Here is a 127,347-nt window from a genome sequence, read left to right as displayed (position 1 = left end):
GGTTATGCAGGTCTCCACAGTCCCTTCTGACTTGAAAATCTGGGGAGGTGCGAATGTCACCTGCTGGGGGGAAGGAGTCTCTCTCAGGAGCAGCTTTCCCATCCAGGCTGCTGGAATCTCCTCTCCAGCACTCACCCTGAATGAGGAACCCAGGTCTGCTCTGAGCAGGGTGAGGGGAGGATTCCCTGAGAAAGGGCAGGAGAGGGGGATGAGACGGATCTGGATCAGGTCTCCAGACTGAACTCAATGGTCTGCAGAGGCCCCACACGTCAAGGAAAAAGACTGGAGAGCCTCCAAAAGGGAGAGGAAGGACAGGGGATGCAGAGTGGGATGGGGCTCCTGGACAACCCATCAGATCCAAGGATGGGCCAGCAGGAGAATCAGGAGGCCAAAGCATCTCTCCCTGCCCTCTGTCTCCTCTACAGTTGGTACAGCAGACAAGGCTGGATGGGGCTGGCTAAAGGTGCAAAGGAGCCAGAAGGAGGGTTTTGTTTCTGGAACCAAGGAGATTGCCAGGATGCGTTCCTTCTCCTCTGGCTGGAAAACGGGCTGTGGACCTGGGTAACTCTTACTGAAAACAATGTGAGTTTTGCCATGGACTTCAATGGGGCCAAGACCCCAGGCCCTACCCTCTTCTACCTTCTCCAGATCATCATCATCTGCTCTGCCCCCATGCAAACCTTCACCGAAGGGAGATGGGCCACTTGGCCCACACCGCGGGTACAGCAGGCAGCTTCGAGTGGTGTAGCATAATGCCAGACACCACATCTCTACATCATGTGTCTACTGCAAGATCCAGAGCTTGGCAGGCAAACATGCACCCGTCCATGGCCCTCGGGGTGGTGGATAACACCTCCAGGCAGAAGGTCTGTTTTAGAGATGGTGCAATTCCCTCAAAGGCAATAAGGTTGCACCCTCAAGAATCTGATGGGTGCTGAGCGTTTGCTAGGACGATGCATGGACCAGGCTGAGGGTCTGGGGCAGGCTCTCAAAGCCTGATGGCTGGACTCCAATCCTCCATCTAAGGGCAACTATGTTTGTTGTATGCCCAGCACAGCCAGCGGTCTCTGGGTTTCCTCAGAAGCAAGGGTGGGCAATTGTCAAGGTTCCTTCCCCGCTCTGAACTCTAGGGTACAGATGTGGGGACCTGCATGAAAGACCCACTAAGCTTATTCTTACCAGCTTAGGTTAAACGCTGCCACCACCAAGGTGTTACACAAAGAACAGGGGAAGTGCCCACTTGGAAACGTCTCCCCCCCAAACACTACACCCCCTTTCCTGAGGAAGGCTTGATAAAAATCCTCACCAATTTGAATAGGTGAACGCAGACCCAAACCCTTGGATCTTAAGAACAATGAAAAAAAACAATCAGGTTCTTAAAAGAAGAATTTTAATTGAAGAAAAAAGTAAAAGAATCACCTCTGTAAAATCAGGATGGTAAATACTTTACAGGGTAATTAGATTCAAAATACAGAGAATCCCTCTAGGCAAAACCTTAAGGTACAAAAAGACACAAAAACAGGAATATACATTCCATTCAGCACAACTTATTTTATCAGCCATTTAAACAAAACAGAATCTAACGCATATCTAACTAGATTGCTTACTAACTCTTTACAAGAGTTCTGGCCTGCATTCCTGCTCTGGTCCCAGCAAAAGCATCACACAGACAGACACCCTTTGTTTCTCCCCCACCCCCAGCTTTGAAAGTATCTTGTCTCCTCATTGGTCATTTTGGTCAGGTGCCAGCAAGGTTATCTTAGCTTCTTAACCCTTCACAGGTGAAAGGGTTTTTCCTCTGGCCAGGAGGGATTTAAAGGTGTTTACCCTTCCCTTTATATTTATGACAGCAATCTTCCCCTGAACTAACCCACCTCAACCCTTATGGCTCTGATCCAACAAGGCACTTAAGCACCTGCTTAACTTTAAGGACAGTGGAAGCTCATTGCTTTAAAATTAAGCACGTTTTATCTGCATTGTGGTAGCACCTAGGAGACCCAGCAATGGACCCGGATTTGTGCACAAACCCACACAGAGAACTTGTTTGTATGCTTAAACTCTTGGCAGGGTGGAGGAATGGTGTCTGTGGGAATGTTTAATTTTCCTTTCCAAACAAGACCCATTGGCAGGTGCCTGGGACGTTGCATGATGTAGATCAGAATGATAAACACAAATACGTGTGACGACGTGGCTCATCAATGTGGGATTATTTTCGTGAACCCAGCCACCAATAGTATCATTTTATCCAGCACCGAGGAAACAAAACTCGGCGTGTGGATGTTTCCATTGAGAAGAACAGGTGATGTATCCAAACCAGAAACAAAACTGGGCATGAGCCTAGCTGGAGGGGTTATACCTGCTCAGGGCATGCCAGATATCACCAGGAGCTTTTAGGGGAAAGCAGTTCTTTTCAGTTTAAGAATGGCTTATTGGAGATTAGTTTAAACTGGTTCCTTATTGACTTAAACTAAGCTGATCGGAGTCTGGGTAAACCAAAAGGGAAAGCCTCTTCTTGCAGGGATTAGCCCTAGTTTAAATTGATGCAGTACGTTAAAAGGCTGCAATTTTCTCCTGAAGCCAAGTTCTAACTCTTAGGGTAGAGGGATTCCCAAGGCACTAAAAGCCTGTTCAGTTTTAAGGCTTCCACCAGGTCCAGATTACCTCTACTTAGAGGACTCAGTGCCCTCAAGGAATCCTATCACGCTTCGAACATTTCCTCTTCTAGTCTCAGATTCCAAGGCCAAAAGGGACCATTAGATCTTCCAATGTGACATCCTGCAGAGCACATGTCAGAGACAGTCATAGAATGTTAGGGTTGGAAGAGACCTCAGAAGGTCATCTAGTCCAATCCCCTGCTCAAAGTAGGACCAACACCAACTAAATCATCCCAGCCAGGGCTTTGTCAAGCCGGGCCTTAAAAAACCTCTAAGGATGGAGATTCCACCACCTCCCTAGGGAACCCATTCCAGTGCTTCACAACCCTGTTAGTGAAATAGTGTTTCCTAATATCCAACCTAGACCTCCCCTACTGCAACTTGAGACCATTGCTTCTTGTTGTATCATCTGCCACCACTGAGAACAGCTGAGCTCCATCCTCTTTGGAACTCCCCTTCAGGTAGTTGAAGGCTGCTATCAAATCCCCCCTCACTCTTCTCTTCTGTAGACTAAATAACCCCAGTTCCCTCAGCCTCTCCTCATAAGTCATGTGCCCCAGCCCCCTAATCATTTTTGTTGCCCTACGCTGGACTCTCTCCAATTTTTCCCACATTCCTTCTGTAGTGGGGGGGACCAAAACTGGACACAATACTCCAGGTCTGGCCTCACGAATGCCAAATAGAGGGGAATAATCACTTCCCCCGATCTGCTGGCAATGCTCCTACTTATACAGCCCAATATGCCGTATGGCTTCTCGGCAACAAGGGCACACTGCTGACTCATATCCAGATTCTAGTCCACTGTAATCCCCAGGTCCTTTTCTGAAGAACTGCTGCTTAGCCAGTCAGTCCCCAGCCTGTAGCGGTGCATGGGATTCTTCCTTCCTAAGTGCAGGACTCTGCACTTGTCCTTGTTGAACCTCATCAGATTTCTTTTGGCCCAGTCCTCTAATTTGTCTAGGTCACTCTGGACCCTATCCCTACCCTCCAGCATATCTACCTCTTTCCCCCCAGCTTAGTGTCATCTTCAAACTTGCTGAAGGTGCAATTCATACCATCATCCAGATCATTAATAAAGATGTTGAACAAAACTGGCCCCAGGACCAACCTCTGGGGCACTCCACTTGATACCGGCTGCCAACTAGACAGAGTCATTGATCACTACCCGTTGAGCCCGACAATCTAGCTAGCTTTCTATTCACCTTATAATCCATACTTCTTTAACTTGCTGGCAAGAATACTGTGGGAGACTTAGCAAAGTTTTTGATAAAGTCAAGATATATCACATCCACCGCTTTCCCCATATCTACACAGCCAGTTATCTCATCATAGAAGGCAATCAGGTTGATCAGGCATAACTTGCCCTTGGTGAATCCATGTTGACTGTTCCTGATCACCTTCCTCTCCTCCAAGTGCTTCAAAATGGATTTCTTGAGGACGTGCTCCATGATTTTGCCAGGAACTGAAGTGAGTCTGTAGTTCCCCTGGTTCTCTTTCTTCCCTTTTTAAAATATGGGCACTATATTAGCCTTTTTCCAATCATCTGGGACCTCCCCCAATTGCCACAAATTTTCAAAGATAATGGCCAATGGATCTGCAATCACGTCAGCCAACTCCCTCAGCACCCAGTTACTCCTGTAATGACCCCAATAACTCAGGTTTGACTCTAGCGCAATTTCACCATCATCATCACTGTTGCAGTTGTCTCCAGGTTGCTCTTTAAGCTGCAGAATTGCTCCATCACCTGGGAATTCGGGCTGTCCAGTCCTGCTGGGAATTCTTGGCACCAGACATGTTGCTTTCTGCCATCCAGAGAGTCTGGCCATTTTGATTCTTTAGGTCACTTCTAGGATGGGGCTTTTGCTCTTCATAATCGTCTGTCTGATACGGCCAACTCACCTGCACCACTTTTTGAGGCACGGCTCCTGAGTGGCAGGGGACAGCTGGGCAGCAAGTTGAATGACTTCATCCGCCTTTGTAGCCCTTCGCTCTTTGTTCCGAAGCCAGTGCATGTTTCAGAGGGTCTCCAGAAGTTGGTGAGGTCTCCAGGGCCCAGCTTCTTAAAAGGTATTTAGGCACTTACCGTATTCATTTCAGGAAGAAGTTAGCAGCCTAAAACCCTTCAAAGATCTGGGCTTAAATGGCTCAGCTCCATTAAAGGCAAAGCAAAGCGCAAAGGAAAGAGCAGTGCGTTCTGTGGATAGAAAGGCAGGTTGTGACTCATCTCCTGCTGGGCCTGCCAAGACCCCATTGCTAGAGTCGGGTTGATGGCCAAAGGTTTGAAGGTGACTTGGGGTGACCTATTCGAGACACTTTCAAGGGACTGGGATTAATTTCAGATCCCCCTCCCCCGAGCTGAACACCCACAAATCAAGTTTCTTTAAAAGGGCACCCAGAAGAGTCACTTGGGGAAATCTCAGCCAGAAGGTAGGTGATAGGAGACTCCTGTGGCAGGCAGAGACCCCAGGAACGGGGGTAGGGGGAAAAGAACACCCGTCAGGAACTGGGTTGTGGGGCAAACTAGGGAAGGTGGAGGAGAAATTAAAGGCAGCCAGGGTGGGACAGCAGTGCAGGCTTCTAAGTTGAGTTTGCAGGGCAGAGAAAGTGAAAGGAAAAACTTTCCCTCCCACCCTTCCCTGCTCTGCAGGGGGAGGGATCAAAAGGAGGAACCAGGGCAGAGCCTGGCAGGATGTGAAGCTGAGGAGGTGGCATGAGTGAAGGACACCAGGGGAGAAGCTCCAGCAGGGCACAGGCCACATGAAAGGGTGCAGGCAGCAAGACATGGCAGGGAGCAGGAACGTGGCCTGGGTTTCTGAGCAGCGGAAAGCAGAAGCACGAGGGGCTGTGGCACAGGCGCCAGGGGATGGGGAAGAGCCCGCACTCCTCCAAAGGGACCACATAGTAGGAAATACATAGGGGAAATGGCATCCAAGAGGAAACTGGCATCCCCGTAGGTGAGTCTCCTATGGCCTGAAATTGTGCTGCACAGTGTGCAATCAGGCCACTAGCAGAAGCCGGAAGCCCAGCCAGGGGTGGCCTATTCCTGTCTGGCAGCCCCTGAGTTTATCTCCTTCATTTGCTGTTAGCTAGGCAGAAAAAGTTCCCCCATTCATCAGTGAGTGGGGTTGCAACAGTTCTCAGAAGGGATCTACACACCCAGCTCTTTTTCTCATTGCCAGGGTTACACTGCCATCACCTGGCGATTTTGGGAAAGAGCAGCTCCCATGCAGGAAGCCCATCAGTTTCACTCTATGATCAATTTCCTTATATCTATACCTTACCTATGGGGTGGAAAAAGGATTACACCTCCATTGACAGAGTAAATGTCTCTGTAGGGAAAGGTCTGAGCAATGGCAGTTTCATGAAGTGGATCCACTTTTAGCTCAGAGGTGGCTAGTGCCCACTGAGTTGTTTACAGCTGTCTCCTCTCTTCAAATTCATGCATATCTTCCTAACTGTGTTTCTAGCAAGGTGTCCAGACAGGCAGGGAATCCTATTTCCCCACTGGTTTGCACAGGGCCAGGAAGGACAGCTCCATTTCTATCATTCAGATAGCTTCACGGGATTCCCAATAGACCTTTTACTCCCCAGCTTCTATTCCCAGGTTGCAATCAGCAGTCGAATAGTCAACAAGAGTGTCTTTGCATTTAGCAAAGACTTGATTCTAAGGGGGGTGATCTGGAGCCCGCGGCAGGGGAATACGAAGAGTAACCGTGATCAAGGCACAGACGACAACTTCCCCTGAAAAAAAATAAGGAACAAGACTCAGAGTTCAAGTTACTGAGAGAGCGAGAGTGCAGATGACCCCATGGATTGGCACTGCATACTGCCCTAGCGGATGACTCTGACCAAAGGCAATGTTTTCAGAAGTGGCAAGTGACTCCGGACCCTATCTCCTTTTCCAAGGTGATTTAGGTACCTCATACTCTAAATCCCATTGACTTTCGAACAGCATTCTTTTGTCACTTGCCATCGCTGGGCCTGCTTTCCCTCTCTCGGCTTTGCCTATTCCGACTGAGCTCTTTGGGGAGGGACTGTCGCAGTGTGTATCTGTAGTGCATCATGCAACGGGGCCCCTCCAGGCACTACTGTCATACAGCCAGTCTGCGCTTGCCTTGGCATTCAGAACATGGAACTGGAAGCTTCCAAAGAGAAGATGCTACTGGCCAAGGGCTCCTTGGGACAGAAGCTGTCTGGAAAAGCATGTACAGCTAGATATTCACTATCTAGAACTCTAACGTTAAAACAGGTATTAAAAAGGGGGAGGGAGGAAGACTACTAAAACCATCCCCTGTACATTGGTACATGAGTGATGAGTTAGACTGTAGACTCTGGGGAAAGGACCATCTTTTTGTTGTGTTTGTACAGCACCTAGCGCCCTGAGTCCTGGTCCATGACTGGGGTTGTAAGATCTCAATAAATGATCATAATGTGGATGGGATGGGATGAAGTGGGTTCTAGCCCACGAAAGCTTATGCCCAAATAAATCTGTTAGTCTTTAAGGTGCCACCGGACTCCTTGTTTTTGGGATGGGTTGGTGAATTCTCATTTTTCAATCCCTCATTGAAGGGGGCGGTGGAAATATAGGGAATCTAGGCCTGTAGCCATCACTAACATGTTTTGGTCCACTGTGCTGTTAGACAAGTCAGTCTTAACATACAGATGGGTGCAATGGACAGTGAGATTTCAAGCTAGCTTTCAAGTTAGCCCTGTCTAAGCCCAGGCAAGAAAGATTAAGGCAAAAAAGCTTGTTTTTCAGGATGTCAGGAGCATGGGGATACAAAGGGTTGGAAGGAAAGTTTGGACATAATCTTAGCCAGAAAGCTTGAATGAAACAGATGTTAAGAGGATGGAAATAAATCTGTGACAAGCTCACGGAACCAAGCAGCAGCAGTCAGACACTGAGTCAGAGTCACTTGTTTGCTTTTTATATGCAAACCCCAAAGTGATTGAATGAAAGGAGCAGATGGGAAAAGTTGGGTTTCAGTTGAGTGTAGGACACAGGAGTGGAAGGGCCACCCCAGGTCATCAATTCTGGTTCCCTGCAATCACAGGCAGCCCTGTCATATACTCCATAAATTGATCAAGCTCAATTTTAAAAATAAGTCAAGTTGTTCCCCCTCTTCCCAATCTCCGCTAGGAGGAGGCCATCCCGGAATCTCACTGCTCTGACGGTTACAAAGCTCCTGATTTCCAGCCTAACTTTGTTCATGGCCAGTTTATCCCTATTTGCTTTTGTGCCATTAGCTTCAACAGCTCTTCTCCCTCACTGGTGTTTACAACCCCGATGTATTCAGAGAGAGCAATCAGATCCCCCTCCCCCACCTTTGTTTTATCAGGCGAAATAGCCAAGCTCTTCAGTCTCCTCTTGTAAGCCACACCTCTAATCATGCTAGCAGCACTGCTCTGCACCTGGTCCAGTTTGAATTCATTGGTCTTGAACCTGCATGACCAGTATTTCAGAGGTCTTATCCCTGCCTCCTAAAGTGGTATTAATACTTCCCTCTTTCTACTGGAAATACCTCTCCTGATTCATCCTACAATCACATTTTCCTTTTTCACAGCCACATCATACAGTTGGCTCAGTCATTCCACGATCAGCTATACACCTAGGCCTTTCTCCTTCGGCCATTTCCAACGGAGAAGCCCTGAGCTTACAGCAATTTTCTTAGTGTCTAAGTGCATGATCCTGAACTTTGTACTATTAAATTTCATCCCATTTCTATTGCTCCAGTCCTCAAGGTCATCCACTTCTTCCTGTACAATATTGCAGTCTTCTGTTGTATTGACAATGCCTCCCAACTGTGTCTCATCAGTATACCCCAACTTTTTGTTCCAAGGTCATTTGAAAGTCATTCCAAATACTTAGGTATTAACATGATTGTATGGCCACACAGTTAGGTCTGGTTTAAGTCCAGTCACAGATCTAAGGGCAGAAGGGACCACTGTTGTCATCTAGTCTAACCTCCTGTATAAGAGCCTAGAGAACTGCCCCAAAATAACTCTGGTTTGAGCTACAGCAGAGAAAAAACATCCAATCTTGATTTTAAAATGACCAGTCATGGAGAATCCAGCACAGCCCTTGGTAAATTGTTAATGGTTAATTATACTCACTGTTAAATTCAATGGGCAGATGATGCTAAGTTGGTGCAATATACCAGTTAGGAAAGGCAAAGACAGTTGAGCAGTACATCATCAGCCAATAGCCCACCTCTCCAATGGAGATTGAGAAACGAGGGCAACAGTACCTCTGAATGATGCTCAGGGTGCAAGCCGAGAACTTAGATGGAGTTTGCAATATTGCCTGGTAGCAGAGATCACTGCAGGATACGCAGAGGCACCATACCTGATTCCAGAATAACTTCTGCATGCAGAGCGATTAAGACCAGAATGTACCACCCATATCATATAGTTTGACCTCCTGTATATCACAGGCTAAATAAATATCATCCAGCCCATTTATTACAGCCTTCAGAAAACTACACTATTATGCGCCACAGGCAGAGAACAGGATAGAAGCCCTAACTTACAAACACCTTGAGAACCCAATGCCCACAAAGAGCATGAACGGTGCAAGCAAAGTGGAGTGAAATTGAATTCTCTAGTTCCTTCCACTGAGCCTCTCAAAGCACTTCCCCGCTTCAATGGCTGTTTACATATAGTGACTGCAGCTGGTCTGAAAAGCTTTTGCTTCTCTGCTAAAAACCCAATCAAGCAAGTTTCAGAAAGGCTTTACTTCAGTAAAACCCAAAGCTACGAAGGAGCATGGGAAAGGACAGTGTACTGAGCCTCCCAACGGACTTATGGCATTAGAGGGACCTACATGAGGTCAAAAGATGACATCCAACAGAACATGCATAGCGGGTGCTTCATCTTTTACTTTACAAGAGCCTGAAGAGTTGCAGGATCTCTATACCATCGTTTTTTGCAACAGAAAATATTGGTCTGAAGACTGTCTAACCAGAGAACTAGCAAGGGTCTGACAAGGGAAACACCATTAACTGAAATAGGAAGAGCTAAATATGCACAATAAATTGCCTGGTAGGATTGTTATACTCTTCTGGTCACTGGAGGGGTCGCACGATGACGGCAGTGAAACTAGGAAACTGAGTGGTACCATCAACTTGAGTTCACCTCCCTCTCTCGGGACGTCCAACTCCCACACAAAAAACATGCAGACCTGACAGTGTTTTCTTTAAACTTTTATTCCAAAAATCCACCCCCAAGAAACAAAATATTTCCCTTCAGAGGCTGGTATCTTCCCCTCCCTCCCCCACAAATGTCTCTCCTGTTCATGTGGTAATAGGTTATGAGCAAAGATTCTCTCTAAAACCAGTATTGGAGAATGCTTAGAAGAGAAAATAAAAACAAAAAAATTCCAACTAGCTCCCCCTCCCTTTGCCCCCAAATAATAACCCCCAACCCAAACAGCATAAGACTTTTCTTTTACCCTTAATGCTTACATTTAATTTTAAAGCACGAATGTTGGAGATGGACTCTAAATTGCCAACAAAAAATATATATTTACAATATTTCTCTGGGGGGGAAAAACAAAACACGAAAACACAACCAAAACCCTTTAAACCAATAGTGACTTTCTTCAGGGAGTTTTATTTAGGGAGCAGGGTTGTTTTTTTTTTAAAATCACTAAGTGATTTCATATATATATATTTTTCTTTCTTCTTTCCTTTGTGGATTTTCATCCCTTGCCCTCCAAGGTGGTGGCCAGCGACAGGAACGAGTATCACACCTTTATTTTAATTTTTTAAGTCTCTGAAGCCACAGACTTAGTGGAAGGCTGTGTCTCAGAAGGCTGTGGGACAGCGAAGTTAAAAGACTGACCACTTCCTCCACCCAATCAGCTCGACTCCTCCTCCTGCCTACCATAGACACCCTGGCTCATTGGTCCGCCGTTGCTCAGCGCTGAATGCATATGTGACAGTAGCTAAGATGCTTTTGTTTTTCAAACTGAAAATGAAAAGCCAGCCCAAAAATCCTTGGGCCCAGAGCGTCCCCCAGGTCAGATGCACGTACATCTCCTGTGTATAGCTTCCCCTGCCTTTCTTTAAAAAAAAACAAAAAAATAAGTAGTTTGATTCTTCTGTTTTCCACAGGAGTAACCAAAAACAAAATGGCAGAAAGCTTCCACTCCTAGGTCAGTGATAACAAAGTGGGCTCCCCCACCCAAAACTCTTAATCCATTGTAGCAAAACTCCCATGTACCGAGGCACTGCGGAATTCATCACACTTGCACGTTCCAGTCAGCAAGCAAGCAGGCTCACGATATGGAGGCGGAGAGGAGTGGGGGGGGGGGGGGGGGGGGGGGGGGAAGGGGAAGCACAGGACCTGAGCCCTCCACTGGGGATTCAGTGGATCTAAACAAAAAAGACACCCCCCACCCACAGCCAACACTGCAGCAGCAGAAGTCATTGGTGCCAGAGAATTCGGAGCCGGCAGGCTGTGGGGAGAGCTGGAGGGGTGACAGCTGCTTCTGCCTCCCTTATTGCTTTTGAAGCAGTGAGGGTGCATCTGGTCGATTCTCCTTTGAGGTTTCACAACCGCTTGTCCCTCCCCCTTTTCCCTGCTGCTTAGAGTTCCTTTTTCCCCTGTAAGGCTGGAGAGGGGCTGGGGGAACACGTGGCAGGCTGGTTTTGTGCTATCAGTATGCTTAGAAGGAGGGGATTTGGGGGGCAGGAAGAGAGCAGAGTGCAAACTGTGCATTAAACATCGACAAGCTCAGTCAGTCAGGGGAGCGTCCAGTCACTTTTGGGGAGGAGGGGAAATAAATGACCCAAAATAAGATTCCAACCTTTCTTTTTAAAGTGCAAAAAGCTCTCTGCTGCCCAAGAGAGAGGGTTCTTTGGACCGACCATTCATTGCAAAGGAAAAGTGGCAGCTAAAGGGGTAGGGGGATGGGGACTTTCATGCCCCCCCTCCACATCTCCCAGGTCGAGAGCCGACAGCTACACGCTGGGTGACAAGATGGAGAAGGATCCTCTCCTCTGGTCGCAGCATCCCAGAGTGCTCAGTGATACTAGCCTGTCCCAGGGGGTGGGAGAGCATGCAGCCCACCTGTGCAGGATCTAGAAACCCCTCTGGAAACCTTTTGAGTCCTCCCTGAGCTCTGATGGACCTGGCCTCTGCAGACACCCACCCCCAGCCCTTCCAGAAGGGCTAGACACTCATCCTCATGGGGGTGTGGATAGATGGTGCTCTGAGCAGGCTAGCGCTGCTCTGGAGTGGAAGCTTGGCTAGCCATGGGAGACACCTAGCCTTGAGAACCCATTGCCATGGGGCTCTTGCCCTCTACATACAAGCTGCAGGATGCAAACCCCAGTCACTTTAGTGAGGCAAGGCCAAGAGGAGGAAAAGCTCAGGGGGCAGAGCTGTGGCATGTGTGCCAAGTATGATAAGCCACAGGTCCAATAGCCACACGTGACGGTGCTACTGGAGAGACCAGGCACGCTCGTTTCATACCATCCAGCTCCAATCACTTTTCCAGGGGGAGGACACTCCCCTTGCCCATGCTGAGTAGGAAGTGAAATCTGTTTTGGGGTGCCAAGGCAGGGAGAAAAGAGGGGCACGTTTCCCTGCGCGGATACCTCTGCACAACCTCAGACTAACAGCAGCCAGGCTCCAGAACAAGCTCCCCTGGCCACAGCCCATTCCTCCTCAGCTATGGGTCAGCCTGGCAGGACCCCCTTCCCCTGCCGAAGTCCCAGGAAGAGGAGGAGGAGGAGACCCAGTGGAGTGGGGCTGGCCACTGCCCTGCCTGTGGAGGTGGGTGATGGAGGAGTGCATGATGTTGGCCTCACAGCAGGACAGGGCTGGGGAGGAGGAGCGCCTCTCCGAGAGGGATGGGGTGGGATCTTTCCTTCTCCTCAGTCTGCCTGGGGTTGGTCTCTAGCTGATTTTCTGGATCAGCTTCTCGTCGGACAGGCAGTAGAGGCTGCTGATGGACAGGTCTGAGATGAAATGCTCGCAGGCCTTGCGGGTAATCTGCTTGCAGCCTCGCAGGTCGATCAGGGTGAGGTTGGAGATGCGCCGCAGGTACAGCAGTGACTGGTCTGTCAGCTTATTGCAACCTGAGCAGAAGAGGAGGAAGGGGTTACAGCAGAGCACGCAGTACCCCACCATGCCACGCATAGCCCTGCACACCCCACAAGAAGCTGGGACAAGTTTGGCAGGAGGCTGGGGCAGCCAGCTGGGAACATGGGGTAGTTTAGAGGAATGGAAAAATACATTGAGGTTTATACTCAATATGAAAACATCCCAGCCAGAGCAATATCCCCCAAATATCCCAGTCAGCACAGCAAGCCCCCCTCCCCCCCCCGGCTAACATCTGCCCCTGCCCCATAGCCCCATGAATATCCAAACCAGCACCCCCTGGGAATTTAATCTGATGACAAACTCCATCTAAGCATCCCCTAAATTTTAATCTTTTCCACCTTCCACCTCTACCATTCACCCTGCAACTTTCAAGAGGAAGATGGTGAGTTCTGGTAGCTAAGGGAACCCTTGGGTCTGGAATGTAGAGCTGGCTGGAAATTGTCAGACAATGTGTGTCAGAAAAGGCTGATTTCACAAAATCAAAATGTTCCATGGGGATGTGTTCACTTCATCCACTCTTACAGGGGAAACCTGCCTGATTCCCAGCCATCTCGCCTGCTTCCCCCCGACCTGCTGGGTCAGCTGCCACAGAACTGGGAGCCTGGCACAGCCCTTGTAGCCCCAGCTCAAGCTGGGGGTCCTGGCTATATGCCAGGGAGCCTGGAAGCAGGGCTGACTGGCATCTGGGCAGCTCGGAGAGTCTCAGTTATGAAACAGTTTTGATCTCGCTCTCACGTGGAATGAAGGTTTTCATCCGTCTGAGCGTTTCCCCACTCGCCATAAGGGCTATCGACTGAATGTGTTTAAAAGGAAAGTGTGTTGATTTCAGAGGACAACCCTGCAGCAGATGCCGAGGAACATCTGGGGAACTGGAGATACAAGCCCACCTCCTTCATTCGGCCTTGGGAGCAGATTCCTAGCTGCCAGGTATTGTCCAAGACCCACAGCTCACTCATCCCTCTGGAGAAGGGCTGTGCTAAAGGCCACAACTGAGCCAACATGGAAACTAACCCCCATCCCGCCACTGTCCCCCAGCAGCATGGAACCCATCCGAAGCGAGGGTAAATGAAGGCAGAGCAGTGGCCCTGTCTGGCACCACACAAGGTGCCAGTGGAGGGGTGCAGAGGTTGCAGGCACCTGCCATGTTGATCTCTGTGAGCGAGTTGCGTGTGGAAGACCCCACGGCCGTTAGGAGGTTGGCCGACTGGTCCGTAAGGTGGCTGCAGTGACTAAGGTCGAGTCGTGAGAGCAGGGGCATATGGCGGATGATGAGCCGGAGCGTGGCATCGGTGATGTCCAGACCAGCTAGCCGGAAGTCTGTCATGTTACGGAGTTTGCTGCGATTGTCTTGACCTGCCGAGGTGCGTGGGAAACAATCATGTCATGGCCACCCCTAGATGCATTGCCATCTGCTACATGCCAGCACCTCCCACTTCATCACCTGCACCAAGACGTGAACTTCTAATAAATAAGTGCAGCCCAATCACCCTGCAACACTACCTGGAGACCACAGCCCTCATCTCGCTCCCAGAAATACAGATCCCTGAGGAAATACCCCCATCCCATGGCAACCACAGCTCCCACCCCATTCCCTGAACACTGCCCCCTGGAGATTCTTCTTGGTAACTACAACCCCTGCCCACCTGAACACAAGGCCTTCCTTGCGCAACCACATCACCCACCCTTGTATGACACAGGAACCAACATACTGGGTTTGTCTGTGGGAGGTGTGAGCAAGTCCCGGATCTGAGGGTCCTTGATTCCTACTGCCCACCGAAGATCGAGGGTCCTGAGAAGGGGGCAGCTGGAGGTACTGAGCGCACAGACTGCAGACCAGGAACAGCCTGCTAAGATGAGGTCTTTCAGGCCTGCCGGGAAGAGGGGGAATCAGTGAGTCAAGAGAGCCCTCAACTCCAAGATACCCCTGTAGCTTCCTTTCTGATCGGAGACCAACAGGACACTTTGTCCACACCCGCGCCAACACATTCCAATGACTTCACCTCTTGCCCATCCCTGGGAGAGAGAAGGCCAGGATGAGATGTATACAGACCCCGAATTCCTACCTCATCCTGGCAGGATAGGGGTGGGGAGGTCTCCTCTTCAATGCCGGGGACTGGGGGACACAGGGAACTTACTGCTAGAGCCGGCTTCCCTGTGTGACTCAGGAAGATCCACAAGGACTCCTGGGAGTGGGTGGTACCATGAGATACCCTGAAGATACATGAACATGGCAACAATCCTAGATTACCTCTGACATCCACAAGGGGCACAGGGCTATGGCACCCACAGGCTGGCTGGCTATTCAGAGTGGTGGTGGGGCTACCAGACAAGGGGCAGTTCAGCATGTGGGTTGTAATGCCAAGGGCAAAGCAAAAAAGAAAAGCCCCCTCACCCCACCCCAAGCACAAGGCCCACTGACCTGGCAGCCTGTTGACAAGCCAGGTGAGCTGTTTTTTGGAGATATTGGTCCAGCTAAGGTCGAGGCTGACCGGCTGCCTCTTGATGATGCCACTCAGGGCCTGGGGAGTGATGGACTTGCACCTGCTCAAGTCAATCTTCGTCCACAATCTCTTGTCGCAGCACCTGATGCAGACAGACATGCCGGTTGGACAGGAAGAGCCCATAGCCCTACCCGATACAGACTGCTGGATGCCAAGGGAATGAAGGAACTCCAGTGGTAACATGCTCCAAAGGACCCAGGGGCTTGCTGTGCTAATCAGACTTCTGCAGGCTCTTCAGCTCCAGTCTGTCTCTGGACACACTCCAGCTTGTGCTGGAGGAGCCATTTCAGATGCCAGTCATGCAGCTCACGCTCAGAACAGGGGTTAGGCTGCCCCGGGAACCAGCAGCAGGGCAGTTGGTTATCTCAGCACTGCTGGTTACAATAAGAACCAGGGAATGCCTGGAAGAGAGACCATGCTGGGCTAGCAGCTAACAGGATCTTGCAGGTCTGTAGGATCTAGTGTGCTTGTGCCTTCATGGGCACTGAAGTCGCTGAGGGGTTAGGGAAATACGGGTCCCTGCTTCCCACCTCACTAGCTAGGAGGCTGCATGTTCTGCCTGAGTGGCCAGCTCTCCTCACACAAGCTACAGGTAACTCCACTGTCTTGATGAGAACCATCACGTAGCCTAAGGTGAGAGAAAAAGGCCCCCGGGTGGAACAGGTATCCATGATGTGCCAATCACGACTGGGGACTGGAGGGGGTAAGAGATACACAGGACTCCATGGGAGATCACTGCAACAGTGCAGAGCCCAGAGACAGTCCCCAGCGCCTCCCATAGAGAGTTACTTTGTACAGCCTGGAGACAGTTCTGCAAAGCCACCAGGAGAGGGCTGGTGGACACAGGACACTGTCAACCACAGGAAAGGTAAGGAGAGTGCAGGACTGGTCACTGTAGGCACTAGCAAGGATGTGGGGGACTGGAACTCAGGAAATGCTCTCTGATGGAGAGGACAACCCACTGGCCACGGCCCAATAGAGCCATTCAGAGAAGTGTATTTCTTGAAGGGAAAACAGGTATGGCACAAATAGCAGCATGGCAAACTTCCAGCACCAACATACCTCACCCAAGAGCCAGAGGGACACGGCACCTCTGCCAGGGGTCCAATATGCACCAGCTGTGATGGGGCTGCAACTGACCCTGAAACAACCCTCCCAGCTCTAGTCATCTCCTATTTGGTACTAATCAGCTGGCGGGGTTCCACTGCCTTTGATGAGGGCGGGGGTGGCACCATGCCCCACTTACCATTTGTACCAAGTCTTGCACACCCGCATACACTCGCAGAGCTCTCTGCGGCTGAGGTAGCGGAAGACGGACATCCACACCTCGCGCTGCATCCAGCTCTCCTCGCCGTCCTGCGCTCGGCCGCCTCTGCCATTCAGCCGGGCCGCCCCGCCCTCCTCCACGCTTTCCTCTTCCTCCTCCTCGTCTGCTGCCTCCTCCTCGTCTGCTGCCTCCTCCTCCCCAGCCCGCTGGGGCGTCCTGGCCGGGCAGTGGCGCACTACCACGCGGGGAGAGTGCCGCAGATTAGTGGAGGAGGCGGTGATGGCCTGCAGCTTGGGCACGATGGAAGTGCCGTGCAGGTCTTTGGCGGGCCTCTGCAGTGTGACCGTGAGGTAGGAGCCATGCAGCTTGGCCTTCTCCACCTCTGACAGCTCCTTCTTGCCACTAGGGTTGTTCTCCTTCTCCCGCACCATAGTGCGCTCCGTGACCTGGAGCCGCAGCAGCTGCCGCCGCTTGAAGCGCTCATCCCTGCTCGCGCTGTGGTGGTCACTGGGGCCAGCCCCCGGGGATGAGCGCGTCACCACACCCCGCGGTGATGCCGGGTCATGGATCAGCTGCAGCATGGAGGTGGGCGAGTGCGGTGGGGGTGTCAGGGGCTCCTCGCAGCTCCGCAGGGGTCGCAGGACTTTGGCCTGCACTGTGTCCTCGTCGCTCTCCTCTATCTTCCGCTTCTGCAAAGTGGCCAGAGAGGGGAGTTAACACCTCACCTATCAACAGTACAGGCCCAGACAGCACCCCCTGATGGCACAGCAGGCAAAACCCCAGGGGAACACACCATCACTGTGCTGATACAGGGCCCCACTCACCTGGGCAAGACCACCTTTCTCTGGGCACTTTGAATAGTGGGGTCCGTGCCAGCAGTGCCCAGTATGTGGAGGAGGGACTAAGGAGAGCTTGCCCAACACTGTCCATATGGCAGGTCTGCTCTCCCAATACTGAGCTGTAGTAACCAGGGTAGGTAGTGCAGGGTGTTATAACATAAAGGGCAGAGGGGCTCAAGCCAACCGTCCAGGCTGCGGTCATCTTCTTTCCAGTAACCTCGCATCCAGGCCATGGCAAGTTCACCAGGCCTCACACACAACTGGTTTCCAGGGTGGGGCCAGTGGCCCCTCCACCATTTGCAAACCCACCTGGCACAGGGGACTCAGTCAAACTGTTGGGAGTCACACTGACAGGAGGGGCAGAGATTTGGAGGCTGTCTGGGAACAGCACCAGCTTTTAGGAGTTACGTGATCAGAACTCAGCTCCTAAATCCACACCTGGCCACCTGAACAAGCATCCTGACTTTCAGGATGGTTAAGTACCCACTGAGGTCCTTTTCCTAAGGGAGTGGTGGTGGAAGGATGAAGCCACAAGGCTTTGCTATGTTCTTGAGGCCAATGGGAAACTGCGCCCTTCCCACTGCTGAGCCCTGCACCCAGGCTGGCCACATTCATCTCCTCCCGAGTTGCAGGCCCACTCCCTGCAGGAGGGTCCCCCACCTTGCTTGCCTCTGCTGGGACACTGCTCTCTGGGGCAACAGGCACAGTTCTACGTATGAGCTGGTAACCGTAGTTCTGCTGCCTAGGCAGCGCTGCCAGCCTCCACTTGGCCAGCCGGCGCCGCACATAGTCTGCTCGCTGCTTGGTGGCAGGGTCTGGGTGCCAGTGCCCTTTGAGGAGTCGTTTCTTCTGCAGGATGCTGGAGTTTGCTTGTTGACAGGCTCTCTGTGAACGTCGTGGGGGGTGGACATGGAAGAGCTATGAACCAGCTCCACTGGAAGTTAGCAACGTGCAGCTTCACCAGTGCCCACAAGCCACCTGGCCCAACCGAGGTGCCACAGCTCCACCAGTGCCCACCTGCCTGATGTGGCATTCACTGCCCTCAAGAGCATCAGTTCCTGTTGACCCAATGTGGCCATGCATATACGTGAACACATGCCTGGCTCCATGGCATGACGACCTCAACAGAGCCTCCTCAATTCTCCCTGCAACTCAGTGTCCAGAGTGAGTAGCATCCCACAACCAGCTGGGCTCCCCCTTTCCCCACATACCTCCCCACCTGACAAGAACCGAGTGAGGTGTACGTTTAGAGATCAACCCAAGTGCTCCCATTCTCCCCACACTGGTGCTGTCCAGGCGAGTGGGTCTCCTCTTACCTGGCCCTTCTCCAACTCATCACCCTGGTAGCACTTTGGACACTCCCAGCAATTGGGCAATTCATCATTCAGCAGCCCTTCCCCATCCATCTGTAGATGGGAGATATCAAGTGGTTAAGCACCACCCTTCAGCCACTCTCCTCCCTCCCCACACACGAGTGTGGACCCAGAACCCATGTCCCTGAGCCCACCTCACCTGCAGGCAGCCAGGGTGAACTATCTCGTTGCAGATGCAGCATTCCATGAGCTTTTTCTCAAAGTCCTGCGAATCCTCATTCTGATCCACCTCCCCGCAAAGCGCGCACGTAACTGAGTGAGGCAGCCTGGGCTACAAAGGAAGCCAAGAGTGAAACCAGGGAGACAGACACACCAAAGGAAGTGCCCTCAAGCTTGGGGGATGGCTAGTTCCAGGAGCTCCCTTGTGTTGACCCAAATTCTGCTCTGTCAAATTCAGATTTGGAGTGGAAGGCTCAAGCAAAATTCCCTGCCATCCTTGCCCCCAAGTGGCCAGCCACGGCTCCCCCCCAACGTAACTTGCCACAGAACTCACCGCTAGGCATTGCCGGAGGACACAGGACTGCTTCATGCGACCAGGCCCCCCAAACTTCTTCATGTCCCTGCAGTAGTGGCACATGCCGCACTCGCCCTGCATGCAGGCCTTGCATTTACGGCACCGCACCCGCCTCCGTCGTGCTCCTGACACTATCGGAGACACTGTGGGCCTTACAGGTGCCGGGCGTGGGGCTGGCTTCATGGTGTGAGGCTTGGTGATGGGGATGGTGGGCAGGCGCACCTTCGGCCGGGCCTGGAGCTTTAGCTGGCAATAGACGCACAAAGGAGAGGTCAAAGATTGGGAGGTTCATGGCTCACAGCTTTCTGTCATGTTCAAGCAGCAGGAGCATCTCAGCAAGCCCGTGTCTCGCACCTTTCATTTGGATCTCAAAGGACTGCACAGACTCAGCCCAGTCAGCATTTCCCCCATTTTACAGAGCTGAGAACGAATGTATCCAAGGGAAGGCAGGATTAGATCCCTAGCCACTAGATGCTACACCCCAGAGTCGGGTGCATACCACGAGCCAAGGAAGGGAAATGACTGTTTGCAGCGCTTATCTTCTTTCCCAACCCATGCCCCAATCTCTTCTTCCAGTCGAGTAAGAGCTGCAAATGGGCCCCTACATCTCACTGTGACCTTAGACAGTGGCTCGCTCCCTTCCAGCCTTCCCCTGGTGAGACTTGTTTCCTCTGACCCAGGGCCAGTGGCTGGGAAAGTACACCAAATCTGAAACTGTTTATAACCAGCCCAGCTGCTAAGCACCTTCGCAACAGTCTTCTCACACAATTGCAGAAAATTCTCCAACTGCCAGGGCTTTATACCACTGGGAAGCTGGGATCCAAACTCAGCCTGTCAGGGCTGGTCAGCAGTCTTTTGATTTAGCAAGACTTTTTGGTCCACGCCTGAATACTGACACGCTGCCTCTTGGAACAGTACAATTCCCAAATTCTCCTCCAAGAGACATCGTATTCTGACATTTCTAAGAGCAACACCCATGGCGAGAGCAGCCAGAACAAAAGGGACAGACTATCAACCCTCATAGAACTATGGGGCATAAACTAATCCTCAGTTTTGGGGTAAGCTGCAGACCCTCCTGGCCAAAGGGCCTCGGTGGGGGGCTTATTGTATCTCCCTTTCTCCAAGTCAAGTGGTAGGAAGGCAGAAAAACTACTTGGCCAACTGCCAACACAGTAATTTCTGTTAGAGGGAGCCCATTATCCAGCATGCTCACTCCCTTTTGGGGAACAAATTCTGACTTATGGATGTACGGGCAATTTTTTTTTTTTTTTTTTTTTTTTTTTTAAGTATTTAGGTACCTAACTCCCATGTACCTTTTAAAATCTAGGCCTTACTGCTTATACCTATATATTCGCCGAATAGGTTAGGCAAACATTTCAGCCTATGGGACCTTTCACTAAGTTTCTCCTGTGACTATTCACCACTAGTGGCAAGCGATTGGACAAATAAATCACATGGCATCACTTTGGCTCCACGACTGGATGGCAAACTACGGACTGAACTGGCGGAGAGTGGTGACTCCCGTTTGCATGTGAATGACTGATATTCAGACCAACACACTTAGATTCATGGATAGGATGTGAGGGCAGAGTCTGAGGCAGTCACTCTGGTTCGCTAGCCAGTTGCCACCTCTGGGAAGCATTCCTTTGCAGGAAGGCAGGAGCATAGCAGGGACTGATCCCCATGAGAGTGGGGAAGCTGCCTGCTTCGCCCTGCTGTGGGCTTGTTAAGAGAGCGGACATTAGATAAAGGCCGTATCTGTGGGAGGACCACACTCTGCTCCAAGACAGCCACTTATGAAAAGTTCACTGGCTTAGAGGTGCTTGTCGGTGGGTGCCAACTTGTGCACAGAAGTGCACTTGGGCTTGTGTTGATCTTTCACTTCTGCACTTTGCGTTTCACCTGAAGTGGGGAACGTAACAGCACCAATTTCTTGAATCCTGCATCTCGCTGCCTTCTCCCATCCACATTCCTGCATTTAAGCAGCTCTGGGAGGGGCTGCTGGGAACATGACTCCCCTCCCCTATGGAGGGTCACTAGGCAGTTAGGTTCCAGGGCTCTGCTCTCCACTTCCACCACTGGAATCTCCCCTCAGAAGAAGCAATAGGGAGGTGAGAAGCCAGATGAAACCAAAACCGCCAGCAGTTGGCTGGACCATGGTACAGCCCCGTCTCTTACCTTGTCTCTCTTGGGCCACTGGATGATAGGGACTCCTGTAAGTGCCAGTTTTGGGTCGCTGTTCGCGTGCTCTTCCAGCAGCAGCTATTGAAGAGTCAGGAAGAGAAAAGGAAGGAGACAAACAGCAGCACAGATACATAAGCAAGGGAACAAGAAACTGCTGCCAGCCTGGATCTGTCCAGATGCCAGGGAGAGAGCATTCCTTTCACATACTGCTGCAGTGGCTGGGGAAGAGATATCCTCCACTCCACCCCCAGCAGAGACACCTGTTCATCATCAGCAGAGCTGAGCTGAGCTACACAAGTGATAGTTATCTAGCCGTTTCAGCCCAGCAGTCCCTGGCAGACCATGCTGAGAGGAGTGTGCACTTGTGTGGGGACTAGTTCTTTTGTAGAAGAGCAGAAGCCCAGCCCCTTTTCCAGAGGAGCTGAGTTGGGGCATGATGCTTCCCTGTAATTTGAACGCTCTAAGCAGCAGACAGAGTGCAAGACAGCCAGCCCCTGCTCTGGTGTAGGAGGCAGTCATTCTCACAAGGAAACCACACAGCCCTGTGCTGGGTGCCAGGTAGCTAGAAGCGTCTTCCCATTCTGCCTTCCAGTTTGGATTTCACAGTAATGAACAGTTCGAAAAGGCGGCAGGGCTTCGAGGCTTCTGAGAACGTTCCCAGGGCTGGCCCTCCTGCCTTTAACTCAAGGACATCCTACAGCCAGGTGTTAGCGACAAGCACCTGCATCCCTTGGAAGGCTCTTGGGCTACCAGTGCCAAGCCTGGCCTCTGCTCTCTACCCCACCCACCCACCCACCCAGATTGCCGTTGCAGATGTGCTTTATTTACTTGGCTGTTGCTATGGCTACGTTTTCAGGAGCCTCCTGCTGGCACTCCCATGTGTCAGGCAAGCGCAGTGCTTCCTGCTGCCAGGAGGAAACAGGGCATGGGCTGGGCTCACATCCACCCCAGGGGATGCACGTCCCCCAAAGGGAGCCTCTGCTGGGGAAGGCTGCTTTCCAGTTACTCCCCGCCCTTCTACGAAGGCTGCGGGCGCGGGCGGAAGTGGCTGCCTCCACTCCCAGAGCAGCATAGCGTGCTGTCCACAACCAGACTTTCCTCCCTCAGCCAGCCTTCACATGAGCACACACTGAAAGGAAAGGTCAGGGTCTAGGGGCACTTAGGCATTGAGGTATGTGTGTCTATCAGAGCAGGGAGGGGGAAATGCACACTCCCCCTGCCCCAGGTACTCCAGGGGGTGGGCTGGCTGGCTGTTCAGGCACGAACACCCTGCTCTGAGTGGGAGGGGGCACACCGTGATCCAACATCTAACCAAACAAGGCAGTATGGGGCAGGGAACCCTAAATGTGTCCCCTCTGTGCTCATCTCAGGAGGGAGAACACCAACTTCTAGCCTTGGAACACCCCGCCTCGAGGATCGCTAGCACAAGCGGAAAATACTCCCAGAGAGGGAACGGGCGACGTGATTTCCACCCCAGAACGCCCTCCCCCCAAAAAGGTGCAGGAACCCCACGTAAACAAGCCAACCCCAGTCAGAGAAGAGGGGAAAGCCCGAGCCCCAGCAGGGAGCTGTTTCGAGAGGGCAGATCTCATAGAAGAACGCCAATAGCATTGTTCTGCGGAAACGTGGATGGCAACTAAGTGCCCCCCCCCCCCCCGGAGGTTCCCATCCAATCCCCCCAAGGAAGCTCTCCTCGCTGCCTGACCTTGCGTGCTACGTCCCTCTGGAGCTGCCGAGGCTGTGCGGAATGAAGTTTCCGAGCCCCTTTGTTCCGTTCCGTGCACTGCGAGCTGCGGGGCTCTCCCTGGCTCCACTCCTTCCGATTTACAGTGTGTAAATCAGCAAACCCCCCCGCTCTTCGGGAGACATGTTCCCAAGAGCCGCCCTCCCCAACCCAGGCAGCTGCCCCAGCAGAAGCTCGCTCCTTTCCAGACCCCGTCCGCAGCTTCCTGTGCCCGCAGACAATGCTGCTGCGTCACCCACATGCGGCTCCCAGCAATGCTTTGCAGGCGGAAAGATGGCAGAAGAGAAAGAGCCAGCGAGCGAGACAGCGCGCAGAGGACAGCTTCGTTCTGCTGCAGAGTCAGAGGAGGCTGGGACAAGCGGCTGGCGGCTCGCTGATTGGCAGACAGGGCTGCCCGAAGAGCCCCCCTCCCCTGTCCCCTCCCCTCACCACTGCAATCGGAGAACCCAGGGCCAGACCCCGAGGGCTTCGGCAGTGTGGCTGACTTTAGAGAGCAACAGAAAAGCGTTAACCCCTTGTGTGCGCTGCGGCTGGCCTGCATTTGTCCTTGTCTTACACGCCCTGGCTAGCCACCTTCCCATTTTCTTAATCAGGCTGTTTACGGGCTTCCTCTGAACGGACACCCAGGCCCTACACAGCATCTCATTGAGGGGCATGGGGGGACGATTATATTCCTATGAGAAAGGAGGTGGTCAGAGTCCATTGCAGACTACTGAACACAAACTGAGTCTGCAGGCATTGAACCTGGGGATCTAAAACCATGAACCTCCACTATTTCAGCTAAGAGACCTCATCCGCTAACTTTTAGAGGCAGTTGCAGCCTCGAACCAATTTATATGTCCCCCTCTAGTGGCTACCTCAAAAAGCCATACTGGGTTTACCTGAGTTACACAAGGGGCTTGCCTACACATATATTTTATAGTGCTCTAAGTTGCTGGCTCAGGGGTGTGAAAAATCCCCCCCTCCCCACCCGAGTGCAGCAAGTCTGAGTGTTTTAAAGCACAAGTGTAGACAGGCTCTGAGCTCATCCCCTCCTGGAGGTGGATTACCAGGAGCACTGGGAGAGCTCTCTCCCAGCGCTCGTGTGCGATCACACTCGCACTTCGAAGTGCTGCCGTGGGAGCACTCCCACGACAGCGCTTCAAAGTTTCCAGTGTAGCCATGCCCAAGATATCCCAGTGCACCCATCCCGTTCCCATCACTGGTGAATCTCAACATAATACATTGTGGGACAGCTTCAGTTAAAAATGGAGGATGTTATTAAAGTATGAAATATACAAGGAAAATGGTACTAATTAAGGTCTATTAAATTGTGTTATGCTGCCCCCAGTTTAATATATTACATACCACAGAACCTTCACTCTTGTAGAAGCTAGCAGGGAAAGCTTAAAGTCTGGCAGGTGAGCAGGGGACAGTTGGATTTTTTTTGCACCCAAGGGGCATGAGGAGCAGTTTGAGAAGGATGTGGCAGGGACGCACAGATTAGCTGGATGTTTCTGCTAAAATAATCCAGTAGCTAACAAGGCTGTGGTTTGAACTGCCATCCATATGGGGCATCAGCATTAACACCATGGTGAACTGACCCTCTCAGGTCTACTGTTGCAGGCTGTCCACAGACTCAGGAAGACATCTCTGCACCGATAAAGGTTAGAAGCTTTGTATAATAAAAAGCTGAGATGCTAGATCACAATTCTCCAGAAGGCTGCAAATCATGGAGTACATTGGGTGTTTCACCAACCAATCACATGCACCTCCTGTGAAACATGCCCTGCATTCCTGTCCCTCAATGGGAAAGGTTTCTTCATACAGTCTCATTAGATAATGATTCTGACATATTCAATACATATGCCTTCTTACTCATCTTGTGCTGTAGGAAGCTACCACCTCTCATCACACCCTGATATATCAAGGTTGAGAGTTTGGGTGATTGTCTACTGCACTTTACAGGTGAATAGGGAAGGTTTAACCCTCCCTTTCACAGCAGGAGAGATGAGGAGTGGCTGCTTTTTCAAACCAAACACCTCTTTCAAGCTACACCCTTTGCAGATTTCATTGTAGGTTTCACTCTGCTCTGTCCCATGGGAACAACTTTCCATGTAGCCAGTGACCTCCCCTCTGCTGCAGAGGGTGCCTATTTTATGCTTCTGGGCAGTCTCCAGGACTGAGCAATGGCCAGCTCCCTCCAGCCATGGATCCTCTATGTCCTAAATTTTTCTCCAACCATGGCTATCCTTGCTCCAGTATGAAAAAGGGAGGATGTGATGACCAGAAGTCTAGTTTAGCAATTTTGAAAGATGTGGGCTTCAGCAACTGAAGTCCTCGCCACTTCTTGAACAGAGACAGGAGAGAGCAGCTCTAGACACTCAGAACCTAGAGGGAGAATAGTGAGGCAGGAACCTAAATGATCCTGATTTATTGCAGGGGGGAGAAGACTGGGGTACAGGAGAACTATCCTGCTTTGAATGAATGGTGACCACCCTTGCATGGCTGAGAGATGGCTGACAGATGGAGTGGACTACAGGCCCCGCAGGCAAGGGGAGGCAGTAGCAGCCCATCATGCAATGAAGGAGGATTTAATTAGTGACAGCAGAGGTAACAGAAAATAGATTGGTGAAGAGACAGAGCAGTTCTGGGCAGCAGTCAGACTCTGCAATGAATGATTAGCTCAGCTACACACTAGCGGCAGCCAGACCAGAGAGGAGATCCTGGATATGGGAACTTCAGATTGTTCACCTTCAGGGTAGGGAGTCTCTCTGTGTTTGTACTGCACCGAGCTTAATGGGGTCCCAATCCCAGTTGGGCCTCCGGGCACTACCAAAATAAACATTTACTACTGCAATTACTAAGAGGTCCAGACTTGGGCTTATGAACCATCTAAGTCCAATGAGCAGGTAGTAGATATAACAATTTCTCTGATGGCCCGCTGAAAAGCTACGCTACTAAGAAACCAGGTCCCCACTAAGACTTTGGGGAGCATTATGTGTGGGAAGACTGAGGGACAAGGGTGATTGGAAAAAATGGGTGTGTGTGAAGTAGGTTTTAAGATCATAAATCAGGTGGAGGGAGGGGAAGGAACCTCATTTATTATTGAGACCAGATGAGGCATAAACTAATGGCTGCCCTGTTAAAATCTCTCAATTGCCAGCTTAGGTTATGTACCTCAAGAGGAACCAGATATTAGCTATGCACCAGTAAGATGCCCAAGGCTTTGCATGATGGTCAGGAGGTAAGAGTGCTGCTGGATAAAGGGAGTTCTGTGAAGTTTGTTCTTTGCAAGGGATCTGGACCAAGCTACCATGCTCAGGTTGTATGTATGAGGACTGAGGGATCTATGTAGCTCCTGAAGTACACATCACTGTTTTATGATGCAAGTTAAAGTAGGAACACTCCCTTCCAATAGGGTATGAGGACAAGGTTTTCCAGTTCTCATAGGCCTTCTTAGTGAAACCATTACAGCTTGCGTAGTGATTCAATCACAGGACAAGAAAGGAAAGACCTGGAATCACACCAAGAGGTTTGCCGAGGAGCCAGGAAAAGCTAAAAAACAAAGCCTTGGAGAAAAGGGTAGGGCACGATGAGGCGAGGTTAAGAGAAAGATGAAGCTGGATGTGGTACAACCCTCTCAGTATTGATGTTCTACAGTCAGATCTCACTCTTCAGCCTCTATACTCCCAAGTGGTGTAGAAGTCAGGGGTATACCAGTGAAGGTATAAAACTATGTCCCAGTATGGGACCACAGATAAGTATGTATCAGAGTGCCCCTTAAAGGAAAAAGCCAGTAATCCCTAAAGCTTGTAGAGAAACGGTCCTAATGGTTTGACACATAATTCCATAGGCAGGACCCCCTGCACCAACAAAAAGAAACCTAGGACAGGATAGCACTGAGATTTTATTAGCCTGATTTGTATCAACAAGTAGAGGAATGGATTCAAACCTGGCCTGAAATTCCAGAAAGTTGCCTTCACTAAGAAAAAAAAGGTGATTACACATCTTGTGACATTTCCACTTGTAGGAGGTGCCACTTTCCTCACAAAATGATGGATGCTGCAAGACCCCTAGAATGCAATTATTTGGATAACCAGTATCTAGTGGCTGTTAATGACTATGTACCCAGAAGCCTTTCCCAAAGAAGATATTAAAAAGCCGGCAGGTGGTGAGTGCATTCGTTCAATTGTTATCCAGGACACACCGCAAACACCAGAAATGTCATGTCCAGGGTTATGCAGCCACTTTACAGACAATTGGAAATAAAAAGAATTCAAATGTTAAAAGTGTGAATTGGGAGTGCTTTGTTCCAGGTGAGCCCTGAGTGGGCCTGACTGTTATAAAAAGCCAGTCAGTCGCGAACCAGCGGAGGGCTAACAGTGGGAGTTTGCCTGGGGAGAGCCCACTGAGGCTTTCATCTTGCAGGCTTCTCTGAGTAGTTACTACAGCACCTGAGGAAGCTCTTAGAAGGAAGGTAATATGGATGGTGAGCATTCAGCTGTTATCTGCACAGGATGTGCCAGGTTTGTCTTTCTTCCACAGGACAGAAGTGACTGTCTGTATAAAGTACAAGCTGGTCTCCATATTGGAAGAGAAGGTTCAAGGTCTGGAGAAACAAGTATCAACCCTGCGTTGCACAAGGGAAACTGAAGATTTCCTGTACAGATGTCAGGATATGCTTCTATGGGCACAACATTCTGAAGATTCAGAGCAGGCTGCGCAGCAGGGACAGAAGGACGGTGAAGAAATTTGGCAGCATGTGACCTCCAGAAGAAGAAAGGGGAGCGTCCATATACCAGCAACACAGATACAGGTAAACAACCGTTTTCATGTTCTCTCCACAGGTACTAATGCGGGGAGTGGACTAGATGATACCTCTGAGGGAAGGGAACAGAAGGAGACTCCGCCGATTGGAAGGCATGAGATGCACTGTCCTAGGGATGGAGGTTCCACGACTGCCGCTCCCAAGAGGCGGCGGCGGGTGGTGGTAGTAATCGGGGACTCCCTCCTCGGGGGGATTGAATCATCTATCTGCCGCCCTGACCGGGAAAACCGAGAAGTCTGCTGCTTGCCAGGATCTAGGATTCACGATGTGAAGGAGAGACTGCTGAAACTCATCAAGCCCTCGCATCGCTACCCCTTCCTGCTTCTCCACGTGGACACCAATGATACTGCCAAGAATGACCTTGAGCGGATCACTGCAGACCACGTGGCCCTGGGAAGAAGGATAAAGGAGTTTGCGGCACAAGTGGTGTTCTCGTCCATCCTCCCCGTGGAAGGAAAAGGCCTGGGTAGAGACCGTCGAATTGTGGAAGTCAACAAATGGCTACGCAGGTGGTGTCGGAGAGAAGGCTTTGGATTCTTTGACCATGGGATGATGTTCCAAGGAGGAGGAGTGCTAGGCAGAGACGGGCTCCACCTAACGAAGAAAGGGAAGAGCATCTTCGCAAGCAGGCTGGCTAACCTAGTGAGGAGGGCTTTAAACTAGGTTCACTGGGGGAAGGAGACCAAAGCCCTGAGGTAAGTGGGGAAGTAGGATACAGGGAGGAAGCACGAGAGCGCAAGAGGAGAGTGCTCCTGCTCAAACTGAGAAGCAGGATGATCAGCAAGTTATCTTAAGTGCCTATACACAAATGCAAGAAGCCTGGGAAAACAAGCAAGGGAGAACTGGAAGTCCTGGCACAGTCAAGGAATTATGATGTGGTTGGAATAACAGAGACTTGGTGGGATAACTCACATGATTGCAGTACTGTCATGGATGGATATAAATTGTTCAGGAAGGACAGGCAGGGCAGAAAAGGTGGGGGTGTTGCACTGTATGTAAGAGTGCAGTATGACTGCTCAGAGCTCCAGTATGAAACTGCAGAAAAACCTGAGAGTCTCTGGATTAAAGTTTAGAAGTGTGAGCAACAAGGGTGATGACTGACTGGCTAAGCAGCAGTTCTTCAGAAAAGGACCTGGGGATTACAGTGGACTAGAATCTGGATATGAGTCAGCAGTGTGCCCTTGTTGTCAAGAAGCCATACGGCATATTGGCCTGTATAAGTAGGAGCATTGCCAACAGATCGAGGGAAGTGATTATTCCCCTCTATTTGGCATTGGTGAGGCCACACCTGGAGTAGTGTGTCCAGTTTTGGTCCCCCAACTACAGAAGGGATGTGGGAAAAATTGGAGAGTCCAGCAGAGGGCAACAAAAATTATTAGGGGACTGGAACACATGACTTATGAGGAGAGGCTGAGGGAACTGGGATTGTTTAGTCTGCGGAAGAGAAGAATGAGGGGGGATTTGATAGCTGCTTTCAACTACCTGTGTCATAAATATAAAGGGAAGGGTAAACCTTTAAAATCCCTCCTGGCCAGAGGAAAAACCCTTTCACCTGTAAAAGGTTAAGAAGCTAGGATAACCTCGCTGGCAGCTGACCAAAATGACCAGTGAGGACACAAGGTACTTTCAAAGCTGGAGGGGGGGAGAAACAAAGGTTCTCTCTGTCTGTGTGATGTTTTTGCCAGGGACAGAACAGGAATGGAGTCTTAGAACTTAGTAAGTAATCTAGCTAGATATGCGTTAGATTCGGTTTTGTTTAAACGGCTGATAAGCTGTGCTGAATGGAATATATATTCCTGTTTGTGTGTCTTTTTGTAACTTAAGGTTTTGCATAGAGGGATTTCTCTGTGTTTTGAATCTGATTACCCTGTAAGGTATTTACCATCCTGATTTTACAGAGGTGATTCTTTTACTTTTTCTTCAATTAAAATTCTTCTTTTAAGAACCTGATTGTCTTTTCATTGTTCTTAAGATCCAAGGATTTGGGTCTGTGTTCATCTATGCAAATTGGTAAGGATTTTTATCAAGCCTTCCCCAGGAAAGGGGGTGTAGGGTTTGGGGAGGATTTTGGGGGGAAAGACGTTTCCAAGTGGGCTCTTTCCCTGTTATATATTTGTTAGATGCTAGGTGGTGGCAGCAATAAAGTCCAAGGGCAAAAGGTAAAATAGTTTGTACCTTGGGGAAGTTTTAACCTAAGCTGGTAAAAATAAGCTTAGGGGGTTTTTCCATGCAGGTCCCCACATCTGTGCCCTAGAGTTCAGAGTGGGGAAGGAACCCTGACAACCTGAAAGGGGGTTCCAAATAGGATGATCTAGACTGTTCTCAGTGGTACCAGATGACAGAACAAGGAGTAATTGTCTCAAGTTGCAGTGGGGGAGGTTTAGGTTGGATATTAGGAAAAAAACTTTCACGAGGGTGGTGACGCACTGGAATGGGTTCCCTAGGGAGGTGGTGGAATCTCCATCCTTAGAGGTTTTTAAGGCCCGGCTTGACAAAACCTTGGCTGGGATGATTTTAGTTGGTGCTGGTCCTGTTTTGAGCAGCGGGTTGGACTAGATGACCTCCTGAGGTCCCTTCCAACCCTGATATTCTATGATTCTATGAAATGCGTTCATTGGTTGACGGCCCTAGAGAAAGGTTTAAAAGATGCAGTGGGAATCTGTAAATGCTACATGGGCAGTTTGGGATAGGTTACTGCTCATGTGCAAATACCTCAGGTATCTATAGCTTTTACTTTGTTCTATTCTGTCTGACAGACATGAGGACTGCAACACATTCTTAAAGAAACCTGGGAACTGTAGCTAATCCTGGAAAGTAAAGCAAGTCAAGACCTTCAGGTGAGAGACGGACTCTTCCAAATGAGCCAGCTGGCACAAGAACATTTTAAGGAAGCCCCCACTTCCAGCGTAATGAGGAAGCAAAACCTACTAATACCAGGACAAAAGGTTTTATTTATTAGTGTTGCAACCAGGGCTGGCCTTACCATGAAGCGAACTCTGGTGGCTGCCTCAGGTGCCAGACTGGGCGGGGGTAGGGGGCGGGGGGCGGCGCCACTAGGACCCAGAGCGTAGAAAATTGTGTCTGCTGCTGGTGCATATGTATTCTTTCTGCTCTAGATGCACAGAGATGGTGGAGTGCTGTGCTGGAGGAAGGAGGGCACAAGAGACATAACAGGCAGGCAGGCGAAAAGGTGAGAGGGAACAGAAAGTAGCAGGAGCTGCAGGGAGAGAGAGGAGGAGGAGGAGCCTCTTATGTACCTCTCTAGCACCCCAAGGAGCCTGGACTGATTAACACCACCTTCTCAGGGACCCTTCCGGTTTCACGCTGCTTCCCTGAACCCACTTAAGGAGAACAGGCAGTCAACTGAAGTAGTAGGAGCCAGTTAGGCCCTTAAGACACTGATATCTTTCCTCACTCAGACCCTGCTACCAGCCTGCTTTATTTGTCCCCTTCAATTGAGTGTTGAGAGCCACTATAGCTGGCACAGAACAGCAGTCATGAGTGAAAGAAGAAAACGCCCATCTGGGGCAGCATTCAGAAAAAAAGAAAGCAAAAGAAGCTTTTCTATCTAAGCAGAAAGGAGCTCTCCTGAGATACATAGACACAAATGTTCACGGTGAGCCTTCCGGCCCCAGTGAGGATGTGAGTGGTGAGGAGATGCCTGATCTTCCAGTTAGTCAGAGTGCAGTGACCTGGCAGCTACTGCAGCATCCATACCTCCATCTCAAATGGATGTAACCATTCACATTCCTGAAGAAAAGCATAGATCAGAGAAGAGTGTGGTGGAGGCGCAAGAAACAGCTGCTGCTGAGTTTAGCTCCTTAAGCCTAGATGATCCAGGACCGTGGACCCACTTGAGCAGTAGCCTGAGGGACTTCCTTGTACTGCATGGGCCACAGCAAGTGAAAAACTTCATGTTCCCCAAAGACAAAGAAAATAGAAGTTTTCATCCAACATATTACTGGCGTGAAATCCCCAATGGTGACAAAGTGGAGGGGCCATGGCTTATGTACTCAAAACCCCAGAATGCTGCATACTGTTATTGTTGCAAACTCTTCCAGTCTAATGTTCCAGCCACATTGGGTTCTGCAGGAACAAAGGACTGGAAAAATCTGGCTAGAAATCTGGCATGCCATGAGAAGGCAGCAAATCACTAGAGAGCATTCCATAGGTGGAAAGAGCTTGAGATGAGAGTAAGGTTAAAGGCCACCACAGATAATCAGCATCAAGAGAAGATTGCATCAGCATCTCTTTACTGGCAAAATGCTCTGAAAAGGCTCATTGCCATTATGAGAATGCTTGCTATCAAAAACCTAACACTGCGTGGCACTTCATAGAATCATAGAATATCAGGGTTGGAAGGGACCCCAGAAGGTCATCTAGTCCAACCCCCTGCTCGAAGCAGGACCAATTCCCAGTTAAATCATCCCAGCCAGGGCTTTGTCAAGCCTGACCTTAAAAACCTCTAAGGAAGGAGATTCTACCACCTCCCTAGGTAACGCATTCCAGTGTTTCACCACCCTCTTAGTGAAAAAGTTTTTCCTAATATCCAATCTAAACCTCCCCCATTGCAACTTGAGACCATTACTCCTCGTTCTGTCATCTGCTACCATTGAGAACAGTCTAGAGCCATCCTCTTTGGAACCCCCTTTCAGGTAGTTGAAAGCAGCTATCAAATCCCCCCTCATTCTTCTCTTCTGCAGACTAAACAATCCCAGCTCCCTCAGCCTCTCCTCATAAGTCATGTGCTCTAGACCCCTAATCATTTTTGTTGCCCTTCGCTGGACTCTCTCCAATTTATCCACATCCTTCTTGTAGTGTGGGGCCCAAAACTGGACACAGTACTCCAGATGAGGCCTCACCAGTGTCGAATAGAGGGGAACGATCACGTCCCTCGATCTGCTCGCTATGCCCCTACTTATACATCCCAAAATGCCATTGGCCTTCTTGGCAACAAGGGCACACTGCTGACTCATATCCAGCTTCTCGTCCACTGTCACCCCAGGTCCTTTTCCGCAGAACTGCTGCCTAGCCATTCGGTCCCTAGTCTGTAGCGGTGCATTGGATTCTTCCATCCTAAGTGCAGGACCCTGCACTTATCCTTATTGAACCTCATCAGATTTCTTTTGGCCCAATCCTCCAATTTGTCTAGGTCCTTCTGTATCCTATCCCTGCCCTCCAGCGTATCTACCACTCCTCCCAGTTTAGTATCATCCGCAAATTTGCTGAGAGTGCAATCCACACCATCCTCCAGATCATTTATGAAGATATTGAACAAAACCGGCCCCAGGACCGACCCCTGGGGCACTCCACTTGACACCGGCTGCCAACTAGACATGGAGCCATTGATCACTACCCGTTGAGCCCGACAATCTAGCCAGCTTTCTACCCACCTTATAGTGCATTCATCCAGCCCATACTTCTTTAACTTGCTGACAAGAATACTGTGGGAGACCGTGTCAAAAGCTTTGCTAAAGTCAAGAAACAATACATCCACTGCTTTCCCTTCATCCACAGAACCAGTAATCTCATCATAAAAGGCGATTAGATTAGTCAGGCATGACCTTCCCTTGGTGAATCCATGCTGACTGTTCCTGATCACTTTCCTCTCATGTAAGTGCTTCAGGATTGATTCTTTGAGGACCTGCTCCATGATTTATCCAGGGACTGAGGTGAGGCTGACTGGCCTGTAGTTCCCAGGATCCTCCTCCTTCCCTTTTTTAAAGATTGGCACTACATTAGCCCTTTTCCAGTCATCCAGGACTTCCCCCGTTCGCCACGAGTTTTCAAAGATAATGGCCAAGGGCTCTGCAATCACAGCCGCCAATTCCTTCAGCACTCTCGGATGCAACTCGTCCGGCCCCATGGACTTGTGCACGTCCAGCTTTTCTAAATAGTCCCTAACCACCTCTATCTCCACAGAGGGCTGGCCATCTCTTCCCCATTTTGTGATGCCCAGCGCAACAGTCTGGGAGCTGACCTTGTTAGTGAAAACAGAGGCAAAAAAAGCATTGAGTACATTAGCTTTTTCCACATCCTCTGTCACTAGGTTGCCTCCCTCATTCAGTAAGGGGCCCACACTTTCCTTGGCTTTCTTCTTGTTGCCAACATACCTGAAGAAACCCTTCTTGTTACTCTTGACATCTCTTGCTAGCTGCAGCTCCAGGTGCAATTTGGCCCTCCTGATATCTTTCCTACATGCCCGAGCAATATTTTTATACTCTTCCCTGGTCATATGTCCAACCTTCCACTTCTTGTAAGCTTCTTTTTTATGTTTAAGATCCGCTAGGATTTCACCATTAAGCCAAGCTGGTCGCCTGCCATATTTACTATTCTTTCGACTCATCGGGATGGTTTGTCCCTGTAACCTCAACAGGGATTCCTTGAAATACAGCCAGCTCTCCTGGACTCCCTTCCCCTTCATGTTAGTCCCCCAGGGGATCCTGGCCATCTGTTCCCTGAGGGAGTCGAAGTCTGCTTTCCTGAAGTCCAGGGTCCTATCCTGCTGCTTACCTTTCTTCCCTGCGTCAGGATCCTGAACTCAACCAACTCATGGTCACTGCCTCCCAGATTCCCATCCACTTTTGCTTCCCCTACTAATTCTACCCGGTTTGTGAGCAGCAGGTCAAGAAAAGCGCCCCCCTAGTTGGCTCCCCTAGCACTTGCACCAGGAAATTGTCCCCTACGCTTTCCAAAAACTTCCTGGATTGTCTATGCACCGCTGTATTGCTCTCCCAGCAGATATCAGGAAAATTAAAGTCACCCATGAGAATCAGGGCATGCGATCTAGTAGCTTCCGTGAGTTGCCGGAAGAAAGCCTCATCCACCTCATCCCCCTGGTCCGGTGGTCTATAGCAGACTCCCACCACTACATCACTCTTGTTGCACACACTTCTAAACTTAATCCAGAGACACTCAGGTTTTTCCACAGTTTCAGATCAGCTGTATGTGCCAAACAATGGAAACTTCCTTAAAATTGTGGAGCTGATGGCTGAGTTTGATGCTGTACTCCAGGAGCATCTAAGAAGAGTCACCACCCAAGAAATGTACACACACCACTACCTTGGAAAAACAATTCAAAATGAGACCATACAGTTACTGGCAACAAAAATCAAACAGAAGATTGTGGCAGATCTGAAGTTGGCAAAATATTACTGTTATTCTGGACTGCATACCTGACATCAGCCATACGGAACAAATTACTTTAATGGTGCGTTTTGTAACGGAACCCAGTGAAAATGTCCCTGCAATGGTGACTGTCAGAGAGCATTCTCTAGAATTTATAGACATTGATACTACAGGAGCTGGTATGACAAATGTGCTTCTTAAAAAGCTGGAAGATACGGGAATTGCGATAGCTGACATGAGAAGTTAGGGCTACGATAATGGTGCCAACATGAGAGGAAAGAACAGAGGAGTGCAGACGCAGATCTGAGAGTTAAACCCTTGAGCATTTTTTGTCCCATGCAGTTCTCATTCATTGAACTTGGTGGTCAGTGGGGCTTCTACTGAGGCTGCTGAATTTTTTAAATGTAATTCAAAGCATATATGTATTTTCCTCTGCATCAACTCATCAATGGCAAATTTTGAAGCAACATCTGGGAACATCCTCTCTGATACTGAAACCCCTGAGTGCCACACGATGGGAAATGTTAGGATATAGATATTCAGGCCTGTCTGTAAAGGCCTATACTTTAAGAATTTAGGTGTATTCTTATCACTTAGCTAGTTATAGAGGTACAAAAGAGAATCAAAATCACTGACTGTATAAGGCCTTTTCTCACTGTGACAGTCTGAGGCCCTGTTCTTAGGCTAAGGCCTTTGGCTAAGCAGCAGAGGCAGCCATGAGCTGGGAAGCAAGCGGTCACATCCTTACATTCCCATTTAGTCACACTGAAATAAAGCGATCTGGAGCTGTTAGAAAGGTGATCTGATCTATCAACTCCAGAGAAAGGGAAGTGCCTAGAAAATGTAAAAGGAAACTTCGTTTGATAGCATCCTGTCTCACAAGAACTCACTAATCAATAGCTGGGATGTGAAATCCTCACTTCTGTATTGTTTTGTCATTATAGTTCCCACTTTGCTATTGTTTATTTGCATGGTCTCTGTCTGGTTCTGTGATTGTTTCTATCTGCTGTATAATTAATTTTGCTGGGTGTAAACTAATTAAGGTGATGGGATACAATTGGTTAAATAATCATGTTACAGTATGTTAGGACTGGTTAGTTAAATTTCAGTAAAATGATTGGTTAAGATATAGCTAAGCAGAACTCAAGTTTTACTATACAGTCTGCAGTCAATCAGGAAGTGTGTGTGTGTGTAGGGGGGGAATGGGAACAGGGAATGGGGTTGGGGAAATTGGAATCATGTTTTGCTAAGGGGGGGAATGGGAACAGGGACACAGGTAAGGCTCTGTGGTGTCAGAGCTAGGAAGGTGGACACTAAGGAAGGAAACTAGAATCATGCTTGCTGGAAGTTCACCCCAAAGAACATCGAATTGTTTGCACCTTTGGACTTCGGGTATTGTTGCTCTCTGTTCATGTGAGAAGGATCAGGGAAGTAAGTGGGTGAAGGAATAAGCCTCTAACAGGAAAGTCGAGTGGAGGCGATAAAGCCTATCAAACACCAAATTGGGAAGGTAGATGATGCCATAGTTGCCATTATGGAGGCTAATGCTATGACAGGAACTGTTTGTGGGAGAACAGTGGCAGAAGGAAATGGAATCACCAGAAACATACATAACTTCAAATTTCTGCGTGGCTTAGTGTTGTGGCACGACATACTGTTTGAAATAAATGTCGTAAGCAAGAGACTCCAAGGTGTTGACCTTGATATATCTGGAGCAATGGAACAATTGGACAAAGCAAAGTCATACCTACAGTCTTACCGGTCAGATGAGGGATTTCAAAACATTCTGAAGAGTGCACAGAAGTTGGCAGAGGAACTTCACACTGAAGCTATTTTCCCCACCCATTCAAGAATACAAGAGTCACCGATGAAGACTATATTTTGTTTATGAGGTATGGGATAATCCTATAAGAGACCCCAAACAACAATTCAAAGTTGAATTCTTTAACCAGGTGCTAGATTGTGCAATACAGTCAGTTGAAGAACGTTTTAAGTAGCTCAAGGAACACAGCAGTATATTTGGGATGTTGTATGATATTTCAAAACTCCTCACTATACCTGAAGATGACCTACACCAGCAATGCAGGGCACTAGAGACTGTGCTGACACATGATGGCATGTGCGATATTGATGCGAGTGATTTAGGTGATGAACTGAAAGCCCTTTCAAGATCCATTTCAGCAGGATCAACTCCAAAGGATATTCTGAAATATATGTGCACAAATAAGATGATCACTCTCTTTCCAAATGCTTTTGTTGCTCTGCGCATACTTCTAACATTTCCTGTAACAACTGCCAGTGGAGAACGCAGCTTCTCCAAGCTGAAGTTAATAAAAACACATCTACGCTCCACAATGACACAGGAGAGGCTGGTCGGCCTTGCAACGATCTCAGTAGAGCATGAGCTGGCCCAGACTATGGACCTTCAGGAAGCAGTTCAATCTTTACAACCAAGAAGGCACGGAAAGCACCACTTTGATTATTTAAACAGATAAAAATGCCAGTGTTTACTATGCAGACAAGAAAAGTTAACTTTCAAACGCCTGAAAGCAAATGTAAGCATTACTTAAAATTTTTGAACAAGGCATTTTAAGTTGTTAGTTCTCCTTTATTGGGGTAGGTAGCAGAGCAGTACCATGAGAGGAGTAGAACAGGAAGAAGGCAGAATTGAGACCTTTCAAAGTTTTGGCCCAAGCGAGGGGACATGGGGGCATCATTTGAGCTCCCCGCCTCAGGTGCCAAAATGTTGTGGGCTAGCCCTAGTTGCAACAGAGTAAGTTACTTGCAGGGTGGGAAGAACAATATGCAAGTTTGAAGAAAGCAAGGCTGTTAAGTTATCAGGCAGCTATCCCAGACAAATGCCAAGTGTGGTGAGAATAGATCTTAACTTTTTGTGAGCAGAGCAATGAGCCAGAATGGAGAAGATGTAAGATCTAGATAGGCTAGGGTTACACCAGGAAGAACCTCATTTGAGCCACATCTCACAGAACTGCAAGGGAAGACTAAGCACTACTAGCAGAAAGACCAGTCAGAACAACATATCACCACTGTGAGACTCCACTCAGATACAGCAATAGTATCACTGTATTTCTGAAAAGATGGCTGCAGTTCTGCAGGAAGAAATACAAACCATGCTGAATATGGGAGTTACTGAACCAACCAATAGCGAACAGGTAAGACTCACAATACTGGTACCAGAGAAATGGGAAGGTATTCAGGAATATTTGCAAATTAAACACAGTTATCCAAGTCTCATTCATCCTTTATGCCATGTATTGAATTATGGAGGCATCGACAGCAGCTCCCAAGTTAAGGTTTTGTTCAATTTTGCTACATAAGGTAAAACCCCTTTGTTTTCCATAAAGAATGGAGCGTATCTCGTCCAAGTTCTCAGCACATAACCTGAGAGTGAAGATTTAATGTTGAGGATTCTACCAAACTGATCGAGATTTAATTATAATTTGTTAAAAATGGTCCCTTTAACTTTATTCAAGTCTCAAGCTTTTGGTAAAAATTTACTCGTTTAAGATTAAAAGATGATTTACCTTGTAGATTTTAAGTGCATCTAAGGGAAAGCTGACTTTAAAGTTTATTAGTTTGTTATTTTGATTTAACAATATTCATCCGAGCTGTTTTTTCCTCCATGATGTTTGTTGATTAATATTTTTGATGACAAGTAGTTGCTCCAGAATCAAAGCTTTCATTTGAAGAAGTTTCTAACCCTCATGGCTGTGGAGAAAAAGTCTTGAAATTATGGATTGAGTTTATATGCACACTTCAAAGAGGTTCTTTCACAAGAGTTAGGATCTCTGTGGAACTTCACAATTGGCTCAGGAGTTCTATTGAATGTTCTGGCCAGTCGATACTCCTTTTCACCTGCAGTCCTTTCTGCTGATCTGCAAGGCATGATCGACCAGGTTGTTTTGTGGATTTAAAAACCTAGAAAAGTGGCCAAGAAGTTCCTATACTCCTTCTGGAGCGTCCATTAACTGACATTTAGAATGTGCCTGGTATGCCACGTAATTCACAAGATACAACATCAATTGGTGCAATCTGCGAGAGGATCTAAAGGCAGCACTCCTGATATTCAGATGGTAAGGATACGCAGCAAATCCCTTATTCAGGTCAAGAGTGCAGACACACTGCTTTCACAATTCTTATATCATACAACACTATACTGTGTATCGGTTAAGGTTGCGACAACATAAATGACAAAGCCACAAAAGCAAAATAAAGTTAAACCATCCAACAGTACACTCTTCTATGCAGACACCTCTCCACTAGCTAACTACCATAAACCACAGCCTTGGCTCACCTCCCCAAACTGGAAGGACCATGTTTTTTCTAAATTTAGTGCAGAAAGAATGGGTGGGAATCATACTTGTGCTGATGGTGGGAGTATGGGCAAAGCTTGGCTAGAAGGCTAACAGTGCTACCTGTGGAGAGGTAAGGCTAAGTTTGTGTCTCTATCTGCTTCAGAAGGGACAGAGAGCATAACATAGGAGTGGACAATGAGGAAGGGTGGGACAGAAACCCAGCCTTCTAACCTTGGTTTTAGGATTCAAAGCTGATATTTTCAGAAAAGGGTGGGCTGGAATTCCCTTCTTCTTTCAGTAATGCAAGGGTTAGAGACCTGGCTCATGGTGACCATCTTCATAGGCCTACCTATTGCAAAGCATGGTGGGATACAGAATGAAAAGGAGAAACATGCATATAATAACCCACCTAGCGAAACCTGCAAGAGATCATATACCCTGGGCAAACAACCAAACAAAAATACAACCAAGTCCATCTGTAATGGGCAATGAGGAACGGAGGAGATTGTTCTGATGACCACTAAGGAGGATTAAGGCTAGTATGGAGAATACATTGTGCCATGAACAATCTTGCAGTGTCACCTGAAAATGAACCAAATGGGCCCTAAGATGATTTTCAGAACTCGTGTCCATGACGGCACCAGAAAAAACTGCCTTGGTAGAGATAGTTAGTCACACTGGCATCTCTACACCCCTAAAGGAATCAAAATTAGGTTGGGTTCGGTTTTCCCCTTTGGGCCCAGATCCCCTCTAAACATCATTTGGTAGATTGAATACCTGCATTTTATCTCTGAAATATGAGTAAAAACCATCAGTCCCCATTGGAAAAGGGGGGCACCAAGTTAGAGGTAGCACATTTAGAACTAAATGAACCTTTGGGGGATATAGCACACTTTTGGAGCACCTCTCCCAGAAAGTCACCAAGACAGAGTGGACTCAGTAATGGAAGATGTAGTTTTATAACCATTGATAACTATGTGCCAGCTTAGATCACGTAGCCAGACCTCATGGTTTCAGGCACAAGCTCATCAGCTGCAGGAGGAACTCCTCCCTGAGCCTCTCTTGCACTGCCCCCAGCAAGCCAGGAGCATCCTGGCACTCCTTGCTTTTGTTTACGGACAATGACAGGCAGGGATATGGGACTCCGTGGAGCAGAGGTTCTCAGCTTCTACATACCTTAACGTCAGCAATGAGGGCGTCCTCATCCTCTATGCCCGTGGGGACACATTTCTTGTGCAGAGGCAGCGACTCCAGCTTGTCCACCAGGCAGCGTAGACCTTCCAGTTCAAACTGGGTCAGATGCACCTTCCTGTACTTGAAAGGACTGCTGCCATGGGGATCCCAGGCCTGACCATTGTGGGAGCCCCGGCTGGAGTCAGAGGAGTCCATAGACAGAGTTCTCTTGAGGCCTGGCAGGCTCCTGCAGCCTCTGCTTAGATCATCATAGTCTAGGTTGGCACCGTTAGCTACAGGGCTTGTGAGAATTGATCGTCTGGTGACTGGGCGCCTGGGGTCCCTCCCTGCTGCATCGTCCTCTTCATCCATGTTCCCCGGCTCCAAGCAGCTCAACTCCATATCTGCCACGAGGGTGAGGGGAAAGATTAGAGAGAGAGAGAATGAGAGGAGCAGAACAGCAGGCCTGCCAAGCGGACCGTTTACAGGAGATTGAGGGTTTTCAGGCTAATCATCTGAAGGAGACAGGAAGGCATCTCCCTCAACCACCAGAAAGAATGGCGTGTAAAGCCAGGAAAACAAGCGGCTGGACAGAGCAAGACACTGAATGGATACGCCAGTGGTCTAGAGTGACCATTGTGTGGGAGTGGCAGAAGAGTAGCCTGATTTCCAATGAGTGCCAAATGTAAAGCACCCCTCCCCACCAAGGCTGAGAGAGGAGAAGGGCTGTGGATGCTGCTGCTCCTATAGCTGTCCCATTAATACCACCTCTGTTCATTATTTCACCACACTCCACTGCTGGGGGAAGCTGATCAAATGGATATGGAGCCACACTGTAGAAGAACAGGAGTTTGAGAGCAGCAGGCTGCCCTGAACTGACCATCTTAAGCTACTAAAGAAAATGTTCTGAAATCTGCAGGGGAAAGAGGAGTCACAGGGCTTTGCCTTTGCTGGAGCCCTTTGGGTAGAAGTTCTAGCCCTGGAAATGCTACAGGTGTGATGAGAGGGCATCCTGCAAATGATTTTCGGATCCCTTTTGAGAGCAAGGTCTCATACATCACCCTTTATTGGATTCCTGCTCCTGCTATGTTGCAAGAGGCCCCTACAACCCTCAATATAAAAACCCACAGACACAGCAACTTAATCTAGCACACGAGGTTCTAGGCCACAGGAAACATTTTCCCCATCATCAGCTGGAGCTGGCCCATGAACATAGCAGCAGGGACTGCATCGCCCCTTCCCCATTCACTAGAGGCTGCACGTCACTAACTGGGCACGTACATGGGGACAACTTGGGCTAGATTATCTGCAGCCCTTTCGAGCAGAGATGGCTGGCCTAGCACTTCATGGGGGTAAAGGAAAGCTCCAGGACAAACTGCAGCTTTTGACTCATTGATCCTGTTTGCCCTCTCCCTGCGGATTCCCTTAAACATGACGAACACGAAAGATAGGAAGTGTGAAATTTAAGGAAGTGAACCTCCTGAATGCCCCCCTGCCCTGCTGTATTAGCAGTGAGGGAATTGGAAGACAAGGAGTATGACAAGGAGGAGATGGGGGCCAAGCAGTTACTCTTACCCATGCTGAGTGATTCCTTCTGGAAGTCCTTGGTCAGGTGGGAGTGACTGGTGATGCAGTAAACATAGCGTTCCAGCACATACCAACACATCTCATAGTAGAAGGGGTAGCGAAACTTATTTGGGACCTGTCATGGGGTGAAAGAGGCAAGACAGAGCCAAGGGAAGAGATCAGCTACACTCAAAAGGAAAGCACAGTGACAACACTCCAAGCATAGCTATCTTAGTCCCAGAGTGAGCCTCTTGTGAGGGTTGGGAATTGCAGGTACATGGAACAGCATATACAGGGAGTGCTTCCAGCATCCTGACATTTTATCTCACTGCAGGAAACTGCCCACAGGCAGCGCAGGCATACCTCACTCCCAGGCCATTAACATTTTATTCTTGTTTAGGGTCACAGATCTGTGCTACATTTAACATCGAACAAACCCTCCCCCATTGTTGCAGGGATAGTAGCAAGACAAGCACGCTACACAACACCTTAGCTGCGAGTACCACACTTTGACCTCAAGCTAAAATCTAACGTAAGTTACATGTTCTGAAGGATGCTTAAGAGAAGGGAAGGCTATTGCCAATAAGAGTCTGCGTAGTGCTTTTGCAGCTTCATGTTAGCAGCTGTGTGTTACACCTGGCAAGTCCTGAACTCAATTCACAGCAGTTAACTGGTGGGGATGCATCACCCTGCAGATCCAAGCACTCTCACTCAAGGTCACAAGAGGCCTTTGGCCTCAATAACCCTCTCTGCTGGTCAAAACTTAGCATAAGACTCCAAAGCAGCAGAGGAAGGAAAATGAAAATGCAGAAGCACCACATTTGGGCGACTCCAGTGACAAGTAATCTTCCTTTTCCTATGAAGAGGGGCTTGGAGAGCCCCACTCAGATTCACTGTACCCAATTCCCTTCTCCCCCTGGTTCTCCCCAACCTGGAGCTGGATTAGAACCAGTGCCCTAGAAATTAATACCCCATATCCCATCCTTCCCCAGCCCCAAACCAGCCAGTCTTCCCATTTTCTTAGACACAGTAAGCTGGAGACAGATCCTTTTGGAAGCTCGGTAGCCTGTATTTGTTCCCTTGTGCTGAGGGAGGGTCTCTGATTCAGAGGTCGCCTTCAGGCCCTCCTATGTTCCTTACCCTTGTGCGGTCTTCAATGTTGTAGATCCGTAGCTGCATGGGGATGTTGAAGCTGTGCAGGAAATTGCCCCCGAAAACCAAAGTGTCAGTGGGAGTATACACAGCATGGATCCAACCTGTCAGAGTAAGACAGTAAGCGATGATCCCAAGTTGCAGTGGGGGAGGTCTAGCTTGGATATTAGGAAAAACTATTTCACTAGGAGGGTGGTGAAGCACTGGAATGGATTACCAAGGGGGGCGGTGAGGTTTTTAAGGCCCATCTTGACAAAGCCCTGGCTGGGATGATTTAGCTGGGGTTGTTCCTGCTTTGAGCAGGGGGTTGGACTAGATGACCTCCCAAGGTCTCTTCCAATCCTAATCTTCTATGATTCTATGGACTGGAGAGTTCATAGACTAGCTCTGTCTAACAAATGCGTAGTTGAAGCATCCTCACAGACCACATTAATTTAAAATACCCCTCCAACTCTGAATCCAGCTGGCTGATCCCAGCCCCTGGAAGGATGTGGACAGTGTGCGCCTTGCGGTGCTAATCGCAATCTTAGCTGCTCCAGCTACTCCCACTCATGTATGTCTAAAAATTCTCATTTGTCACTCACTCCCTTACCTCCAACAGCACCTTCTTTCCCTTTTCTACTTCTTCCTTGCATGTTAGTCAGATTAAACTCTTTGGGGTAGAGCCTGTCTGTATCTGTGTGGAACCTAGCACACTTGTGGTCTCAAAGAAATAGAAGGCAGTCTACCTCACCCATCTAGAAACTGAAGTGTTTCTGATCACACTAGATTCTCCAGTAGGATGTGATCTTGGTCATGGGTTCCCTCAGCTTGGATAGCTCAATAGCTGCCTTTAACCAATTCGTTCCAGTGAAAGTTTGCAATTCTCTGTTTTGTATGCAGGCCAGCTATAACAGACCCTAAGTCAAACAGGTCAGTGCCTTGAGAAAAAGGAGAGATGGAGTACGCACTGTTTACTAAACCAGAAGGTCTAGAATACACAGATATGCTCGGCAGCGATGCCTTCTAAACAGTGGTCTAATTCCTGATCCTCCCATTCTTTCCAAAGGTGCATGTAATTCTCTCTCTTTCATACCATTAGTACTCTTCACTCTCACAGCTCTCTCTCCTTGCTGAAGCCTTCCCACAACCAGCAGGGAGGAATTTACTTCCTTCAAAAGCTACAGCAGCCATGGTTCAGGGAAGTATCTACCTCCAACCCCACTGATACCATCTCCTTCTTTCCCCCTACCTTCCTATCATCCAATCTCTTAGAAAAGCCACCTCTGCAACATTTGTCCCTAACACCCCATATTCCTACCACTCTTTCATTCAGCTCTTTTATTCAGGTATCTTTCCGATCTGTTCTCTCCTTTAAAAACCTCTCACTTGCTACTTATTTGTAATCTTTGCTTTCACTGAAGAGATGTTAGCTTTCCTCATCTCTCCAACCACCTCTTACAAACCATGCCTGTGGCAAATTTCAGCAACAAATTTCACTGCAACAAGAGCCCTCTGAGGCAACTTAGATGCTAGGCATTATGAGCACAGTTGAAAAATCCTGACATGGTATTCTCCATTCCTCGCCCAAGGAGGAAGCTGTATATGGTAATTTATATGCTTTTATTAGTGAAGGCAGGCTAGTGTGTGCCTAGCATTTGGGACAGAGTAGTGGCCTGCAGATCCTGTAGCAGTTCCATAGCCTTGGACCAGCTCTTGAGAAAGCTCTCTTGCTCAAACAAGCTTTGATTTGCAGTAGACCATTCCATTTGCCAGCACAGCCCAGTTGACTTAATTTTCAAGGCATACCCGACTCAAATCATCAAGAGTCTTAAAGAGAAGTGTTCAGGTCTATATATTTCCACAAGGATCAACTCATCTTTCTGCTTTGTCTACCTTTTCTCTCTGAGTTCTCATCTTCACCTTCTCTAACACTTACTTGGACCATACTCAGCAGTATGTTTAAGAACTCTTGACACCTTTCTATTTACCCTCTGCATGCCTTGGCAAAGTCAGCCTGAAGCTTTGTTTCAGCTCCCTTTAGCTGAATGTCCCAACGTCTCAAAGGACAGAAGGGTTTCTCTTGGACAGATGGACCAACCTCAAAACCCACTTCTCATTTACCTTCTCATCTGTTTAGAGCTCCCAAATGCTTCCACAGCTCCTAGCCCTTGAACCATCCTTGGCTATGAACTCCCTTTTGCCACATTTGTTCTACAAGTCACTATACAGTTAGCCCTCAAAGTCTCAAGATCCTCTGACCTTCAGTCCTGCAACTCCCATCTTGATGTTTCCAGCTCTCCAGATTCCAGCATCTGCCGGATGCTGCTGCCACCTTCTCACACACAAAGCAGTGCAGTCACATTACTCATTTCCTAAATACATGCACTCTCCTCCCCCCACCTTTTGTTACAGGACACAGGTCAAAACTGTCCTTATTTTAGGAATGTCCACAGAGTTATTATAACCAACCACACACCCTCTCCCCTACTACTCTACCTTGCTTCCTCTATCAGGACTAGCTTCCATTTTGCACCTCCAATAGTTCCCACCAAGCACCTTCTCTTCAACTTCTGCCATCTGAAAGAGCCTCTCTTTGTCCAGCTCATTTCAAATATTCAGCTGAACACATCTTTCTCCTCTGCCTCTTAATTACTGACCCCTGCTTTGTTGTTTAGATTTAGTATCTATTTAACTTGGTGATCCATTATGGGAGTTTGTATGAAAGATGCTAGAGAGAACAGAAGTGTATCATATTTTCCTCTCTCACAGAGGCTTGCTATCCAGGAAATTCAAGGAGAAATCATCGTGCTCTGAACTGCGCAAATTTTATGGGCGTGTCCCCCAGAGATTCTTTCCCCCACTGCCTCAGACTTCCTGTCTCCTAGCACAGATCATATTCCTTTCAAAGACAAGGACAAATGCACACTTCCAGGGTTCTCCCCCCCAGCCCCTTATACCTGAGGGGATGACGAACGTGTAGCCCTGCTTGAGCTCAATTCGTTGACAGTCTGACACTTTGTCACCAAGAAAGATGTCCCCCTGTTTCCCTGACAGCAGCCAATTCTCGTAGAGCTCCAGGTTCTGGGGCGTTGGCGGGATCAGCCAGAAGATCTGCAAGGTTCATTGGGTAGAGATCCTTCAATGGTTGTCGACAAAACCCTCTTCACTCCTTTTCTATTATTTCTTTCAAGCATCATACATCCAGCTCTTTCCACCCACAATAGGATCCATAAAGGATGGCTCTAACAGAACCATCAATAGGTATTCTGTTAGAGATACCAGCAACTAACAAGAGAGACTTAATGTCAGAATAACATGCTGAGTACTGCAAGCATCCAGGGTATGTGGAAATTTATCACCTTACAGGCAAACCAAAGAGACAAGAAATACAAAACCCACTGGAAATTCTAGATCCTTAGACACACACACAGATATATAGCAATGTTTTCTGACGTGCAGTTCTACTATTGAAAATGTCTAAGATTATTCTCTTATTAGCCTCTGTGTACCCTACAGTATGGAAATACAGTAACTCCTCACTTAATATTGTAGTTATATTCCTGAAAAATGCTACTTTATGCGAAACTATGTTAAGCTAATCCAATTTCCCCATAAGAATTAATGTAAATGGGGGGGAGTTGTTAGGTTCCAGGGAAGTTTTTCCAAAATGGCTCCGATTTTTGTGCACCTCTAACACAGAGCAAGCTGCCTATTACAACTGAACACCTTGGGATGACTTTCAAAGGCAAAGATGAGAGTTGTGTACCTCTCAGTGGCAGATGGATGCCTTAGCTGCCTTGGGTGTTAGAAGATCTTCCCCTTCCTGTACATGTCAAACTCCATAAAGTGTTGTGCATAATTAAAATAGTGTTTACAAAAAGCTATCACAAATCTTTGGCATCCATGACACCGAGGCCTAGCCTACACTAGAAAGGATTAAAAATTTCCAGAAGAGACAGCTTATACCAGCAAAAAAAAGGTGAGCAAACTACAGCCCACGGGCTGGAGCGGTTTTAAGCTGGCCCGCAAGCCGCACCACATGGCTTAGCCCTGCTCCGGTGCTCCGGCTGGGGTGCAGTGTCGGGGGCCGCACCATGAGGCTCCTAGAAGCCACAGAATCGTCCCACTCTGGCTCCTACTCACTCCAATGGCCCCCTCCAGTGCTCCAATGGGAGCTGCAGGGGTGGTGCCTGCAGATGGAGCAGCATGCCTTCGCATGGGAGCTGGAGAAGGGACATGCCACTGCTTCCGGGAGCCGCTTGAGGTAAGCGCTGCTCTGAGCCTGCACCCCTGAGACTCTCCCCACGCCACAACCCCCTGCCCCAGCCCTGATCCCCCTCTCATACTCCAAACCCCTCAATCCCAGTCCAGAGCACCCTCCTGCACCCCAAACCTCTCATCCGCAGCCCCACCCCAGAGCCCACACCACCAGCTGGAACCTGTACCCCTTCCTGCACCCCTGCCCCAGCCCTGATCCCCCTCCCGCCATCCGAACCCCTCAATCCCAGCCCAGAGCACCCTCCTACACCCCAAACTCATCCCCAGCCCCACCCCAGAGCCCTCACCCCCTCCTGCACCCCAACCCCAATTTTGTGAACATTCATGGCCCGCCATACAATTTCTATTCCCTGATGTGGCCCTCAGGCCAAGAAGTTTGCCCACCCTTGGCCTATGCCAAATTCCCTGAATGTAGTAAGCTATACTGGCAAAAGAACATCATTCTTGCGGGAGTGTTGTAAGCAAGACACAAGGAACAATTCTTCCACTCTACTCTGCACTGGTAAGGCCTCAACTGGAACAGAGTGTCCAGTTCTGGGTGCCACATTTCAGGAAAGATGGATAAGTTGGAGTAATTCCCAAGGAGAGCAACAAAAACTATTAAAGATCTAGTAAACATGAGGAAAGATTGAAAAACCTGGGTTTATTTAGTCTGGTGAAGAGAAGATGGAGGAGGGACCATCATAACAGTTTTCAAGTATATAAAACTTTGTTACAAGGAGGAGGGTGAAAAATTTTTCTCATTAACCTCAGAGAATGGGCTTAAATTGCAGCAAGGGAGGTTTAGGTTTCATATTAGGAAATACTTCCTGTCAGGATAGTTAATCACTGGACAAAATTGCCTAGGAATCTTCTGGAAGCTCCGTCACTGGAGGTTTTTAAGAACAGGTTTGACAAACAGCTGTCTAGTTACTATTTAGTCCTGCCTTGAGTGCAGAATCTTGGACTAGATGACCTACCAAGGCCCCTTCCAGTCCTTACACTTTTATTATTTCATGTTTTAAGTCCTAGTGTAGACAGGGCAACATGGTATTTAACGTATCAGGCAGGGTGCTGGGCCAGATGGATCCTGGGTCTGCCCCAGTGTGACAATTCCTACATGAACCCACAAGGATTCAGCACAGGAAGCTAACACATGTTAAGGGTTAAGGCCAGGCCTGAATCAAGCCAAAGACAAAGTACAGTTTCAGGCCAAAAAAAAAAAAAAAAAAAACAAAACACCACACAAAAACAAAAAACCCCCCACGCATTTAAAAACACTTTCTTTGCAAGATGAGTAGGCAAGGAGATCTATCATGCTAGGAAGACGTAGCAAATCTGTGGCTGCTTACAACACACTATGCAAGAGACTCCAGGAGCTAGCGGGATCCAGCTCTCTTTCAGGTGTATCTGATTTCATCAGATGATATCTTAAGTCTGGGGTTCCAGACCTACAATTCCTCTAGAGACTGGTGTTCATGTGGTCAGAGCTCTGTGCATTTTACCAAAGACTAGATCCTCTGTGATGGAGTATAGACCAGGGATGAGACACAATGATGTTTGTACAGGGAAGAATCCTCTGAACAATCCAGGTTGTTTTATATGCAGGAGTCCATGTGATGCCTATATGGTCTTTCAGATATCAATAGCCCAGGAAGGCTTTTCAACATTGAGTTTATGCATATAAAATTTTATGCACTGAAGTTTGTTTATGCTTTACAGTATACCTTGAAGATTATGCTTGGGTAGTTTCATTATTATTGTGTTGCCTTGTACCTTTAAGTGTTACAAAAAGGTAACATTCTTGTTAATAAAGACAGTACAATAGAACCTCAGAGTTACGAACACCATAGTTACGAACTGACCAGTCAACCATAGATCTCATTTGGAACCGAAAGTATGCAACCAGGCAGCAGCAGAGACAAGAAAAAGCAAATATAGCATTGGGTTAAATGTAAACTACTAAAAAAATAAAGGGAAAGTAAAACATTTTTTTGACAAGGTAAGGAAACTGTTTCTGTGCTTGTTTTATTTAAATTAAGATGGTTAAAAGCAACATTCTTCTTTTGCATCGTAAACTTTCAAAGCTGTATTAAGTCAATGTTCAGTTGTAAACTTTTGAAAGAACGACCATAACATTTTGTACAGAGTTGCAAACATTTCAGAGTTACGAATAACCTTCATTCCCAAGGTGTTCGTAACTTCTGAGGTTCTACTGTAACACAGAATCAACAAATATGAACTACACAGAAGTCTAAACCAGTGAAAAGTCACATTAGGCTTTCAAAGACATCCCACAACCTTAACTGTAAATCATGAGAAAAGTGTTATTATACAAAGTTGAGAGACTTAATGCTAACCAATCAGAGATGAGCCAGAGAAATTTGCATCCAAATCCATCCAAGGCTTGATGAAGTTTGACAGAGTTGGGTTTAGTTATAAGAAATGAACTAAAGCTGAGAAGCTCAGAGTTGGATACTAGTTCAAGGGTTTCATATTCAAACCCATCACCACCCATCCTGAGCTCTGATCCTTATACTTTTAACCCATGTGTTACTTTAAGGTACCTGTTTGCAATTTAAGATCTTTAGTCAGCTGCAGGTTTGAAAGCACTCCAGCTAGTCTTTAGGAACCCCAGATAGTCTCTTCTGCTGGTCCCCGAACGCCGATCGTTATGTCACACCCAGCCTGGAACAGCATCCCAGTTTAGAGATCAGATCTCCCCTGAAGCACATGGCTTTGTAAGTTTAGCTCTACCCTGGTTGCTTTCTAAAGACCAACATAAAACATCTTTAGCAGTCCCCACAGGGGCTGCTCTCATACCTTTCCCCCTCGGTGGATGTGGTACCAAACAGAGGTGCCGCCAAAGTCCACGTGGAAATCTGTGTAGCAGCCCTTAACACTCATCAGACAGTACCTAGCCGGAGACAGGAAGAAGAGATGACCAGGATGGAAGTGAGTAGCACATACCTCTGTTTTAAAGCGGCCACTTGTGAAACCTCAACAGCTGTAGCATACTCAAGGGGCAAGATAGGGGTGGGTGGACACAGGGACAAATAGTAGCGTTAGGCTCCAGGGAAATGCAGACAGAGCAGCAGTTGAGGCTAAATCAGGGGTCGGCAAACTTTTTGGCCGAAGGGTCACACCGGGGTTGTGAAACTGTATGGGGGGCTGGGTAGGGAAGGCTGGGCCCCCCAAACAGCCTGCCCGCTCCCAGCCCCCTCCGACTTCCCCCCTCAGAACCCCCAATCCATCCACCACCACCCCCAGCTCCTTGTCCCCTGACTACCCCCTCCTGGGACCCCCGCCCCTAACTGCCCCCTGGGACCCCATCCCCTGTCCAACCCACCCTGCTCCCCGTCCCTTGACCACCCCACCTCATCCAACCACTCCCTGTCCCCCGACTGCCGCCTGGAACCCCCTGCCCCTTATCCAACCCCCCCTTACCATGCCGCTCAGAGCGGCAGGAACTCGCAGCCACACCACCATGCTCCCCAGCAGGAGCGTGGGGCAGAATGCTGGCAGCACAGCGAGCTGAGGCTGCGGTGGGGGGACACAGCAGGGGAGGGGCCGGGGGCTAGCCTCCACGACTGGGAGCTCAAGGGCCAGGCAGGAGGGGCCCATGGGCCGTAGTTTGCCCACCTCTGGGCTAAATACTATAGTGATTCCTACCATTGCCAGCAATCAAGAAATGAAATACACAGGAGGAGCTTTAGCCCAGGCAGGAGAAGGAAGAGCTTCCCTCCTCATCTTCCTAAAAGCTCTGGGATTCTAAAAGATCACTGAAGTCTGTCATTGCCTAGTCTTGCTTGCTATGGCAGGACAGTAAATACTTGGCAACTTGTCCAATTCAACATGCTGTATTAGAATGACAAGCCATGCAAGTTTTACCAAATGCAACAAAAAGAGGAACTTGTGCAACTGCCTAGAGGCTGGAGGAGTTAACAGCTCTGCTATTTTAATGGTATATGCAAACAGTACCTGGGGGCAGGTATAGAGGGACACAGACTCCCGCATCTCTCCTCAATTCCAGGCTGCCTACCACATTCAGTTTTCCTTGAATGATTGCCTCACCCCCTAGATTCACCAGAAGGAGAAGGAGCTAGGTACATGTGCTTCTGAGGTCACTTACTTTTGCACCTTGGGATACTGCATCTCCAGAATGGCATTTGTAGACTCTGTTTGACTCTCCTTTAGGTGTCTTGGCCACATGTTGTCGACCCAGTCGATCAAATCCACCTGCAACCAGAGAGGAATTAGGTCCAAGCCTCGGTAAGACGGTCCCTGGCTCTCTTCACATGCTTGAGTATTTCTAGGAGGTCCTGTGGCCAATCTGACATCTGCAATGGCCAGGTAACAAACACAGTATTTCTACTTCAGTAGCCCTATCTATGGCTGTAGTGAGACTGCCTCCCAGGTATGATCACAGTCACAAGGATGAACAGGTGTCACAGTTCCTAGCCACTTTGCTGCACTGCTACTTTAGGCCTGGGACTGGAATCCAGGATTTCATGCATTTCACAACTCTGCAGAATCCAGTGTGTAGATCACCCTTGCCACAGAACTGTGCTCTGAAATCTAACTTATTTAAACAAACTGCTGTAATTCTTATGGTTGCATAGGAAACCTTCCAAATGTGAATGAAGGATACATAATACAGCAGTGTCCGAGTCTGCAGAGAACCTGACAATAGCTGAGGTATGAACCACTCCGCATTTATCTCAATGGGACCTTGTTCTTAGGTTTAAGAGTTAATTTAGTTGTCAAAATTCACTACTCCATCATATTAACAACATCCTGCTTGTGTGCTTCTCTCACATTCCCAACTGTTTTTTACACCTTCTCAAGACACCCTCCGCCCCCCAATGCCTTTACCCAAGCTGCAGAAATCTCCAACTCCCCTGCCCCCCACTGCAACCTCTACATAGCAATGTGCATTTGTAACACAAGATTCTGAAGCACATGGAAGGTTTAAGAACAGCATAAATTATCTGAACACAGGGGATGCTGCCCTGTCTGAGTTATTTTCATATGTCATGCAACAAAAGTATTACTTTGCAGCTTTGCTGGTATTCCCACCTTCCATTTGCCTGCTTGTGCTTTCACTAACAATGGGATTGAGGCTTCCCCCAAGATGCAGGAAGGGGTTCTACCAAGCTTCATAGCAGTTCAGTGCACACAACTGAACGCGGAAGCAGCCACAGTCTTGTCAGGCAGTGGAACCAGCTTAACAGGATGGAGGTTGGGCGTCAGTGACCCAGTCCATGGACTAAAACTTGGACTAGCCCAAATGTACCCTTTATTCAGACTTGGATGTGTTCTATCGTGTATCTGTACTTGAACCCCTTCCAGCAGAGCAGGTTACTCCGCTGTCTAGTTAACTGTCCTCATTCATCAGAATGCATCCGATGAAGTGAGCTATAGCTCACAAAAGGTTTTGTTCAAATAAATTTGTTAGTCTCTAAGGGGCCACAAGTACTCCTTTTCTTTTTGTCCTCATTAGGAACGGCTTACATTTCTCTCACCTGCAGGCCATCATCCTCACTGCGGCTTTGTCCCCGACCTGCCTCATTAGCTACAAATAATTCTGCCTCCACAATGACTGTCTTGAGGATTTAAATAGGATTACTGTGGCCTCCTCTGACAGACCAGCCTACTCATTCCTTTCTGCACTTCTCACCAGTTTAGCAAGGTCTGCAATGGCGCAGGCACTCAAAACTTACATATTGCTCCAGCTGCTCTTTGGGGTTGGAGAAGCAGCAGCAACCCTGTCTGACCCCATAAGTATTATAGGGAGGCCTCTGGCTGCTCTCTTCTTCAGTACGGAGAGGCCAGGCTCAGTGCTCTACCTTTACCAAGATGAAAGGAAAAGGGGGGAAGACAACAACTTTACTGACCGTAGCAGGTCTCTGCACCAGGTTCTCCAGCCTTGTGTGACTGAACTCCAAGCTGATGACATTATACAATTTCTCCCGCTCCTCCTCTGGGGTCTCATAGTAGCGTGCCCACTGTGCCATGGACATCTCAATGTCCCTTTGCGTGTTCACATCCATGACATCCACCATCCGCCGGCTCCCTGCCAGAGCAAAACAGACATCACTGCTGTGCACAAGGGCCCACTAAGGACAGACAAGCCAGGGCACAAGAGGACAATCCCTTTCTGAGGGATGAACTTGTTAGCCCCACCCATCTATGTGTAAGGCCAATCCCTCTCCTGCAGGAGTGTACCTAGGCCCTTGTCCTCATCCACGCCAGGACAACCAGAAGCGGTTTAGAGTTTTCTGAACAAAGCCCATGGCTCAGCTACTCCTGGTCATAGACTAGATTCCTTCTCAGGCAGTAACAATCCTTGATTATTTGGACTGGAGGGGCTGTTAGAGCCCAGCTAGCAATGTGCTCAGGGAGCCATAAAGTTGTAGCTCATGAATTCAACAGCCTGAACTACTCCCCCCACCCCTTCTGAAAGTCACCACGGACAGTTACTACCATGCCACAAGGCAGCAGGAGAGACACTTACCTACATACAGTCGCACGTCATTCACACTGAAGTCAGGATCTGGCATCCTGCAAGACAGACACTTAACTAAAACAAACTAGGGTCTCTGCCACAGGCCTCTCCCCCTCCTGTAGCCCTTGGGTTCATATAGGCATCTCAAAGGCTCCATCCCTCCACAATTGCCTTCCTCTCCCCGAAAGAATGCTACATGCTTCCCACTCCCTCTTTGAGGGCAGCCAAGAGAGACATGATAGCAGCACACAAACCAATGTGTGCAAACAGATTCTTCTGCAAACAATAAATCCACTCAGGTGCCTCAACAGGCAAATGCTGGGCACAACTGTCACAAGGGGAGTAGTGGTAGCTTAGGAATAGGAGAAATTGTCACCAGCAAGTGCATGCATTGTATAGCGGCTCTAGGAAAAGGTCAGCCTATACTTGAGAATCACTGGGTATGTCTACACTATGGACACTATAGCCGCACAGCTCCACCTATGCCACCGTCACGTAGATAGTTCCTATAGCAACCCAAGGGGTTTTCCAGGCAATGTACGTAATCTGTCTCCCAGAGAGGCAGCAGCTGGATTGACAGAAGAATTTTGCCATTAACCTAGGGGTTAGGTTTGCTTAACTACAGTGCTTAGAGGTGTGATTTTTTCACACCCCTGAGCAACGTAACTAGGTCAAACTGCAGCAGCCGGAGTCCTGGGCCCTTTAAAGCATCGCCAGAGCCCTGCCGCCACTACCCCAGGGGCTCCGGCAGAGGGACTCGGGCGGCGCTTTAAGGGCCCAGAGCAGAGCCCCTGGGGTAGCGGCGGCAGGGCTCCAGCGGTGATTTAAAGGGCCAGGAGCTCCAGCCGCTGCGGGGAGCCCCGGGCCTTTTAAAGCACCCGCCTGGGGAAGCCAGTCCAGTATGGCGTACCGGCTTACTTTCACCTCTGGGTAATTCCCTCCACCCAAGTCAGGAAAGAGCCATGCCCAAGGAACCCACCAGAGCTCGGAGCAGGGCATTTGAGCCCCACTAAGGGAGAGCCAAACCCAAGACCTATAGTGTGCTTGTTATCATATTCTGAATGGTCCTAAGCTATTGACTGGCCTCTCCCTTTAGCAAGTCAGGCAGGCAAGAGCATCTTCACTCCACTGATTAAGCCATTCTTGTAACTCTCACCCAACTCATACTCTCTCAAACAGGGCTCATAAGCCAAGCTACTGTCTTCATTCTGTGCTGATACAGCGCCTCACACAACATAGTCTGGCCCACGACTGGGGATCCTAGGCGCTGCAGTGATACAAATAAAACCACCACCCCAGATGGGCACCCAGTTAGAATGGGCACGTATGTCAAAAGCACGGTAAAAACAAGTTGGACACCGCACTGGGGCAGCTACCAGAATCTGCTTTCCCACAGTTGGACATGTGGGGGACAGTGGGACTAGATTCTGAACTGGGCACTTTTAGGAGAGCATCCACAGACACAACTTAGGATAGAAAGACCACCCTCAGATGGAAAGGCCCTGTCAGACTGCTACGTTATTTCTCTAGTACAAATCAGTGGCCAGCTAGGCTAGAGTCACCCATCCTTCCCTATCCTCAACACTTACTTTATTCCAAGCCCATCGGAGTTCTTGAAAATCAGAGGGTCTCTCAGGCCACCCCGCTGGATGTACTCAACATTGAAGTCTGTCATGAGGTGAGAGAGAAGAGGGGATGTATTAAGGGGAGGTTGCCAGCCACAGAGATACTGGGGATATTAACCACGGAAGGGGCAGGTAGCATGAGGAGTGGAAAGAAGAACTGGGTTTAGCCACCCTCTCCTACAGAATTTAATCTCCAGGCACTATCCTAATCAGCTGTAGGCAGCCTGCCATAAGCACAGGCCAGACAGGCACAAGCAGGGCAGGGCATGTGGGGTCCTATAGCTGAGTCAGACAAACAGGAAAATAGAGTTTATCGTTTTCCAAACAAACTCAGTCAAGCAAAAGAAGCCTTAAAGAAACCAGTTAGACTTCTTCCCCCTGAGGGCTCTGCATCTAGAGCCTAGCTCACATGAGCTGAGTGAGCATCAGGGATCCTAGTTTTCCATGATTAACAACCCACCAAAACTCTGATAAAAAACACAGAAGTCCACGTTTTTCCATGATTAAAGTGAAATGCTGAACTTAGTTTCCTTAGCCACAATATATTTAGGTATCAATTGAACACAAGCTTTTATTGATATTTAAAATTTTTAAGCTGACAGCCCAAGTCCCGCCCATTCTCCTGATTATCTGAATTTGATTATCCGATCTGACCCCGGTCCCAGTTAGACCAGATAATTGGAGTTCCACTATATATGTTTTTATTTTTTCACAAAATGTAAAAACTAAAGATTCTCTGTAAAAATGCAAATCCAATGTTTTCCCACGGCAAACCGATTTCTAGGATCCCCGGTGATCATACGTAAGGCTAAGATTTTGTCACGGTGATTTTTAGTACAACTCACGGACAGGTCAGGGGCAATAAACAAAAACTTGTGGAAGCCATGACCTGTCTGTGACTTTTGCTGCTGCAGCTCCATGGTTTCCCCTGCCACTGGGTGGCTGGGAGCTGTGGGGTTCTCCTCCCACCTCCCCGCAAGGCTGTCCCCAGTCACTGGAACTCTGAAGAGGCTGTCACCCGTCACTGGAACCCTGCAGGGGGACCCTGAAGAGGCTGTTGCCGGATCCCTGCCAGGGCCCCACTGGCTGCCAGCTCCCGGGGCTGAAGCAGAAAATGTCACAGAGGCCTCTGGAAGTCATGGTTTGTGACTTCGTGACCTCTGTGACAATAACGCAGCCTTAATTATTGGTGTCACATGCAAGCTTATATTTGCCCCTCTAACTCTCCCTTTACCCCACCCCACCTGGGTATGCAAAATTAGGGACCTGGCTCTACTCTTACTCAGTATGTTTCAGGTGGAGGTTTGCTAGGGAGCAGCTTCAAAAAGCCATTCTTAGGACTGGACTCCCATCTGCTGGCTCATTAGCCAGAGAGCTGTGTGGGGTAGAGCTGAGACTTCACTTAGCATGTTCCACTCCATGCCACTTAACAGTAGCTACAGGAGGGCTTTTTTGCGGAGGTAGGGCCAAAAAGCCATATTTACTCTGATGCATGTGCTAGGAAAGCAGAGCAGCTCAGAGAGGAGAAAGAATCAAAACAGCAAGGGGAAAAGGGGTGAAGGGAGCAACTGGAAAATAAAAACAGAGGCAAATCTCTGGATTTAAATACCAGTAGTTGGGTCACCACTGATCCAACTGGCAGCTAAAGAACTCAGCAGTGAGTTTTGCCCTCTAAGGCCCTGAGCACGCTTGGGGGGGGGGGGGGGGGAAGAGCTCCTCTCCTCCCAGAGATTATATATATGCCCTACTAGAGAAGAGGTTCTCCTCCCTCGCACAGGAGTGAGGACTGTGGAGGACACACAATGACAGTTTGTTCACAGGGGCACTTTTCCCCAGTGTCTCTCTCTAGGAACTTTGCAGTAGTATGAGTGTGGGCAGCAGAGGGGGCACAGACCTTTGCCTTCCATAAAGAGGACGAAGTTGGCATTGAATTTGTTTGTGGACAGTTTCTCCTCCAGGTCAAATGTCCTCTTTCCTTCAATTTCATCATCCGAGATGCCATCATCTTCATAGCGCCGCCTCATTGTGCCACGCTGTGGAGAGAACGAAGAGGAGGATGAGAACAGCTGTAGACAGTGCCAAGCACCCAGCTGACTTCCGTTTCCAACTGTCACAATAACCCCAAATTAGACACCTTGCTTGAAGATACTTTCCAGAATCACACACACACAAAAAAAAAATCTAGCCTGTGTTTTCAGAGGGCCTCACATCACTTGACTGGTATTACATTGGAAATGAGCCCCACCCTCCCAGAAAGGAGGAACAGCTATGTTAGCATGTCAACACGTCATCCCGGTATTATTCTGGGATATCTACCACTGGCTAACTGGTGCACACATTTATTACCCAGTTCCTTTTGCTCAGGGAAAATAATCAGCTATTGTGGTCAGTTCCCTGGATGCAGGCCATGCAACAGCAAGAACAGCTAAGCAACCTCTGCCCCCACTACCAGAAAGCATGCAACTGTAACTCCATATTTGTTCCCCCCGCTGCCTATAAACTCCCACACTTTAGGCAAGATGGGGGACAGATGGGATTAGAATCTTCACTGACCCCAAGTGTTGACCACACCTCAACTCACAAGGAAGGGATGGGACAGTGGTTCATGTGCAGTGAGGCTAGTGCCCCCAATTTTCACCAAGAACATTAGCTGGGCTTTACAACTCATCAATATTTTGTCTTGAGATGGGAAACAGAATTTTGTCTTTTGTACATTTAGATTCCAGCACTCCTACTACGTTATTGATTAAAACGTGCCTGCATTCTGTATGCCTAGTGTAATCTTCGGCCTTGTTGGCACAAAAAAGTAGTAACAGACAGGGAATAGGGGATACCAGTATAAAGATGCTTCTGAGACCACAGTGCTCTGCAAGCAGGTTTATAGCACTTGGAGCAAAGGAAGTGGGATAGGTGGCAGGTGTTGAGGCTCATCCACGGGCCCTCTCTACAGGTTCAGATCTGACTCTCCACCCCAGCCAAGTGAGCTGGGAAATGAGGGAGTAAAAGCAGTAACTTGCATGGGAAGAGCAAATCCCAGGAGACACAAATCCCCCAGCAGGAGGCACTACCACCTCTGGACATAGAGATGATAATCAGAATAACTAGCTTAGATCCTGGACTCAATTTGCCATTTGATTTGACCTCTTTCCCCATCCTTCACACTCTCTCTGCTGCCAGCTTCACTCTCCCCAGATCCCATGATGCATTATAAAGCCAGATCATAAACACAAAACCAGAACATTTAAAGAAGCTACAACTAACTTGCCAACCATCACCCTGATCACTGTAGGTTGTATCTTTCATCCTTGTCGCCCTTCAGTCTTGTCTATTTAGACAATGCTCTTTGGTACAAGGAGAATCTTAAGGCCATATCCACAGGAGAAAGTTGCACTGGTTTAGCTTAAGGTGCACTTCTTAAACCAATTTAGCTAAAATGATGCAAAAGGATGTGGTTTAAGAGTGGATTACAGTAAAAGCTTTGTTATCCAGCATGGAATGGGTGGTGCAGTAACTCAAAAATTCCGGTTAACTAAAAGGAAGGGAGTTTGAGTGTGGGAGGAGACTCAGGGCTGGGGCGCAGGACGGGGTGTGGGACACGGGAGGGGTTTCAGGGTGCCAGATCCGAGCGGCACTCCCCTCAGGCAGCTCCCTGAAAGCAGTGACGGTATCTCTGCTGCTCCTAAGGGGAGGCGCAGCCAGGCAGCTCTGCACACTGCCTCACCCGCAAGCGTCGCCCCCACAACTCCCATTGGTCGCGGTTCCCTGCCAATGGGAGCTGTGGAGCCAGTGCTCAGGGCAGGGCAGGAGCAGCACAGAGTGTCCCTGTGGCCGTTCCTCTGCCTAGGAGCAGCAGGGACATGTCACTTCCATACAGCCATGCAGAATGCCTGCTGGCCCCACACCAACCAGATTTTTAATGGCCCGGTCGGCGGTGCTGACCAGAGCTGCCAGGGTCCCTTTTCGACCGGTCATTCTGGTCAAAAACTGGACACCTGGCAACCCTATTGAAGATCAGAAATGCCGATTTAGAGAGCTTTCTGCTTGGTAAACTGCCAGATAACACTTACTGTACTTTGACTACCTCAACTTGCAAGTAATTTACAAGTTTGATCTAACAGCATCTTCATAAATCACTGATTAATTTATAAAGTATTTTCTACCATCCGGCCAGAGAAATTTACCCACTGATAACACCTCATTAACTGAGCTTCGCTTTCATGAAAGCCAACACATTAGTTTGAACAATAAGGTTGTAGCCACCTTATCAGCAAGACATGCAACATGCAAATTATGAATGATGGTTTTAAAAATTACCTAGCTAAATATTCTACAACAATTTTTTTTTGTTCTCAGACTTGTTTGCATAGTTTGTAGATGGTTAAGCGTTCAACTCCAGTGAAAGGTAACGTCAGTCTTAGAAGCCACATTTCAAGAACAGATTGCAAACATGAATAGTATTCTTAATTCAACAAAATTGTTTTTTTTTTTTTTAAATAAAATACAGTAAGATAAAGCCAGTTTACATTTAAGGCCATCTTAGGACAAATTAAGACTTTAGGAAGTCTATTTTTATTATACAGTTAGCGGTGTACAAACATGGCCAAATTAGGGTCTCAATACTAACAGTTATAAATGAAGATTTCATATTGAATAATCTTAATGTGGCAGTTTCAGAGCCATATTTTGCACACTAGCCACTGGGAATAGCACTTATTAGCCCCAGTAAGAATACTCTCAGTAGTTCTGCTATTGTTTTTAATAATAATACACCTAGATGTATTTGTAGGACAAGATCAATAGGATAAGTTCCCAACCTCATTGTTGGATTCTTGATCACCTGAAATCTTTAAAAGGCCGGGTATCTTTCTAAGAGATATGCTATACGTCAAACAGAAGCTATGAACTTAATGCAGATGTTACTGGGTGAGCATCTAAGGCCTATGTTATACAGATCAGACTAGATGATCATAATTGCCCCTTCCAGCCTTAAAGGTTTTTTTTTTTGGTCATCCACACATACCTAACAGTTAAACACAGCAATTAAGAGTCCTATTCTATGCAACTTCGGTCCAGGATTTTGAGCTGTAGTGGTACAACATCTGTGGTCTTAAGTTCAAGGCTTGGTAACCAGTAGCATTTCAGGAGGCAAGAAACATTAGTGCCCGTATGCTGATTCAAGAAAAGTTTGCTTCAAGCCTAAACCTTTTGACCACACTAGCAGCTAATGTACTTTAGGAAGTTGTGCACCAGTGCAGCTGTACCACAGCTGAAAAAACAGGTATAAAGCTCCTTAGTGAAGATAAGGCCAGAGCTACACTACTGCACAGCAAAGTGCTGTGCTTTTTGCCTAAGTCTTAAAATGTTTAGAAATGCAACTCCCCTGTAAGTGAGAAGCCCTGTGATCCCACCTCCCAGCTGCAGTAAGCCTCCCATCAGGAGGGAATGCTAGGATTTGACAGTAGTCAGAAGAAGCAATAGTGACTGGCTTACCACATTGTGTTCATTGCAAGATGCACACTTGCAGCGTGCCACCTCCTGCAAGATGGGAGTGAAAGAGACCAGCTCCTTTTAACCCCTTGGGATCTGGCTCTTGTCCCCTGGGAGGGTCAAAAAGAGGAAAGCCCCAGATCAAGAAGTGAAGCATTATCCTAGTCTGTAACTGTATCACTGGAAACAAGTTCTGAGACTATACACCCTCCCCACCTCCAATGCACATATGATACATCTCTACAATGGAAGTCTGGATCCTGCCACTGAATCAGGACTGGCACAGCATCTCATTTTCCCTGCCCCCCAAGGATTTCTTTTACAGTTCTGCCCCTACCCCCGGCCTTTGCACAAGCTAAGGGAGGGAATGATTTGCCAGGATTCTTACAAAATTGGGACTTTCCTGAAAAACCAGAATGTTAGTCACTCTACATAGCAGGGGTGAAGCAGGCCAAGGGAAGTATCTATAGTCTGGCAGCCCCACAGAACCAAAACTCAGTCCAGACACTGGAAGTTTCATTTCTGCTCACTTTCTGGGAAAGCTGCATAGCTGTAGATTTTAAGGATACTAACTGGGGCACACCCAGCCCAAAACAAAGTGAAAAAATTGAGACAGCTTTATTTGTCGGGCAACCACACTGGAGATCTGGAGTGCTATTTTAAAATAATTCCTAGGTTGAAGAGAAAGTGTGAGGGTGTTAAGGAAGCCTTTCACAGTTATGTTTAAAGGTTCTTTGTGCCAACAGGCAAGTCAGTTAGGCTTGATGCTTTCCCCTTCTTTATGATATTAAAGAAAACCCAAAGGTTCTCTTCTGGTTGTTACATTAGAAATTGAGGTCCTATTTATAGTAGGGAATTCTAGAAATAGCTCCCTGTGGCAGTCACAACAGTTCAGCTGCACCAGTGGAAACGGAGCAAACAATGCTTCAGCGGCTTCTAGGATTTTACCACTGTGTTGGAATGAACCTGCGTGTGAGAAGGTTTAACTAAGGGTATTTTTGTGTTTGTGGTTTCTCCCTTAATAGACTACAGGGAAGCGGACTACACATAAAGTACTGTCAAATGTCCTATCAGAAAACAGCCTTCCCCCCAGCATTACTTTTTACTTACATGTAACACATAAGGTTACTATAACAATAGTGGACAGTATCTCTTTAAATACAGAGACTGAAGAGACTACCAGTCCCAGCGTGCAATGCTCTATCTGAATAGAAGATGAGCATATCGAAGCATAACAGCATGCTAGGCTCGATAGTCTATGGGCGACACCCACATATAGAACAGGAGGGTGGAGGCAAACTGCAGTGTCAGACTGTGGGCTGCACTGGGCTTGCACTCTGCCCAACTCCAGATACTTCACTAGTCCCAGATTACTGAAATGCTCACTTCAAATGCTTTGGAAAGAGATCTCACTTTTGCAATGCAGTTTCTGGTACAAACTGACAAACATTAAAAAGGCACAGGGGCATCTGTGTTGGGAGAAACAGGATTCTTGCAAACGAGTCCCAACAGAAGGAAAATCTGGTTGCCATGCCAGAAACAAGAAGGGCGTTTCAGGGCTTCCAAGATGAAGCTATACAAAAGGTAGGTAATAAAATGGACTTGACCTGAGGCATATCAAGTCAGATCATGAGTATTTTGCCTCAAGAGGCCGAGACTGAAATTCAACTTTGGTTGCAAGTGACATGACTGGCTACATAAGTTTAGTTTCTGAAGCAGTCTGCAGCAACAAGCACAGCTATTCAAGATAACTAGCAACCTCTGCTCAAGGACGGCAAAGGATTGGAATAGCAGGGAGCGCTGCAGTACAACAGGAGAGCTGCATGTGAGTAAATAAATGGAAGTTACTTGTAACGAAGTTCTTTAAGATTTGTGGCCCCATCTGTACTCTATACGTGGGTATGCAAGCGCATCACGTAGCTGAGACCGAAAAAAACTAGCAAATAGCGTCTGTTGGTTCACACCTGTGCCCTGGATCTCCTCGTGCTCAGCACTGAGAGCACAATGGAAGGTGCAGACTGACCACCTCTCCAGGTCCTTCTCTACGGTGAATCCAGTCATGATCTGAAGCAGAGGGGAAGGAGGATAGGTAGCAGAATACACACTCCTCAAAGAACTTCCAGTTACAGGCACATAACCTCCATTTCTTCTTTGAGTGCTGGTCCCTCTAGTTATTCCATGTGTGGGTGGCTGGCAAGCAGTACTCAAATAGGAGGAGGGGAGTACAAGGATGCCAGCCATATAGATGTTTGTAACACTGCCATTCCAAAGGCTGCATCAGGAGAAGAGGCTTGAACCAAAGTGCAATGCTTAGTGAAAACATGGATGAAATTCAAGGTTGCTGCTGTACAAATGTCCAGCATAGACACTTCCTGAAGAGTTGCTACTGAGGTCGCCTGTGCTCTAGTGGGATTCTGCAGACTACGTCTAAGATTTCCGAAGTGGTCCACACCTCCATTCAAAATTTTTTTTTAGGGGTCCACAAATGAAAAGAGGTTGAAAACTACTGCTCTAGTGGAAAGGTCCCTCACCTGGTCCAAGGGAGGGAGATGACCCAACTGATAGCAAAGGAACATACGGTCAGAAACCAACTTAGTCTCTGAGCAGATATCACTTTTCCCACTGCTCGCTCTCCCATAGCAACAAAAAAGCCAGATGATTTTCTAAACAGTTTTTCTCTCTGCAGGTAGAATGCGAATGCTCACCTGACGCTGAGAGAATGAAATCTCTTCTCCTTACTTGAGGCATGAGGCTTCAGGGAAGATACAAGCGAGTTGACTGGTTTATGTGGAACTCGGAAGTTACCTTCAAGATGAATTTCAGTTGGAGGCAAATGGATTCCTTCTCTTTATGAAATGCAGTGTATGTCGGGTCAGCCACGAGGGGATCCAGCTCACCCACCCTCCTGGCTGATGTAAATGTTGACCAAGAAGGGGACCTTCAGAGACAGGTGGGACACGGAGCACATGGGCAATGGTTTGAAAGTACGAGATCGAGGTTCCACTATAGCAGTGGCTTCACTACTTGTGGGAAGGCAGTTACACTCTTCAGGAATCTGGTTATTACTGGATGAGTAAAAGTAGAATAACCATTTACTGGAGGAGGGAATACACTAATTGTTGCTAGGTGAAGCTGCAGTGACCTAATAAAAAGACGCAACATCTTGAGAGCGAGGAGGTAGTCTAAAATAGCAGGAATACCTGCTGCCCTTGATAACTGGTTCTGTTGCAACGGTAAAGAAACACCTCAATTTGACTAGATAACATTTTCTGGCAGAGAGTAAAGGTAGGTGAAGTAATATCTTCTATTGGACCTACTTCTGTTGGTGAAAGAGGAAGGTTTTTGAACTACATAGAGCTCTTCTTCAGATCTGGGAAACCTAAGTACCTTTCTCAGACCTGAAGAATAGCTCCGTGTAGCTCAAAAGCTTTCAGAAAGCTTCAAAAGCAACAGAAGTTGGTCCAACAGAAGATATTACCTCAACCACCTTGTCTCCCTAACACCCTAGGACCAACACAGCTACAACACTGCAAACAAAATTTTCTGGTAGTTTTTCCTGCTGTAACTAAAAAGAGTTTGAATGGCCATCGAACACAAACACTCTTGATATTAGGATGGGAGTCAGACCTAGCTGTGAGCAAAGAGAGTTTGGGTTGGGATGTCTGATTCCACAGCTCTTGAGTTAGCAAGTCTGATAAGGACAGAATGCGGATGGGTTGACAGGTTGACATTTGTAGAAGGTCTGGAAATCAGCATGGTCTGTGCCAATAGGGTGCACTGAGAATAACTCATTCTTCATGGTGACGAATCATCCACAGAACCTGGGGTTGTAGTGGGATGGAAGGAAAAGCATACTTCAAGTGGCTAGTCCAGTACAGTAGAAGAGCATTGCCCCTGGAGTCCTGATCCCATGCTGCTCTGAAATAATACAAAGTGAACTTCTTGTTCATGAACAGGTCCAAGATGGCGTACTACAATGAGTGAATATATTGTTCAATAATGAATTCTACAACTCCCACTCATGATCCATGGCAAAATGCCTGATGAGGTTGTCTGCCAACAAGTTCTGAGTGCCTGGGAGGTATGTCAAAGAAATTGAGGTGGCTCTGGATACACCAGTGCCATAAGTTGCTGATCTCTATGTACAGTGGGAGGGATTTTCCCCCTTTGTTTACACAGAAGATGACTGTCACGTAGCCGGATATTATCCGGATATGACAGGATCATGTGAATGGGAGGAATGCATTGTAGGCCTGTCTGACTGCTCTTAGTTTCAGGAGATTGATGTGCATCATGGCCTCCAAACGTATCCAAGTACTTTGTGCTGTGTGACTACCCCTGCAGGTTCCCCAGTCTGTGAAGGATGCATCCGTGATTATTGTCATATCAGGTGTGGGAACTAGGACAGGGACTCCAATGCCCAAGTGTTCTGGGTTGTCCACCTGGTGAGCGAAGTCTTGACACTGGACAAGGATTGTCACGATGAACGGGTTTCAGAGTAACAGCCGTGTTAGTCTGTATTCGCAAAAAGAAAAGGAGTACTTGTGGCACCTTAGAGACTAACCAATTTATTTGAGCATAAGCTTTCATGAAGCATCCGATGAAGTGAGCTGTAGCTCACGAAAGCTTATGCTCAAATAAACTGGTTAGTCTCTAAGGTGCCACAACTACTCCTTTTCTTGTCATGATGAAGTTCATGTTGTGTCTGGCATATACACCGACAGGAGACAAGGCTGCAGACAAAAAGAGATGTAGCCTGGTGAATGGCTTTATGTAGGTTCAGGTGGCCATGTGGCATAGCCAAGGAAGACAGACCCAGACTGTTATCCAGGGTTGTGAGTGACTTTAGTTTATCAGGTTTCAGAGTAGCAGCCGAGATAGTCTGTATCCGCAAAAAGAACAGGAGTACTTGTGGCACCTTAGAGACTAAAAAATTTATTTGAGCATAAGCTTTCGTGGGCTACAGCCCACTTCATCGGATGCATAGAATGGAACATCTAGTAAGAAGATTGTGTATGTATATATACACACACACACATATATACACACATACACACACAGAAAGAACATGAAAAGGTGGAAGCAGCCATACCAACTGTAAGAGGTTAATTAATTAAAATGAGCTATTATCAGCAGGAGAAACACTTTTGTAGTGATAATCAAGATGGCCCATTTAGACAGTTGATAAGAAGGTGAGAGGATACTTAACATGGGGAAACAGATTCAATATGTGTAATGACCCAGCCACTCCCAGTCTCTATTCAAACCCAGGTTAATGGTATCTTGTTTGCATATTAATTCAAGCTCAGCAGTTTCTCGGTGGAGTCCGTTTTTGAAGCTTTTCTGTTGCAAAATTGCCACCTTTAAGTCTGTTACTGAGTGGCCATAGAGGTTGAAGTGTTCTCCTACTGGTTTCTGAATGTTACGATTCCTGATGTCAGATTTGTGTCCATTTATTCTTTTGCGTAGAGACTGTCCGGTTTGGCCAATGTACATGGCAGAGGGGCATTGCTGGCACATGATGGCATATATCACATTGGTAGATGTGAAGGTGAACGAGCCCCTGATGGCGTGGCTACTGTGATTAGGTCCTATGATGGTGTCACTTGAATAAATACGTGGACAGAGTTGGCATCGGGCTTTTTGCAAGGATAGATTCCTGGGTTAGTGTTTCTGCATATTGGCTGACCCAACGTGATTTAGATATAGTGAACTAAAGTCTAGTCCAGACTAGGATTTAAAAGGTGTGATGTTAGATCGAGTTACCTACTTTGATCTAAAACTATAGTCAAACAAATATAATAAAATTTTACAGGTTGTCAACACACTCAAGTTATACACTTTATACTGGTGTAGTTCAACTGATATAACCCCTAGTGCAGATGCAGCTGTACAACTACAAAGGTGCTTATGTTGGTACAGCTTATTCCCATGAAGAAAGTGGAATAAGTTATATTGACAGAAAGGTACCTTATACTAATGTAACTGCATCCACACCAGGGTGCTGGACCTGTATAACTGTTTTGATAAAAAAGTCACACTCAACTAAAGTAGTCATGCTGCTACAAGAACGGTATTTAGACCATGCTACAGACTATGCTAAAGATATTAAAAAGCCTAAACTCAACCAGTTTTGTATATTCTAGAATACAATTGCTTTGTGTTGACTAGAGTTTTAGGTGTTAATTACACTGAGTTAAGTAACTCCACCACACCTTTAAATCTTAATCTAGACAAGGTCTAAATGTTTATACCTTATCAAACAGGGTCAACTACAAAGGGCTCAGACTCCATTTACCAGGATAACGAAGCAGAACAAAGTATTTTTCTTCAAGTAGGCAATTTCCCCCACTCCTGTTTTCACACCAATAGAGACTCTTCAGGAGCTCTTCCCCACTGGCACAGCCACTTCCCAGGTAGATTACAGAAAAGCCATCCTGTTTTTACTTAAACAACTAGATCCCTTACTAGTTACAAAATGGTCTGAAGCAATTCACAGAACATTTGAGGGAAATAATTGTTTTTCTTTGACAGACTGGAATTGTACATAGTCCAATTCTACTATTTTGTTAACATAAATAATCTTACAAACCCTGAAATTTACTTTGCCTGTAAATTCTTTGAGGCAGGAAAAGTGTTTGTTACGGGTTTGTACAACATCTAGCACAACGGGGTCCTCACCCATGACTGAAACTCCTAATCACTACCACAATACAAACAGCTATTCACTGTCAAGTTACAAGAAGCCTCTCATGCACACAGTAGGACAACACCACAGCACTTTCACTTCATTGTCATCTCCTGAGTAAGGAAGAGGAAGACACTTAGGTGCATTTGTGGAGGGGGAGCAAGGAAAGAATCCGACTGCTAAGACAATTTTGGTCATTAATTGCAGCGATAATCAGAATTACCTCAAATACAACCTGAATCTTAGTTATTTTTAGGCATCTATCATAGTAATATCTACTGGATGCACTGAATTATTTACAGCAGACTTCTCTCCTAGAGTTTGCAGTATTCCTCCGTGCAACTAAACAGTTTGTTATTGTCTTCTCTTCTCCCTCTGGGATTTTTTTCAGCTGATGACAATCTGGGATATTTATTGATCCCCCTCCCCTGGATCAGGTCTGCAGAATGGAATTGTTGTTTAGTCAGCTTCCAACTTGCTCCTGGTAAGCCTGGAAGACTCTGTGCAGTGACCTTTATGCAAAAACTATTTTCACCCTGATACTATTCTGATCCTCACCTGCCTAACCAGATAATTACTATACACTTACATAACTGGACAACAGTTAATAATTGCAAGGCAATTTTAAAAGTGGGAGGGGCAAGAAAAGGCAGGTACACAAGATACTGACGGACTAACACCATAGTTAAACCTCTGCTCTAGCATGCACTTAGTATTAGTTGTACAGACCCTTTTTCAAGAGGAAGGAGGCTACCCAGATGTTGTTTATTTGCAGGACCAGCCTGCACTGTACACCCTGCACCCCAAACCAAGACATGGCAGGCAGTGAATAAGGAGACATCAGGCTGTGACCTGATCTGTTTTTGAATATACCCCAGCAGATTTCTCCATTTTAAACTGAAGTTTGTGGCCCAGCTGCCTTTGTTGTGGGCATCTGTGTATTGCTTGCCAGTCCCAGGGTGGATAAAAATCAATGATTTTTTAAAAACCAAAAAAAAAAAAAAAAAAAAGGATTTAAATTGGATTTTTTTTTTGATAAAATGCTTTTTGAGGAAAAAAGCAAAAGATAAAGATACATTATAGCTCAAAGATATCTCATCATGGAATAGGGATTATAAATTCTAATTCTATAGTATGAGACAATATATTCATTTAATGTTTAAAAAAGTTTTGTAAATGTGTTCCAGTAGTTCATGGATTAGGGACCCAATCTTCTGAGGTTCCAGGGATTTGTGTATAGATTATTTAGGCTAATCTGTCTATCTACCCAATGGGACTCAGTGGTCAGTCCAGAAGATACCATCAGAGATGCTTAGTTTTGCAGTTCGCAAACTATGGATTTGTATCTCCAGAGATAACATGCTTGTTAACAGAAATGTTTTAAAATAAATAAATATATAGAGAGAGGTGAGAAACAGACCTCAACCCTATTGTCCCTCTGCAAATCTGTGCACATAGAGTCAATCCCTTACCTCTCTCTGAAAGTGCAAAGTTTCAAAAAGTTCAATGAATAGAAGATTGTTGGGGGCGGAATAGATCTGGACAAGGAGAAGAAGTCTGGAGATAAATGTGAGAAGGGAGGGATAGACAGTAGAAACAAAAGTGAAACTGTTTGCGCAGCATATTTCAGAAGTCTTGAGGTCTTTTGAGTGTAGCCTTCATTGATTTGAGATCTACCATACCATCTCTCACCAGAAGGGAAAACGTATAATGGCAGCAGGCGGTAACAGAGACCCAGTTTGGGAATATTTTAATGAAGTTCCTCAACCTGTGCAAAATGCATGCGTGCAAAATACAAACAGTGCAACAAAGAAATGCAAGGCCTGGTTGCCTGAATGAAACATCTTGAGAAGTGTTCCTTCTCAGGAGGAAGCTGCATTGAAGATGATGAAAGGAACATGTCAGAACATGCAGGATCTTTAGGTTGGTAAACTTTTTTATTTCATACTTCTTTCTTAAGGACTGTCTTCCTTCCTTCTGGACTATTCTTGAATTCTCATGTTTGAGCAAAAAATATAGTTGTTACTCTATGGTACTACCATCTTAGATGCAGTTGTGATAACAAATAAATAGCTGAAATAGGCAGATCTTCCTTTTATAATTTCACCTTTAAAGTAGCACTGAGTGTCAGTGAATGCAATGAGTAATACTAAATGAGCAATATGGTGGTAATAGTTAAATAACTGCATTGACTTATTTTTTTTAGGAGACTCCATCCTCAACATACGGGATTCTGAAGACTATCCACCTTCAAGATCACCATCGTTTTCTATAGTTTCAGAGTTACCTGCCAATGATAGTATTTCAATCACATCATGTATGTCACATAGCCACAGTTTATAACCTGGAGCAAAAAGAAAAAAAAATCTGTCATCCAGAAAAAAAAAAAAAAAGATGAGTTTGTGATAAAAACCAGCAGATTACAAAAAGAGGTAATTGATGAAAAAATTGCCCGGTTTGTTTATGGAACAAACTCTCCTTTCTGTATGATTGAGAACCCACACTTCATTAACATGGTACAGTCATTAAGACCAGGATACAGTCCACCCAACAGAGCAGATGTCACAGGCAAATTGCTGGATAAAGTGTACAAAAGAGAAATTGAGCAGTGTGCAAAAAGTCTAGAGGGTGAAATTGTTAACCTGAGTCTTGATGGGTGGAGCAATGTCCACAATGATCCTGTTGTATGTGCTTGTGTGACAAGAGAAGAAGGGAATCTCTTCCTTACAGAAACAATTGATACATCAGGAAATGCACACAGCAGAATACTTACAAGAAGTAGCAGTAAAAGCTATAATAAAGTAAAAATTTCATAATGTCTAGTATGCAGCTTGGTCAGACACAATGCTGCAAATGTATCCAAAATGAGAAGAAATTTAGAAGAGTGTGAAGAGAGTCCTAAGCTAATAACATACGGTTGCAGTGCTCATTTGATGCACCTCCAGGTTAAAGACTTCAGTGTTCCAGAAATAAAGGCTAATGTTGAAATTGAAAATACTTCCGTAACAACCACTTTGCAGCAGCTGCTCTGAAAAAAGTCTGAGGAACCCACAAGACATAAGTAGTGAAATGTTCTGAACACTATATCAAGAACTGGCCTAATCTGATGACAGTTTGTGAACAAAATCGTGAAAAAATAGATGGCACTGTCACAACCAAAGTTCTCACCACTGGGCTTAAGAGAAATGTTGAACACATGCTGAGTACCTTGAAGCCTATTTCTGTAGCCTTGAACAAAATGCAGGGAAATAGCAATTTTATTACTGACACTCTTGAAATTTGGAAGGAACTGAGTAAGATCATAAAAAGAGAAATATGCAATGACAGAGTTGAATTACAAGCATTAAAAAATGAATGGGACAAGCACTATCTCCAGCTCATTTTCTTGCAGATATTCTCAATACTCAGTACCAGAGTCGAACCTTAACTGCTGAAGAAGAGGAGTTGGCTATGACATGGATATCCAGCAATCATCCCTCCATAATGCCAACTATAATACACTTCAGAGCGAAGGGTGAACCATTCAAGAAATAGATGTTTGCTGATGTTTTAAAGAAAGTCACACCAGTGAACTGGTGGAAGTCACGTAAGCACTTGGATTCAGACACTGTTGACTTGATAATCTCATTTTTAACAGCAGTAGCTTCTTCTGCCGGTGTAGAAAGAGTATTTTCTTCTTTTGGACTAATTCATTCCAAATTGAGAAACTGTTTGGGACCTGAAAAAGCAGGAAAGCTTGTTTTTCTTTTCCAGATTATGAACAAACAGGAAAATAAAGGTGAAGACGACTGAGTTAGCTGCAGAAGCTAATATTTTAAGTTTCTCATGTTGATTTAATTTTTTAAAAAAATATTTAACTATTTTAGTTAACAATTTAAAAAAACAAACGTGATTTTAAAAAAAACTTGGTTTAAATTCAAAAATTCATATGCTTATTTTTATTAAAATATTATATGTTTGCTGTTGAAGAAAAAAATTCAGAATACATAATGTTGTTTTAGTTAAATAAAACAAATTAAATGTCTGTCTGGTGATGTTCTCCTCCTAAAACAGCATGGCAAGAAAATCCTCCTAATATTAATGATTAACCTTTTGAATTGGAGATAGTTCACCTCCCAGTGACTTCATAAATATCTGCTTCAATTACCTTTCATAAATGAAATAACCAATCATTCTTTTTCTGATATAGCTGTAAAACTAATCTGAAAAGTTTTCAAAATAAATCACTTTAAAAATGTAGTGTGTACGTTCTAAAAATGAAACCTACATCTCTGAGTTGTGAAGAATATGTATTAAGGTTAGAACAACCAACAAGAATGCACTTTTATGTAGAAATCCATGATTAAATTGAGTCTTCCTGACTAGTGATTTAAATCAAATCCACCCTGGCCAGCCCACTTCTTTGCTTGAGCACAACAGAGCACAGCAGAGATTGGAAGCTCCAAATCTTGAATCAGATAAAACTGTCCTACGCATTCGGTGCTCTGATGTTTGGAATATTTGACTCCATTGGCAGTCAGAATCCTCACAATTTACTAGGGAGGCCAATTTTTTAATGGGACAAAGATGCATGTTTATGGTTCAATGGTGGACAGGCACACTAGAAGCCATTGCATAAGAAGGGCAAAGCTAGGGAATTCAGGAACCCCTCATGACATACCCCCTCAATCCAATCTTCTAATCACCTTTCCACACTGAGCAACCCAGCTAAATCCACCCAACCAATAAAATTATGTCCTATTGTCACTCTCCCTCCATATCTATTGAACTCTCTCCAGCCCCCTGCCTTACATAGATGACTCACTTCTTCACACCACACACCTCTCCAGCAATGGCAAGATTCCTGCTCTCATCACCCACCAAGTTGTCAGTTATTCCACTTCCCATCCCACAATATTACTCACAACAGGCAGCTTAGGATCCCATGTGCATATTTTTGCATAAGGTGCCCCCAAATCTAAGACACTCTACACGTATAGATTGTAGAAACCACACACCAAAGAGCTCTCAATGACTAGGGAGCAAGAGAACTTCACTGGTTAGGCATGTTGCCTATGGCTGCCACATTACCTTGACATTTAACAGATCTCAGCACCAAGTGAGGATAGCTGTAAAAGTATTTCAGTAATGTTAGCACAATAGTATCTGAGTGTTCTTCATACTAATGAGCGCTCATGTAATGACGGGTTGGACTGAAGCCCAACAAAGCAGCTCTCACTGCAGAAGAGCCCAAGCTTGAACCAGTTAGAGGAAGATAAATAATGGCAATTACACATTATTTTCCATTCATCCCAACACTCAGAAGCCAGTGGTCACCTCTTAGATACCTTCTACATGTCCCTTCCCCATTTATTCCTAGAGGTAACATACTCTAAGGAAATGGAAAGCATGGATCGTACTTCTACACAGATAACACAACTCTGCAGCTCTCCCTACTCACGCTGATCCTTCCACCTCCCATCTAATCTCCTTAAGGATGGCATGGCTGAGGCTTATACCTGTCTGCACAATGGAATTCTTCAGACTCTACTTCCTTTGATACCCACATCACCCCTCTGCAGGCTACTTCTGCCTTCCAAGAGTCAGACCCATCTCTAATATGCAAGAGAATTGAAAATCCAGATTTTGAAACAAATTATGAATTGTGTTTTTAAATACAAGGTCACATTTAAAAACAGATCAAGCTTGCGCAACCCATCTCATGTTTTAGGAATGAAGCCAGTGAACACGACAATGCTTTAGTCGCTTCCTGCCTTATTTGTTGCAATTTCCTCCATGACCTTCCTAAATCTCTGCTTTTGAAACTTCAGGGGGCCCAGAATGCTGCCCCCAAGTTCTCTCCATCATAGGAAGCAGCAGCACAACATGCATCTCTCTCACCCACTTCTCTCCCCCACTTCCCTAGCTTATCTTTTGCTTTCAGTTGAGAACTGCTCTCCTGGTTTGAAACTCTACACAAACTTGTTCCATGAACTTCCCTACTCTCTCCCTTCCCCATACACCCACACAGTCTGCATCTCTCTAATCTTCGTATCTCCTTTCCACAAAAGGAATTTTTCATTCATTTGTGCATACTTTTCTGAACTCTCTCCTTCAAAACTAAACTACATATATATATATATACACACACACGCACCACCACACCTCTACATCACACCTCTACCTTCACATGATATTTACAGGTGAACGTGCATGAAAACTAATAGCTGTTTCTTTGCTCATAAACGTCCTCATTAGCCATGCACACCCCTATTCACCTCTTTTCATTTTCACTTCTCTAACTAAATTTGGATCTTTCTAATGTACTTTGGCATCCATACATCCCCTAAATATTTGTAGATTTAAACTCAAGCCCTCTGATGAGGCAAAGTAGTATTATCTATAAAAATAGGAAACTGAGGCAGAGATTGAGCAAGTTGCTCAAGATTGAAATGCCACAGAATTTTTGTGCAAAAATTAAACCCAGATCTCCCAAGTCTTAGTTAACCTTAACGACAAGACCATTTTTACTCCATCTCTAACCCTTCCCTCAGCTCCTCCACAATTTACCTCCACCCACTATTCCTTGATCACAATCACCTGCATGCTAGAGCCTAATCAACACTACATCGTGTTGCCAGCTTTGGTGGAGGACAGTATAGTGGTCCAAACACTCTTTATTCTTTCCAGCATTAGTGCTTTCATAGTTTCAGCTCTGCTTTTCCTGAACTCCATTTCTGTTCATCTTCTCCTTCCTTAGCTGTAGGAATAGTTGCACCCAATTCTGCAAGGCATGTGCTACTACGTCTCTTGCTGCAAAAGGGTGTGTGACGGACCTTACACAGCTGAACTGTGCGTTGTAAGGTTAATAATATCCTGATTCCCCGTGGCAATTTGGCTCAACCAAAACCGCTGGAACCTTGAGGGAATTTATTAATACAGCAGTGTTGTGTTACCTACTGTCCAACTTGAAGGTTTCAAACCTTAGCATAATAAATCATGCAACCCTCCATACAAGTGACCCTAGATACACTCTGCCAACTACTGCATAGATCTGAATGCTGACCTTAATCTGGAGTGCAGCCTGACACTGGGAGAGACAGGTGGCTAATTTTAGTAGCACAACCCATCCTCCAAAGAAGGGTTTCTGGAGAGAAAGCCATATTAAACTAACCCTGACACTGGCGGGTTTCACATGAAGAACCCTTGAACTAATCCAGCAGATTTTTTCCCCAAGGTCTAATACTACTACTTATTGCTTTATGCTTTCAAAGCCCTATACAAGCTAACTAGCATTTCATATATTAGGTGTTTATCCAGAATAGGATAGCCTCAAGTACCAGGCTCATGATTTAGCAGGAATCTAGTCAGAACCTGGAGACCTTCCAGGGTTTAAAGTTTCAGGAGGGATTCCTATCACAAGCAGGGCTGGCACAGGTTCAGAGTAAGTGGGGAGGAGAGTGTGTGGTTTGTATGTTTTCTGGGGGATTTATAGTTGATAGTGCCAAGGAGTAGCTAGACAATTCAGTGAGAGGGGCATACAGTCAGGCTCTTCAACACCCACAGGCTGAAGAAGACTTCAGCAGCTGTTTACACAATGTGTACTGATGGGCAACACTGTTTAACTCTAGGACCCATGATGAGTTTGGCCAGGTCAAAGACAGGTTCTTGGCAGCTGCCCCGGACACAGGAATGCTGTTCCCAACAAGGAACGTGGCAGTGCCATCCTCTGCACAAGCTGCTGGTTACATTGTACTTTACACCCTCTTCCATAATGTCGCCCAGTTCCTGATTGGCTTATCACTTCAGAAACAATATTCTGCCTATGGAAATAAGGTCACTCACTCACTCACTAAAACCTGCTCCCTTTACTGTGAAGTTTTTTTTGCTTTTGCTTTTGCTTACATTTGACAGCTTAAGTTTAAGTGAACCATGAAAGACTGCCCTGGAGAGGATGTCCTCTAGTAGCAGGACAGGTAACACAACCTTATTCCATAATACCCCACCAGTATGCCTCAGCCTACCACAGTAGTTTAATATTAATTGGCAGTGCTACCAAACAAGGGCTGAGAAACCAGACTGCCAAACAATGAGTGACAGCATACTGGAGTTGAGACAGAAATTCAGAGCTAGACAAGGACTCGCTGAGGCTTTGTCTACAATGGAAGCTGAACGACAATACAGACCAACACGGCTGCTACTCTGAAACAAAAGTTTTGGCATTCAGTGGTGTGAAAAAAAAAAAAAAAAAACACACACCCCCCCCCCAAGCGACAAAAGTTTTGCCGACTAAAAGCGCCAATGTGAACAGTGCTTTGTTGGCAGGCGTGCTCACCTACTGACAAAGCTACCACCGCTGTAGTGGTACAGTCGTGCCACTACAAGGTGCGTAGTGTAGACAAAGCCTAAGGCTATGAATCATAGAATATCAGGCTTGGAAGGGACCTCAGAAGGTCCTCTAGTCCAACCCCCTGCTCAAAGCAGATCCCCAGATCCCTAAATGGCCCCCTCAAGGATTGAACTCATAACCCTGGGTTTAGCAGGCCAATACTCAAACCACTGAGCTATCCCTCCCCTACGTCTATACTACAGAAAAACAACACCCCCTGACTGACAAAAGTTTTGCCGACAACAGTGCTAGTGTAGATAAAGCCTCAGTCTCTGTGGTGTAAGTTTTGGACACAGTATCCTTCTGACTGCTCAGTGTATGTTAAAGGCGTCGCTTTGATTCAATCTTCTTCATTCTTCTGTAGTAGATGGAACACAATCCATTTCACGTCATCACACCCCAACCAGAAAGAGTCCAAGTAAGCTATAGCATCCGTACTCTTCCCCTCTCCCCGAGTATCCCCAGTATACACACTACCCACTAGACCCAACCAATAGCATGTTGGCTCTTATTCTATACTGGTGACAAAGCACCTTAGGAGTGGACAGACAGACCTCTCCAAATAAACCAGAAGGGAAGTAAAAATATGTAAGCTTAAATTACTCTGCCTGTCCTCTCTCATGACACCTTGATAATTTTAAGTTGCAATGCTCTCAAATCTCACAAGCTAGACAAGGCTGGACCAGGACAGTATTTGCTGAAAGATGTCAACAGCATGGGAAAATTTGGGTTGCCGTTCCCTCCAAATCAATGCCATCTATTAGACAAGACATCCCAAGGCCCTTACCACTTCTGCTTCAAGGGCCCATCCATGGTGCTTTTTAACTGAAGTAGGGGAACTAACCTCAGTGTCCTTTTCAAATTCAAATTGCATGAATGTGGCCAGTTGGAGCCCTTCAGATTCCCCCCACGTGGAATGAGAATCTCACTCGCATTGCCTTATGCATAGTGTTACCGTGTAGCTGTCATGTTCCATCCCAGAAGTAGCTGCATTTTATCTTTAGGTGAAGCATTCAATATACATCCCTTTGTTACTTCACAAGGTATTAAGCAGATTAGTGAGCATTTATAAAGCACTTGGAAACACTCAGGTGAAACATGCTAAAGAAGTTATGGTAGTTAAATACTCAAGCTACACACTTCTCAGCCCTCTCCTCTCCACTTACAGCTGCTAAAACCTTCCAGTGCTAGGTCCTGTACCTGACTCCCAGAAGCACATCCATCAGAAGCTAGCTGCAGGGAGGTAGGATTGCATGAGAATAGAGGAAGGTGGGGCATATTGTGATTTATTCTAGTCAACAGTTAAATTCAGCAGCTTCCTGATCTGATGCCTAGGACCTTGTACCTTGCCTCCTCTTCTCCCAAACTCTCAGGAGACTGGCTGTTGAGTAAAAACAGTACAATTTCTCCAGTCTGTACCCAGTCTTTAGGATCAGCAGCAGTAAAAACCACAGGCACTTATCACAGTGTGCATGTCTACACAGCAATTAAACACCTATGGCTGGCCCATGTCAGCTGACTCAGGCTCATGGAACTTGGGCTATGGGGCTGTAAAACTGCAGTGTAGATGCTTAGGCTTGAGCCCGAGCCCTGGGATCCCCCTCCCCTCTCACAGGGCCCCAGAGCCAGGGCTCAAGCCCAAGCCTAGACATCTACACTGAAATTTTACAGCCTCAAGAGCCCAAGTCAGCTGATCTGGGCCAGCTGCAGGTGTTTAATTGCAGTGTAGACATACCCCTTTTGGCTGTCTCTTTACCACCAAAAAAGGGCGTAAGCTACCCTGCTGCAAAATCCTAGGGGGATAAGACACAGATAGTTTTTATTGTGATACATCTGGGTGAAGTGTTAGTACTGACCTTGCTTAACTATGTCACAGTAAAACCTGCCTGCATCTCGTCTCCATTAGTATTTTATAGTGGGATAGCTAACACACGTTCGTTTTTTAACAGCACGGTAACTACCTATTTTGGCAGTGAAGAGACAGCCTGAATTCTGCATCCTTCCCGGTGCACAACTTGTGCAGATGTGTAACAAAGAAAGACACCTCTCCGTAAAACTTCTATTCAGTTTAAAGAACCTGTGTCTGACAGAACTGAGTGAAGGAGGATCAACACCCGTTATTTACTACCATACTGTAACCTGTAGCACATTTCACAACTCCATACTTCAATCCAGTTTGTTTTAGTTAAGCTCCTGGTGTCTCCACCAAGATTCAGAGTCCCTGCACAGAGAGCTCACACTGTTTACTGCAAGTACTGTTTCTACAGCAACAGAGACAAGCAGAGCATAAAGGCACCAACACTGCCCTTATTCAGTTCTCTTTTAGGGAACACCTGCACAAAATTTGAACAGGTATAGTCCTCTCTAAGAGAGGCCTTCAGAGCTGAAGGTGAGAGAAATCCAATCAAGTGGACTAAGAATCTTTTTCTGCTGCCTATACACATTACTCCCTCTCTCCTTGATGATTAAGTCACATGCTAGGTTTCATCCAAGTTTCTCAGAACCATCTGAAGTATTGACAAAAGTGCTATGAGCAATGTGTGCTGGTAGCCTGTGGGCTGCTATGGAGCCTCTCCCTTTTCCACCACTGTTTTCAAAGGTCTCCTTGTTCACAATTGCAGGGGTAGAGCTAAAAGGTAGATCTGGAGTAGACACCAACCTAAAGGAATTTCTATGAGCCTACCTTTACCCTTTCCGTATGCCCTGGATTAAGCCACACCAGAGTAAACCCTCATTTGATTACAGTATGTGAACTGCCTTAATGTAGACATGGCTTAAGTGCTTCCCCCATTGGCTTCCACAAGAGGTGTCAGCCTGAGCAGAGAGTTTAGGTTTCCCACCACAGCAAGGTAGGAGACTGGGAACCTCCATCAACAGAGCAGATACAAACTTGGAAGCATCAAAGCATGCTTATGAGTGAACACATGCCACCCTGCAACTACACCTCTACCATGAATCAGACAGAGCATGTCTAGGGTGAAGGGAGCTCTCAGTTCCTAAGGACAATCTAGATCTTGGTATCTCTGCTGAGATGGAACCCAATTGTGGTGGTAGTTTTAGGTTTCATTTATAGACACACTCATTGTGCGAGTGCCTCATATAGAGGTGTTTAGGACAAATCCATTAGTATTCCCATTTTCCAGATGGTAAGATTGAGGTACAAAGAAATTCAGTAACTTGCCTATAGTCAAACAAGAGGTCTCTGGCAGAAGTTATCAACGCAACTAGATCTCCGGTGTCGCAGACCAGTACCTTAACCAGCCATCTTTCCTCTCAATATAACTATTGCTTCACAAGGAACTGGACTAAGACTGACTCATGTCTCAGACCATTGAACAGTTGTGGGAGGTAACCACTTTCAGACACTACCAAGTTGGGCCATATTGGAACTGAAAGACATGAGAAAAAAGTTCCATATCCCATTTCCAAATACTTGTGCCATTCTCTGAATGCTCCCCCCAAAGCCCGACAACAGTCCACATTTGTTCATTATGTGCATCACCTTTTGACTCCAGCTGATTCTCTTGATCCATTCAAACTCATTCTCCCTCAAACCTATTTAGCATTAGGGTACCTGTCTCCTATTCCCATCTTCCTTCTCTAAAGTATTGAGAATGGGCAAATAGAGGCTGGAGAGACTCCAGCCAGCAGGGGCAGAAGCAGCCAAAGCAGCGACCTTTGGACTTTCAGAGAACTGTCTACAGTTTTCACTGGACTTCTCTGTCCTGTGCTGATTGGCTGTTTGCTCCAACCTTTGCACTCCTGCTCCCTCACAGTCTCTTCCCCTCAGCTTCACCTCCACAGTGTCCTCTTAACCTCTTCTCTCCTGCCCTGTCCCTCTCTGCCCTTTTTGTTTTCTTTAGCCCCAGAGTTAATTTTTTGGGATATCTTTAACCGAGCCTCATATCAACAGAAATGATCCCCCTTCTAGTTAAACCCACCCCCAAAATAATCATGGAAAAAACCTGCCATTTGCTGACGTTACATTGCACGCTCTGCTTGCGCGTTATACCCCTTCTCCCATCATCATTTAGATTGTAAGCTCTTCAGTGCAGGGGTCATCTGCTACTTTCTATGCACAATACCTAGCACAATGGGTCCCTACACTGAGTTGCTCATAGGCACTACCATAATAAACATGTTAAATACATTAGCTAGACCAAAGATCTGACCTACTATGGAATTTCTTATACTGCTAGAAGGGAGAACTGGCTAATAGTGCTGTATTAATATACCAGAGACCACAAATAAGAGCAGAGCTCAGTATTGCGCATATACAACACTGATTATGGCAGGTCTCTCAGATCCTTAACTTCCTTCTCTTTCACAGTGATGAGTATCTCTGGGCATTTTCATATGATCATAGGATTTAACTACAAATCCAAACAAAACAATGACTGCATAATTCTGAAAGCCAATGAACTGAAAGGTCAACAATGGCCACTGAATTAACTTTCAGAGTTCATACTAGCCATTTAGAGCCCTCCACTAAGCTCATCCTTGTCCTCTCCTTCCCTGGAATCAGCAAATCTGGTCTGTGCATCAGGACTGTTAACAGCTTTCCCCAATGGCAGGGAGCAATTGCCCCAAATGTTTGCACAGACAATGACCTAATTCAAACTGAGGTAAGAGCTTTTGTTTTTCCTCTAAACACAGTGCCACTGCCCCATCACATGAAGTATCTGTCCCAAAGGACCACCTGCTGAACTGCAGACCCAGAGCTGGGACTAACAAATAAGGATTAGTGAACAATAAAAAGCCAGTGGGGAGGAACAGGTATCCTAAGGAGTTAGTACCACCTCCAGCAGGGATAACCCCATAAAACCTGTTCATGCTCATTAAGAGGAAACACTGATGCTACTTGCAAACTTTGTTTAGTATCTGACAGGCAACTGAAAGTGCTCATCTGCATCTCTTCAGCTCAGTCAGCACTGCAGCTTACAAATCATGTTAAAGGGACAGTCAGTTTTTAAAAACAGCTCTGTTAAATAGTAAAGAGCAAATCAGCCTTTTAAATGTTTGTTTAAAGCATTATCTTCTGCATGTCTCAGCTGAGAGAAAATGAACACAACTGAGTCACATTTTAGTCTTTTTTTTTCTCTTCAGATTCTGTCATGGGCTAGCACAAGGCTGCAATGTTTAGGATGCAAATGCTGCAGGGAAATGCTTTTTTAACATACTGTAACTGTTCCACTGACATTTCAGGGCATTCCAAGTAATCATTTCTACTGAAATTAGGTTCCATTAAAAATATGTCCAAAAACTAAGTTTGGGGCTAAATATGAGCAGAGTCTTTACAAGACAAGATAGTTTGCTGCCCACACAGTGTTAGTGAAGTGAGCCTGAAACCCATTTTTTGAGGCCAAGGGGAGGAGTGAGTTGGTTGAAGTGATTAGTCTCACAAGTCCTGTCTAGACTAGGAAAGTAAGGTGTGTTTAGCAGCTATGATCACATTACAGCTGAAGAGCATTCAGCCACACAAGGTTTCACCTAGTGTGCTGGAGAACCACTTCAGTTGGTCCTCTTAGGTGATTTAACAAAGTATAGCCTGTCAAGGTAGGTGCTCACAGAGCATCTGTTCCCAAACTGGGAAGCAGTCCTAGAATACGAATATGGGGTGAATGTAACCCATCCAGATTCACATGCAAGTATATTTGGCACCTCTCACCCCCCACAAGCATCCACAGCTGCATGCATTTGGCAATCCAAGCCACCTCCCACCCCCACCCTGCCACCCCACACAGCCATAGTTGCAAGCACTTGAATAACTGGGATCAGGACTAGATTCATAGATATTTAGGTCAGAAGGGACCATTATGATCATCTAGTCTGACCTCCTGCACAGCGCAGGCCACAGAATTTCACCCACCACTCCTGCAAAAAACCTCTCACCTATGTCTGAGCTATTGAAGTCCTCAAATTGTGGTTTAAAGACTTCAAGGAGCAGAGAATGTGCTACTACACATGACACTGATCTCTTTTGTAAAGCACTTTGAGATCTAAAGTCAATTGTTAGCTATTACTACTTGGCACAGGCCAATACAAAAGGAGTACTTGTGGCACCTTAGAGACTAACCAGTTTATTTGAGCATGAGCTTTCGTGAGCTACCGCTCACTTCATCGGATGCATAGCATATCGTGGAAACGATATGCTATGCATCCGATGAAGTGAGCGGTAGCTCACGAAAGCTCATGCTCAAATAAACTGGTTAGTCTCTAAGGTGCCACAAGTACTCCTTTTCTTTTTACGAATACAGACTAACACGGCTGTTACTCTGAAACAGGCCAATACAAGAGATCCTAAGGCCAACAGAAGCCAGAGAAATCATTCTGATGATCACCCCAACATCCCCCCTTGCTAGGAAGCCAAGGGCTACTTGCTTCCTACCACTGGGGCTCATATTTTGATGCTAGCCTAGGTATGATCAATTTAGAAGCTGCAGATGGCTTAGAGTGGAAGACCCTGCCCACTCTTAATTCCCTATATCTATGATTGCTGTAGAACAGTGGTTCTCAACCAGGGGTCTGGGACCCACTGGGGGACAACAAGCAGGTTTCAGGAGCTTCCGCCAAGCAGGACCAGTGTAAGATTTTCTGGGCCCAGGGCAGAAAGCCTAAGTCCCAATGCATGGGACTGAAGCCTGGGGCCCTGATCCCTGCCACCTGAAGCGGAAGCCTGAGCAGCTTAGCTTTACGGTGCCCCCTGTGGCATGGGGCCCTGGGCAGTTGCCCTGCTTGCTACATCCTAACGCCAGCTCTGGCTTTTATATGCAGAAAAACAGTTATTGTGGCACAGGTGGGCAGTGGAGTTTTTGTTTGAGGGGCCTCAGAAAGAAAAAGGTTGAGAACCCCTGCTGTAGAGGATGGGGATGTGCCCACTCTTCCATTTCTGTTGCTCCCCCCCCATACCCCCCCCCCCCCCGCTGCAGTGCTTTGGGGTGCACTGATTTTGCCCTTTCCCCTGCTCTTAACTCCCAGCATAGCATGCTGAGTTACAATGGTCTAGCCAGTTTCACTGCTACTAAAAAACAGGAAGTATAAAACATACTATACTTGTATGTTTTACTCTGCTGCAAAGGGCATTTTCCTAGAGAAAAGTCCGTCTCTCATCCCTGCCTTGAGTGCTTCCCCAAAACACAGACTATGATCCTTCCTACAGCATAATGGAGGTCAGTGTCAGAAACTGTGGTTGAGCACCTTCCCTTATCCTATGACTCCACACACTGTAAAGCATATCTGAACTAGTGCCTGGGGGGATACTGATTTCAGAGTAGCAGCCGTGTTAGTCTGTATTCGCAAAAAGAAAAGGAGTAGTTGTGGCACCTTAGAGACTAACCAATTTATCTGAGCATAAGCTTTCATACTGCGGACATCAAACATGTCTAAGCAGGTTCACACTTCGTATGGAAGAGCTCTCACTTTGTGCTGGGGGGGACAGAGCATACATACATTCTCTCATACAGAGCATCTGCAGATTTCACATGTGGATCTAGTCAGAGGTCAGGCCAAGCCAGTACTTAAATGGGAGACCTCCAAGAACACCTAGGGTCAGTGGGAGGAGAGTTGGTGGAAAGCAGTATCGGCGATTCTATAGGAGGCATTTTCTCCTATGACAGAACAGCCATCATGGGAGATGCAGCCTTTCAGATTATAAGTATTGCAGTAGGGTCCAGAAGCCCCAATCAGCAATCAAAGCACCCATCGTGTTTGACTATTTACAAACACAAAGAGACAGTCTGAGACAAAGACCTTTGCCTTGATGACTTGACAACATAAAAGACCCAGTGGCGGCAGAATTTCCAGTTAAGGTAATGACACTTTATTGCTCTACATTCTAGTCAAACTGCTTTGACTAGATACAATGTTATTGCTCTTTATTTCCTAATTTAAACTTCATTACTGAACAGTTGTGGAACAATTTCAGTGGTGAGTGAAACAATCCCTAATTTCTCTCCCAAGGGTCTTGCAAGTCTTAATTCGTGTGTATATGGATAATGCTTTAAGTTCCACTGAGTAACGAGAGGGTGAGATTTCTTATTCCTGTGATTCAAATATTCACCACCACCACCCACCCCCATGGTGTCCCTAGATTGCTGAAGGGATTAAAAATATGGAGTCTTTCACACATTGGTTCTAATCCACCCCTCTAGTGCCAACTGCATATAGCTCCCACCAATGACTATTTGGCAACTGACAGTATACGAAAGGCAATGCTTGTGTTTCCAGTGGAACATTTTTACGCTATTAAAACTACCCACAATTACCATCCCATGCTCTTACTGACATCAGAGAAGACAAGGTTTGAGTAGGCCTTGAAGACTGAATTCCCCTTTCACTGCTATAAATCATCAGCCAGAACAGAAATTCTTTTTTATACCAATACTATTTAAAAGTCCGGTTGAATCCACCCAAACAGATTTGGGAAGCTGGGATTATTTTGCTCTTGTGCACTGAAACCAATGATGCTCCACTGACAGGAAAAGAATCTCCAGAACTAACAATACCTTGGCTCCATAACACAAGAGTAAGGGGCAGTAACTTTTCAAACTACAGAGCCATTTCTCTCCAGGATAGACTGTAAAACTCACTATCAGAAGGGACCACAGAGACAAATACAACACTGGGTGGGCACAACATGATAACTAAACACCTTTGTGGCTCTGTGAACTCAGATAGTGATGCAAGGGTGATAAAGTATCATGTTTCAGCCAGTAAGATGGTCATAGAGGAATCTTCCTCTTTTACAGCACTCTACAAGTGGCCAAGTGCTATATGGAAAGGGTTTTAATTTCCGTCTGAAGCATCAGATACTGGTTGCTGCTGAAGACATGATCCTCGACTAGTTGGACCAGTATTCTGATGCAGTACGACAAATCAGACTCTTCAAAATGGCCAGATGACTAACCGGAAAGCCTTAACTCCTGTATTCACTACAATGTCCATCTGTACATGTCTGCATGAAAACAGAATTAAGTGGTGTCTTTGAGTGTGAAAAGTATTGGATTGACAGCCCCAGGAAAATGAATCTCTCAGTTCATTCTTCATAGGTAGAGCCTAAACATCCAATTGGTGTCATGCTGCTCACTCATTCAGGCCTGGTCTACACCTAAAAACTAGAGGGACTTAACTACACCGCTCAGGGTTGTGAAAAATTGTGCGTCCTGTGCGCTGTAGTTATGTTGACCTACCCCCACCACTCAGGGCTGTGAAAAATTGTTTGCCCTGTGATGTAGTTAGGTCAACCTACTCATACTATAGACACAGCTAGATTAAAGAAGCGTTCTTCCATCGACCTAGGTACCGATTCCCGGAGACGTGGATTAACTACAGCAACGGAAAAACCCCTTTCATCAATGTAGGAAGCATTTACACTATGGTGCTCCAGCACTGTAACTGTGTCCCTGTAGCAGACATGCTCTTGGACTCCTCAGAATCAAAGCTTGCATTTAGAAGAGTTTCTAGCCTTCTTTGCAGCCATGATAACTATACAGAAAAAACCAGAATGTAAACTGATGAAGTGCAGTCTTCTTGACTCTGCTACAGCCCAACGCATTACCTAGTACATGGGCTCTCAAACTTTTTTTTTGCTCGGACCCCCTTTGAAAATATATCAGGCTGTGATGACTGGCTCAAAAAAGTGACTCCCCCTCCCCTCCATACCACGCTACCTTTACTGCTGGGCAGCGCTGCCCTGAGAGCTGGGTGCATGGCCAGCAGCTGCTGCTCTCCGGCCACCCAGCTCTGAAGGGCTCGGACTGTCAGCTCCACACATGGCTCACAGCCAAAGCCCTGGCATGCAGGGGGCTGACACCTCATGAGCCCCTGAAGGGTCGCAACCCCCAGTTTGAGAACCCCTGGGCTAGGAGAATTACTTTTCCAGCCCATTCATCTCAACGAGATGTTAAATAGTTAATGCTGGTACTTCAGAGTTAACCCCAACAGATCTTCAACCACTGATCACTTTTAGCAGAGGAGATTAGGAAGGGGGTGGCAGTGAAGTCCAAATAAAGTGGTTGCATGGTAAATTCGAAGTCACTACAGAGAAGAAAGCAGCAGACATTTACAAAACGTTAATAAATTAAACGTCATGACCCCCATGTGACAGATCTCCCTATGAGACAAAGGGTTTGCCAGTGCAGATATACGAGTAGAGCTATACAAGCCACCCCCTCCAGTGGAGAAAGCTCATGCTGGCAAAATAACTCTGTTTACATCAGTTAACGCTATCAGAATAAGCCATTTTGGTAGTATAGCTGCATCTACACTAGGGTTTTTACTCACCTAGCTATGTTGGTTGTGGGTGTGATTTTTCTGGCAAAACTTTCACTGAGGTTTCTGCTACACTTACTTACCCAAGGCCACAGGAAGACCTATAAAACCAGATAGAGAACCAAGCTATGACTCTGTCCTCTGCTCTAATCCACAACCATGCTCCTTCTCCTGTGGTCTGAACTTATTTCAACACTGCTGTTTATTCAGCTCATATTGGTGCTAAACCATCAACACTACTACAACTATAGGTAAAAGAACCCAAAGTTCTTGGTAATTTTAAGTTTGATGACTACAGCCATTTTTAACAGGCATGGCTGGCAAACAATAACTTAACTATACAACCTGTAGGAGTTACTTCAGAGTTTCCCACAGAAGCCATAAGGGGCTGGAAGTATGAAGAATTTGTCTTTCACTAAGATGTTTTCTGCACCAGATGTTTAGCCTGAAGATTATATCCACAAAATTTAAGATGCAACCAACACTATCCCCTGCCATACACAGTTCTCAAACTAGAGCTTTATCATTAAGTCAAGATGAAACATGGCCCTACTAACTTCTCCTTCCTCAAATTCTTTAGTGGGAACAAATTCTTTAGTGGGAGTAAAACCAATTACCCTACAGATTACAATTACTACCACACCCTTACAAGGTGAGCACTAGTTACAACTCTCCGGCATGCTCTCTGCAGGCTCTTAAGGCACAGAAGTAGCGACTGACTAGATGACAAGGAAAGTGACCTCTCTGGGAAACCTAATCCTAGAGATCAGTGCACCACTTCACTAGACTTCATGCCACCTGATTTTATTTTGAAGAGTTAAAGGATAAAGATTTAATTGCAGCAGTCAAAAGCCTGAGGGTTAGGGTAAAGAGACCAAGCTGACCATGCAGCTTAGCACAACTTCTCCAAGAAGTGGGAATGAAAGAACACCAGCTTTTCTTCTTTTCTCTTAATGAGAACTCTGTCCCAGACACAGACACCATTAATAAAACCTCAGACTCTCTAAGGGAAGGTCTAAACTTAAAATGCTGCAGCAGTGCAGACGCATTGCTGCAGCTATGCTGCTGTGGCATTACAGAGAAGATGCTACCTACACCAATGGAAGGGATTCTCCTGTCAGTGTAGGTACTCCACCTGTACAGGAGGTGGGAGCTATGCTGATGGGAGAATTCTCCCATCAATTTAGCATTCTCTATACTGGGAGTTAGGTCAATTTATCTGTCGCTCAGGGGTGAAGGGTTTTCACACCTCTGAGCTATGTAGTTATAGTGACCTACTTTCCTAGTGTAGATCTGGCCTCTGGAGTGCGAATACTAAAATAAGACAGACACACTCAACCAGTTCAAACTAACTTCAGCGTAAAGCCGATTTCCTTCTGGCTGGTCTACACTGAAAAAGTACATCGGCATAGCTATGTCTTCAGGGCTGTAGCTATGCCAACCTAAGCCCGGTGTAGACAGTGCTAAATTGACAGAAGAATTCTTCTGTCGACTCAAGGAGGTGGATAACTAAGTGACAGGAGAAGCACCTCCTGCTGTTGTACAGTGTCTACAATGAAGCTCTATAGTGGTGCTACTGTAGTGTTTTAAATGTTGACAGTCTCAGGTTAAAAAGTATACTCAAGTCAGATCTGGGCCAATGTAATGCCAACAGAAAGCCACCCCAGTTTAAGCTACACAGCATCCCAACTCCTCCTCTCCCCATCTGCCCCAAATACTAAGAGATGCCTGTTTTGTCACAAGTAACAACTATACCAGTTTCTTATGTCTGAAAGCATATTCTTTGACCTGTGACTTTTCCATTTTTGAAGCTTAAATAGTCATAGAATCAGAGAATATTAGGGTTGGAACCTCAGGAGGTCATCTAGTCCAACCCGCTGCTCAAAGTGGGACCAACACCATCCCAGCCAGGCTTTGTCAAGCCAGGTCTTAAAAACCTCTAAGGATGGAGGTTCCACCACCTCCCTAGGGAACCCATTCCAGTGCTTCACCATGCTCCTAGTGAAATAGTGTTTCCTAATATCCAACCTAGACCTCTCCCACTGCAACCTGAGACCATTGCTCCTTGTTCTGTCATCTGCTACCACTGAGAACAGCCGAGCTCCATCCTCTTTGAAACCCCCCCTTCAGGTAGTTGAAGGCTGCTATCAAATCCCCCCTCACTCTTCTCTTCTGCAGACTAAATAACCCCAGTTCCCTCAGCCTCTCCGCGTAAGTCATGTGCCCCAGCCCCCTAATCATTTTCGTTGCCCTCCACTGGACTCTCTCCAATTTGTCCACATCCCTTCTGTAGTGAAGGGACCAAAACTGGACACAATACTCCAGGTGTGGCCTCACCAGTGCCGAATAGAGGGGAATGATCACTTGCCTCGATCTGCTGGCAATGCTCCTACTTATACAGCCCGTTGGCCTTCTTGGTAACATGGGCACACTGCTGACTCATATCCAGCTTCTCGTCCACTGTTATCCCCAGGTCCTTTTCTGAAGAACTGCTGCTTAGCCAGTCAGTCCCCAGCCTGTAGCGGTGCATGGGATTCTTCCTTCCTAAGTGCAGGACTCTGCACTTGTCCTTGTTGAACTTCATCAGATCTCCTGTGGCCCAATCCTCCAATTTGTCTAGGTCACTCTGGACCCTATCCCTACCCTCCAGCATATCTACCTCTCCCGCAGCTTAGTGTCATCTGTGAACTTGCTGAGGGTACAATTCATCCCATTATCCAGATCATTAATAAAGATGCTGAACAAAACCAGCCCCAGGACTGACCCCTGGGGAATTGATACTGGCTGCCAACTAGACAGAGCCATTGATCACTACCCGTTGAGCCCGACAATCTAGCCAGGTTTCTAACCACCTTATAGTCCATTCATCCAATCCATATTTTTTTAACTTGCTGGCAAGAATACTGTGGGAGACCGTATCAAAAGCTTTGCTAAAGTCAAGATATATCCACCACTTTCCCCATATCCACAGAGCCAGTTATCTCATCATAGAAGGCAATGAGGTTGGTCAGGCATGACTTGCCCTTGGTGAATCCATGTTGACTGTTCCTGATCACATTCCTCTTCTCCCAGTGCTTCAAAATGGATTCCTTGAGGACCTGCTCCATGATTTTGCTGGGGACTGAAGTGAGGCTGACTGGGCTGTAGTTCCCCGGGTTCCCCTTCTTCCCTTTTTAAAATATGAGCACTATATTTGCCTTTTTCCAATCGTCCGGGCCATGTATTGGGCTGGTAACAACCACGGTTATAACGTTCCCCCACAATAAGACACACTTGTATGATGTGAATTGGAGGCATCAAATGATCTGATTGACTGCCCACCTAAGTGGTTATATGTTTCAGTGGATAAGCTGGAGATGCTAGTCTCATTGCTACATGGGGTGGTAACGAGCCTGCTCCCACTATAAAGCCAGGGAGTTTTTTGGGGGCTGAAAGGCAAATAAAGAGACTAACAGTGAGAGTTTGATGGGTAAAAAGTGAATACTGACCAATCTTTGGCTGTAACGGATCCTCTCTTCCTCAGGCTCCATCTCTGACTCTTCTGAAGAGAGTGAGAAGGACACTCCGGGGCTACTGTCTTCCTCCTCTTCCTCCTTAGTAACCAAAATGAAATAGTGAAAGATTGTACACAGATATTAGAAACTCTCCTTTAAGCCTTCATTTCTTCATTCGTGACTGTAACATTGCGCAACACAATGTACAGAGGCCACAGAACAGCAATGGGCTAGCTCCTGAAAAGAGTTACAAAGGGATCTCACTGAACTGGGTGACTGGGCAACAAAATGGGAAGTGAAATTCAATGCGGATAAGTGCAAAGTAATGAACGTTGGAAAACAATCCCAACTATACATGCAAAATGATGGGGTATAAATTAGCTGTTACTACTTTAGAAAGATCTTGGAGTCATCATGGATAGTTCTCTGAAAACACCCACTCAATATGCAGCAGCAATAAAAAAAGTTAACATATTAGGAACTATTACGAAAGGGATATATACTAAAACAGATGATATCATAATGCCACTATATAAATCCATGGTATGCCCACACCTTAAATACTGCACGCAGTTCTGGTCACTGCATCTCAAAAAACTGTATTAGAACTGGAAAAAAGGAAAAAGAAGGGCAACAACAACTATTAGGTGTATGGAACAGCTTCCATAAAAGCAGACATTAAAAAGACTAGCACAGCTCATCTTAGAAAAGAGACAACAAAGTGAGGATATATTCATGGTCTATAAAATCATGATGTGGAGAAAGCTAATATTTACTCCTTCATAAAACAAAAACTAGGGGTCACCTGATGAAATAGGCAGCAGGTTCAAAACAAAAGGAAGTATTTCTTCTCACAACACATGGTCAACCTGTGGAACTCATTGCAAGGGGATGTTGTGAAGGAAAGTAGTATAACTGGGCTCAGAAAAGAATTAGAAAAGTTCATGGAGGCTAGGTCCATCGATGGCTATTAGTCAAGATGGCCAGCGACACAACCCCATACTCCGAGTATCCATAAACCTCCAACTTCCAGAAGCTGGAACTGGATGACAGAGGATGGATCACTTGAAATTTGCTCTGCTCTGTTCATTCCTTCTGAAGCAGCTGGCACTGGCCACTGTCATTTAGAAGGATAAATGGACCACTGGTCTGACCCAGCGTGGCCATTCTTATGTTCTCCTTTCTCCATTAACTCCTTGGGGTTCTAGCTTGGCTCCAGGTGACTAGTAATCTGGAGTCATTACCATTTTCTGGTCTACGTGAAGTGAGTTCGGATTCTCAGTTCTGGGAGATACCTCCACATTAGAGTCATCAGTAAGCCATTCCACTTTGGGATCAGAACCATGCTGGCTTCAAATGTATACTTAAACATACAGTGGCGGCAGGGCTGTAGCACAGTTTTCTTAGAGAATCAGATGTGTCTCTCCGAGAAGCATGTCTCCTAAATCATGCTGTAGACTCCTCCTCTTGATAGTTTGTAATGTGGTTCTCTGCAGCTCCCCCACTACCCTTCAGCAACAACAAATCCACATGGATGTTTGTCAGGGAAAATGCGCAGAAACTCTTCTAACAGTAGTTCAACATACTTGCAGGTAGCATGACTAGAGTGACCAGATGTCCTGATTTTATAGGGAGAGTTCCAATTTTGGAGGCTTTTTCTTATATAGGCACCTATTACCCCCTACCCACTGTCCCGATTTTTTACACTTGCTATCTGGTCACCCTAAGTGTGACCAGTGGGGACAGATTCGACAGCTCAGAATTTGCCCCACTGTAGCGCTATTATCACATGGAGGTGCTCTGATATAATATTGTTTGATCTTTTTTATGTGGACAAGATAATGCTGTATTATAACTAAGTTAAAGAGCCCAATCTTTATGGCCTTGTCTTTCCTAGGCTGTTTGGGGAAATCTCCCATGGTTGGTAGCAATAGGAGTGATAGCATAAAAAGAGCTCAAGCAGCAACTGGTGTTTTCACCATGAAGTCTTATCTACCCATTATGAGCAAGATCAGACAACACGATGGTTAAAGTGCCAGTGCCCTGTTTATATTAACACTTCCACCACTGCTACCACCAGTGACTTAAAGTTTATTATAGACCAGGAGTTCTCAAACTTCCTTGCACCACGACCCCCTTCTGACAACAAAAATTACTACATGACACCAGAAGAGAGGACCAAAGCCTAAGCCCGCCCAAGCCCCACCACCCAGGATGGGCCAGAGCCCGAGCTCCACCAGCCCGGGCAGGGGGGCCAAAGCTGAAGCCCAGGGGGCCTGTAACCTGAGCCCTGCTACCCAGGGCAGAAGCCCTCGGACCTTCACTTCAGCCCTGGGCAACGGGGCTCAAACTCTGGCTTCGGCCCAACAAGTCTAAGGCAGCACTGGCGACCCCATTAAAATGGGGTTGCAACCCACTTTGGGGTCCCAACCCACAGTTTGAGAACCGCTGTTATGGACAGTTTACATGGCTTGGGCATGGTCTAACAACAGTCAAACAGTTTTTTCTTATATGCACAGACAAGCTATGGTATAATAACGAGGGCACTAGTACATCATAACAGTGCCACAACACATGGTAAATTACATAGTGTAGTTGTGGTATAACAGGCCCCCAACCCTAGCAGTCTCGTCAGAGAAGGCCAATTCAGATATTGGCCTACAGAATTAACTCTCCACCCCTCATCCTTAGAAGCGATCTTAGGCCTGGGCAGAGAGGCAGCTGGTTGGGACAGTGAAAGGACTGCCGTGGTTTGGCTGTGCTGGGAACACATTCAGGATGTCAATCTCTGCGGAACTGTCAATCCAGCATCCTTCAGTAACACAGAACTCACTTTAAATTGCACATCTTATTAAAACAGAAGTTTCACATATATCAGATGACTTGTCAATAACAAGAAGTCTTAACCTACTCTCCCTCTTCAGGAGTCAGGGAAAAACACCTTACAAAGTTTTGTATTTAAGAGTAGTAAAAGACAAGATGGAAAGAAATCCCATCAACTCTTTCTCCCTGCCTCAGGGACAAAACCAACCTCTTCCCCACCCCCACCCAGTGCCCTGCTCTCTTTCTTCAAAAATGTTTTTTAAAATCATGAAACAAATGAGAACAGTGCAATAAAGAGATTAAACAATCCCCACATACAAATCCCAGCTCATCTCTGAGGAGAAAGGCAAAGAAGAGATAATGCCAGTGACTGGCTGCTCCTAAGAAGCCAGAATAAAATGCGTGGTTCACTGAGTTACATAAAGTTAGAGGGGTCGAGGAGGAGGGAGACCCTGGGCACTGGAGAGGTCACTAGACTCATCACTGTTGGCAAAAACAGGGGGATATGAAGAAAACCAAGTCTCTCACCAGGTCTCTTCTTCTCCTTTGTCCTTTTCTAGGGATGAAAAAAGATTCAGAAAAATAAAGAGAGGAGAAATTAAATCCCACGCATGGCTGTCTTCATCTTGGGTGCTCAGAGGATCCTAGTATCCAGAAGGGATGGCAAGTCCCAGGAAAACAGCTCTGCTCGTAGAAGGGGGTCAGGATGGTCTCGGGGTGCCTGCAACACTCACCCTTCTCAGCATGGCTGGGAGCAGCCACACAGACATCCCCCCCGTAAATAAACCCTCACACACCCAGTGAACAGACTCTCAGCCAGTTACAGGCAATGCCCCTAAGGGGAAAGTCAGCCCACCCCCAAATCAACTCACCCCAGCCCCCCCACCTCCAAAATCACCCCACCTCAAATCTCCACCCACCCCCTAACTCACCCCAGCCCACGGCCCCAAACCCCCTGCCCCACCCCCAGTCACCCCACCTCCAATCTCCACCCACGCCACCCTCTAACTCACCCCACACCCATCTCAAATCTCCTGCCCCACCCCCTCAATCACTCCACCTCAAATCTCCCCCTCTAAACTCACCCCAAGGGAGTTCGCACTTGGGGTGCCCTAGGGCTATGAGGGAGTCACTCTGGGGGGTATCCCTCCCCTAACTCGCCCCCAATCCCATCTCCCTACCCCCTAACTCGCCCCCCAGCCGCCGCCGCCTCCCCCCCCCCCCCGACCCGGCACCCCAAGGCCAAGAGTCCCCAGCCCCCCGCTCTCACCCCAGCGCCCCACTGCCCTGCCCGGCTCTGTCTCAGCGCCAGCGGGCTTGGCACCCCGCTGCCATCCCCACCCCCCGCCCAGACTCGCTTCCCCTCCTCACACAGGAGCAGCCGCCGCCATTTTGAACCCGTCAGACTCTCACATACACACACACACAGGATCGGCCCGGCCGCCACACTGCGCCTGCGCGGCCGCGACCTCCTCCCAAGCGGCTTCCTCCCTCCCGTTCCAAGCAGGCTCCACTGGCCACGCACGCGCAGCGACCTCCCTCCCCCGCCACCCAGAGAGCGACGGGCATTCCCATGTGGCGCACGCGCACGAACCTCACGTCCTCTTGTCGAGAACGCCGGCGCAGGCGCTTTGGCTCAACCTCGCAACCACCCTTTGGCGCATGCGCAGAAGACGCGCCACGAGTCCAACTCCGGTGTGCTCAAATAAATTGGTTAGTCTCTAAGGTGCCACAAGTACTCGTTTTCTTTTTGCGAATACAGACTAACACAGATGCTACTCTATAACCCTTCAGTCACCTATTTGTACAGATCTCTGAGAGTACATGGGGTATACCCATCCCAAAGACCCATTCCCACAGAACCGTAGGTGGCCCTGAGACCCCTCCCCACACAGACCTGGGGTGCTCACAGTATAGTCAGTGCAGATACCTGCTCCCTGTACAGTTGTGGGGGCACACACAGTAGAACGCCTCTGAGACCCTTCTCTCTAGAGCTCTGGGGATAAACACAGTATCTCTCCACCTCCCCAGATGCTGGCGTGGAGGTCATGCTGTATCATCCCCTCTGCCCTCTCAAGTGTCTCCAACCCCACACCCTGAAGGCACCCATGTAGGAATAGTTTCTCCATCCCACTCCTTGCCTAGGGCTGGTTGGAGCTGGGACGGGAAACCAGTACGTCTCCCAATCTGCTTTCTTGTTCATCAGAATCTCAGCTCTCATGAAAAAATAACAGAACTAGAGTTTCTAGCTGTTGCAAATAAACCTTGAAAACATGACCATGTGTAACTGGTGCAGAGAGGCCATGAGCAGAGCATTGATCTGGGGTTTGAGTTTTATTCCCAGCTCTGTCACTGGCCTGCTGGATGACCTTGGGCAAACTGTGCTGTTTCTCTCGGCCTCAGTTTCCCCGTCTGTGAAAGGGGGATGATGCTGTCCTCCTTTGTAAAGTGCTTTGAGATCTATGGATGAAAAGTGCTATAAAAGAGCAGGTATCCTGAAGATTTCTTTAAGATAACAGAGCAACTGCTCTGCTTTAGCTAAAGCTGAGACTTGCTGTTTAACAGATGATTTTTCAAAGTGTCCTAAAATCCACGTGCTTGCCCAGATTGTCTTGAAAATGCCCGAGCCTCAAAGGGCTCCAGGGTAGGCTAAGTGAGCCAAATTTGGGGTTGTTATACAAAGATACAGTGCCCCTGAAATTCAACGCCCCTAAAATATGTGCCATTGACATTTTCCAGCCCTTGTAACATTTTGTTTGTACCTAGGTCAAGCTGTATCAGGGAACTGACTTGGAAGGAAGAAGCAAGTGGTTGAGTCCCCAAGCCGCCTGGATTCCCTGATGGCTATGCAGACCCCAAGCCAAGGAGTCTGCTAGGGATGTGGAACCAAATGTCAGAGCCCCCTTCTGTGTGGAAGGGTGTAAATCTGCATCAAGAGGTGGGCAGATCCTGGGGCGCTCCACAGGCTTCAGTGTTGGAGATTAGAAGGTGAGAGTTGAGCTTGTGCCAGGCGGGTGAGGCAGGCTGGACTGTGTATTTCTTATTGCCAGTGTGGCTCACGGCCTGGCATGGTGGCTTTTGTAGATTGCTTTCTAAGGCACTTATTTCTCCCTATTCATTGTACGGGGAGCCTAGGCACCCCACTTGGGCTTTGTGGATCACAGCGTTGTTCCTGTGACTTTCTTAGCGTCTGTCCACACTTAAAAGTTAGGTTGACATAACTACAGTGCTCAGGGGTGTGAAAAATCTGCACCCCTGAGTACTGTAGCTATGCCAACCTCATCCCCAATGTATACACAGCTACTGGACAGAAGAATGTTTCCAGCCCCCTAGCTCCTGTCTCCTAGGGAGGTGGAATTCCTACAGGGATGGAAAAACCCCTTCTGTCGATGTAGGAAGTATCTACACTATGGCGCTACAGCACCCATAGTGTAGACATGACCTGAGTCCCTTCATGAATCTGGGCCTATGCTCCCAACTTACATTACTTTCAACAGAAGGTAGGACCCTAAATGCCTTTGGTGATCTGGGCCTGACCATTTTTAGCCTGGAACAAAAGAGTGGAGAGTGTTCATACTAGCAGCTACAAATGGGCTCAGTACCTTTAGTTAATTGGCAATTAAGGTACAAAAATCCAGTGAAAACAAACCCATATGAAAAGCAATAGGGGTGGTTCTTCCTATCTATGGATTGTGGGATCTGCATTGCTGGATATTTCTGCTCTACTTCTCCCCTGGCCTGCAAGGATAGTGAATCCCCCTCTGCTGCCTTTATGAATGGCAAGAATGGGGGTACCTGGGGTCTGGCAGCAATGACAACTTCCTGTCCAAACACACTGATAGCAGTGAAATATTTCCCACTTCCAAACTGCAAACTTGTTCTGAGCTCCATCCTGCCAAACCATAGCATTGTATCTACCTGCATTCATACAGTCATGGAGTTTAGTGCCAGAAGGGACCATTAGGTTATCGGCAAAACACAAGTCCCTAAATCTTCCTTCCAGTCTGCAGCTATTGCCCTTTCACTGTATCTTGTAGCTCCTCCTGAGAATGAGTTTTCTCCTCTTTAGATGCAGTTTTCTCTATCAGTCTGTTTGGGAACAACTGGTTTCCATTCTGATTGGGGAGGACAGGGCATCCACTATGATGCACCAAGTTATTATTAATTAATGAGCAATGTCTGTTTAATCTTCAAACTGCGTGACTGGGAGTCAGGACTCCTGGGTTTGATGTTTTATTTTTACAAGCTCTGGGTGGGGCGTAAGGTCTAGTTGGGTTAGAGCAGGAGGGGCTGGAGGCTGGTCTTCTGGGTTCTAGCCCTGGCTCTGGGAGGGGAGGGGAGTTTAGTGTTCAGAGCAATGGGGCCTAGATGTCAGTCAGGGCTCTGTGCAGTGCCCAGCACAATGGGCCCAGATGTCAGGGGTCTGTGCAGTGCCTGGAACAATGGGCCCAGATGTCAGTCAGGGGTCTGTGCAGTGCCTGGCACAATGGGCCCAGATCTTGGTCAGAAGCCTTTAGGCACTACTGTAGTTACATATAATAACACTGCTCTAGAAGAAGGAAGCAAGTACAGTCACAGCGTGTAGGTAGCAATGATCCCTTGTTCCTCCCTCAACCTGTTTCCTATGGGTATTGGAATCAGAGCTAGTTACAGCCAGGTTTGAGTGCTTTCCTGCTGCTGTCCCTGCAGAGCCAGCACAGCGACAGGAGAGAGAGCTGGATTGCTGTCTGCCTTGAGCATCGCTAGCAGAACCATGAACCTGCTTGCTGCCCACTGCAAACTCTTCATTCTGGCTGCTGCTTGAGAGGGAAGGAGCCTCCTGGACCTCAGGTGGTGACTGTAGGGCTGGTAGGTGGTTAGGGAAAGCAGCTTCATTTTGCTTCTAAATTTGGCATGTAGTTTGTCTCTGAGCTAGTGAGCTGCGATAAATGAAGCCCACGAAGCCATGATGTCCACAATTCTCCTCTGAGCACTAAAATGGGAGGGAAGGGGGCAGATCGGGCCACGGGAAGCAGACAATAGCTGGAATATAGGAGCTCCCCCTGGGCTGAGATGCTAGAGGTGAACAGGGGGATCAGTATCAAGACCTGGTGCTGGCTCTGTGGTGCTCAGGGAGGCCCTCTGCCAGTGGGTTATTCCCTGGGGGCTGTCTCCACCCACTTTCACCACGTCCCCTGCCATACAGGGGCTGGATCACAACAGAGAATAGGGCTATAGAGCAGAACAGCACTTTAAGGCTAGATCTCAGGGGGTGGGGGTGGGGGTGGCAAGAGCCCTGAGAGCCAACTCCCAGCCACATGAAGTTCTTGCTGCCAGCTGCCCCAGAATGTCCTTTTGGGCCGTTGTTCCATCGCCCAGGGTGATTGACTCCCCACAGCATCCTGCTGCCCATGGGAGCAGCACCTGTGAGGGATAGAACATCCATCACCCTGCTGAACATGCAGCATCATCTCCTGCTCCTACTCTGTGGGGGGAATCTCTACGGCCAGTGGTTGGATCATGTGCTAAGCGCAAGATTGATCCAGCCACCATGAGCTCTGTGAGGCATCAGGAAAGAGCTCCCTGCGAGCCACAGAGGAGTTCTGAGGGGGGCCAGACCCAGGGCACATCCTGCAAGTCCAGGATACCCAGGACCCAGACTCTGTGTGGGAATGGCAGAGGGTGAGGCAGCCTATGCATCAGGGCTATGGGCAGCACAAAGTCACCTCATCCCAGCCCCTGAGCTCTAGTGCTATCGTCACTGGGGGCGGGGATCACACAGGGTGTGGGGGAGGCAGAGCTAGGTGGTGGGGCTCCCCTTGGGGCACGGGGCCCTCAATGCTGAGCTAGTGAGTGAGTGAGCTTGGATTGCCACAGGGAGCATAAAATGGCTCCTGAGTACGGGACCTCCTAGCCTTGTGGGGAGGGTGGTTGTGGGGCTAGGTTTTCCTGTAACTCCTCCCACGGGTCCTGCTCTATGACTGGCAGCAACAATGGCAGCCCCCAATGTGGACAGATCCTCAGGTGGTCACTGATGGAATAATGACCTCTTACAGGGTGGTTGGCCCATTAAGGAGAGCTGGGCCCAGCCTCACCTGTTACCCATCAGCTATCTCCCAGGTGAGAGTGATGAAGTGATTCTAAAAGCCAGTGTCATTATTATACTCAGCCTAGACAGGGGAAGGGGATGTGCAGTGGGGTCAGAGTTGGATGGGAACTGTGGTTTCCTGCTTAGCAGGTTCATCGTACAAGCATGGCTGTTGGGAAGGGGAACTATGGGAAACCAATGGCTTTCTGGAGCTGGAGCTGGGACTGGAGCAGAGGAGAAGAGACACAAGCAAAAGGTCTCTGAGTTCCTGCAACCTGCTCTGAGCAGGGAATAGCTTTGTTTTGCATCTGAGTAATAAAGGAAGCCCTGAGAAAGCAAATCTGATCCAGATTCAGACATGGTGTCAATCCTGCTCAGGCTGGGGAGGCAAATCAGCAGCATTTACTATCATCTATCCTGGCTCAGAGTATGGGTATGTCTGTACTGCTAAAAAAGGTTTGATCTTAACCTGGGTGAAAATAGCAGTGAAGACGCGGCAACTTGGCTTTTAACTTGGCTTAGCCTCAGGCTCCCCTGCAGGCTTTAACTTGCACTATTAACCCGAGTTAAAAGCTCAGTTCATAGATTCCAAGGCCAGAAGGGCCCTTTGTGATCATGCAGGCCGATCCGCTGTGTAACACAGGTCATAGGACTTCCTAGTTATCATTCCTGTCTGCACTAGAGTCGATCTTTCAGGAAAAGATCCATTCTTGATTTAACAATTGCCAGTGATGGAGAATCCACTGTACCCCTTGGTTCCAATGACTGCCACGTCTTCAGTGCTATTGTAACCTCGGTTAGCTAACTGAATTAGCAATACACCTCTTTATGCAGTGTAGACACACTCTATGAGCTACAGATATTAAAAGTGCCAGCAGAGGCCAGTTCTTGCACCACACCAGAGCTCCCACTTTTGCCACTATTGGTGGGGCTGAACCAGAGGGAGCAACAGGGGGAGACCCAGGGAAAGCTCCTCAGGGAGCTTCCTGTCTCATCACCAGTGAAGAGGAGGGTGAAGCCTCGGTCCCCTACTACAAGGGAAAAAGCATTCCCACATGTTTGGCCTCTCCATGCAGAGGCAGCTGACAGCTCATGGGACACACCATGCAGCGGTGCCACAATGTGCCCGGACATACAGTGAGACTCCACTCCCTGTGGGCTGTTGGGGGTGGGCAGTGATGGTGAAATGCCGCCCCCTGTGGGATTTGAGGGGTGGGGCAGTGAAGGTCAGATGCTGCCTCTGTGACTGTTCTTGGGGTACCCAGGACTGTGAGTCATCTGGTTACTTCCTGCCTCTGCAAGAGGAAGCTCTGTCCGTGGTGGCTGGGTGTTAGCTGCCTACCACCACTGGCCTGTTAGCCACTCAAGCACTCTCCTCTGGGCTATGCCAACCCTGTCTTTGCCCTGCAGGTTAGTAATAGGTGAACCTCAATCCCTGAAGCCCTTTGAAGCATTCCCCTGCAATATCCATCCCCTGACACTGGCTACTCGCAGAAATCCCAGATCCTCTGCCCCCAAAGTAGCAGGGTACCCCCAGTTTAACCTTAAATCACCCCTGGTGTATAACAGACAGTACTTGTAAGCACTTACAATAAAACGAAAGAAAGTTTATTTCAGAACTAATAAAGATTCAACTAGAAACAAGAGAGAGTGGTGGAAACAACTCGTTACAAGGCCAAACAAAAATCAAAAAAGCAAACTAGGGCTACAATTAATAGTTCCCTTTCCCAGCTAATAAAGTAGGTTTCTTCCCCAAAGTTTAGTCTGTTGCAGAGCTGGCTGGCTTCACAGGAACCAGGATCCCAACATTCATGAACAGAGCCTGCTCCACCACATGTATCCTCAAGGAAGGGATCCAAGGGGCCTCTCCCCACTCTGTGTTATACTGTGTCATGGAGCCACAGGATCGGTGCTACAACCTCAGCTTTGGGGTAGTCTCTTGGAGGAAGCCCTTTGATATGCCAAGGGGTCTCACTCTTCCTTCAGGGCAGGCCATACAGTCTCACGACCTCCTGAGACTGAATCTCTGAGGCTTCAGCCCTCCTGCTTCGCACTGTGAGCTCTGTCCAGTGGGTCCAACTGAGACAGACTCCTGGTAGGACTTGGCCACTCTTCAGGCATTAATGCACCTTTGCAAGTATTTGCAGTGACATTCACATAGCGTTGTGAAAACAATTGGATTTATTAGTCAGTTGCAATACAGCATAGGAAGTCTTAGGTGAGCACAGAGAAAGAAAGGTTAAATCCCAATCCAAGTCCATTCTGGCTAACCCATGGCCCCAGCCAAGCTGTAGTGAATCTCTGTGACAGACTGTACTCTTATGTCCACCACTTTTACAAAACTATGATAAATCTTGTACAAAGTATGCCTTGTGAGGTATCACTTGAAAACTCATAATCTGCTGAACATTATTGTCATGGTAAAACGTGTAACGTTGTTAAGGTAAGTTATAAAATTCTTCTGTATAAGACATGTTCCAAGGCTGGGGAAGCAGCTCAAACCAGTTCCTCATAGACAAAAGGCAAACTGATGCCTTAGCCAGGTATCAACAAAATCAAATGGACTACCACCAAGTTAAACGGCCATTCTTTGGCAGGAAGAAGAGTGTGAATGAGAAATTTACATCTTGGCAATGGAACAGCCTGGTTGTCTCCTAGTTAACAGACTGGCTGTCTCCTGAACCCCAGCTGGAGTGGAGTCTCAGAGAGGAGGAAAGGATATAAAAATGAGGAACAGAGGCCGCAAATCACCTCTCCCCTCATCTGTACTCATGGCATCAACAATGTTTGAAAGACAAAAGAAGCATCATTGAACTAGGGGAAGGGTCCTGGCTGAAAAATCCACCCAGACTGCTGTAAGCATATGGTGAGAGAAACCTTTTTGCTTTAAATTCACTTAGCTTATTAAGTTAGGTATTAGTTTGCATTTTACCTTTTATTTCTTTGTAACCAGTTCTGACTTTTATGCCTCATCACTTGTAATCACTTAAAATCTATCTTTCTGTAGTTAATAAATTTGTTTTCACTGAACCAGTGTGTGTTTGGATTGAAGTGTTTGGGAACCTCCACTTGAGATAATGGAGTTTGTGCATATCATTTTCTATTAATGAAATGACAGACTTTCTATGAGCTTGTATTGTCCAGGAGGGTGTTGGGCAGTACAAGATGCACATTTGTGGGAACAAATCTGGGACTAAGAATTTTCTGGTGTCACTCTGCAATATAATTCAGGAGCAGCTGGCTTACAGCACTCATATAACTCAACTGGGAGTAATTTACATCCTGGAGGTTGTGAGTGAGCAGTCTGGGAGTGGCTGCTCTCACAGCAAAGCAGTGTAAAAGGCACCCCAGGTTGGAGAATTGAGAGGATACAGCTGTTCAACAGGCCAGATTGTACCCTGGGGAACATCACAACCCCATTGTTTAGTTTTTGTCTCTGTCCGTCTGACCTCTTGGTCGATTCCCAGGTGACAGCCCCTGACTTTCTCCAGCAGCCAACCTTTAACACCCCCACCTCCTCAGTTCTTAGTCTTTTGTTCTTCAGCCTGTGTTTTTGCTTAGCTTCCCTGCTGAGAGGTGGGGAAACCCTTCTCTCTCTGGGTCCTTGGTTGCTAGGTATCAGTGTGCTGGTGACTGGGTTTACCATTGTCTTTTTGGACTTTCCATTTATATGGGGCTGGTCTCGGCCACTCTTTTTTAAAAGGACCCTGTAATGGAGTATATGTACCCCACTCAAGCCCAGCAACTAAACGGTTAACACAGGCACTGCCTGCCCTCGTTGATTGGCTGCCTCAGCGCAGCTGGGAGGATAAAAGGACTGGGAGGGGGTGGTGTGGCTCCTAGAGGAGTAAGCAGGCCTGGAGGAGGGAACTCTTCCCAGCAAGCTGCTGAAGAACTGCTCAGGGATACCACCTTAGAATGAGACAGCCTGCAGAACCTGGGGGAGGTAAGCAGGAGTGTGGGATACAGCTGGAGATGATGAATCCTGATCCAGCTTACTTAGCTTGAGGGCCCTGAGTTGGAACCTACTTGAGTGGGTGGGTCTGGGTTCCTCTACTAACCCCCTAATCATAGGGGTGAAAACTAGGGGTGTGGGGTGCTGCAGCACCCCCAGGTTTTATGCAGGGCTACTGGCACTGCACCCAGGCCTCCACTCTCCAGCTTGGGTCCTGGCTGCTGGCCTGTGCCTAGGGCTACCGCCCCGAGGCCCCACTCATGGCCCTCTGCCTGGGACTCCACTCTCTGGCTCTGTGCCTGGGGCTCGTGCCCCAGCTGTTGGCCCCATGTCTGGGGCCCTGCATGTGGTCCCCTGCTCCCAGGGCTCTGCTCTTGGGGTCCCAACTGCTGGCCCCGTGGCTGGGGCTCTGCTACTGGCACTGTGCCCACCCCAGCCTTTGCCCCCTTATCCCTGTCTGGGTCCCCCCGTCCCAGAGACATGGCACTGCTCCTGGTCCCAGCTGGGGGAGGGGTGTGGACAGGGATAAGGGGGCTGGCTTTCAGCCCCCCCACTGTTAAAAGGGTTCCAGCGCCATTGCCTGCCAGGCTGAGTTCAGCTGTTATGCCCTAATCTGGCCAGAGGGGGCACCATTGCACTGACACCAACTCACAAACCCATCCAGCCTCAGACAGTTAGGTGACATTCATACTTGTGTGTCGTGGCCTGCCCTGAGAGCAAACAGTCCTTTCCACCCCTCCAATGGCTAACAATGCAACACAGGGGAAACTGAAGCTCATAGAGGGGCTCATAAAATATTACAGAAAATTCCCACTTTGTCACATACCAAAACAATTGTTTGTCCCTTCATAGCTAGGGTGACTCCTTGTCCGTTGTACTGTCTCTTTTATCTCTGTGTTTTCAGATACTTGCAGTGGTCTCTGATAGTTTTCTATTGATAATCTGGGGATGGAGCAAGGCTAGACAATTGAGCCTTGCATTACATCACCAGCTAATGAGGGAGGCATGACAACTCCTCATTCAAGCAGACATACTATCCCTGGGAGACTATCTTCTACTCTGAGTCCATAAAGCATACTTTCAACATAGTTATGTTTCTTAAATTATTACCTGTAACAACTACTTGCAATGATTAGGAGTCTTGATAAATCACGAGCTTTCTGTAGCTACCTTCCATGTTACTGTTTATGGATAAATGCCTGGCAAGATATGTTTGATGTAGTGAGTTTACCAGGTCTGAGGCAAGAGTTACTTGCAAAGAACAGGGGACCTTTTGCCAAGGCACCTTTGTGTCACTCTTGTGGTTAACTCAGTTAATCCCCAATGGGATGGTTCATCCCTTTCCCTACAACTAGTATGTATGCCAGCCTCCCCCGGCCCCATAGGGCTGATCAGCATCACTCCATTGGAATCAAGGAGGCCAGGTACCCAGTGGGTGTAAACTGGTTTTAGCTCTGTTGGAGTCAGTAGAACCAGATCCCCAAATGGTGTAAATCAACCCAACTCCATTGGAATCAATGGGCCAGATCAGCTGGAGCTGCAAGGGGGCTAAATTCCCAGCTGGTGTAAATTTGACATTACTCCATTGGAGTCCATAGATCCCCAGCTGGTGTACATGGGTGCAGCACTACTGGAGTCAATGGAGTGATGCCAATTTACTCCGGTTGGGGTTCTGTCCTGTTGTGCTGAGCTCTGGGTACCACATCACCAGAGTGAGATCAGCACACTGGGAGCTGCTCAGACAAAAGCTCAGGTGGCTGATTTAGGAGGATCTAGCTAACTTAGGAATGGAGCAATGAAGGGTAGTGGTGATACAGGATCTGTGATGGGTTAACCCACCCGCCCCCCCACCCCCAAGGAGGAAGGAGCTTAGTTTCACAAACAGGAGAATAACTGGAGTCCTAGGATGGAACCTGAGTGAGGGACAAGGGGAGCGAGGAGATAGTCCAGGAGGTGGGATGACTTAGGCCATGGGATTGGCCACTGGGGGAGGTGATGGGAGCCCAAATGGCATTGAACATGACTGGCCAAGACAATGGGAAATGTCCTGTAGGGAACAATGCTGCCCTGGCTTCGTGGCGATATGCTGGGTGGTCTAGTTGGTCGTTCCCATCTCTCACACCAAGGGGTCTTTCATGGGTGTTCCCTTACTCAGATCTTCCAGACGGGAGAGGGAGCCTCACCCTCGGCCCTTTGCTCAGCCTCATCTGTTACACCTAATAAATACTAACTAGGAGTATTATCGCAGCATCCAGGAGCCCCAGCCATGGTCCAGGACCTTACTTTGCGAGGTGCTGTACAAACATAGAACAAAGACAACACCACAGTCCCTCCTCGGGCTTATGCCCTGCAGAGACTTTTGGCTGTGGAGTCTTGTGGATGGGTTCAGGGAATTGGTCAGTGGACATGGATGGGGCCACCGTGGGTCACAGTGGTGAGAGTCGTGCAGGAGCCGGACTGTGCTATTAGGAGCTGCGTGGGCTGGTAGTTACCAGATGGAGCCAGGCAAATCTGGGAGGAATTAGGGCTATCGGACATGAACTCGTGATCTGTTACAGAGCTGAGGGAGTGAATCATGTGAGCTGGAATGTGGCTCCTTCTCCACTCTGGTCTCATTCTGTGCCAGACTATGGGGGAGGTATTTGCCCTTCCTGTGGCATCATTCATCCCCGGTGATGCATGCTGCGAGGAGGGCAAGATCTGCCCTGTCAGTCCCTGCTGTGTGGGACCCGATGCCCATGGAGATGCTGGAGGGCAGAGATGGCCCTGGGATGGGTGCAGGACACTGGGGTGTCCCCAGGAGGAGTATGGAGGTGGCTAGGAGAGCAGGCAGCTCCTCTTGGGTTTTCGTTTGCGCTGGCTCTTCCGCATGGCGCTCAAGGCGGCGCTGGAGGCCTCCATGAAGATGTTGGTGATGTTCTCCTGGTACTTGGCCGAGCACTCGAGGTAGGTGACAGCGTGCACCTCCCGGGCCATGGCCTCTGCCTGCAACAGGGGAGTGGCGTGAGACCCACAGAAGGCAGAGGGCTGGGCAGGGGGTGGGGTCCCTGCTGAAGGCATGTTGTGCCCATTGTACAGCCTGGGGCCTCTAGTATCCATTCCCATTGGGCATCACCTCCCCAGCTACCATTCCTGGGCTTCCTCGAGTCTCTGGCAGGGCCCAGGACATGCCCTGCTTCAGCTGACTGAATCGCTGCCTTGCCACAACCTCATCCCAGCATGGAGTCTAGGAGCTTGGCTGAACCCTGGCCCATTATCTCTGGGAGGGACTATTTTTCCTTCCTGAGGATTCAGGATGGTGTGTGTTGGCCAAGGGGGGGAGGGGCTTTGTCACCTTATGGTAGGTGATGGGCTCCAGCTGGTCCTCATGGAGCCGCCTCAGAAGGACCTCGTCCTTCCTCAGGTCAGTCTTGCAGCCCACCAGCATGATGGGGATGCCCTTGCAGAAGTGATTCACCTCCGGGTACCACTATGCAGGGAGAGAGATGGAGACGGGGGCTGAGCACTGGGGTGGGAGACCCCACATGTCCTCAGAGGCTTTGCGGGAGGGTCTGAGCCCCATGTTCATCCCCATTAAATCAGAGAATGGGACATACCCCTAAGGAACACAATAGAGGCCAGCAGAACAGAGCTAGAGCAGGGATGGGCAAACTTTTTGGCCTGAGGGCCACATCTGGGTATGGAAATTGTATGGCAGGCCATGAATGCTCACGAAATTGGGGTTGGCTGTGGGGGAGCTCCCGACTACTCCAGTCCCAGCCTGGCACTGCAGGGAGCGGGGTGGGAGCAGTGGCTGTGTGGGGGGAGCTCCCGGCTTCTCCAGTCCCAGCCTCTCCCAGAAGGGGGTGCTGCAGGGAGCACAGCAGCAGCACTGGCTGTGGCAGGAGCTTCCAGCTACTCCAGTCCCAGCCTCTTCCATTTGATCTATAGAAGTTTTGTTACCTTTGTGAGAAGCTGTTGGGACTGGTGACGTCGAAGCACATGAGAATCACGTGGGCTCCTGTGTAGGAGAGGGGACGGAGCCTGTCATAATCTTCCTGCCCTATGAGGAGGAGATGGAGGTCACTAAGTACCCTTCCCCTTCAAGTGCAGGGTCCCCAACCCCTCCCCATCCTCTGTATGTGAGAGGGGATCCAGCCCCCAGGGACAGCCAACCAAGTGTGTGTATTCAGCCACCCACTGGTGCACTCACACTATTGACACACTAACGTGCTGATACATATGCGCATGCACACTCACATATGCACGGGTGCATGTACATGTGTACACATGTAAACTCTAGCACACGCATGAACTCTCACAAACGTACTCTCTGCCACTCCAAATAGACCCTGGTGTGGCCCTGCCCTGCAGAGACCCCCCCCAGTAGCTGGCACAGATTTGAGGAGTGGTGATCCATAGCTACTTCTAAGTACCAGGGGAATCCCCTCTTGGCTCTTTTCTCCTTGGCCTGCCTGGCATTGTCCTCGCTTGGCTGGGTTCAAGTCCCTGCTGTGCCACAGACTTCCTGTGTAACCTGGGGTGAGTCTGTTAGCTGTGCCATGCCTCAGTTTCCCCATCTGTACAATGGGGATTATAGCAGTTCCCTACCTCACAGGGGCCTTGCGAGGATAAATACACTAAAGATTGAAAGGAGGTCAGATACTGTGGAGATGGGAGCCAGATAAGTATCTAAGATAGACAAATAGCCTTCCGCCCCCCTATTCACCCATGCCTGGAGTCCCCATCCCTCTGCACACTCATTACCTGAATGATAGCCCTGCTTTTGCAATGTAGCTGTGATGCGTCTCATGATTTTATCACGACAGCTGGTATTTCCCCAAAAGCTCCAGCTCCTGATTTGGGGTCACTCTCAGCTACATTTAAATAAAAAGGAAGGTTCTAACCCTTATGGAGTGGAGGAAAGTCTGACAAGGTAATGGCTCAGAAACCAGAAAGAAAGAAAGCTCCCAGTTTATTACAGATCTCATGAATTTGAGGCCTGGCTCCTGTTGTTGGAAGGAATGGGGGGCCAGCAGTCCTGGGCTGTGTCACTTTAAGTTCAAGGTAGGGGATAGAGCTCAGGATGCCAACAGCAGAACCCAGAAAGAACTTTGATCCCAGGGTGCTGATGTGGGCCTGTGGAAAGGGGCCCTTCTGTTTCCAGGGAAATGTTTTAAGAAAAGGAAGGCTAAAAATATATATATATATGAGGAAAATCTGCTTTAAAAAAAAAAACTTGTAAGAAATGTCACTTTCTTTCAAAAACCATTGTGGTAAAAATTGGCTTGTTTGAAAGTGTCTTTTTTTCTACCCCAAATTTGCATGCTAATAAAAGCCACCCACTGATTTGCATAATATGCCACACCCCAACACACATGTATAGTGTACACAATCGAGCTCCAACTACGATTTGCATAGCAAGCCATGCCCCAAGCCTTATCCCTGTGACCTTTCCTGACTACTGTACCCCTTTTAGGAGTCTGATTTGTCTTGCATATCCCAAGTTTTACCTCACTTAAAATTACTTGCTTACAAAATCCGACATAAACCTACAAGTGTCACAACACACTGGTAGCGGAAAATTGCTTACTTTCTCATTTTTACCATAAGGTTATAAAATAAATAGCACAATATTTGTATTCTGAACATGTCAGTGTATAGTATACAGAGCAGTATAAACAAGTCATTGTCTGTCTGTATGAAATTTTAGTTTGTACCGACTTTGCTAGTGAACATAATGGGTCAGATCAAAGATCCATCTAGCCCAGTATCTTGTCTTCCAACAGTGGCCAGTGCCAGGTTCCCAAGAGGGAATGAACAGAACAGGTAATCATCAACTGAGCCATTCCCTGTCGCTCATTCCTAGCTTCTGGCAAACAGAGGCTAGAGACCCCATCCCTGCCCATCCTGGCTAATAGCCATTGATGGACCTATCCTCCTTGAATTTATCTAGTTCTTTTTTGAATGCTGTTATAGTCTTGGCCTTCAGAACATCTTCTGGCAAAGAGTTCCACAGGTTGACTCTGCATTGTGTGAAGAAATACCTCCTTTTGTTTGTTTTAAACCTGCTGCTTATTAATCTCAGTTCACTTCGAGTTCAGGATCCTGACACAAGGAAGAAAGGAGAGCAGCAGAATACGGACCCTGGATTTCAAAAGAGCAGACTTTGACTCCCTCAAGGAACTGATGGGCAGGATCCCCTGAGAGAATAACATGGAAAGGAGTCCAGGATAGCTGGCTGTATTTTAAAGAATCCTTATTGAGGTACAGGAACAAACCATCCCGATGTGTAGAAAGAATAGTAAAAAAGGCAGGCGACCAGCTTGGCTTAACAGTGAAATCCTTGCTGATCTTAAACACAAAAAAGAAGCTTACAAGAAGTGGAAGATTGGACAAATGACCAGGGAGGAGTATAAAAATATTGCTCAGGCATGCAGGAGTGAAATCAGGAAGGCCAAATCACACTTGGAGTTGCAGCTGGCAAGGGATGTTAAGAGTAACAAGAAGGGTTTCTACAGGTATGTTAGCAACAAGAAGAAAGTCAAGGAAAGTGTGGGCCCCTTACTGAATGAGGGAGACAACCTAGTGGCAGAGGATGTGGAAAAAGCTAATGTACTCAATGCTTTTTTTGCCTCTGTCTTCACAAACAAGGTCAGCTCCCAGACTACTGCACTGGGCAGCACAGCATGGGGAGGAGGTGACCAGCCCTCTGTGGAGAAAGAAGAGGTTCGGGACTGTTTAGAAAAGCTGGACGAGCACAAGTCCATGGGGCCGGATTGCACTGCATCCGAGAGTGCTAAAGGAGTTGGCGGATGTGATTGCAGAGCCAATGGCCATTATCTTTGAAAACTCATGGCGATCAGGGGAAGTCCCGGACGACTGGAAAAAGGCTAATGTAGTGCCCATGTTTTAAAAAGGGAAGGAGGAGGATCCTGGGAACTACAGGCCAGTCAGCCTCACCTCAGTCCCTGGAAAAATCATGGAGCAGGTCCTCAAGGAATCAATTCTGAAGCACTTAGAGGAGAGGAAAGTGATCAGGAACTGTCAGCATGGATTCACCAAGGGTAAGTCATGCCTGACTAATCTATTGCCTTCTATGACGAGATAACTGGCTCTGTGGTTGAGGGGAAAGCAGTGGATGTGTTGTTCCTTGACTTTAGCAAAGCTTTAGACACGGTCTCCTACAGTATTCTTGCCAGCAAGTTGAAGTATGGGCTGGATGAATGGACTGTAAGGTGGATAGAAAGCTGGCTAGATCATTGGGCTCAATTGGTAGTGATGAATGGCTCCATGTTTAGTTGGCAGCCGGTATCAAGCGGAGTGCCCCAAGCGTCAGTCCTGGGGCCGGTTTTGTTCAATATCTTCATAAATGATCTGGAGGATGGTGTGGATTGCACCCTCAGCAAGTTTGCAGATGACACTAAACTGGGAGTAGTGGTAGATACGCTGGAGGGTAGGGATGGGATACAGAGGGACCTAGACAAATTAGAGGATTGGGCCAAAAGAAATCTGATGAGGTTCAAAAAGGACAAGTGCAGAGTCCTGCACTTACGATGGAAGAATCCAATGCACCGCTACAGACTAGGGACCAAATGGCTCGGCAGCAGTTCTGCAGAAAAGGACCTAGGGGTTACAGTGGATGAGTAGCTAGATATGAGTCAACAGTGTGCCCTTGTTGCCCAGAAGATCAATGGCATTTTGGGATGTATAAGTAGGGGCATTGTCAGCAGATCGAGGAATGTGATCGTTTCCCTCTATTCAACATTGGTGAGGCCTCATCTGGAGTACTGTTCAGTTTTGGGCCCCACACGACAAGGATGTAAAAATATTGGAAAGCGTGCAGCAGAGGGCAACAAAAATGATTAGGGGACTGGAACACATGACTTATGAGGAGAGGCTGAGGGAACTGGGATTGTTTAGTCTGCGGAAGAGAAGAATGAGGGGGGATTTGATAGCTGCTTTCAACTACCTGAAAGGGGGTTCCAAAGAGGATGGATCTAGACTGTTCTCAGTGGTACCAGATGACAGAACAAGGAGTAATGGTCTCAAGTTGCAGTGGGGGAGATTTAGGTTGGATGTTAGGAAAAACTTTTTCACTAGGAGGGTGGTAAAGCACTGGAATGCATTACCTAGGCAGGTGGTGGAATCTTTTTTTCCTTTGAGGTTTTTAAGGTTCGGCTTGATGAAGTCCTGGCTGGGATGATTTAGTTAGGGATTGGTCCTGCTTTGAGCAGGGGGTTGGACTAGACTACCTCCTGAGGTCCCTTTCCACCCTGATATTCTATGATTTGGTGACCCCTAGTTCTTATGCTATGAGAAGGAGTGAATAACACTTCCTTATTTACTTTCTCCACACCAGTCATGATATTATAGACCTCTATCATGTGTCTCTCCCCCCTCCCCCCGCCTTAGTTGTCTCTTTTCCAAGCTGAAAAGTCCCAGTCTTATTAACCTCTCCTCATACGGCAGCTGTTCCATACCCATAATCATTGTTTCCCTTTTCTGAACCTTTTCCAAGTCCAATATATCTTTTTTTTTTTTGAGATGGGGTGACCACATCTGCATGAATACATGCAGATGTGGGCATACCATGGATTTATATAAAAGCAATAGGATATTTTCTCTTATCTATCCCTTTCTTAATGATTCCCAACATTGTTTGCGCTTTTGACTGCCACTGCATATTGAGTGGTTGTTTTCAGACAACTATCCACAATGACTCCAAGATCTTTCTTGAGAGAGTGCTTTTTATGTAGCCTGTTGTAAAATGAGACAAATATCTAGATGAGTTGATGTACCCCCGGAAGACCTGTGTACCCCTGGTACACCCCATCCTCTACCTATACATACCCGCTGTGTTCCACAGATTGATTTGCACCGGCTTGCCGCCAATCTGGAAAGAGGCAGAGTACTTCCCAAACACTGTGGGGACATAGACCTAGGAGGAGAAAGGAGGGGAGAGTCACTGTGCTGGAAAGAAAGAAAGACAGCCATCGCTACTGCTCAGCAGGCTGGCCCACGGGGAGCTAGCGTTCATTCCTCTTTAAACGCTTCTCTATCAGTCTATCTAAAGTACTCACATGACCTCCATCACCGTAACAACCGAGTGTCTCACAATCTGTAATGTGTTTATCCTCACAACACCTCTGTGAGGTAAGGAAGTAGTACCTCTGTTGTAGAGATGGGGAAACTGAGGCACTGAGCAGAGCAAGGTCACACAGGAAGCTCTTTGGAAGAGCAGGGACTTGAATGGAGGTCTCCCAAGGATGGCCCCTAACCACTGACTGTACCATCCATTCACTGCAACAGTGTGTTTTCTTCCCCCCTCCCCACCCATGTGATTTTCTAGGGTGCTTGTGCTGTGTGTCTCCCTGGGGTTTATTAATTGTTTTATTTACATGTGGAGCTGAACCAATATTGTTGTTCAGTTCGGGGCTGAACTGAAAGGAAAAAAAATCAGTTTGAACCAAAATGGATTTTTGGGGGGGTTTTCTCACTGAAACACAAACCAAAAACAAACAAACCCCTCCCCAACCCTGACCCCCCCCCCCACCCCAGAAAAAAAATTCATTTTGGATCAAATGAATGTTTCATTTGAGCAGAGACATTTCCCTCCCAGTGTTTTGTTTCATGTTGGATTGTTTTTGGGTGTGTTTCACCCTTTTTCATTTTTAAAAAACCTGACTACACTTCTAAATGAAACACTGTTTTGAAATGAAATGTTTCATTTTGAAACAGTGAAATGCGACATTTTCTTTTATTAAAAACCTTTTTGCCCCCAATTTTTTGGAGGGGGTCAAACTAGTCACTGAATTTGACCCAAGTTTGTGAATATTTTTGGTGCTCTAAAAAATGCATTTGTGGGCAAATTTAGTATTCACCGAAAAAATGGTTTCCCAGATCTATTTGCTTACCAGAGGCGCCACCCCATTGTGCTTGGCCCTGTACATGTAGAACAAGGCAGTGGTTCTGGCCCCAGAGGGTTTACATGCCAACCGTGAAGTCAAAGAGGATGGGTGGCTGCCACAAACACAGTAAGATGGCCATGGTGAGTGGAACCCACAGTGACCAGAGCTCCCCAGTTGCTTGGAGGTTGGCGTCATTTGCAGGCCATGCAGCAGAGGTGGGTTTGAAGGAGAAGAACGTGTTGGCTTTGTGTACTTCTTCCAAGCTGCCCCTCCACCACACGAGAGGTGCAACCTGAGAGCAAGCACCAAGGTGCTAGTGGGAGATGTGAGCAGCGGGCAGTTGTTCAGGTGGAAGGGCAGCCAATATAGAGTGCCCCAATGCATGCTCCAAAGAAGAGCTCTGTGTGAGCTTGGAAGATTTTCTCTTTAGTAGACATTCCCTCACCCACCTTGTGTGTCTAATACCCTGGGACCAATATGGCTACAACAACCTTTCATATCATCTTTTTGAACCACCCTATAGCATTGAATAGGGCATGATACCCCTGCTAGAGAATTATATAAAACAGGTCACAAAAGCCTTTAGAAAATGTTTCATTCTCCATTGCTTTCTATAGTAAGTTTGTAGAGGAATTCCTACAGAGCCCCCTTGTTTCCTGCCCCACTAAATTCCATAGGATTTGCCCTGAAAGATTAAGACCACCTTTGATTTTTCACCCAAGAAACCTGAAGTAGCTCTGTGTCCTTCTGACTGGGCTCCATTTATGAAACCACTGTGATAGATCCGATGGCTGTACTGGTGTATGCATGCTTCAGCAAACTGCCTGGGCTAGTTAAGGTCTAGACTAGACCAACTTTCTGTTTCAAGCTCAACTCTTCTAAATGCTAGAAAAGCCTCCCCGTTACTTGGGTTCCTTTGACATTTTGTGTGGCGCATGGAGGTGTGGGTACAGTTAGTGAGCAAAATTTGGGGTCATTTCCCCAAGGGGTTACTGAGTTTATACTAGTGCAGCAGTTCTCAAACTGTGGGTCAGGACCCTGTTTTAATGGGGTCGCCAGGGCTGGTGTTAGGCTTGCTGTGCCAGGTGGTGGGGCTTGGGTGGGCTCAGGCTTCTGTCCCCCCTTCTGGGGTCATGTTGTAGTAATTTTTGTTGTCGGGGGTGGGGGGGGTTGCAGTGCAATGAAGTTTGAGAACCGGTGTACTAGTAAAAGGAACGAGGAGTACTTGTAGCACCTTAGATTAGTACAGCATGCCCAAATAAATTTGTTAGTGTAACTCTGTCACCACTAGGGGGTTATACAGCATGGTCTGTATGTGTACAGCCAGAATGGCACAGCTACAGCACCTCAGCATGTAGCTGGGAAGTCTGGAAATGCCCCAGTTCATTGCTGGTGGTGACCCGGAGCTGGGATCTCTCTAGCCACCACTGGCTGCCAGGACGATCCTGTCTGGGTGAGCTCCTGCCGGCTCCTTGGGGAGGGTGTTTGCTGGTGGCCTTAGCAGAGCAGGTTCCCTGGGTAGGGAGAATGTGATGAGGCCAGGACTCTCCCCAGAGCAATCGCTTTCACTTCCCTTGGCCAGCTGGGCTCCCATAGTTCGCTGACGGGGGAGTTTCCTTCCACTCCCAGAGGTTCCTGCCTGGCTTTGCTCCACAGAGGGCTTACTCAGAGCACCTGGCAGGGGGATGTGGGGCAGAGAGCTTGTGTCAAGGAGGGGCTGCTCTATGGACCCGGGGTTTGACCCAGTGAGGGCAGAGGTTACCTTGGAAACAGAACAGGTGGGCCAAGCATGGCTAGTTCAGGGTTCCATGTGGGGAGCAGTGTGAGGGGGGTTCTCTCTGGGTTGGGGTCCCCCAGGGGAAGCTGTGTGTATCTGGACTGGGACACTGTCTGTGTCCCATGCAGGGGGAGGAACCACGTGAGGGGAGGGGGGTCTAGGGCAGCGTCCCATGGAGAAGCAGTGTGAGGGGAGGAGGGGGATGTCTCTGTGGTTGGGGCAGGGACAGGGTCCCATGGGGAAGCGGGGAAGAGGGGTCTCTCTGGGGCAGGGTCCCCTAGGTGGAGCAGTGTGAGGGGAGGGGTATCTCTCCCCAGGTCATTCTGGCTGAGGGGGGTTCTTACCCTGGGGAAATCCCCCTTGGTGAAGACCATGAGCAGGGAAGTCTTTCCGCAGCCACCGTCCCCCACGATCACAGCTTTGATCTCAGTGAGCTCCGTCTCCATGCCCCCTGGTGTCCGGCACTGTGTCCTGTCTCCTCGCTGCATCTCCAGCGCCCTGTGCCTAACAGCCCATCCAGGGGGGCTCTGCCTTCTCCATTACTCAGCTGCCCTGAACTGCCACCTGCCAGCAGGCACCATCCCAGAGCCTGAGACCTGGATAGGGCAGGATTCCTTTACCCCTCAGATCACGCCTGAGCCTGCCTTCTGTATGGTGAGTCAGTGACCTCCGCTCTCCAGGCCTCCTCCTCCCCAAGAGTAACTCCTCTGAGTTACTCTTGGCTCTGAGACTGCAGGTGACACTGGCTTCCACCCTACACCCAGCTCTGGCAGGAGGGTGTGGCCGGGAGCCAGAGGGGTCCACACCCTGCACGTGGCCTCCCATGGGGTGCGGAGAGCAGGGGCAGGTGTGGCCAGGAATGTGACTAAAGCCAAGGGAACAGGTTGGCACAGGAGAGAGTAAATAGTGACACACACATGCACGCATGCTCACTCTATCTGGACTCAGGTGTAGCAGATTTCAATCTTTGGATTTTTATAATTTCAATGGATAATATTGATGTTGATATTTTAGCATTTTGCCCCCCGATTTGTATAGATTTAAATTTTCACAGTTGCAGGAAATCCTTGGGCCTATGTGTCACATAGTGGGGGAGAGGGCTAGGCAATCATTTAATGGCAGTAGATGCTGAGATTCAAAACCATAAAGCTTTGTAACGGTTGACAATTTGTGATTTAACAATGTATCAGAATATACCAACTCAAATCAGTTCGCAAGCAGCCTTGCTGTACATTTAGCTGGTTAGTGAAGGAAATAGTTCTTCTTCGGGGAGGGTGGGTGGGTGTCTATGGTGAAATTGACATGTACCAATATTCACCAATAAAAATAGAATCCTATCTACACTACAGGTGCAAGGTGTGATTCCCAGTCCATGTTGACCTGGTTAACCTGTGGGACACATTGCCAAGGAGGGGTTGTGAAGGCTAAAAGTCTTCAAAAAGAATTGGATAAGTTCATAGAGGCCCAGCAATGGCTGTTACCTAAGATGTTTGGGGACACAACCCATGCTCTGGGTGTCCCTAAGCCTCTGACTGCCAGATGCTGGGACTGGATGACAGGGGATCAATTTCTTGATAATTGCCCTGTTCTGTTCATTCCCTCTGAAGCATTTGGCATTGGGCACTGTTGGAAGACTGGATATGGGGCTGGATGGACCATTGATGTGGCCTTTCTTATGTTCTTAGGCAGACTCATACTAGCTCAGCTCAAGCTAGTGCCAAAAAAGTAGCAGTGTGGATGGAGTGGCCCAGATGGTGGCTTGGCTTAGCCAAGCCAATGGAGCTGAGACCCAGAGGGTGTGGTGGGCTCCACACTATTTTTGCTGCACCAGCTTGAGCAGAGCTAGTGTGAGTCTGTATATTTGCCCTGGGTATCACAGCTCCTGCCTGCAGTGCAGCCGTACCCTGACGTATGCTCCTAGTCCACACATGCATGCACCAAGTCATCAACTCTGAAAGTTACACAACCAAGAGTCAGGCCCCCAAGAATCAGGAGAGCCACTTAGAAAACTGGAGACTGGCCCCAAACCAGGGTTCTTTTTTTTTTTTTTTTAAAAAGATTAAATTGTGTCTTTCGTCTCTTGGGTTTTTTTTTTAAACGCCTCCTGCCCCACCGTGTGTGTGAGAGAGAGGGAGAGACACAGACAATCACAGCATGCTGAGAAAGGGGATTCTGGCCCAGCTGCAGGAGCTCTCAGGGCACAGCTTCTGCCTGAGCCCCAAAAGTCTAATAGATTAATTCTGACACCCACCTGCTAGCCACAGACCTGCCCCTCCCTCCGACTCCATGTCCACTTCCCCTGCAGCTCCCAGGCCTTGGTTCTTCACCCCCTTCTCTTAGATCTGACGTTGCAAGGATGCAGAGGGGTGTGGGGAATGAATGGGGCCAGATCCCCAGCTGGTGTGAATTGGCCATAGCTCCTCTGGAGTCGATGGGACTGGTGGAATCTGAAGGCTGTGAGGCCCAGGGAAGGAAAAGGAATCCAGAGAGGGTGTAACAAGTCAGGAAGCTATAAGCCCTGTGCCCTGAAGTTCTACACTAGGAAGCTCGTTATTGTCATCTACTGGTGAGTTGCAGGGGGCCTTCCAGAGCTGCTTCATGACCCCAGATGGGCAGATGCTCCGCACAGGGAGGAGCTTTCCACTGCCTTCTATTGGTGGGTCATTTTGGTAAAAATTTAGTGAAGGTTTGTCTTGAGGGGTAACGAGACATTATTATCTCTTTGCGGTTCTTGCCCTTTGCTCACCCAACAGAGTGTACCCTGGGAAAGAGGTCACCCTAACCAAAAGCTCAGCCTGGTATGACTGGGTAGTGGCATAGGGTACAGGCAATATAGAGAGGCACCTGATGTTTAGTGGGAATCTAATGTGGAAAAGGCTGTATTTAGAATCTTTTATGCCATTGATCTCTTTCTATAGAAGGCTTTGAGAAGAAGTGTTGCTGTAGGAGCTTTGTGACCAGAGTTGGGTCAGAGGTGGCTGTCGGCAGAAGTTGCAGAGTGGACTGGAGAGGCTATGGGGAACATTGACAAAACAATCCATATCTGGTGAGTTAAAGTGATGGAACCTCAAGACTCGACCACATAGCCCTTTCCTTAGGGGCTGGAGACAGATCTGTCTGAACTTTAGACTGTGTGACCCATAGACAGCAAATTGAGTGGCGTGCTTAGTGGGGAAGGGGGAAATGAGTGCTAAGGGTGGGGAGCTGAGATAAAGGACTTTGACCAAAGATGACATGGAGTGGGTGCCTTACTTAGTAGTCATATATAGTTGATTGTTACTGTACTTCCCAGAGTGGATTCTGTGTTCCTTCCCCATCATACAGTTCTTTGTTTCATACCTGCTCACTGCATGTGGGTGGGATATGGATGTCTGTTAAGGTCACCTGGGGAAGGTATTTAGGTTGTTTTTTTTTCTTTTTTCTTCATGTTTCTGAGTGGGGGCTCACAGTATGGTGGGGTTTTTTTGTTTTTTGTTTTGTTTTGTTTTAAAAGGAACCCTAGATATTTGAATCCAGCACTCTTAGCTTGCCCACCACTCCTGGCAGAAGACTTGGTTAGATCTCAGGACCTGGGGCTGGGTGGTGGAGTTGTGTCCCCAAGGGAAAGTGTGGGAGCTGGGTAGACTGGGCCACGTACTAAGTAAATGATCAAGAAGTTGTTTGAGATGTGTAAATCCATATTAACTCTGGATGGGGCGCTGCTTCTCTCTGGTGGCTGGATTGTATATAGCGGTTAGTAAGCCTGATCCAGCCTCATTGCTCATACAGCTGCTTCTTTAGCTTAAGTAGCAGAGGCTCCTCCTTTTTAGATCCAGAGGTTGTGGGTTTGATCTAGAGGATTGTCACACCGACGTTGATTTCATTATCTCTGACTTTCTTGCATTCACCAGGGAACAGCAGGGGTATCCAAAGTCCAGGGTGCAGGGAGGGTGCCTGAGTCAGAGCCTTTAGCCGGGCTTATCAGTACTGGCACTGGTTTCATGGGAGGGCAGGTCCCACAGAGTCTCACCTTGGGGCTGAATGCCACCGAGCCCCTAAATACCCAGGCCTTTCTGGGCTAGTCTGTCTCTGGGGCAATGCCGTGCCCTGGCAACATATCACAGTGACAGTGGGTGGCTCTGGGCTTGTTCAGCTGCTAGGTTAGTCTAGGCTGGGGGTGGGTGAGTGGAGTGCCTGATAGGGCATGGCCTAAGTACCATCCATTTGCAGCATCCACCCCATTACCAGCCCTGCTCCCCAGAGGAATCCTGTGGCCATCCATCACCAGTCCTAGCCCCAGGGCTTCTGCTTTACGGGGGGTGGGGATTCCATTTCCTGCACTGCTTGGCAGCACTGGGGTATGCTGGGGGACAAGTCATAGGAGCCCTGTGGATACAGCCTCCCATGCTCCCCCAACTCCTCCCCTTGGAAGCGGATTCAGATCCTACCAGAGCCAGCCAATCTTGTACCCCTGGTATACACAGTGTTCCCCTCTACAGCGGGTAGCATGTGCCAAGTGAGCTGGCCTTGCTGGAGCCCTTGGTCTGCCAGGCAGCTCCTACCCCTTTTCCTGGGGTCACATCACAGCTAGGGTTGCCACCCCTCCAGGATTGTCTTGGAGTCTGCAGGAATTAAAGATTAATCTGTAAAGATTATGTCATGATGAAGCCTCCAGGAATATGTCCAACCAAAATTGGCAACCCTAATTCACAAAGAGCTGATGGGCTGACAGAAGGCGCCATGGGCCTGAGGTGCACTCCTTCCACCTCCCACAATCATGGTTGTGCTGGCAGCAGAGACCTGTCCAGCAGCCATGTGCCATGCAGCAGAGCCCCTGAGGATCCTGGCTTTTTTCTCTGTGTGGCTGCCCTAGTGTTTCTCTCAGGCCTGCACCTACAGTAAAGCCCCCCCCCCACACACACACACACAGGCTGTGTCCCATGCACCTGGCATGCAGATGGGGCTGTTCTCATTAGAAGGAGCAGTAGATACACTGGAGGGTATGGATAGGATACAGAGGGACCTAGGCAAATTAGAGGATTGGGCCAAAAGAAATCTGAGGTTCAACAAGGACAGGTGCAGAGTCCTGCACTTAAGACAGAAGAATCCCATGCATCGCTACAGACTAGGGACCGAATGGGTGGGTAGCGGTTCTGCAGAAAAGGACCTAGGGGTTACAGTGGACGAGAAGCTGGATATGAGTCAACAGTGTGCCCTTGTTGCCAAGAAGACCAATGGCATTTTGGGCTATATAAGTAGGGGCATTGCCAGCAGATCGAGGGACGTGATCGTTCCCCTCTATCGTCATTGGTGAGGCCTCATCTGGAATACTGTGTCCAGTTTTGGGCCCCACACTAAAAGAAGGATGTGGAAAAATTCGAAAACGTCCAGTGGAGGGCAACAAAAATTATTAGGGGACTGGAACACATGACTTATGAGGAGAGGCTGAGAGAACTGGGATTGTTTAGTCTGCGGAAGAGAAGAATAAGGGGGGATTTGATAATTGCTTTCAACTACCTGAAAGGGGGTTCCAAAGAGGATGGAGCTTGGCTGTTCTCAGTGGTACCAGATGACAGAATGAGGAGTAGTGGTCTCAAGTTGCAGTGGGGGAGGTTTAGGTTGATATTAGGAAATACTATTTCACTAGGAGGGTTGTGAAACACTGGAATGCGTTACCTAGGGGGGTGGTGGAATCTCCTTCCTTAGAAGTTTTTAAGGTCAGCCTTGACCAAGCCCTGGCTGGGATGATTTAGTTGGGGTTGGTCCTGCTTTGAGCAGGGTGTTAGACTAGACAACCTCCTGAGGTCCCTTCCAACCCTGATATTCTATGATTAAGCCTTTTTGGGCTGCTATGACTGCATCTGCACTAGAAGGTTTGCCCTTGTAGCTATACTGGCAAACCCTTTGTACTATAGACTAGGCTGCAGAGGAAGGGAGAAAAATCACGACCCTAGGATTTTTTTATACTAGGGCTTTTGCTGGTATAAATGTTTCACAGAAATCCTATCCCCTGGAGCAGGAGAAGTTTCTAGTTTTAAAAATATCCTTCCAAAGGGACATAAACCAAACCGAGAAAAAGCCACATGGGGAGTTATATTGGTGTAGTAATTCCGGATAAGTGTCCTGGGTAAACAATCCCATAGGTGCTGGCTGCTGCTGGAGAAAAGAGACAGACAGATGCTCTGAACCAGGGCCTTTGGGCTGTGTGCACCTTTGGAGCAGGTGGTTCCTGAAGATGTGCTGCCACCCTATGGCCACTTCTTGTCATGCAGTTTCTCATTTCTGCTCTGTTAGTGTGTCATACTTGTTTGGATAGCCAGCGCAGAACTCCAGGCACCCAATGGGCTAGCAAAGGAGGGTGCCGGCGCATGAAGCTACCCCATGCGCATACTCCGCCTGGGTGCTGGGGATTTAATTCTTCCCAGCAAACTCTGATGCGTTTGTCTGTTCTCTGCAAGGGAGTAAGAGCAAATCACAGAGGAATCTGGGGACCCTGAAAATTCCGGGCCCAAACTCTTGGGAACGGGGAGTGCCCAAGCCCTGTTATTTCTGTGCTCTGGTGGTAGAGGGAGACTTTAAAATATCAGCTCACAGAATCCCATTTACTGGCCCCCAGCAGCAGGAGCTGCTCACAGCAGCAAACAATGCAGTGTTTGTCATTGGGAAACGGGACCCCTGTGCCTGCCCTGCTAACAAACATGGGTTCAAAGTGCAAATAAGCACATGCTTGGTGTGTGGCTGCTTGAGGAGGGGCCTACCCCATACAAGGCCTGAGGAGAGAGGAAGGGCCAATTAACTCTGACAGGCTGTACCCGAAGGAGAGTCAGGCCCAAGAAGTGTCACTGATAATGAAGCCCAGCTGGGCAAGGGGCAGGCTGAGCTGTTATAGAACCAGGAAGTAGGGGGCTGCAGTATGAAGGTCTGCAGTTATGCTCTGGGCTTAGAGAGGGAAAGGAGGAAACTCGGGTGTGGAGAAGAGAACTGAAGCCCTGGGATCCTGGCCCTGAGGAGGGTGGAGAAGGGGCCTGACAGAAATGAAGTAGAAAGCAGCCCAGGGAAAGAGCAGCAAGCTTTGGGACCTTGGCCACTCAGCTGTAGGGTCCCTGGGTTGGAATCGGGAGCAGTGGGTGGGCCCAGGTTCCCCTACCAGCCACTGGGGAAGTGGCACAGTCTGGGCAGTGGAAAAGAAGACTGCCTGGGACAGTTTGTCCAGTAGGACTTTGATACCTGAGAAGGGGAGGACTGTAGTGACCTGGCTGAAGGGCCAAGCCATGAAGAGGGACCACCCTGAGTAATGCATTGGGAGGCACCTGACTTAAGAGAGAGAGAGAGAGTCAGCATGGGGTGAGAAACCAAAGAAGGGGACATCAGACTGATTGTGAGCTAATCCCTAGTTAGGCCACAAAGAGATGCCCTGGGATTGACTAGCAAAAGTCATGACAGGATGATGGGGAGGTGTCACAGGGTACCTGGCTCTTTAAGGGGGAGATGAGTTCAGGCCAACCTGGGAGAAACTTAGCTTGCCTCCCCAGGAAGGTCACATGACAAAATCAACCAAGCACCACCAGGTTAGCTACTGCCTCAGTTTCCTCCTCTTGGGCTTTCCTCTATCGAGTAACATCTGAAAGCAAATCACAGAGGAATCTGCGGAGCCTGAAAGCTCAACAGACCACGGAGAGCCTCCAAGCAGCAGGAGGGCTGCATGAGCTGCTCTATGCAGAGAGGCTCTCCCTAGCACCAAGGCAGATCACTTTAAAGTTGTCCCTTTAAGAGTAAGGGGTTTCCTGGTCCTGCTTGCAGGCTAGGGGACCATGAGGGAAACTGTATGGTCTGGCTCCTTTCTGGGCCATCTACGAAGAGCCAACCTAAAGCAAGGTGGATTGAGTTGGGCCTCTCTCTGTGTTTTGGTTCTTGTGTGTTAGGGTTCTGGATTCCAAGAATAAAGTAGTGTTCCACTGCAACCTTTCAGCAGCAGTATTTTGGGGTTTTTTTCCCCCTAACTTTGTGTGTGTGTGTGTGTATGTGCGCGATAGTGTGTGTTGAGAGTGGCATATGAGTGCACATACAGGTTCTTCCTGCTCTTTGCCCTTCTCCCCCTCCCTCCCCGCCTACCTTCTCAGCCCTGGTCTGCACTAGGAGTTGAGGTCAAATTTAGCAGCATTAAATCAAATTAACCCTGCACCCGTCCACACGACGAAGCCCTTTTTTCGACTTGAAGGACTCTTAAAATCAATTTTTTTACTCCACCCACAACAAGGGGATTAGCACTGAAATTGGCCTTGCCGGGTCGAATTTGGGGTACTGTGGATGCAATTAGACGGTATTGGCCTCCGGGAGCTATCCCAGAATGCTCCATTGTGACTGCTCTGGACAGCACTCTCAACTCAGATGCACTGGCCAGGTAGACAGAAAAAGGCCTGAGAACTTTTGAATCTCATTTCTTGTTTGGCCAGCATGGCAAGCTGCAGGTGACCATGCAGAACTCATCAGCAGAGGTGACCATAATGGAGTCCCAGAATCGCAAAAGAGCTCCAGCATGGGCCGAACAGGAGGTATGGGATCTGATCGCTGTATGGGGAGAGGAATCAGTGCTATCAGAACTCCATTCCAGTTTTCGAAATGCCAAAACATTTGTCAAAATCTCCCAGGGCATGAAGGACAGAGGCCATAACAGGGCGCCGAAGCAGTGCCGTGTGAAACTTAAGGAGCTGAGGCAAGCCTACCAGAAAACCAGAGAGGCAAATGGCCGCTCCAGGTCAGAGCCCCAAACATGCCACTTCTATGATGAACTGCATGCCATTTTAGGTGGTTCAGCCACCACTACCCCAACCGTGTGCTTTGACTCATCAATGGAGAGGGAGGCAACACGGAAGCAGGTTTTGGGGACGAGGATGATGAGGAGGTTGTAGATGGCTCACAGCAAGCAAGCGGAGAAACCAGTTTTCCCAACAGCCAGGAACTGTTTCTCACCCTGGACCTGGAGCCAGTACCCCCCGAACCCACCCAAGGCTGCCTCCCAGACCCGCCAGGCGGAGAAGGGACCTCTGGTGAGTGTACCTTTTAAAATAGTATACATGGTTTAAAAGCAAGCATGTTTAATGATTAATTTGCCCTGGCATTCACGGCCAGTATAGCTACTGGAAAAGTCTGTGTTAACGTGTCTGGGGATGGAGCGGAAATCCTCCAGTGACATCTCCATAAAGCTCTCCTGGATGTACTCCCAAAGCCTTTGCAAAAGGTTTCTGGGGAGGGCAGCCTTATTCTGTCCACCATGGTAAGACACTTTATCACACCGGGCCAGTAGCACGTAGTCGGGAATCATTGCAGAACAAAGCATTGCAGTGTATGTTTGCTGGCGTTCAAACAACATCCATTCTTTATCTCTCTGTTACCCTCAAGAGAGTGATATAATTCATGTCACCTGGTTGAAATAGGGTGCTTTTCTTAAGGGGACATTCAGAGGTGCCCGTTTCTGCTGGGCTGTTTGCCTGTGGCTGAACAGAAATGTTCCCCGATGTTAGCCATGCGGTGGGGGGAGGGGTTAGCCACTTGGTGGAGGAGGCAAAATGCAACCTTGTAATGAAAGCACATGTGCTATATGTGTAATGTTAACAGCAAGGTTTACTGTGAAAGAGTACCCATTGTTCTATAAAAGGTGTCTTTTAAAATACCACAGTCCCTTTTTTTTTCCCCCCCTCCACCAGCTGCATGTGTTTCAAGGATCACAGGAACTTCTCCTTCCCAGAGGCTAGCGAAGATTAGAAGGCGAAAAAAACACACTCGCAGTGAAATGTTCTCTGACCTCATGCTGTCCTCCCACACTGCCAGAGCACAGACGAATGCATGGAGGCAGACAATGTCAGAATGCAGGAAAGCACAAAATGAACACCAGAGTAAGTGGCGGGCTGAAGATGATAGGTGGCGGCAGCATGGTGAGAGAAGGCAGGATTCAATGCTGAGGCTGATGGAGGATCAAACTAATATGCTCCAGCATATGGTTGAGCTCCCACCCCATTATAAATATCTCCCCCTTACTCTCACAGATATTGTGGACATCCTTTAAATGTCCAAATGCACACTCTACCCCCATTCTGCACTTGCTCAGCCTGTAGTTGAACAGCTCCTGACTACTGTCCAGGCTGCCTGTGTACGGCTTCATGAGCCATGACATTAAGGGGTAGGCTGGGTCCCTAAGGATAACTATAGGCATTTCAACATCCCCAACAGTTATTTTCTGGTCTGGGCCTTCCTGCAGCTTTTGAAACAGACCAGAGTTCCTGAAGATGCGAGCATCATGTACCTTTCCCGGCCATCCCACGCTGACGTTGGTGAAACGTCCCTTGTGATCCACCAGTGCTTGCAGCACTATTGAAAAGTACCCCTTGCGGTTTATGTACTCGCCGGCTTGGTGCTCTGGTACCAAGATAGGGATATGGGTTCCGTGTATTACCCCACCACAGTTAGGGAATCCCATTGCAGCAAAGCCATCCACTATGACTTGCACATTTCCCAGAGTCACTACCTTTGATAGCAGCAGATCTTTGATTGCATTGGCTACTTGCATCACAGCAACCGCCACAGTAAATTTGCCCACTCCAAATTGATTCCCGCTGACCAGTAGCTGTCTGGCATTGCAAGCTTCCATAGGGCTATTGCCACTCGCTTCTCAACTGTGAGGGCTGCTCTCATCTTCGTATTCTGGTGCTTCAGGGCAGGGGAAAGCAAGTCACAAAGTTCCATGAAAATGCCCTTACACATGCGAAAGTTTCACAGCCCCTGGGAATTGTCCCAGACCCGCAACACTATGCGGTCCCACCAGTCTGTGCTTGTTTCCCAAGCCCAGAATCGGCGTTCCACCGCATGAACCTGCCCCATTAGCACCATGGTGCCCACATTGCCAGGGCCTGTGCTTTGAGAGAAGTCTGTGTCCATGTCCTCATCACTGTGCTGACGTCGCCTACTTGCCTGGTTTCGCTTTGGCAGGTTCTGGTGTTGCATATACTGCTGGATAATGCGTGTGGTGTTTAATGTGCTCCTAATTGCCAAAGTGATCTGAGTGGGCTCCATGCTTGCCATGGTATGGCGTCTGCATGGAAAAAAGGCATGGAACAGTTGTCTGCTGTTGCTCTGAAGGAGGGAAGGGCGACTGATGACATGGCTTACAGGGAATTAAAATCAACAAAGGGGGTGGCTTTACATCAAGGAGAAACAAAAATAACCTTGACACAGAATGGCCCCTTCAAGGATTGAACTCAAAACCCTGGGTTTAGCAAGCCAATGCTCAACCCACTGAGCTATCCCTTCCTCCAGTTTCCAAGGAGGACTGAATCTCCATTAAACTTTTCAAGGTGCGCCTGGCAGCTCTCACCGAAACGATTTTCTGCCATTGATTTCACGGAGGGAGCAAATGAATACAAAACAAATCTGGTCTACTTCTTGTTTTGATCCACACCATCTATCCTTTACATCTTTGGCTGGCAGCAGATGGTGCAATAGGACTGCTAGCCAGCCTCATCTTCTGGCTGCTCGGCAGAAGATGGTGCAATACGACTGCCGGCAGGACTAAAGAGAATGACCTGGCCGAGTCACTCCTATTTCAGTCCCTGTGCCCATGTCTGCCCAGGCGCTCCTGACCAATCTTTCCAAGGCAGCCAAGAGCATTTAGGACATGATGACGATAGTTATCAGGCCTATTGCACCGTCTGCTGCCACAAGGCAATGAGCTGCTGCTGTGTAGCAATGCAGTACTGCGTCTGCCAGCACCCAGGAGACATACAGTGACGGTGAGCTGAGCAGGCTCCATGCTTGCTGTGGTATGGCGTCTGCACAGGTAACCCAGGAAAAAAGGCACAAAACAATTGTCTGCCATTGCTTTCACAGAGGGAGGGAGGGCCTGATGACATGTACCCAGAACCACCCATGGCAATGTTTTTGCCCCATTAGGCATTGGGATCTCAACCCAGAATTCCAATGGGTGGCGGAGACTGCGGGAACTGTGGGATAGCTACCCACAGTGCAATGCTCCAGAAGTCGACGCTAGCCTCGGTACTGTGGAAGCAAGTTAATGCACTTAGAGCATTGTGTGTGAGGACACACACAATCGACTATATAAAAATGATTTTTAAAAAACCAACTTCTATAAATTGGACCTAATTTCGTAGTGTAGACATACTCTCAGATAGGGAAGCAGCAGCCCTTGCTCTCCCCCATTATTGTCAGAAGTGCAATCTGAGCTGAGTGGAGTGATTGGAATAATACAATCATTTAGCATGGAAAGCCTTACCGAAGGGCAAAGCACAACTGTATGATACCCCATCAGTGTTCAGAGTAACAGCCGTGTTAGTCTGTATTTGCAAAAAGAAAAGGAGTACTTGTGGCACCTTAGAGACTAACCAATTTATTTGAGCATAAGCTTTCGTGAGCTACAGCTCACTTCATCGGATGCATACTGTGGAAAGTGTAGAAGATCTTTTTATATACACACACAGCATGAAAAAATACCTCCCCCCACCCCACTCTCCTGCTGGTAATAGCTTATCTAAAGTGAGCACTCTCCTTACAATGTGTATGATAATCAAGTTGGGCCATTTCCAGCACAAATCCAGGTTCTCTCTCTCCCCCCCCCCCCCCCGCCCTCCCCCACACAAATCCACTCTCCTGTTGGTAATAGCTTATCTAAAGTGACCACTCTCTTTACAATGTGTATGATAATTAAGATGGGCCATTTCCAGCACAAATCCAGGGTTTAACAAGAACGTCCGAGGACGGGGGGTCGGGGTAGGAAAAAACAAGGGGAAATAGGTTACCTTGCATAATGACTTAGCCACTCCCAGTCTCTATTCAAGCC

General features: G+C 47.6%; 2 protein-coding genes and 1 long non-coding RNA gene across 11 annotated transcripts; 1 reads left to right on the top strand and 2 right to left on the bottom strand.

Annotated features, from left to right (window-relative positions):
- Positions 1–11,239: 11,239 nt before the first annotated feature.
- Positions 11,240–94,473, bottom strand: KDM2A (lysine demethylase 2A). 9 transcript variants are annotated; one of them, XM_043548369.1, is made up of 23 exons: positions 94,427–94,473; positions 93,361–93,388; positions 90,004–90,108; positions 57,598–57,736; positions 55,668–55,746; positions 54,088–54,134; positions 53,468–53,646; positions 51,703–51,809; positions 50,394–50,487; positions 46,271–46,424; positions 43,320–43,435; positions 42,189–42,315; positions 40,617–41,017; positions 21,437–21,520; positions 19,238–19,504; positions 18,884–19,015; positions 18,688–18,777; positions 18,032–18,256; positions 16,512–17,221; positions 15,184–15,347; positions 14,474–14,632; positions 13,902–14,117; positions 11,240–12,739 (listed from the first exon to the last, which is right to left on the bottom strand). In XM_043548369.1, exons 3-23 carry the CDS (start codon positions 90,043–90,045, stop codon positions 12,558–12,560), a joined length of 3,714 nt encoding a protein of 1,237 aa, XP_043404304.1. In that variant the 5' UTR covers positions 90,046–90,108; positions 93,361–93,388; positions 94,427–94,473; the 3' UTR covers positions 11,240–12,557. The 9 variants fall into 9 exon arrangements, with proteins under 9 accessions (XP_043404304.1, XP_043404301.1, XP_043404300.1 ...); XM_043548366.1 differs by lacking the exon at positions 94,427–94,473 and adding an exon at positions 94,204–94,411; XM_043548365.1 differs by lacking the exon at positions 94,427–94,473 and adding an exon at positions 94,250–94,406.
- Positions 69,440–70,213, top strand: LOC122466157. Its single transcript, XR_006291462.1, has 2 exons — positions 69,440–69,801; positions 70,085–70,213. It is a non-coding gene; the product is annotated as an uncharacterized LOC122466157 (long non-coding RNA).
- An 11,010-nt stretch (positions 94,474–105,483) lies between the features above and the next one.
- Positions 105,484–115,270, bottom strand: LOC102947848 (rho-related GTP-binding protein RhoF). The gene is made up of 6 exons (XM_007069471.4): positions 114,866–115,270; positions 111,687–111,774; positions 106,797–106,896; positions 106,464–106,485; positions 106,189–106,323; positions 105,484–105,839 (listed from the first exon to the last, which is right to left on the bottom strand). The coding sequence occupies exons 1-6, from the start codon at positions 115,007–115,009 to the stop codon at positions 105,672–105,674; spliced, it is 657 nt and encodes a 218-aa protein (XP_007069533.2). The 5' UTR covers positions 115,010–115,270; the 3' UTR covers positions 105,484–105,671.
- Positions 115,271–127,347: the final 12,077 nt, after the last annotated feature.

The sequence above is a fragment of the Chelonia mydas genome, chromosome 6 (genome assembly GCF_015237465.2).
Source record: "Chelonia mydas isolate rCheMyd1 chromosome 6, rCheMyd1.pri.v2, whole genome shotgun sequence".
Lineage (NCBI taxonomy): Eukaryota > Metazoa > Chordata > Testudines > Cheloniidae > Chelonia > Chelonia mydas.
This window is presented reverse-complemented; position numbering and strand designations above follow the sequence as displayed.

Coding starts and splice junctions, on each gene's coding strand:
- KDM2A (XM_043548365.1), bottom strand. CDS start 94,401: ATGCCCGTCGCTCTCTGGGTGGCGGGGGAGGGAGGTCGCTGCGCGTGC. Junction 90,109..93,360: donor AAAGGAGAAGAAGAGACCTG/GTGAGAGACTTG, acceptor TTGGTTACTAAG/GAGGAAGAGGAGGAAGACAG. Junction 19,505..21,436: donor AGTGGCCCAAGAGAGACAAG/GTAAGAGACGGG, acceptor GTCTATTGCCAG/CTAAAGCTCCAGGCCCGGCC.
- LOC102947848 (XM_007069471.4), bottom strand. CDS start 115,009: ATGCAGCGAGGAGACAGGACACAGTGCCGGACACCAGGGGGCATGGAG. Junction 111,775..114,865: donor CCAAGGGGGATTTCCCCAGG/GTAAGAACCCCC, acceptor TTCTCCTCCTAG/GTCTATGTCCCCACAGTGTT. Junction 106,486..106,796: donor CCCAACAGCTTCTCACAAAG/GTAACAAAACTT, acceptor TCCCTGCTCTAG/CTCTGTTCTGCTGGCCTCTA.